Here is a 144,179-nt window from a genome sequence, read left to right on the forward strand (position 1 = left end):
CCTATATATACTATGTTTGTTCTATCCATACATACATGATAAAGTTTAATTTATAAACAGGCATGGTAAGATATTAACAACAACAATAATAAAATAGAACAATTATAATAATATGCCAGCATAACTACTCTTGTGCATTGGGGTCATTATGAATTAAAACAAGGGTTACTTGAACACAAGCATTGTGATACTGCCACAGTCAATCTGAAAACTGAGGAGGCTACTAAGTGACTAGCAAGCAGGTAGAGTCTATGGGGTGAGTACTCTGAACAAAGGGATGATTCAAGTTCCAGGTGGGAGAGAGCAGAAAGATAAGGGAGGGTGTCAGATTTCATCACACTAAGAATGGCATGCAATTAAAAACTTATGAATTGTTTACTTCTAGAATTTTTTATTTAACTTTTTTCAATTTAGAATTTTCAAATTTTCTTAAATATTTGATACATAAGAAGTACATATTTTGAGGTTATATGTAACATCTTGATACAGTCATATAATATATATTGATCAGATCAGGGTAAGTGGGATATCTGTCTCCTTAAACATTTATCTATCCTTTATACTGGAAATAATTATTATCCTCTAGCTATTTTGAAATATGCAGCAGATCATTGTTTAGTCACCTTACTGATTTATCAAACACCAGGTCTTGTTTCGATAATCTAACCATATTTTTGTTCATATAAATCAACCCCACTTTATTTCCTCTCCTCCAACCCTGGCCCTTCATGGCCTCTGGTAACCACCAATCTACTCTTTATCTTCATAAGATAACCTTTATTACCTCCAACATATGAGAGAGAACATGTGATACTTGTCTTTCTGTGCCTGGCTTATTTCACTTAACATTATGACTTCCAGTTCCATCCACTTATATTGCTGCAAATGACAGGATTTCATTCTGTTTTATGGCTGAATAATATTCCATTGTGTAAATATACCACATGTTCTGTATCCATCGATGGCCTCATAGGTTGATTCCATATTTTGGCTATTGTGAATAGTGCTGCAATAAACATGGAACTGTAGCTATCTCTCTAATATATTGATCTCCTTTCTTTTGGATATATACCCAGTATTGGGATTGCTGGATCCTATGGTAGTTCTATATTTTGTATTTTTAAGAACTCCCATGTCATTTTCTGGGATAGCTATATTAACTTACCTTCCTAGCAACAGTGTACAAGGGTTCTCCTTTCTCCACAATCTTGCCAACATCTGCTATTCCTTGTCTTTCAGATAAAACCAATTTAACTGAGGTGAGATGATACCTCATTGTGGTTTCCCTTTGCATTTCTCTGATTATTAATGTTGTGTAATTTTTATATACCGATGGGCCATTTTTATGTCTTCTTTTGAGAAATTACTATTCAGATCTTTTGTCCATTTTTAATTGGATTATTTATTTCCTGGGGGGGGGTTGTTTGCTTTTTTGAGATTCATATATATTCTGGTTGTTTATCCCTTGTCAAAAGGATAGTTCACAAACATTTTCTCCCATGCTGTGCATTGTCTCTTCCATTTGTTGGTTGATTCCTTTGCTATACAGAAGCTTTTTGCTTGATACAATCTCCTTTGTCTATTTTTGCTTTTGTTGTCTACACTTTGGAGGTCCTGCCCCCAAAAACCTTGCTTAGCCTAATGTCCTGTAGCACCTCTTCAGTGTTTTCTTGTAATAGTTTCGTAGTGTCATGTCTTATTACATTTAAGTCCTTTAATCCACTTTAAGTCGATTTTTATATATTGTGAAAGATAGGGGTATAGTTCCATTCTTCTGCACATGATTATCTAGTTTTCCTACTACTATACATTGAAGAGCCTGTCTTTTCCTCAAAGTGTGTTCTTTGTGTGTTTGGCAAAAATGAGTTGACTGTAAATGCATGGATTTATATCTGGAGTTTCTATTCTGTTCCATTGGTCTATATGTCTCTTTTTATGCCACTACCATGCTATTTTGATTACTATATCTTTGTAGTATATTTTGAAGTCACGTAGTGTGATGCCTCCTCCTTTGTTCCTTTTGCTCAGGATTGCTGTAGCAATTCGAGGTATTTTGTGCATCCATAGAAATTTTAGGATTGTTTTCCTATTTCTTTGAGAATGTCATTGATATTTTGGTAGGAATTACATAGAATCTATAGATTGTTTTGGATAGTATTGACATTTAAACAACATTAAATTTTTCGATCCATGAGCACGAAATGTCTTTCCATTTGTTGTGTCCTCTTCAATTGTTTTTCATCAATGTTTTATTGTTTTCCTTGGAGAGATCTTTTACTTCTTTCTTTCTTTCTTTCTTTCTTTTTGAGACAGAGTTTTTGCTCTGTCGCCCAGGCTGGAGTGCAGTGGCACAATCTCAGCTCACTGCAAGCTCTGCCTCCCGGATTCATGCCATTCTCCTGCCTCAGCCTCCTGAGTAGCTGGGGTTACAGGCGCCCACCACTATGCCCGGCTAATTTTTTGAATTTTTAGTAGAGGCAGGGTTTCACCATGTTAGCCAGGATGGTCTCCATCTCCTGACCTTGTGATCCGCCTGCCTCTGCCTCCCAAAGTGCTGGGATTACAGGCATGAGCCACCGCGCCCGGCTCATCTTTTACTTCTTTAGTTAAATTTATTTCTATGTATTTTATAATTTTTATAGTCATTGTACATTTCTTAATTTCTTTTTCATATTGTCCACTGATGTTGTATATAATACTAATGATTTTTGTATACTGTTTTTGTATCCTGCAAATTTACTGAATTTATTTATCAGTTCTAAGAGTTTTTTGGTGGAGTCTTTAGGTTTTTCTAAATACGAAATCACATTGTCTGCAAACCAGGATAATCTGATTTCTTCCTTTCCAATCTGAATGCCTTTTATTTTTTTCTCTTGACTGATTACTCTGGCTAGAATTTCCAGTATTATGTTAAACAAAAATGGTGAAAGTGGGCATCCTTGTCTTGTTTCAGATTTTAGAGAAAAGGAGTTCAATTTCTCCTTATTTAGTATGATGTTACTTTGAGTATGTCATGTGTGGCCTTTATTGTTTTGAGATATATTTCTTCTATCCCCTGTTTGTTAAGTATTTTTATCACCAAGGAATGTTGAATTTTATAGAATGTTTTCTCAAGATTCATTGAATGATCATATGGTTTTTGTTTTAGGTTCTATTAATGTTATGTTTAACATTTATGATTTGCATATGTTAAACCATCCTTGCATCTCTGGAATGAATTCCATTTGATGAAGATGGTGAATAATCTTTTAAATGTGTTGTTGAATTCGGTTTGCTTATGTTTTTTGAGGATTTTTGCATTTATGTTAATCAGATATATTGGCCTGTAGTTTTCTTTTTTTTGTTGTATCCTTGTCTGGTTTTGGTACCATCAGGGTAATGCTGGTCTTGTAGAAGGAGTTTCCCCTTTCTTCACTTTTTTTGAAGAGTTGTTTGTTTGTTTGTTTGTTTTGAGACAGAGTCTTGCTCTGTTGCCCAGGCTGGAGTGCAGTGGTGCGATCTCAGCTCACTGCAACCTCTGCCTTCTGGGTTCAAGCAATTCTCCTGCCTCAGCCTCCTGAATAGCTCGGATTACAGGTGCACACTGCCACATCCAGCTAATTTTTGTATTTTTAGTAGAGACAGGGTTTCACTATGTTGACCAGGCTGGTCTCAAACTCCTGACTTCAGGTGATCCACCCGCCTTGGCCTCCCAAAGGGCTGGAATTACAGGCGTGAGCCATGGCACCTGGCTGAAGAATTTTAGTAGAATTGGTATCAGGTCTTTAAATGTTTGGAATAATTCAGCAGTGAAACTATCAGGTCCTGAATTTTCTTTGATAGGAGACTTTTATTGTGACTTTGATCTCATTATTTACTATTGGTTTGTTCAGATTTTCTATTTCTTCATGGTTCAGTCTTGGTAGTTTATGTATTTCCAGTAACTTCTCCATTTTTCCCAGATTTTCCAATTTGTTGCCATGTACTTGTTTGTAACAGTCTCTATTCTTTGAATTTCTGTAGTATCAATTATGTCTCCTCTTGTATTTCTGATTTTATTTATTTGGGTCTTCTCTCTTTTTTCTTAGACTAAATAAAGGTTTGTTCATTTTGTTTATCTTTTCAAAAAACCAGCTTTTCATTTTGCTGCTATTTTGTATTTATTTAAGTCTCAATTTCATTTATTTCTGGTGTTATCTTTTATTTCTTTCTTACTATTAAATGTGAGTTTAGTTTGTTCTTGCTTTTCCAGTTCCTGAAGGTATGTCATTAGTTTCTTTATTTGAAGTCTTTCTACTTTCATTTGTTGCTATAAACTTTCCTCTTAGCACTGCTTTTACTTTATCCCATAGATTTTTGTATGTTTTAGTTCTTTTTCCATTTGTTTCAAAAATTTTAAAATTTTATTCTTAATTTATTCATTGGCCCATTGATCATTCTGGAGTATGTTGTTTAATTAACATGTGTTTGTATAGTTTCCAAGGTTTCTCTTGTTATTGACTTCTAGTTTTATTTCATTTTAGTCAGAAAAGATAATTAAGATAATTCTCCTTTTTTGAAATTTTTTAGATTTGTTTTGTGTCCTGAGATGTGGTCTTTTCTGGAGACTGTTTCATGTGCTCATGAAAAAAACATATATTCTGCAGCAACTGGGTGAAAGGTTCTGTATATGTCAGCTAACCCCATTTGGTCTAGTGTGTAGTTTAACTCTTACACTGCTTTGTTGATATTCTGCCTAGATTATCGGTCCATTACTGAGAGTAGTTTGGTAAAGTCCACTCCTGTTATAGTGCAGCCTTTTTCTTGCTTTAGATCTATTAATGTTTATTTTATATACTTGGATGCTGCTGTGTTGGGTTCATAGGCATTATAATTGTTATGTCTTCTTACTGAATTGACTCTTTTGACCTGTGTCTTTTTGTTCAGTCTTTGGCTTGTGATGCATGTTATCTGATATAAATATAGCTACTCCTGCTCCTTTTTGGTTTCAATTAGCATGAAATGTCTTTTTCTATCCCTTCACGTTCAGTGTATTTGTGTCTTTTTGAGTGAGGCTTGTTTTTTGTAAGCAGTATACATTTGAGTCTTATTTTTTTGTGTACTCAGCTACTCTATGTCTTTTCATTGGATAATTGAGTCTATATGTATTTATGGTTATTATGAATAAGCAATGACTTACTACTGTCATTTTGTTATTTGTTTCCTGGTGATTTTGTAGCTCCTCTCTTCCTTTCTTTTCTTTGTGGTGTACTGATTTTCTCTGGTAGTATACTCTAATTCATTATTTTTTATTTTTAGTGTATTTATTTTAGGTTTTTGCTTTGTGATTACTGTAAGACTTACAACAAACATCCTATGGCTATAGCAACTTATTTTAAACAGATGACAATGTGTCTTTGATCACAAAGAAAATAATAAAAACAGAGGAAATACTATTGCCCCTTATTTTGACCTTTTGTTGTATCAATTGATATATTTTTATATTACCTATCTCTTAATAGGTTGCTGTAACTATTATTGTTTTGACATATTTGTCTCTTAGTCTCCATACTAGAGTTATGAGTGAATTGCATGCCACTATTACAGTGTTAGAGTATTCCAAGGTTGTGTACTTACTTTTACCAGTGGGTTTTGTATCTTCAAATGTTTTCTTTTTGCACATTAATATTTTTTCTTTCATCATGAAGAGCCCCCTTTAGCATTTCTTGTAAGATGAGTCTGCTGATGATAAATTCCTTCAGCTTTTATTTGAAAGACTATCTGTCCTTTTTATTTGAAGGATAGCTTTGCTGGATACAGTATTCTTGGACAGTGTTTTCTCTCTTTCTTTGAGTATTTCGAATATATCCTCCCACTCCCTCCTAGCCTGTATGGCTTTCATTGAGAAATCTGTTGCTAGACAAATTGGAGCTTCTTTATATATTATTTGCTTTATTTATCTTGCTGCTTTTAGGATGCTCTCTTTGTCCTTGTCTTTTGTGAATTTGATTATTATATACCTTGGGGTAGTCTTACCTGGGTCAAGCCTGTTTTATGTTCTCAAACATTCCTATACTTGGATGTTTATATCTTTCTCAAGTTTTGGAAAATTTCCTGCTATTATTTGAGTAAGCTTTTTACCCCCTTGCTCTTTCTCAGCTCCCTCTTGAACACAAATAATTCCTAAATTTGCTCTTTTGACGTAATTCTCTACATCTTATAGGAATTCCCCATTTCTTTTTATTGTTTTTTTCCTTTGGCTGTGTTTTCGTATATTTTCAAATAGCCTGTATTTGAGTGTACTGATTCTTTCCTCAGCTTAATCCATTCTGCTGCCGAGAGCCTCTAATCAGTTTTTCAGTTCGGCAAATATATTTCTCAGTTCCATGATTTCTATTTGATTTTTAATAATTATTTCAATCTCTTTATTAAAAGTCTCTGAAAACTTCTGAATTATTTTCCTGTGTTATTTTAGATATCACTGAGTTTTCTTAAAACTGTTGTTTTGAAATCTTGAGAGTTCACTTGTTACCATCTTATTAGGAACAGTCACTGACTCCTTGCTTTGGCCATTTGGGAAGGTCATGGTTCCTCCCCAACATTGTGGATGTACATCTGTGTCTTTGTATTAAAGGGGAAGTTATTTATTTAAGTCTTTTCTGTCTGGCCTGTTTGGGTTTTTATTGGATATGTTTGCTTAGAGATTTGTTTGCAATTGAATGTGTTTTTTGCTGGGTCACTGCCTTGTTTTCAGCAATAGATGATGTCTTAAAGCCAGATTTGCGTTGGCTCTAGCAAACATTTGGAATGCTACCCATTCCAGATTTGGGAGGTCCCAAAGGGGATATGCTAGAAGTATGAGAAGGCTGGCTAGAGTTTTATGCCCAGGGGACCCTTGGAATATACCTCCTAAGGTTTGGCGCTGCTGAATAACCACTCTGATTTGTCATCTCTTTTGGGCAAGACACAGAGCAGAGTTTCCAGGGCTGGGGATGGTAGTCGTGCCTCCCACGTTTGTCTATGGCTGTCGTCAGGGATATTTTTCACTTCAGGCCCTGCAAATACTCTCTGTGGGTTGAGGCAGGAACAGGTCTCCTGCTAGGGAACACAAGATGGTGGGAAAGCTGGTTGTCCACCTCAATCTCGCTTTTTCTATTACAGTAGCCCTGAGTGGGGAGGGGGAATTTTCCACAGGCTTGGTGCCTGGCAGATTAGGAAAACGGTGTACCACATATAAAAGTCCAATTCTTTGCCATTTGAACAAAGACTTTTGATTCTCTGTAGCCCCAGGAGCTATTTCCTCATTTATTTATTTATGTGAGACAGGGTATCACTTGGTCACCCAGGCTGGAGTGCAGTGGCACGAACTTGGCTCACTGCAACCTCTGCCTCCAGGGCTCAAACAATTCTCCCACCTCAGCCTCTCGAGTAGCTGGGACTACAGGTGTGCATCACCACACCTGGCAAATTTTTTGTATTTTTAGTAGAGACAAGGTTTCACCATGTTACCCAGGCTAGTCTCAAACTCCTGGGCTCAAATGATCTGCCCACCTTGGCCTCTCACTGTGCTGTTATTACAGGCTAGAGCCACCGCACCTGACCTCTCTAGCACATTTTAATTTTGGGATGTTTCTAGTGATAATCTCAGTATTGTATATTTGTTTTGGTTTTTTGTGGGGGAAAGGGAAACAGGCTTGCTTCTGCTCCACCACTTTGGTGACATCTCCATTTTGTATTTTCAGATGACAGTTGACCATAGGTAACTGAAACCATAGAAAGCAAAATTGCAAATAAGGAGAGACTGCTGTACTCTTAGTAGGGATTAAAATATAATATTTTTCTCATCTACTCAACAAATGTTATTAGGAATTTGGCCTTTTTAACTGGAGAGAACCAGACAGATACAATGAAGATTTCTGCGTGACTCCTGAGAAGGAAGAGTCCAGGCACCAGGACCCAAAATAAGTAATTGGATGACAATGTAATTAAGGTCAGAGTGGAATTTTCAGGGCTGGTGATGGTAGTCCTGCCCCTCCCCTTTGTCTCTGGCTGTCCTTAGGGGTATTTCTGTCTTCAAGCACTTTTTTTTATTATTATTTTGGTAAATTATTTTATTTCTTGCATGATGATTTGGAGGAACTATCTTCAAACCAGTACAAATATTTCATAAATAGCATCTGGCCATTTTCTAACCAATTGAGTAATTTGTTGCGCAATAAGCCACTTCACATCTTTCAGCAAGATATACATTGAATTTGAATAGTAAAGAAATTATGCAATAAATTAGGACACAATTAAAATTTGCTTTAAATATTTCTTTGGGGGAGAGGACACCACACTTCCACTCAATGAAGAGAAACACTTTTGCAGTCCAGAGGTCTTTTACTTTTCTATACCTATTTGCCATGAATCCATAGGGACTGGGTTCCGGCAGCTCAGGCTCCTTCTCACTGGTTCTCCCAAAGTGTGTGTCTCTGGGTGGAGCAGGCTGGCACTTCTCTTGAACCCAGGTGACTTTCTCTTTGGCTTTCTTCTTTTCCGATCATTTTCCTTCACAAGTTTCAGGAAGCTGTCTCAGCCCTTAAAGTGCTTAATATGCTCAATATGAACAATAATTCTGACAAGAACCTTGCCCATAACTTGTTTGCTTACAACAATGCCAACAGCATGCTGTGTAACGTTGTAGACCCTTCCAGTTTTGCCTTCATAACACTTGTAGGACATTCCTTTTTGATCAGTATTCATTCCCTGGATGTCTACAATATCACCTTTCTTATAAACTCTCATGTACATGTCCAAAGGAACAACTCCATGTTTTCTAAAAGGCCTAGAGAACACGTATCAAGTGCCTCTCCTCTTTCCCTTTGTGTTCATTTTGGTGAATTACTAGAAAATGGCAGTTCTGGCCCAAAGGAAGCCAGGCACTTTCATTGCTCCCTATTGGTTGAGACAGAGACAGCATTGAAAGGGAACCCTGCCAGGGAACACAAGATGGTGGGCTGTCCACCTCGATCTCACTTTTTTCAGTGTAAAATCCCTGAGCGAGGGGAAATTTTCCATAGACTCGGTGAAAAAGAAAACTGCTTACACTGAGGGAAAAATAAACAAGTAATCTGTCCCAACAGATCTAAAATGACAACACAGAGTAGTTAATATTTGAACCGGGTCTCCTAGAACTAATAGGCACTTATCTGGAGCAGGAAGAGGAGATAAGATGTGAACACATCAAAACCTGTTTTCTTGTGGCTACAGTATCTGCCAACCATTGTATCTTTGAAGCCTAGCACAGAACCCCTATAATGAATTCAATAACTATTATTTGAATTCAAGAATAAATGAGAGAAATAATGACTTGAATGTATGTAGGGCAGCATGAGCCATAGAAGAAATAAGATAAGACAAGAAAGATTAGTTAGGAGAAGACACTTTGAAGTATAAAAACTGAATTTTATTCTGTACATTAGTGTGATCTCTTGCATCAGGATGTATTGAAGTACTTTTTCAAAATGCAGTTTCCTGAATTTCACCACAGATTAACAGAATCAGATCTCTTGGGGACTGAATCAAGGAATCAGCATCTTCTGCACTTTGTGAAAGCTACTTCTGGAAGCAGTGCCCAACTTTTAAAATGTTAGTTTTGAATTTGGGGGAGGGCTAAATATCTTAAGGGATCTGTTGAAAGCTAGGGAAATTCTTCCTATAAAAACATATATACACATTCATTTTTACTAACAATTTCAGAGAGATCATGAAACCCCTGAGATTAACCTATGGACTCAGGTTAATAGCCTCAGAAACCAAGCTGGCTAACATTTGGCTTAGGAAAATCAGGTGTGAACAATTGTAACTAAGAGTTATAGTGAAAAGGCCTTTAGGTGAAGCTGAAGAATATAGACAGTTTCCTCTAAACAACTGGTCTTTTGTAAAGGACCAACCTAATCTCATCCTGTCAATATTTACTATAAAAGAGACGTTCACATGTGAAAAGAGAAGAATTTATGCTGGGAGCCAGGAAGCTTCTAGGTCATTTCCGTCTTAAGTAAAGCATTTCATGAAAAATTGGAATGTTTCAAACTGAAAAAACGTACTTATTGAGCATTTAGAAACTGATTTTTTTTTGCTCTGTTTCAAATAACGAAGTTGTTGCAAGTCTAGAAAATGTCCAAGTGAACTGTTTATGTAATTAACCCTTCAAAAATTTAGATTATATCTAGAAATCTTGGTCTCTTTCTGATAATCTAGCATTTGGGAACCATGGTGTGGTTCTATTTCCACAAAAATTGAGACCTCTATCTGCAAATAACAGCTAAATGGTCTATTGCTAGAGATATGTCACATGGAACAAGATAAAGTCTATGAAAACAGCCCTTTAAAAAAGTCATGGCTGAACTCTAATGACCTAAATTATTTAATGCAAACATTGTGTGTAACTTTGGAAATTTAGGGCAGCTCTCTCCCTGCCATAGTCAACTAAAACAAGCCTGTTTATGTGAAAGCAATGTGGAAACAGAGTTCGGAGGCACAACATGCTATTCGTTGTACCTGGGGCAGAATCACTGAACTTCATCTAAACTTGGAGCTGACTCAAAAACCGGGTGAGAAGGAAAGTACTTGACACCAAGAGACAGAGACTGTGCTGGCATATGTGGGAGGGCTTCATAAACTGCAGAGCATTATATGGAGTTAAGAAGGTAACAGTGTATTCAGTTCACAACTTATAGTCTTGTTCTGTCGGCTTTTAATCACTGATTAATAAACAACATCATATTATAATTCTCAACCCACAACTTGTTTTTTCACTCAACATTGCTTTGGAATTTAGTTTGTATTTATATATGTTGACAATGTCCATTTCTTTTAAATGTGTAAATGCCCTGTTGTATGAATAAGCCAAAACTTTGCTTTCCATTCTAAAGGGAGATATAGGTTGTTTTTAATTGTCTAGTATGGCCAATAGCTTTTCAACAAACATCTCTCTGCATATCCCCTTGTGCACATGTGGTAGGGTTTATTTAAGGTTTCTACCAGCCATGAATTTGCTGGGTCAAAGGATACTGCATTGTAAACTTTGTTAAATAATTTCAAATTGTTCTCCAAAGTAGGCAAATCAGTTACGTGAAAGCTGTAGTTGCATTATTTTATTGTCTACCTTGTGTCAGCCTTCTCTAATTGCTAGTGAGGTTTTGCGTCTTTTCATACATTGTCTCTTCAAGTGTACTCTTCCATGAATTGCTGGTTAATATTCTGTGCCCATTTTTCTAGGTGCCAAATGCTAATCTTGGGATCAATTGGGATATACCTATGAGCAAAATAAAGAGCACTACTCTTAGAGTTTACCTTCTAGCAAGAGGAAATGTATTATGAAGAATAAACATAATAAACAAGTGCATTTTATAGCACAATAGAAGGTGATAAATACTACTGGAAAAAAGACAAAGTAGGACAGGGTAATGTGAAGGGGATTGGGGCCACAGAGTAGGCAAAACATTTTATTGTATTAAATAGGGTGGTCAAGGTGGGCCTCTTTGAGAAGGCAGGATTTGAGTCAAGATGAGGAAGTAAAGAACAGCAAGAGGTCAGTGAGTCAGAAGTGGAGACACAGAAGAGAAGAGCTATAGAGATGAAGTCAGAAAAGTAGAGGGGAAGGGTTGCTATATAGTGTCTTGGGGGCCATTGTAAAACTTGGCTTTTAGCTGAATGAAATGGGGGAACCACTGAAGGGCTATGAGCAGAGAAGTAACACGATCTGGCTTATCATGTTATTGGCTTATGTTATAAAAGAACCACTCACGGCCTGGCTTGGTGGCTCACGCCTGTAATTCCAGCACTTTGGGAGGCTGAGCCAGGTGGATCACGAGGTCAGGAGATCGAGACCATCCTGGCAAACATGGTGAAACCCCATCTCTACTAAAAATACAAAAAAAATAGCTGGACATGTTGGTGTGTGCCTCTAGTCCCAGCTACTCGAGAGGCTGAGGCAGGAGAATCGCTTGAACCCGGGAGGCAACGGTTGTAGTGAACCGAGATCATGCCATTTCACTCCAACCTGGGCAACAGAGAAAGACTATGTCTAAAAAAAAAAAAAAAAAAAAAAAAAAAGGCTGCTCACATTAAATGCTGATGTGCTATAGTTCTATAGTTTCATAGTTTCTACATAATGAGAAACTTGGCTAAGTAATTTCTTCCTTTTGGAAAATCTATCCATTAATAGAACATCAGTAAAGGCTAGGAAACATTGTGGTTGAATTAAAAATTAAAATTTAGAACTTGTATAAGAAGGATGAGTTCTAACAGTGACTTTTATACTTTTTCTTCTGGCAGCTCTAGCTTCTTGTCTTTGACCTTTGTGCTTTAATTTACGTGCCTGTTAGGAATAAAGTTACTTATTGCTATTGTTGCCAGCTTTATGCCAGGGCCTGGGCCAGCTGTTGTTTAAACATTATCTCTAACGCCTGACAGCACAATGTGTGGTAAGTATTGTCATCTTTATTTTGCAGAGCTAGGATAGAAGCCAAATCTCACCAAGTCCCTTATTTTTCCATTATACTATGGTACACACTGTATATGGTAAGGCTGTCATAGAATGTCTTTAACTAGATGGCACTGAGGTTTAAAATAATATGTTTCAACAAGTTGGTACTGAATAATGCTTAAGACCACCATAAAAATTGTTAAAGAGTAACTGTCTTAATATATATGATTCTCTAATCTAGCTTTTATCTTTTTTGAAGCTTGCATCTAACAAAACCTGCTTTACCCCTTTCTTGTTTGGTTTGATACTAGAAACAAAATTTATGGAATGAATTTTGGGTATCCAAAAATATTTGTCCTACTTCTTTAGAAAAGTGTAAGTTTCAATCCAATGGAGTAATCTAATATGTGAACCTGTTATCAAAACCCGGTGTAAGTGACAGGTTTCAAGTGTTTTAATAAACTCAAAAGTTTAAAGAAAAATAAATTTCTCCCCAATGTATAGTGAATAACAAGCTATGTTTTGTTTTCTTCAACCTGAGTTGAGAATACGCCACATAATGATAGATCTAGTCTCTTCACATATATTTGAACACACATAGTTCAAGACCCAAGTGGATTCTATCAGTTTTCAAATTAAGGCCAAAATTTATGTCTCCAAATTCAGGACTGTTCAAAGGCAATCTTAGCCAAGAGACACCTCTGTTATTTTTTCCATAACTGTTTAAATTCCAAATAATAAGACTATATTTTTTTCTGAGCCCGGAAGTCTATGATAATTACACATTGTCTTTTGGTACAGTTTATCTTTAAACAAACTTCAGACAGGTCAGAATAAATTGTTTTAATGTTAGATTGTAACAAATTGCTAGGCATATCATCATTTACTGCAAATAAATGTACACGTCCGAAATAGGAAAAATTGGGCAGAGGTGAATTCAACCACCCAGCCATTTACATGAAATAGCATTACTCGATGCCATTTTTAACTTCCAGCTTTGTCTAGATGAGCTCATTCAAGTTCACCTCAGTTGGGTGAACTGAGGAATCTGGAGATTAAGATCCCATGCATGTGTGTGACTGTGTTCAGTTAGAATAACATTTTCTTCCTGCAGATCATTAATTAGAATGTTTTTAAAGGCAAAACAGAGCACACAAAACACAGTTTGCTGAAAATGATGTTAGTTTACTTACTTTGAAAAATCTACTTCTATAAATTCATATATTAAAAAATAAATTAAAAGACAAAAAAGATGTCCTAATATATTTCCTATTGAGAAAGCAAAATAATTAGCAATCTTCATTAGTTGTCTAGGAAAATAATTTCCTCTTCAAGAAAGTTGCCTCTATTTGCTAAGCTGTTCTAACCAAATTTCCCTTTATCACACATGAAATTTAACTGGAAATACTAGTGGTCTGTTCTCACTTGATTTTTCTGCATAAGAGTTTAAAAGGCAGGGTTACTATGTAATCTAGTCTGGTAAATTCTTTTTTGCCTAGGCAAAAACACCAGTTTACTTGTTAAAGATGATGAAGAGTTAAGTCCAGAGTTCATATCACAATCTTATCCCATGACACTCCCTCCCCCTTTCACTTGATGAAAATATGCTCATGTGAAGTGAATTCTGAAACTGAATCCGCTGAACATGCTCAGCATTTGGTACCAGATTTGTACTGTGACATTCAAACTTCTGCCATGGCTATTGCAATGTAAATAGGAAATTCTAAATGTGATTTGAATTGCCCTTTGGGGAGTTTTACAATGAGAGACGGTACATTTCCAAGGTAGCCCATAGTTAATATGGAGCAAGTCACAGTGGTCGGGTTGGAGACTGTTCTGCTTCGGAGCACAAGTTGACAGGAAACTCTGCACGCCTTCAACCGGACCGAGGGAATTCGGCGGTTGACATAGCCATGTATAGTTTTGAAATATTTTCTCTTGTTAGAAATGTTTTAAATTAGCCCATGAGAATAAGCACCTTTATTATTCACATACAGTGATTCAGTTTGGAGGTGACAGCTGTCTACATAGATCGTAGTGTAGAGATTGGCATAAGCAACGACTGTTTTTTAATTAACAACAAGCTTTTGTAATTATTAGAGGTCAGCATTTCCTGTAATTGAATCATGTATGCTAGCAAATATACTCTCACAGCAAGCTGGCGTGCTCAGACCTTTCCCACGAAATGCAACTATTAGGTACCATCGTGTTGCACACAGAAAATGCATGGTAAGTTCGAATTGTACAAAGATATTTCCAAGATTCTGAAAGAACTACATTCAATGGCATGGAATTTTATATATGTTGTGATATTAAATGATATAAAATTCTAGTTCTTTCTACCTATAAATAAATTTAGACGTTGAGACTTTTAAGAAAAGTGCATTGCTGAAGTTCTCCACAAGAGGGCCATAGCTCCCTCATTCTTTTAAATTTGGATTCAAGCTCAAAAAAAAAAAAAGTAAATGCTATTATTTTCTCCTCAAACTTGTTTCATATATCTTATATATATCATAAATATGTGATAATAAGAATAATTTGAAAAAATGATGGATGCATAAGTGTGTACAGTGAAAGATTCCCTGCTGGTTTCCCCCTCCCCCCTCAAACATAACCACCTTTAAAGTGTGCTGGGGTTCTTTCCACATTTAAGCTTATCATGTATTTTTTATTTTACACAATGTGATTGCACTAAAGATTTATTTTATGTTTTGCTTCTTTGTTTATTCACTAAGCCATACATTTAGGCATCTTTCTATAATCAGTCTACACAGACCTGCCTTTTCTTGTATATGGTTTCAGAGTATTATTTTGTATGTCTCTAAAATGCATTAATAAATCCCCTACAGATAAATATTTAGACTGTTTTTAGTCTTTTGCTATTAAAAACAATGCTGCAGTTAAAAATCTTGCATTTGGCCGGGCGCGGTGGCTCACGCCTGTAATCCCAGCACTTTGGGAGGCCGAGGCGGGCGGATCACGAGGTCAGGAGATCGAGACCATCCTGGCTAACACGGTGAAACCCCGTCTCTACTAAAAATACAAAAAATTAGCCGGGCGTGGTAGCGGGCGCCTGTAGTCCCAGCTACTGGGGAGGCTGAGGCAGGAGAATGGCGTGAACCCGGGAGGCGGAGCTTGCAGTGAGCCGAGATCGCGCCACTGCACTCCAGCCTGGGCGACAGAGCGAGACTCCATATCAAAAAAAAAAAAAAAAAAAAAAAAAAAAAAAAAAAAAATCTTGCATTTATTTCTTTGCACAGGTATAATTTCTCTGCATGTTAAATTCCCTAGCTGCATAATTATAAAGCTTGTTTACTTAAAACTGTGTCTATCCCCCTCAGAAAAGATGGTTTCACTGAATTACACTCACACCATATAGGTGTGAGAAGTACTTTTAGCTCTGACTCTGACAAATACTGTGTATGTCAAACCTTGTAATCTTTGCCAGTCTATGAAAGGAAAAAAATAATATCTTGGCAGTAGTTAAAAAAAAAATTCTAGGTCTGTGATAACTTACTCCAATTAATTATTTAACTATCCCAATTAAATTTTTTTTTACTTTCAAAACTGTGTTTCACAAATTTTATCAAAGATGGAAGCAGAGTGACCAGAAAAGACATCACTGGGCAAACTGACCTGGCTTCCATAAACTAGTGAGAGTAAAACCAGTGCTATATCTAAGTAAGTGCTTAGTAGTTGCTACAATAATTTTATATCATTCGAAAATTTTTGTTTATTATAAAAACTGTATAAAATACAGTGGTCAGACATTAGTATTCCTATCATACAAATTAGACTGAATATTTGGACAACGTTCTTTTTACTTCTTCGTTATTATGATCATCAATTTAAAGAACTTCAATAAAGAAACTTGAAGTTTCTTATCTAAATTTTACTTAACCTTCCAAGCCTGTTTTTTCCTTTCTCCTTAGAGAATGTCTATCACAATTTGCCCATTCTTTTCTTTTCTTTTCATTCTAAGCTACAACACCCACCCTTTCCTCTCAGTTTTTAGCAAAGAACAAAATGCCCAGAATTGAAATGTCAAGTATTTTTTTCCTAACAAAATATTTTTATTACTAGATTAAATATACACCCAAAGTAGCAGATTGAAAATAATTACAACAGAAGCTGGCTAGTTTACTGAACCAGCTTTGTTCACTTTCCTTGGAGGAAAAACTGGTTATTTCAGTGATAGCCATATATATTATACATGACCTAAAACTAACTATCCCATCAAGTGACAAGCCCATTTTGGAAAAGCGCAAAGCAGGCAAGGCATATCTACTGCCATTGCAACCATCCCCATATTTTTCCCATCTGAGTGCTTCTTTCCTCCTTTCCCCTGCCACCTAACTATGTTTAGTTTTGTCCCAGCAATCTCTACAGGGAGTGAAATATTCTGATTTTTCATATTAGTTGAATTTATCTACTGAGGTGTGGAGGGTCCCTCAAAGGAGAGCTTCTCTTAAGGGAATACTTTAAGGAGTGGTGAGCAGGAGATGTGTTTTCAAGCACTGAATATTTCATAAGTGGTTTCTGTGCCTGCTTGCATGGGCCATCTCTGGCTCTATGTAAATGCAAAATGCCAGATGTAGAAAAATAAGATAGTAAAGAAGTATTAGAGGTACTAGAGTAACACTGTCTTTTTGTTTGTTTGTTTGTTTTTATGTTATGGTTTGTGTTTTCTCTGGGTGTTTCGTTTGATTGTTTTTGTTTTATTTTGTTTTTGTCACTTATACTTCAAGCTTTAGAATAGTATGTTCTAAATCCACATTCCAGCTTTTGTGGATATGTGGATTTTGTTAGACTTTGGCTGGTGCTGAGGACACAGCCCCTCCTTCCTGTCTCCTAACCCAACCAGATAAGAATCAGTGTAACTTACATGCCTCAATCATTTCTTATTTTGAGATCTCTGAATTTTTAGGTTGTCCTATTTCCATTTTTAGTTATTAACTAAATTATTTGAGAAAAAGGAGATGAAATGAAGTGGGATTGTTATTAGCCGTCAATTTGTGAACTTCAAAATATGGCATTGCTACAAAAGGAAAATACCTATGAACCAGGAAAAATGAGTTAGTTATATATATGGATATGGTTTTTGTTTGTGAGAAATGAGTTACGTATATGGGATGAATTCCTGAGTGTGAATGTTGTTATAAAAATAATAATTTAATAAAAATGCATTTATACAAATCGGAAAGAAAAGAGACTTGTATAGATAAACCAGAATTTATTTCATCCTTGTGCTGTAGTTTTTGTGTTGAAAAATGTGATTTTGGATTAAAAGCTCCAGCTGTGCAGTAATGTCTTATCAGTTGTGTAGCAATGTCTTATCAGTTGTGTAAAATAACCTTTGGACTGAATATTTCTTAATCATTCTATATTCTCCATAACATATACTGTGCATAAAATTCTCTATGCTTCATGTTAGAGATGTAATGAATAATTTGACAGAGGGTCAAATGCTTTTAAACACGATTGACGAAACTATTTTTAAAAATTAAAGGTTTCTAAGTGGTTGAAAAGTATACGCCCAGAAGCCTAGAAATAGAGTTGGTTCATTTGCCAGATACTAAAAAAGTACACAGAAACAGGAAAAAGAGAGAGAGAAAGAAGCTGATTTGTTATTTTCCATTTTCAACTTGTTCAGATGGATTTTTGTGGCTGGAATTGTCATCAAGTGTGTGACTGTCGCTCTATCTGAGGGGCTCCTCAATGCCTCCCTGACTGGGCTGGAGTCAAAGACAGCAATAGAATAGACAGAGCAGTTCCACCCGATGAACATGGGGGTGTCACACTTGTAGGTTTCAACTCCCCCCATATTATCCAATGAATTCTTTAGTTAAAAATGAATACAATTCTGGTTAATGAACACACATTCAAATAAGAAGTTTCTTACATGCTATTCTAGTGTCAACTTGCAAAATATCTTCTTTAAAAACATCTTTACATTGATATTTTGGGAAAGAATCTGTATAGTTCCAATCGTTTAAATGACAGCCCGTACCTCATACCATGGAGTAGGTAATCAGTTCAATAATTCAAAAGAAAAAAATCAGACCAGTTAGGGTGGGCAAAATAATCAGATGAAAAATTGAAATTTTTATGTTTCAACCAGCGCTTTTGACAGCAGGTTGATAAGGTCACATAAGAGGTACATGAATGTATTGGCATCCTTAGTTGTGTTTGTATCCTGCTAGTATCCTTCGGTGCATGTGCATGCTGTTAGCATCCTCAGGTGTGCTTGAATGCCACGTTCTATTAAGTTGCATTCTCCAGAGGCACAAAGAAATGCCGATGTGCTTCTAAATAACCAGCTTGTACAAATGTTTAAACACTTAAAATTTCACAAGAGCTTACACTTTGGCAAGCTATTAAAAGGGGAAATATCTGTAGTGTTTCTGGGACATATCATCTTCAGTTGGAAACATTGGATTACAAAGTATTTTGGGAAGAACTTTCTGAAGGGCTTATTTGCTGTTTGTGTAGAAAAATATTTTTCTAGCATAATTTTCAATAATGTTTTACAAAACCATTACTTTTATAGAGACACCAAGAGTAATAATATTGAATCATCATGCACACAGACTCATAACAGAGTCCTACCCTCTCCCAGGTCTGAAGCAGAAAAGTAAATAACAAATACGACCTTCTAAAATATTGGAATCAGTGTTATCTTTTATCGATCTTAAACTTTTTCAACATTTAATTTTGATTTAGTTTGGTTTTAAAAACTGGATTTTATTCCAAGGCTGGAAGCTTTATGGTTTCATAATGTGATTTCTAAAGAATTTGGAGCGGGAGTGAATGTCTGGGAGCACCTCCAATCTGAATGCTATGATCAAATAGAAGCCTATGGAAATAAAGATTCTACTGCAGCATCATGAACTGCATACATTTTGGACAGAGGCTTAAAAACACTTGATTATCATGCCTGTAATCCCAGCACTTTGGAAGACCAAGGCAGGCGGATCACCTGAGGTCAGGAGTTTGAGACCAGCCTGACCAACATGGAGAAACCTTGTCTCTACTAAAAATACAAAATTAGCTGAGCATGGTGGCACATGCCTGTAATCCCAGCTACTTGGGAGGCTGAGGCAGGAGAATTGCTTGAACCCGAGAGGCAGAGGTTGCAGTGAGCCGAGATGGCGCCATTGCCCTCCAGCCTGGGCAACAAGAGCAAAACTCTGTCTCAAATAATAATAATAATAATAATAATAATAATAATAATAATAATAAGATAAAAATAAATTTGGAGGCTGAGGCAGGTGGATCACGAGATCAGGAGTTCAAGACCAGCCTGGGCAACATGGCGAAAACCCGTCTCTACTAAAAATACAAAAATTACCCAGGCATGGTGGCAGGTGCCTGTAATCCCAGCTACTCGGGAGGCTGAGGCAGGAGAACTGCTTGAACCTAGGAGGCGGAGGTTGCAGTGAGCCCAGATCGTGCCATTGTACTCCAGCCTGGGCAACAAGAGCAAGACTCCATCTCAAAAAATAATAATAATAATAAAAATAAAACTGGATTCATTACAAGAGGAATACAGGGACTTCTATGGACAGCAAGTGGTCTTACAAATTCAAGACAAAGCCTACAGCCTTGAGCATTATATACTCACATATACTTCATTTGAGTATATAATGAAGTGAATGCAATAAATATGAACAATTTAACAAACTTTTGCTCATATATTGGAAAAGTAAAAAGAAACCTCAAAACTGAATTTTATAAGCATTTCAAAAAATCATAAATGCATTTTAATTTCTACCTCTAGTTTCTAGCTAAAACTCAGTGGAAAAAGTAGAGTTGGTATCTTACACCAAAAGCAATAATGACCTGTTATTATTGAAACTTCCAAGTCTTTCTTTTCCTCAGTTGTGGATCCACACTGCCTCAATTCAGTTCAACCAACATTTAAGGAAATTGCAGTCTAACTCATGACATGATGAAATTTAACGTAATTGTAAAATTTTTATTTGAAGATCATGTTTGGCCCGGCCTTAGCTCCTGCCTAACCAACTTCACTACACCGCTTTCACTTACCAAAATTGCTTGTCTTTTCCAGACCAAATTCTTTCCCCTTGTCTCACTGTTAGCGACCTTTTTGCTCCCACCCCTCTTATCTTGATCTAAATCTTGCAAGTAAACCCACTACAAAATATAAATAACTGATTTCATTTGGTTGCAGCAAGGAAGTTGAGACAATATTACTTACATTTCTGAATAGTTTCCCTTTTGTTGTTTCACTCATAATCAGAAAAACTTTGTTCCCAAGAACTATGCAGTTAGCAAGCTCTCAGAATGACCCTATTTATTCATCAAACTATTTGAACCTATGGCAAAGTTTGTTCCTTCATATTTTATTAAACTCAATTAAGTAATGGGGTCTTTTGTCATCAGTTTCAACTTCATCTTCCGAGGAAAACCCACTGCACTTTGCAGTTTGTAAGATGCCAACCATTCATTGCTTTGTGGTGTTGAAGGTAATTTGATTTATGTCTTGCTCCAGTTAAGATGCCCAGGTCTTTAAGCATTTTTGACTCAGAGTTAGAGACTAAGGTCAAGTTAACAATGGTAATCTGTCTCTCTGTTTGCAAACAATGAATCATCATTTGGATTTTAAGATTGTATGGTAAGCTTTGACTTGGCAGCTTGGTTCAAAGGTTGTCAGCAAAATGTATAACAGTGGCCTGTTTCTGGAACCTCTGATCATAGACGGCAAGGATTTTCTAACAAGGCCACCAATATAGTTGTGAATAATTGGTAAGAAGGGGGTGTGGTTAAAGAAACATTAGTCCCATGCCCAAGTTACACTGGATTGATTTGATCCAGACTTAATAATATTAAAAGCTTCTCTAGTCATTCCTGGGACACAAACGATAATGCTTTCAAATTATTAAGAAAGAATATGACTTATTCAGGACAATATGTAAAAAGAGACTGATAAAATGAAGTACATAGTTCATTTCAATTTCTTACTTTAGACCAAGTAAACTGCCACTAGGAAGGGAAAGAGCTTCATTGAGAGTTATAGTATTTTATTACTAATTGAATTGGAGTTTATTTTGAAGAGTTGGCAGTTAAAGTAGCTGAAGTTGAGATGAACAATTCATAAAAGTTAGGGGCCAATTTCCTCGAGCATCTTGTTCTTATTCGTAAGGAATTCAGACAAAGAAGTGACTGAAATAAAGAAAACCCTGAGATCTGGTCAACTTTGAGCTTTTCCCACATAACCTTAGTACATATGGCATATTAATTATTGAATTAATATTTGCAAATTGAGTGAATGAATCTTTATAAAATACTTATGTGTGAATCTTTGTATCTTTCTTTAAAATACCAGTGTCAAGAAAAGGGCATATGTTTTCACAAGCCGTGACCTGAAAGCATGATTCTATGATTTGAACTGACAAGAATCTACTTACTCTCCTGTGGTTATTTGATTGTATTGCATCATGCAAAGTAACATTAACTGGTACTTTTATAGTTCTATTTTTTCCATTTATTTATCCATAGTGATAAAGAGGGGATAATACTCAAATGGCCAAACAGAACCTGCGCAGGTCAGAATTTGAGCTGGTCACTGATAAAGAAATTTCATTAGTATATTGGATTATCATTTGTTGACTTTCACTTGACCTTCATGATGATATAAAGAAATCTTTTTATTAAAGATTTATTTTATATGGATACTCAAAATTAACATTCCAGGACCATAGCAAAAAAGCAAGTGCCTCTCTCTGGTAGCAACTCTGAAAAGAGGAGATAGTTACTATTAATTATGATGCTTTTACCTCCCATATTCTGTAAGTATTCTAAATGTATTCTTGCATATACATTTAAGGGAGTATTAAGATTCTTGAGCTGAATCACAAACACTCAGGTATTTTGGATTCAAGGGCTTCTTTCCTACTAAGTAAGCACCTCCTCTTCCTGGCCCCTTCTTGTCTAATTAACATATTGCTCATTACCTAGTCTGTTTGGGTTCTAAATGGGTATTGCTAACACTTTCATTACATTTCGAAGGAGAATTCTTGCTTCAAGTATGACTGCTGCAATCTACTAACTCAGGGCATTGAACATGGGTGTTCCTTTTTTGTGTACAACTCCTGTCCTTTAAATTCCACATATCTTGAAGAAAGTCGTTCCTGGTGACATAGCATTTCAAACTTAATGCCTAATTGTTTCATAGAAAAGAAAATTATAGGATCTAATCTAACTTGTTAGTTACTATGGTTTTACATATAGCAGGACCAACTTGTTATATATGCATACGGAGTAGATTGTACCAGATTTCTGTTATTAGTGATGCTTTACTGATCATTTTTGTTTCAAAAATATTTTAATTTTAATACTAAATGGAGCCATGGAAATTACAGAAGGCAATATGGTCCTTAGAGATGAGGTAACATTTTTAGGGTAACACAGGCAAGAATCAATAACTCTCAGCCGTCTTTCTAGACCTCTTCTCACTGAACTATACTGATTCTTTGAAATGAAGTAAGGACATGGGTCATAGATCCTTCTGCAAGTGCCCATAAATCAATATGGTATGTTCATAGTCTCCTGTTAGTGTACTTGTAGTAATTTCTGGGACACAGTATCTTATCATGAGTGAGAATGCTGACTCTGATTGTATAAACTTTGGACCAATGACTTCACATTCGTTTCCTTACTTTCCTCTGTAAAATGAAAATAATAATAGTTGTTCCCTCAAGCGGTTGTTTTGGTCATCAAATGAGATAATACAGGCAGAGAGTTTAGAACAATGCCTGACACATAGTAGATACTCAGAAAATGTCAACTATTTTCATTGTGATCCTTTCCTCTAGTCTCCATGGCATTCATTTGTTAAACTGATATCTGGTCATTTTTACCTTCTATTTCTGCAAAGTTCTCTTTTACCCCTTCCTCCCTTGAGTTCATGCATTCTGAAAATTTGCTGAAGGTTAGTATCCTCACCACAGGTATTTTGACCATGCTACTTATTTTTGCCTTTTAGCAACTGGACAAAATACAAGAAAAAATGGAAAACATGCATGAATAAATTAACCCTTGGTTTTACTGGATGGATATATATCTTCCAGGAGTATTCATATAATCTATTAGCATTATATTAAAATTTTAATATTTCAGAATTAGATTCATTGTTCAGTTTTTGTCTGGAGCACTGATAGGGGAAACTATTGCTAGGTATTTATGGGCACTATCCACACATTTGGAGGATGGCAACTACCAAATTTCACAAATGAGACAGCAGCTGTCATCAGTGCCCTTGGGGATGCCATGCTAACAATAGTAAATAAGGTGCCCATTGCAAAAAGGAACATTATCACTTTGAATTCAGCACTGAAACACTATGAACATTTCCTTAGAGATTGTTCCCTAGATGAGCATATACTCAGAAAACAAGCCTAAAAGGAATGAACCAGGTAGAGCTTATTTTCAGGACCTGTCCTAGAGCCATGGCCTTAGGACCATCCCTCTTTTCTGATACACATGCTCATGTTGCTTCCCAACCTTCAGCCCCCAGAACATCCACGATCTGTATCTCTTACAATGCCTCTGCTCTGTCTTGTGCCTTCCCTATCCAGTGCTCCTACTTAAAAGGCAAGCTGAAAAAGCCTGTTTTTATAAACATAAGGAAGTCAACATGTTGATTCAGATGTGACTATTTGCTGTAGCCTTCTAAAGTCAATGTCTTAATATTTTTAATCTATTCATAACTAGAATGTGAGAATCTTAGGCCATTTTAGAAGAGCAAGGTCATATGGCAAGAATAAACAATGACAACAAACAATGGAATAAATATTTAGGAACAGATAGAGCCTCTCCTCTGGTTTCTTACACAATCTGTCATCAGTACTTTCCGTAACACCTCAAAAAGATCTTTTGGCATAGCTTCTGTCCCCATTCTTTTCAAGATCTCTGGTTCTGCTTCATGTTGTCTCTTGCTGGAATGCTGGCAATGGCCCCAATTGGCCTATCATCCTCCAATCCAATATGCACATTGTCATCAGTCTGATCATGACATTCCTATGGCTACCTACGCACCTAAGATTAAGCCTTCAGCAAGGTGTTAAAAACCCGTCACTTTTAAGGAACCACACAACTCTCCAACATCAAACGTGTCCCTAAATCCTGTCCTCTAGCCATGAAGCAAATGTAATTATCACTTTGAATAAAACACTTTACTTATTTACACTGTTTCTTCTGACTGGTGAATTTCTATTCACTCTTCTAGCCCCAATTCTAATGCTACCATGTAAGGACACCCTGATTCCCTCCTGATGGTGTTGACTATTATTTAGGATGCTTTCATCCTTTTTACAAATCTCTGTTAGTAGCACTTGTCAGATTGTTCTGTGTTAATTTTTCACGTATCTTCCTGAATCAGTCTATTGACACAGAGTGTCTCTCTTGCTGGGGGCTGGAGTGCAATGGCACGATCTCAGCTCACTGCAACCTCCACCTCCCAGGTTCCAGCGATTCCCCTGCCTCAGCGCCCCCGAGTAGCTGGGATTACAGGTGCCCACCACCATGCCCAGCTAATCTTTGTATTTTTAGTAGAGACAGGGTTTCGCCATGTTGGCCAGACTGATCTCGAACTCCTTATCTCAGGTGATCCACCATCTCAGCCTCCCAAAATGCTGGGATTACAGATGTGAGCCACCGCGCCCAGCCACAAACACTAATTTTATTCAATTTTATGTCATCAGCGCCAAGCACAGGACCGTGATCCATAGTAAATATTGAATAATTGTTTAATAAGCAAATGAACATGTAAACACACCATACAGGGAGCCAGTGTTCTGTCTTTTTATAGAGCAAGATTTTTACACAATTATGTATATTGTACTAGAGAAGTTTGCCTGCTTGCCTGCCTGCCTCCCTTCTTTTCTTTCTTTCTTCTTTCCTTTCTCTATCCTCCAAGCATTGATTGAGTGCCTTCAGTATTTTAGGTTCTATGTAAGGTGTCAGATGCATTGAGAAAACTAAAACGTTGCCTCCCTCCTAGAAGTGTTCTCAATTTTAATGTGAAGGAAAACAGTAAAGTAATAATAAACTTTGGGTACCAATAGTTTCACAGAAACCCCCTCCATGGTTGTAATTGAACTGTTGAGTTGTCCTCTGCTCTCTAAAGGTCAACTTTTGAGATGAGCTTTGAGAGCAAATGGAGACCTCCTTATAGTGCCTTGATACATTAGCATGTGCAAAAACCATTGATAGAACCAATGTCTCAGTTGTTTCTGGAGAATAGTATCTGATGTTGAGGATAAAAAGTGCATTGTCCTGAAGGTCCACATGCCTGGGTTCTAGTTCTAGCTTTGCTACTAATTAGCTATGCCCTTGATTCAGTGATTCAATCTATTGCATATCTTATATCTGTAGATTGAGGGTGCTGGTCTAGACTCCAGATCAATGAATCTCAACTAACAGTTAAATTATAGGATGCAAAAACATGTATACATTAAATTTATTTGACATAAATATACATTTATATTTATAGCTAATAAAAATAATTATCTATTGGACATTATTTATTGGATGACTAATTAGGAAACATAATTTTATATGTATGTGTGTGTATATATATAAAACTGTTTCCTAATTAGCCATCTAGTATATATAGTGTATGTGTATATATACACACACACACACACACACACACACACACAGTGTGTATGTATCTATAGTGTATAGCATATAGTGTGTATATATGTAGGTATGTATATATGTAGGTATGTATATATAGTGGATAGTGTATGTGTGTGTATATATATATACACACACACACAGAGACACATATATATGTATATATGTACAATTTCCACCAAAGAGTCACTAAATTAGAATCACCCAGGGGAGGCCAGGCCATGCATTTTTAGCAAAAAGCTTGCCAGTGATTCCGAGAGACACTGGCCTGAGCTAAATCTATTCTCCATGATATCATGATATATGTGAGGTCTCTGGGCCTCTACTTCTGTCTGTCTGGCAGGCCCCCACCCTCATGGAGCTGTGGAGACTCTCAGCCCACTCCAGTCTTTCTCCTTTAATAGGCTGTAAGAACTAGGAACATTGTTTCAAGAAACAATCAGATCAGTAGCTGACATCATAGGTCTTCCTGAAAGAGAGGAAAGAGATGCAGAGCAGAGATAAGACCAAAAAAGTCCCCAAATGCACATGGGCTGCTGGTAATCACAGCTAGCACTGAGGCTATCTGCAGCTTCTTGAACTTTAAGAGGGACCCAGTCATTCTGGTGTCCTGACTCCCATGTATTTATTCTCTGACTGAGGCATAAAGATCCGGGTGAGCTAATGCATCAACCGATGAAAAATGAACAATTAAAACAATGAAGTTGTCGGTTCTATTACCAGATTGCAAATAAATAACCTGCCTGTCAGACTGGCTGCTCTGCTGGACCATTAGTTTAATACAAAGACATTCTGAGGAACGGGTGGATGACAGCTGATCTATCACCCCAGTGGTTCCAGGCCTTTGATAAAGACCTGAGCAAAAAATGCTGTCATAAACCACAAAAGGTCAATCCCAATTTGTGGAAAGCAAAGTATTAAATGAAATTTGAATACACCTCTCTGCCCATCATGAAAGCCATAGGCTTTTTTTTTTTTTTTTTTTAACCGGCAGGGTGTTGGATAGTTCTTTTAACAAACCGAAACACTTTTCTTTCTGCATATGCTTATTTAGCTTGTTAGAGACATTGTGCTGGTATATATGGCCATGGAGTTTGTAATTGCCACAGTGGAGGGAATGTGATCTTAGACTCCACAATGTATCTTCTTGCCAGGCTGAACAGGGTCTTACTACAAGGTGGTAGTAAGACATTCCATGCCATGGCAAATACTAAAACAGTCCTAATTTAACAAAAAGTCAATTCATTGCACTTTCTTATATGTGCTATGTCTATATGCCATCGCATAAAATATTTGCCAGCTAGAAATATTGTTCATTGGCAATATTAGATAAAGCCATATATAAAATAATTCAATAAGGATATATTATTTAAATTCTCTAGTTAATATCTCATTTGTCTTTAAATTTGATGGAAAAGTAATCACCTTTCAGAAGTCACCTTGAAGAAAATAATTATTATTTCTCAGAAGCACAAAGTACAATTATAAAATTTACCCTACAGTTTACAACTAGGCAAGGTGCAATATTTATGAAGATTAACTAATTTCTTTCTCTAGTTGACTTTGTCTCAACTTGAATCTTAGCAAAGCTGATCCTCAATTTTTAACGAAAATCAGTGAAATTACTGAGAAGTCAACAAATCAAAACAATAAATTTTCCCCTTCCAATTTTTTGGGGTATTTACCTATATTTAGGTTATATCTTCATAGTCAAAATATTTATGTTCTACCTAAGTCAAAACAGTCACTATCTATTCTTATTTTTTAGTACATTAACTGATTAATTCAGAGTAAAATGTACCTTTAATATGGAGAAATACCTTAAATCTATACAGATGCTATCAGTAGAGGTTTTGTGGTCATTTAGTTGCCCAGAATGATTTTAACTAGGAAGAAGTATCAGCTACATTACTTCAAACTGGTTTGACCAGTTCTTCCTGTGGCCTGGATGGCTAATTAGTAAACGAGATGAATAAGAAATTAATGTAAAGCTTTTCAGGCTGATTTTCCTACCCAGCAAGTTAAACCACAACTTTGCCTGTTATCTGCCTTTGTGATCTCTTCAAGGTTTTATAATACTGTACCTCTCACTTCCTAAGAAGAAGCCCTGAGAGACTGGAAAAAGCTCAGAGCTCATTTCTGAGAGTAACCTGGTTCTGTTCCTGGTTTTGTCACTTATTGGCCAAGTCATTCATGCAAGTGATTTAGTGTTTGCTTATCATATTATATGCACAATAGCAACTGCTTAAAGAAAACTTCATGCAAAAGGCACATGCTGTTATCTAGATAGTGGGGTGCCCTTAAAGTCTTTTCTTAAAAAAACAGGGCAGTAATGTTATATAGACCACTAAAGGAAGCAAGTAGTTTCTGGTCTACAGACTTCTGTGATCTACAGTTAGTCCTTCATTTCTCTAAGTTTTACCTTGGGAAGTTTTTCTTTTTAATTCACAGGTCTTCTTTCTGAGTTTCCTTTTACATGTCTCTGGAAGTCTCAAGCTGCTTTCAAAATGTTTATTGGCTCCTGACCTTATCCCAAGAATCTTAAGTCCTTTTCAACGTGACATTGTATTAAAACTTTTCTTTTGCATCCATTAACTAAGTAAAATTTTAAAAATAATTGGTCATAATTTGTCCATGTATTTTTATGTCACATAGTTTTTAAAAATATCATATTTGTATTCATGTCTATAAAGAGTTGTACATCAGGCTATTGTTAAGAACACTACCCACATGATAACATGGTCTGTAAGAGATGAGTCAGAAGCTACTTAAAATAGTTGAGAATACAGAGGTCATGGCAGGCTGAATAATGGCCCCTCAAGATGCCCATGTCCTAATTCCTGGAATATGAATACATTACATTACACAGCAAAAGGGACTTTGCAGATGTGATCAAGTTAAGCATCGTGAAATGGGGAGATTTTCCTAGATTATTTGAGTAGGCCCAATGTGATTATGAAAGTTTTTATAAGGAGATCAGAGAAGAGAGAAGCTAAGCTGCTGGCTTCGAAGATGGAGAAAGATGTCACAAGCTAAGGAATGTAGGTGGCTTCTAGACACTGGAAAAAGCAAGAAAATCGATTCTCCCCTCAAGCCTCCAGAAGGAACATAGTCCTCCCCAATAACCTGATTTACATTTCTGACCTTCAGCATCACGAGATAATACATTTATATTGTTTAAAGACACTAAATTGTAAATGCATATTAGTGGTAATTTGCTGCAGCAGCCATAGGACACTGACACAGAAATGTTTATCAGAAATCACCACTAAAGAAATTATTCATGCAACCAAACACCATCTGTTCCCCAAAAACCTATTGAAATAAAAAACAAAATAATAAAAAAAAACAATATTGCCACTACACATGGGAATTTCTGCAGGTGGATATCTGATAATATGCTAAAATATTATCATAATTATAATTCATTCTGCTTTTTGATAGAACATCACTATACTTGGTGTATATTCTGTAGAGTTTTGCTTAATCTGAACCTGCTGAAAAAATGTCATCATTTGATTAATAAATTTTCTCTAATGTTGAAAAATAAAAATAATTTAAGAAGACCCAAAAAAAGTTTATAACAATCTAACACGCATATACCTTTGCCAATGTATCCTTAAGAATCATATCAGTAACTCATATGTACCCAGTGTTTTCCCTGTGGAATTGTTTTCTCCTCCCTACTCTTTCTTCCTCTTCTTCCCCTTATCTCTATGTATACTTTTTTTTTTTTTTTTTTTTTTTGAGACGGAGTCTTGCTCTGTCACCCAGTCTGGAGTGCAGTGGTGCGATCTCGGTTCACTGCAAGCTCCACCTCCCAGGTTCATGCCATTCTCCTGCTTCAGCTTCCAGAGTAGCTGGGACTACAGGCGCCCGCCACCACGCTTGGCTAATTTTTTGTATTTTTAGTAGAGACGGGGTTTCACCGTGTTAGCCAGGATGGTCTCGATCTCCTGACCTCGTGATCCCCCCGCCTCAGCCCCCCAAAATGCTGGGATTACAGGCGTGAGCCGCCGCGCCCGGCCCATCTCTATGTGTACTTTTACACTCTATCTAGTGATTTGGATGTCAGTGAAGTAGTGATCTCCTCAGAGAGAATATCTGGAACTAAACACCTCCATCCCACCCCTGCCAGTCTAAATTGGGGTCCCTGATACTATTTTCCTCACAGCAGCCTGCACCTTTGTCACTTGTTTAAATTAGCTATTAATTTGAATGATTATTTAATCGTGTTTCTTTTCACTATTACAAGTTTCAAGGTACAAGAATCATGCCTGGTTTTGCTCACTGTTGTGAACCTGGCACACAGTAGGTATTCAGAGAATATTTCTTGGCTGAATGAAAAGATTCAAAATTCTCCATGTCTTGTAAGATTGACTGAAACTGTGTACTACAATGCAGTCCATCTAGAAGCATGAGACAATAAACTAACAAGAGTGATTGTTTTTGTTACTTACCATCTGTTGCAGAGAACATGAAGCTATCAGGCTTTGATCTCCTCTGAAGTCTCAAAGTCATTAGTATTTAGTTGGGTAATAATTGATGGACAATTTTCATGATGACTATCTAATATAAGAAATACTGTATTCTCAAAAATTATTTTTGGGTAACATTCAGAATGTTTTTTCTTGCTTTTATGTCTTTATTTTCATTTTCATTTTATTGCTTTGCAAAAAAAATTGTAAATTCCTTCAGTAAGGTTTGAAAATCCACTTGAGAACTGACTGTAAGAACACTAAGAGGTCAAATTGCTCAGGAGTAAATTATTCCTATATTCTACAACTTTGATTCCTCTATATTTCAACTCAAAGCTAAAGATGTGCCTGGGCTCCTTTTGGTATGGAGAAGTGATTAACATGTGTGACTAGTTTCATAAAGCCCCAGACATTGGGAATTAATGAGAATATGGATAAATTTTATTTACATGTGTTTCTGAAACTTTACATCAAATAATTTCAATGTTCGTTTTTAAGAAATAATTTTCTCTGAATAGCAGATACATGTAAAGATGGTCTTCAAATGTTAAACAATTTTTCTCAATAATTTTGCTGATGTTTTCTATGTTGCTTGTCCATATACAGCACCTTTGTTGAACAGTTGATTCTGATTTTTAATTATAAAGGTTTTCATGGAAAGGAAATAAATTTTGCTGAGGCACGATGAGATTCCTATATGTTACTATTTCAACTGTGTTACTCCTCATAAAAATCTGTAAGATAGATTCTATTAATCTCACTTTATAGAATAGAAAACTGAGGGTCTTAGAGCTCGAATAACTTTAATACCAGAGATCAGGTCAATGGCAGTATTGGGCCTGCCTAACCCAAAGTTCCTGTAATTTCCTTTGGACCACACTATCTTTACTGGATACTTTCAGACCAGCACAATTTACATGACATCCCTCTCTCTCTCAAAGCACACCAGCCCAAACGTCCCTTCCTTCAAAGCCCTATGCCACTGGGCTCCATACCTCAAGTTGGGGAATGGCTAAATAGATTGGAATACTAGCATTTATTACACAAACCCTATTGTGTTCAGCACAGCCACTTTCACTTTTCAGTATAATTAGTCTCCTCAGAGCTCAGTGTTTTGTGGGCATATTTGCTATGGGAAGATCAAGTTTTATGCTCATGTATCCTGTGGCAAAAACAGGTCTTCCCAATGATGGGATGAATTTGTAATAACTTCAGCTCTTGGTTTCTAAAGCTTTCAGAAGCCTCTAATGAAACATATTTCTATTTTTTTAATTATTGTTTACTGGCCTTTCATGTTAGAAACCTCCCATGAGGTAGTTCCTTTTATCAAGTCACAGTGGAATGTAGCTGATGCCCTCATGTGTTTAATGACAATGAGACAGAGGAAGTAAGAACATCACGTGCATCCACTCCCAGCTACCTCGGAAATAGCATGGTCAGTTCTCTTGTTAGCCACTTATCAACCAAACTTTCCAGACAGTAAAGCCACGTGGTGTACTTTTTGGTGTATCTGGCAAGTTCAGGATGAATACTTTATTGATAAATATTTGAACAATTAGTGACTCTTAGATAAAAAGATGTCTAGACTAACAGCAGACTATAAAAATAACTGTTCAGATACTGAGTCAGAGTCCACCTAATGCTCTTATATTTGTGCATGTCCCAATCAAGTATTGGAGGAAAAAAGAGAATTTTTTTTTCCTTAATCACCCTGTGTTTTATCTATCACTTTGTTTTTAATGCTAAGCAAGCAACCGATGGAGTTTCTACACCGCTGTTACTTTTACTTAAAGCTGTGAGATTAAATATCATTAAGGATAGTGGATGCTAAGAATACAAGAGACACCATAGGCATACAAGATCAGTAAACAAAAACATGGATGCAGTGAACAAAACAATAACGTTAATTCTTTCATGTACTCCTGATGCTAAGCGCCAAGGTAATAAGATGGTTGGTCTAATGATTATTATTCAATTTTAGGTCTGTGGGACCTAAATACCAACTTGGCTGATTTGTTTCACTGAATTTGTTTGAATTCTCATGAAGACACAAACCATGAAACTCAAAATGTCTACTTAACTTCATTTTATTGCTGAAAAATACCCAGAAACCTTTTTTTTTTTTTTGTCATGACATTATTTAAAAATTGGAGGGACGCTTTCATTGCACAGTCTGCAAAAAGAAAACAGCAGAACCCAGCAGAGTGGCTGACAGGTGACACAAATACAATGCATGCTAATGTGCAAAGAGAAACAACCTTGTGAGTTTAAACTGGCTGCACTAGAAAAAAAAAAAACTTTATCCAGATATGTGGTCCCTCATGAATTATACTATTATTTTAGTTGATTTTACCTGACATTACCGTATGATTTTTTTCTGTGACAAGAAAATTGCAACCGGCCCTTGACAGTCGGTCACAAATTGACTGAACAAAACAAAATCAAACAGTGAAGTAATCCCCAAATAAATTTAATGAAACCTAAATCCCAAAGGGCAGCACACTTCTGTAGGCAATGGTCTTATTTAATAAATTTTTCTCTGCTTTCACTTTTAGAGCTATATTTACGCAGACAAATTTAATTCATTGGGCTTACATTTCCTCTTCCCCTTAGTTTGTCCACCAGGCACATATAGAAAGGACTGTAACCAGGTATGTCAGTGTTCAGCCAAGAATGAGGACTGTCACCCAGTCACAGGGAGATGCACCTGTCTGCCTGGCTACCATGGAAACCACTGTCTTCTCCATGTGTGTGTTCTGTGCTTAGCTGTAATTTATTGAGGAGGCACTGGTAGGGTGGGTCATCACTCAGAATACCAAAGGGCAAATGTTAATTCAAGCTTCTAATTCACAGCAAATTCTGTTAGAATTTATATTTGAATAATTGAAAACATATACTTTTTTTGTAACTCATTCTTCTATTTTGCCTTTTCTATTCAAAATATCCCCAAGTTCTTCACAAATATCCAACACGAAAAGAAAGAGATAAAAAAGAGAAAGAAAAAATGAGAAAACATAGTCTTATTATTATAAATCAACATACAACAAACTACTATATATTTCAAGTAATTCACAAAGTAAGTTAATTCCAGGGTCTGCTTAGGAACAATTAAATTAAGCAAATTGTTATTCTGGAATGAAAATGATGAGTAGCTTAAATGACCAAATGCCAGTTGGCTCCTTATTGTGTAATAAAAAAGAATAGTCCCTAGACCAAACACCTTACATTGATTTTTTTAAAGGATATTTTAACATTGAAAATGGTTATAGAAGAATGCACAAAAAAAGTCCCAAGGAGCATGTTAAAATGTTCAGCCAGCTACTTATTTTTTAAGCTTGTAATTATTTATAATGTACTTTTTATAGATTTAATTTTTCCCCCAACTTGGCAACTGCTGCTCTCTTTCCTCCCTAGTCATTCCTATAGCAGATTCCTTTTACTTTCCTAATTCTACAAGGATATGAATAATTTGGGGATTTTTCTCCTCGAACCAAAAATATAGACTCCTGGTCAAGCTATTGATTTTAGTTTTTTATAAGCCATTGAATATATATTTTGAATATTACTTCCCTATTTTTTCCTAATGTTAAACATTACCAGCTAAAAACACAATTAAACATGTATGAAAATGGTTTCAATTACTGATTGCTTGGGATCTATAACCACTGAAGTTATTCAAACTTAAAATGAAGAACTAAAATATAAAATTAATCAATTTCTATTCGTTTTTGGTTATGGCAAATTTCAAGCATCCTTGTATTGGAAGAAGGTAAGTTATTTCCTACATTTTATTCAAATGTCTCAGAAAGAATTTCTTCTTTATATCAAGGATGTTTTGTCTTAATAAAATAATATCAAGTTACATGTAACTGGGTTGCACTTTTATTTCAGAAGGCAAGCTACCTTTAGTTGAAGGAGGTAGCTTTACCTCATAAAAAGTGAGGCTGGCTGAGTCAGGGAACTGCTCTCTGACTAGTCAAATTGGCTTATTTCCAGGCAACACGTGGTTGGATGTGGCTGCAAGGATTCCTTGGCAACATCCACTATAATTACAGGACAATGAAAAAAGATTCAAGAAAATATCCATAAAAGGTGTAGCTGGCTTAAAAACAAAACTTTCAGCAGCCAAGAACAACTGGGCTTTCATGTTCTCAACTTCAGAATGGAGAATCAAAATTTTCTCTCAGCAGAGGTCAGAGGAAGCAGACAAACTTACAGTAGAATCTCATCACTTTTCATAATTCAGAGGATAGATGGGTCAGTCCTAACTTGTGGATAGCATGTAGGAAAAACAACAATTCCTGTTAGATAGAAACTCATAGTGCTATGTATTTTATGACCAATAAGAGGTTTTAAAGTGACCACAGACCCTGGAAACCTTTTATTTCTCCAACCCATATGCAATACATGTTATTTACAGTCACTCTCTTAGAGGATATTTAAGGCATTAGAGTCCTCTATAACTATGATCACTTCTTTTAACAGTATTCATAAGAACACCGCCACACTTGGTATAGAATGCTTTGAGAAGCATGGGCCACACAGTAGTCACCAGTGCCAAGAGAAAGATATCAAGACATTCACAGAAGTTGAGTTTTAATGCTATTGCTCATAGCAATAAAAATTCAGACAGACCAAATGTCAGTATCTCCTTTTAAGAATAAAGCCAAACAGCATAACAATGGCTGGTGTATCTGAGTAACCTGATCAAATACTAAGAAAACAGACTCTGTGGAAAACAGATTCATGCTTTTCATTTCTTGAGAGCTACGTGTGTCAGGATGCAGTCATAGCCTTGTTTAAGTTTCTAATGATAGTACCAAAGGCCGTTCACATAATAATAGTATACAGTAGCAGAGGGGCTTGGCATTTAATCTTTAATATTTAAATAAATCAGAACTGTAAATTCCCATCCAAGCTTCTTCTTGGAATGAGAATTCAAGAGAAGGGGATGTGCAAGGATGGGAAAAGATAGCCACCTTATAATGGAAAATAACTAAACACAACTTGCCAGAAATACAAAATTTCCAGGGAGAAATAATTGTAAAGGATAGAGGAAAGGCCAAGTAAAGATCAAAATGGATTTAGGAAATGAGGGAAGGGACGAGCCAAATAAAATCATTGTGTCCTGGGTGTGCGTTTTCTTGTTAAATTTAGCGAACATTTGAGCAAGTGCTGTGTGCGTGATTCCAGAATCCAAACTTCACATAGCACAGAATTGGATAGGAAAGTGAAATTGTCAATAAAATAATTTACTCTTGGGAAAAAAATGTCATTGGCACATCTATAAACACATATCATACTCTTGATACAAATTTAATGAGTTTTGGGACTAAGAGGTTAGCACAGATACTGTTTTTCAAACAGATGGCTCACTCATTAGTAGGTTAATTTCATCAAGTTCAGTTTCCCAATTTCAAAAGTATAATTAAGTTGAAGGCTAAAAATCAGATGATGTTCAAGTATATACACATATATATATACATATATATGCACACACACACATATATATGTATATATATATGAAGAAAGAACAACAAAGGGTGATTCTATCAAATATAAAACCATCATTAAGAAAGTTTGGAAAATAGGTTCATATCAGAGGAAAATTATGTTTTCTAAGTAACTGATTCACATGAAAATTATCTCAAAATCTAGACCTTCACCTATATCAGTTATTTAAATTCCTCAATTACACAAGCTGTTTTTCCTTTCAACTGAGATACTGATTCTTTGATACTTGTAATTATATCTACAGCGTAACATTTCCCTCCATTACAACACAAGTTTCACTCTTTGTTGTGTTGCTCCTTTCCTTATTTGCATAGAAATTCATGTTATCTTTCCTTTCACAGTAATATCACTGCAGTTTTCTATACCAGCCAACTCTTATTAATTTTACCTCCTTTTTTGAAAGCAACATGCCAGCAGTGCACATCAGACCTTAAAGTTTCAATTGCCATATTTTCAGCTTGTTTCATGCATTTTTCTCTAATCTCAAGCAACCAAATGTTCTTTTTCAGCATCACATTTATTTTATTATATTAGTAACTTAATAAAAACTGTAAATACTTACATTCTCAAAACTGACCCAAATGGATGTGAAAGAAGCATTTTATATCTTGGTGAATGGTAGAAGAGAAGGTGATGGAGACTTTTTTTAAAAATCACTAATTTTGTTTTTAGGTACACTCACTGACTTTGTTTTTAGTACACTCAAATTGTTATAAGTGAGAAAGAAAAAGAACTACTTGGGAGGACTAAAAAAAATGCTGTGCACAAAAAAAAGGGCAATTAGCTATGAAAACTGACATCCCTTGATGGGAGGAAATGACAGGAGAGAATATGAAGTAAACCCATTGTTTTTCACAGAAAGCAATAAAGAAATACAACAGCTGTACGGATGAATAACCTTTGGTATGAACAGTTTTAAAGTGTTTGCTTCCCATCTCCATAATGGAGAATTTCATTTTTAACTGGAATGAAAAGGGAGGAAAGAAACAGCCACTCTTTGAGTCTATAAGCAAATCTGAGACTCAAGATGAGAATTTTGAATTTGGAGATAGGATATACGTGGGGATTGTAAAATTTTGAATCTCAACAAAAACCATTCTTTGGCCATTATTTATCTCTTACACAGTATCATCACAGTAGGCTGTACCTCCCTGGATATGAAAGTAAAAAATCGAAAAACTGACAGAAATGAAGAGGCATCCTCTATATCTGGTTTCTTTTTGAATTCTTACATGTATTAAACCCAGATAATTCCAGACAAGACAAGCTATAGCACTTAAATATTTAAAATAATGAACTTTTCTAGGTTGAAATTAGATAGCCTTGTTCAGTGAATTGTCTCCTAAGCACTTTTAAAAAGTAGGTAGATTCCCAAGGAAGCACAAAGTTAAGTCATACCTTATTAATGGGCAGCATCAAATACTAACAATTATCTGTATCATCTCATATCCTCAGATAACTCCATGCCTTGAATCAACAGCTTGAAAGTGATTGAAAATACCAGCAGAAATTGGAATGTTGAGTTAACCACATTAAGCAGCCTGTAAGGATAAGAATATATATATGTTAAGGGGTATAAATAACATATATAAATTTATTAATTCCCGTATTATTTATATTTATTATTATCTCTCTCACTAGAAAGCAAGTTGCATGAGCACTTGGATAGTCTGTATTTTAACCATACACTTTATATGCTTAAAACAGGCATTGTCATTCAATAAGTATTTTTTGAATTAAGTGGATAAATGGCTGGATATATCCAGAAATAGCCTATGGCTCGTAAAGCATAATATGTCTATCTCCTGTATCCCTTAATGCTTTTCTACCCAAAGGTTAATGTGTGTGTATGTGTGAGTGTGTCTATATATATATAAAAAATATATAATATATGATGTATAATATATAATACATTATATATAATAAATAATATTGTAAATGTTGCTTTCTTTTACATAAAATTTCCCAAGATTTTTCCAAATTAGTAAATATAGATTAACAATGTACTAAATTAGTACATGTATATAAAATTAGTATAGTACATAAATTAGTACACAAAGTATTTAAATACTTTAATTTTTCCAAATTACTACATTAGTACATATATGCCTCATTCTTTTTTAACAGCTACATAGGAATTTATTGCACTTTGCAAAATTTATTTTGGCACTCCAGATTGTTTAAAATAATTTGCTACTACAAACAATGCTGTAATGAACATCATTATGTAAGTCTTCATTCTTATGATATGATAATATAGTATAATATCATAATATAGTACCTATAGAGTAAATTCCTCAAATAAAATATGTGCTTTTTAAGTAGTAATGAACACTATCAAGTTTCCCTACAAAGAGATTTTCCAATTTACTAAGGATTATCAATGTGCCCATTTTTCAATCTTTTTAGCCAATATGGCATGCCATGATTATCTGATAGGTGAAGATGGTACAAAGTGCAACTTAAATTTGGATTTGTCACACTATAAATGATGCTTATCATCTTTTATAAGATCCACCCGGTGTTGTACAGCCTTTTCTTATTGATATATGAAAGAAATCTCTTTGCTTATTAAGAAAATTAGCCCAGATACAGTGGCTCACACTTGTAATCTCAGCACTTCGTAAGGCCGAAGTAGGAAGATTGCTTGAGCCCAAGACTTGAGATCAGCCTGGGAAATATAGTGAGACTTTGTCTTCATGAGGAATAAAAAAATTAGCTGGGCATGGTGGTACGTGCACATAGTCCCAGCTACTCAGGAGACTGAGGTGAGAGGATCGCTTGGACCCAGGAGTGAGAGACTGCAGTAAGATATGATAGCATCACTTCATTCCAGCCTGGGTAATAGAATGACACCCTGTTTCAAAAAAATAAAAACAAAACAAAAAAACCCCCACAGATCTTAAAACTTAATCTCCCATTCCAGCAGGTGTAGCTTAAAAAAAAAGAAAAGTAAAAGAAATAAAAGAAAATTAGTGCGCTTTGTTGGTCTTTCTTCATCCAGCTTATTTATACATTGCTTTTTTGTGTGTTTGATACCTTGAATAAATTTTTGATTTTCTTTAAGTCAAAAAGACCATGGGTTTCTTTTCTAAAAAATGAGTTCTGAGTTTTTGTCATGGCCATACAAAATAATGTTTTAATCCCCATGTTAATTTTGGTACTTGCATAATTTTTGTGGTTATCTTTAAATACTTTATGCACCTGGAAGTAATTTGGATGAACAAAATAATGTAGGAATACAATTTTATCTTTTTCTAGATTGCTGTAATTTCTCTTAATGGAACTCATAAGGTCAGTCATATTTTACCTTGTTTTTTAGTAATTCCTCATTTCCATTTAAGTTTATTTTATTGTTTTTATTGTTCTTTATTTTCATCCCTTCTTATTACTAAATATTTACATAAATATTTTGGAAGATAAATTCAGTCTTTCATCACTAATTATAATACCATAGGCCTTATGTAAATGCAAATTATCAAGCTGAGAAAATTCCCTTTATTTTTAGTTTTCTGCGTTCTTTAAAATCATGAATAATATTGAATTTTGTCAAATGCTCTTTCTGCATCAATTGGTATGATACTCCTAAATTTGATCGTTAGTCCATTAATATGGTAAAATTGATTTTCAAACATTGAACCAGCCTCACATCCCTAGAACGAACCACACTTGGTGGTGTATAATTAATTTTTAAACTCTTGAATTATATTTTCTAATATTTTGTTAAACATTTTTGCTATGTTCATGAAGGACATTATTTGGTAGTTTCTGTTTTTGGTAATATTTTTGGTTTTGGTATCAGAATAAAATGAATTGGATTCCTTTTTCTTATATTTTAGAAAGAGATTGTGTAGAATGTTAATTCATCTTTAAACATTTTATAGAATTCTCCAGTCAAATCATCTGGAACTGGAAAATTCTAATTTATATTTACAGGACTATTCAAATTATCTATTTCATATTGGATTAGTTATTCTTTGTGCTCTTCAAGGAATGAGTTCCTTCTATCTAATTTGTCAAATTTATATGTGTAGAACTATTTATAGTATACCCTTATTATTCATTTAATTCCAGCAGTGTCTATAATGATATCCCCTGTGATATGGTTTGGCTCTATGTCCCCACTGAAATCTCATCTTGAATTGCAATCCCCACAATTTGAGGGAGGGACCTAGTTAGTGGGAAGTGACTGTATCATGAGGGTAGTTTCCTCATGCTGTTCTCATGATAGTGAGTGAGATCTCATGAGATCTGATGGTTTAAAAGCTTTTGGCAGTTTCCCCCAGCTCGCATGCTCACTCTCTCCTGTTGCCATGTGAGGAAGGTCCTTGCTTCCCCTTCGCCTTCCACCATGATTGTAAGTTTCCTGAGTCCTCCACAGCCATGCAGAACTATGAGTCAATTAAACCTCTCTTCTTCATAAATTACCCAGTCTCAGGTATTTCTTTATAGCAGTGTAAAAATGGACTAATGCAGGAGATTGGTACTGGCAGAGTGGGGCACTGCTATAAAGATACATGAAAACATGGAAACGACTTTGGAACTGGGTAACGAGGAGAAGCTGGAACAATTTAGAGGACTCAGAAGAAGAGGAAGATGTGGGAAAGTTTGGAACTTCCTAGAGACTTGTTGACTGGTTTTGACCAAAATGCTGATAGTGGTATGGAAAATGAAGTCCAGGCTGAGTGGTCTGAGATGGAGAAGAGGAACTTATTGGGAACTGGAGCAAAGGTTACTCTTGCTATGTTTTAGCAAAGAGACTCGTGGCATTTTGACCCAGCCCTAAAGATCTATGGAACTTTGAACTTGAGAGAGATAATTTAGGGTATCTGGCAGAGAAAATTTCTAAGCAGTGAAGCATTCAATATGTGACCTGGCTTTTTCTGAATGGATACGGTCATATGCACTCACAAGAGATGGTTTGAAATTGGAACTTATGTTTAAAAGGGAAGCAGACTGTAAAAGCTTGGAAAATTTGCAGCCTGACCATGCGGTAGAAAAGAAAAATCAATTTTCTGTAAAGAAATTCAAGCCAGCTGGAGAAATTTACATAAATAATGAGGAGCTGGATGTTAATAGCCAAGACAAAGGGGAAAATGTCTCCAGGGCATTTCAGAAATCTTCATGGCAGCACCTCCCATCACAGGCCTGGAGGCCTAGGAGGGAATAATGGTTTCATGGGCTAAGACCAAGGCCTTGCTGCTCTGTGGAGCCTTGAAACATAACACCCTGCATCCCAGCCACTCCAGGTCCAGGCATGGATAAAAGGGGGCCAATGTACAGCTCAGGCCATTGCTTCAGAGGGTGCAAGCCCCAAGCCTTGGCAGCTTCCATGTGGTGTTGGGCCTGTGGGTGCACAGAAGACAAAAGTTCAGCTTTGGGAGCCTTCGCATAGACTTCAGAGGATGTATGAAAACACCTGGATGTCCAGACGGAAGTCTACTGCAGGGGAGGAGCCAGTATTTCCTTTTATATAGATTTTTTTGGTACTCCTTTAGGTATTATGTTATACACACCTGACTTATAGTCTACAGAGTCAATATTTTACCAGCTTGAATAATGTGTGGCAGCCTAACCTCCTTTCTGTCCTTTTACTCTCCTCATTTATAATAAATTGTCAAATATTTTTTCTATATACATTGAGAACTACATTGGTGTCATGGTTTTTCTTCATCTGCCAAGTATAATCTAGAAAACTCAAGAGGAAAAGAAAAATAGTTTGCATTGCTATATTTTTACTCTTCGCTTTATGCATTCTAATTTTCCTGATGTTCCAAGATTCTTTGTCATTTTCTTTTGGTTTCCAGAAGTTCCTTTAGCCATTCCTTTAGGTTAAGTCTGCTAGCAACAAATTCTCTGTTTTCCTTCATCTGAGAATTTTTTAAAATCTCCTTTCCATTCTTGAAGGATTCTTTTCCTGGATATATAATTCTGGTTTGATAGGGTTTTGTATTTTTTTTAGCACTTCAGATATGTTACACCCCTTCCATGACTTTTGATGAGAATGCTGCTGTCATTCTATCATTCTATTAGTATTTCTTCTATAGCTAAGGTGGTGTTGTTTCTCTCTCAACACCTATCTACAAAAGAAATATCAATATCAAGCTTCTGAAAATGAAATATATATTAATGTATTTGATATATAAAATATATATTAATTATTCATATTAAAATGAATATAGTTTATTCAATATTTATTAATTGAATTAAAATATAGATTATATTTAATATATCAATTGATTGAATATATTATTTAACATATATTTATATATTAGTTAAATCAATATATAATTTTCAGAAGTTTGATGTTGATATGACTTTTGTAAATTTCTTTGAGTTTATCTTGTTTGGCATTAACACAGCTTCTTCAATATGTAGGTTTATGTTTATTGTCACATTCAGAAAATTTTCAGCCATTATTCCTTTAAATATTTTTTCATTTCCACCCTCTTTTTCCTCTTCTGGGACTCAGATGACATAATGGTAGATATTTTCTTATAGTACTACAGGTCTCTGAGGCTGTGTGTGTGTGTTTGTTGGTTGCTATTTTTTTCTGTCTTTGTTGTTCAGGTTGGGTAATTTCCATCATTCCTTCAAGTTCATTGGTTTGTTCCTCTGTCCACTTCATTCTGCTGTTGAACTCATACATTGAGCTTTTTATTTTGGTAATTTTATTTTCCAGTTCTAAAATTTCCATTTGGTTCTTCTTAAGGTCTTTTATTCTTTGCTGAGCCTTTTAATTTTTTATTTGTCTTAATTATATCTGTAGTTACTCACTGAGGTATTTTTATGATAAATGCTTTAAAATTCTTGTCAGATAAATTTGACATTGGTGTCCTCTCTGTGTTGGCATCTGTTGATTGTCTCCTTTTCCTTAAGCTGAAATTCTCCAAGTTGTTGGTTGATGAATTTTTAAAAATTGAAACCTGGAAATTTTGAATATTATGATACCACAACATGGATCTCATTTAAATTTTCCATTTTAGCAGCCTCCTCCTCCTATATTACACTGGTGAGAATAAGGGTTCACCAGGTAGAGGTTCAAGTTCCCTACATGGTCACCAAGTAGGAGACTGGATAAATGGGGCTGTTTCCTGCTGGGGCAGGATGGGAATTCAGCTCATCACTAGGCCTCTGCTAATACCAATGTCACCGATAGGATTAGAGGTGCATCCTATGGCTCCCACCTGATCTCCACTGACACTACATTCATTACTGCTTGGTGGCTGTGGGAGTCCTGACTCTCTACTAGACCTCCTCTGATACCACCCAGAAGGGAGGAGCGATGTCTCCTTGCTATCTGGTGGAGGTGCAAGTCCACACTCTTCACATCACATGGTCACCATGGACACCGCATAGTTAGAAGGCTTGTTACTATCTGGTAGGGACGAAGTCCAAACTCCCCACAATGGCTTCTCTTACACAGTCCTGGTGTGTGGGGTAGAGAGGGTTACCTTCTCATATCAGGATGGGGTTTGAAGTGTACACTCCTCATTTGGCCCTTGCTCATGGGATTGGGGTTGAGGACACAGTTTCATTTTGTAATGTTTGCCAGAAGAAGACCAGTTATTTTCTAAAAGTTTTCTGTATCGCTAGACTGCCCCCTTTCCTGTCCTTTGACTAGAGAAATCAATTGTATCTTAGACCTTTGTCTGCACCCATTGGCCTACCTGGGTTGCAGGTTTCTCCAGCACTCAGTCTGGGATATATGAGACAAAAAACAAAACAAAACAAAACCAGGGAACTCACCATCATGTTGTTTCCTAGATTTCTAAGGTTCTTATCCAATCTGCCTTCTTTTCTTCATATTTCAGGGACTTATGTTTGTTTTCTACATTGTGTGGAATGTTTACTATGTTGAAAGAGAGCAATAGGAAAAGGTGTGTGCACTCCATCGTTCTCTACATGGGCCTTATAAATATACTCTTACATAATTTAGGGAACTTTGTTTAGATAGTGCAGACATTATATAATATAGTAAACTTCTTTATTTAGTACATGTTAACTCAGTATAAATGGTAATGAAATTAATATGATTCTGCTTTCTCTTATTTTTTTTTCATTTCGCTCCTCCATCTGATTTTAGTTGGGTGTATTTTTATTCTTAACATCTCAATTGAAGCATTCTAAATTCTAGAATGTACCTTTATACACTTAAACACACTTATTGAATTGTTATATTTAAATAACATGTTTTGACACAGATCTCTCCCATGTACCCCACAAACTTGAATGAGGAAATAAGACCAGTATACCTATACTCCTTTGCCTTCTCTGTCTTTCCAGTTTATGCCTTGTTAGCACTATGTTAAAATCTCTACAATTGTTATAATTTATAATATTTATCTTCTATCATGTAGGCATAATTCCCACAATTGTTTTAAACTTAGCCTTAATTAAGATGAATGCAATGTTTACTAATAGTCTTTTTATCAGATATTTCCCATTTATTATTTGGCTGCTTAAATTTATCTCGCAATTGTTTCTTTAAAATATTTTAAGGCTACTATATTTCCAGCAACTTTTTAAAAAGTGGTTAATTTGCCACCATGTTATATTTGGATAACAGCTAACGGTGTATAAAATACATGTCACGTTTTTTCCTCACAAACTTAATAAACATTGATTAGCCATATGTTGGCAATGAATATTGCTGTGAGGTAAAAAGTCAGACTGATTTTTCTCACTCTTAAGTAAGCTCATATTTTTTCCTTATATCCTCAGTGGAGTTTCCCCTTGCCTTTGAGCCATTGTAACTATTATTTCCTGAGATAAAATATATTCATTCAATATGTAGCATCAGATCTTTTATTTCAAAGGAAAAATCTTGAATATTATATCTGAACATTTTCCTCTTCCAATTATACATTTCTCTCTCATTTCTTTTCCATTTCATTATTTTTATTTTCCTCATTTTTTTTTTTTTTTAACCTGGCTGTACTATCGGCAGATTCTGTCCTTCCTTTACCTGCTCCCAATGTGGCCTTCATTTATATGATGTGAGGTTCAATTTTCATTTCCACTTCTTTTTTGAGCTCTGCCAGCTTACTTTTTCATTTCCTTTTGTTGTCTTTTCATTTATTCCATGAACCCCTGTATCTCTGCATTGCACTCACATTTTATAGAGAACACTTTTTCATTACATCCTTTGAATTCTTGGAAGAGATTCTGGTTAATATCTTCATGTGCTCCATAGCAAAACTTTTCTGCTCTTGTTTCATCTGCCTTTTCTTTTTCATATTCCTTTATTCCTTTTTCCTTCTTACAGAATTTGCACTAAAACAGCAAGGGAAGCTTTGAACAGTTTCATTTTTTGTTTGTAAAATGAGAGAAGTATTTTTTTGTACAAGCTTCATTTTTTAATGCACCAGATATTTCTGGAAGGATAGTGTCTATTTAGGGTTAGAAAAATGATCTCAGCTAGAAGAAAGCCTTCTTCGTCCAGAGTGCAGCTCCATATAACACAAGGTGTGGGATGTATGTATGTGTATGTGTGTGTGTGTGTGTGTGTGTGTGTGAGATATTTGTGTGTGTTGAGCTTCTCTTTAGTTGCAAGGCTGCTAAACTACCCACAGATTCCCTTCTGTCCTAGTGCAGAGTTAAAAACATGGTATGTCTGTATAATTATTGTTTTGTTTTGTTTTGGTTTTGCCCAGTTTTCCTCCACTCTAAGATGTTCAGTGGGATTCAGAGAAGTTTCAATAGCCCTCCTATTCACCCAATCTTTATTTTTCAGGAAAGTGTCCTTAGTTTTGCTCTGTGTGTGTGCCATGGAGAAGTGGCTGCTCTGCTGGCCCTACTTAAGATCTATAAGGGCCCAGTATTCTCCCGAAAAATCCCTGTTTTCTGAAACTTGACAGCTCTTCTCTCCTTATGATAGTAATAATAAATACTACAATTAGGATAAGAAAATTTTGCAGTTTTCAACAAAGATTATGTTTTTCTCCTTGTCTCCCATTTTTCTTATAGATTTCAGGGGGCCTCTTCAGGTTCAACCTTCTGATTGAAGGGGATATAAAATTCTGTGGTTCTTATAATTAGACTTCTCCAACACACAATTTTTGGCAGTTTTATAAAAGTTAACAAATGTTATCTGAAAATTTCTTCCCAGTCAAGAGCATGCGTAAGTTATTCTTTACTTTTGTTTCCAATTTGTGCTTATCTTCCAGTAAGCTATTTTCTATATAGTGCTATGAGAGCATGTCCTTTTTTTTTTTTTTTTTTTTTTTTTTTTTGGGACTGAGTCTTGCTCTGTCGCCCAGGCTGCAGTGCAGTGGGGCGATCCCGGTTCACTGCAAGCTCCGTCTCCCGGGTTCACGCCATTCTCCTGCCTCAGCCTTCTGAGTAGTTGGGACTACTGGCACCCGCCACCACGCCCCAATAATTTTTTATATTTTTAGTAGAGGCGGGGTTTCACTGTCTTAGCCAGGATGGTCTCGATCTCCTGACCTCGTGATCCGCCCTCCTCGGCCTCCCAAAGTGCTGGGATTACAGGCGTGAGCCACTGCACCCGGCTCGTGAGCATGTACTTTCATGTTATTTGAAAGCCACACTAACAGAAAACATTCTTGTAAATATTGTCCATATAATTATCTTCGTTGGCACCAAATCTGCTTTCGCAGCATAGCTAATTTAGTGCTTGGACAGAGAAGGTGACCCTGCCCATTGTTACCTTCCTGACACCTGGTTCCCATTCGGCCAGGTGGACACTGACACACTCCAGTCACTGGGTCACACTGTCCTGAGCCACAGGAACACCACTGAACACAGTTCCGCCCATAGTGATCTTCAGGACAAGCTGCAAGTAAGAGCAAAATAAAACAGAGCAAAACAAAACCAGATTTTTCTTATTAAACATTTTGCCAGACAAGATTTTTTAAAACTTGTGAAATACATGACATTTTCATTTAATCAAATAGGTTTTACTGACTTGCTTTTAGTTTGATTTTCAATGTGAAAAGTTACTTAGAAATAAACAAAGCAAAACAAGGGACTGTTTAAATTGTTGCTTACATAGAGCCATTTTAGTTGGCGTTAGGAATTTTCAACTAAATATCTAGTGTCAAAAACTTACATATAATATAAATGTCTCTTACAAATTAAGGACCTCAACTGTTCCCAATTTGGATTGTTTTGCTTTGCCATGTGTCTCTTAGCAAGTGTAAGAGTGTGTGCATGTGTGTGTGTGTCTCTATATATGTATGCATATGTATATATTACACACATATGCATGTGTATGTATATTACATATATTATGTTATATAGTATATGTAGGTATATCATGTGTACATATATGTTATATGACACATGTAGGAATATTATGTGTACATATGTTATATATGTATGTATAATATATACAACAAAATATATTTATAATATTCTTGAGTATGTTCTCTTAAAGCCCATTCTAGAATTTTAGCTAAAGTTCCTATACATAAATATAAGATTCATTATGCTCATATCTTCAAATATTCATTTGTATATTTGTATTTATTAATTTGTTTGGTGGTTTTTTGCAACTTCATTCCACAAATTCATTGAGATGCTTACCAAAATATATATAAATACACAAAGATAAAATAAATATCTGTTGAGAATCACATAAAGGGAAAATGTGGTAATAATATAAAATAAATATCATATTTTTTGGAACATTTAAGAGGTGGGTTGCAAATTTGGCTCTACCCTACTAAGCTGTCAAAGCAAATGGAAAGTGCTCAGGTACAAGATCACAACTTTCTTAAGACCAAAGTACCCCCAATGTTCAGAGAAATCACAGCTTTGAAAATGCTTTGGCAGAAGGACATTTCTTCCACTTACTCTCTTTGAAGAACAAATACAAAGGAACCAGACAGAACCTTGCTTAAGAACTGTTTATAGGTTGGCCTTTATAGGTTGGCCTTAACTGAAAGATAACTTGCCAATTGAGGCCTCAGGAGGCACTATCCACTAGGTGTCAGTTGTCTGCTACCTGGAGCCAGGTTTTGTCTTGTCTTTTATTCTCAATACAGCAGAGCACTGAGGCCTGCAGGGCACTTAAACAGAAAAATTACCCACCTCCAAAGGAGACAAAGCAACTGACTGACCAGGAAACATAGCATTTTGGGTGTCTAAAGACACCCAAATGTTATGCTAAAGCACATAACAGTGTAGTACCCTGTCTAGTTACAAATTTAGCTATCCTTCATCCAAATGAAGGAATCTCAAATGAAGGTATTTCACAATCTAGTTTACTTATGTTGAGGTGTGTGTTAAGGCAGTACTTCCATCTTTATTTTAAGATCTGTTGGAGGTACTTTTTTTTTTTTTTTTTTTTTGAGACGGAGTCTCGCTGTGTTGCCCAGGCTGGAGTGCAGTGGCGCGATCTCGGCTCGCTACAAGTTCCACCTCCCAGGTTCATGCCATTCTTCTGCCTCAGCCTCCCGAGTAGCTGGAACTACAGGCGCCCGCCACCACGCCCGGCTAGTTTTTTGTATTTTTAGTAGAGACAGGTTTCACCATGTTAGCCAGGATGGTTTCTATCTCCTGACCTCGTGATCTGCCTGCCTCGGCCTCCCAAAGTGCTGGGATTACAGGCGTGAGCCACAGCGTCCGGCCTATTGGAGGTACTTTTTTAATTAATAAGATTACAGAATAAAGCACAAAAACACAAATGTGCAGTTCAATGGATGATGACAAAGTGAACATCCTCATTCGTAACACCCATGTCAAAAATACAGTATTGCCAGAACTGACTTCCCCACAATGCACTCTCCTGCTCATTGCCTCTTTTATCCTCCCTAGAATTTATCATAATCGTGGCTTCATATGTGAGTGTTTCATTCTGACTGTCACCTGAAGGGTCAGAGGAGTCAGAGTGTATGACTATGGGTTGAGTTATTTGGGTTAAGCAAAACTATATAAATATTTTTAAAATGGCAGATCTGAAAAAAAAAAACAAAAACAAAATATACTTGGTAGTCATATCCTCAGAGTGTCTAAGCCTGTGCATTTGTAAGGGCTCTTCAATCCAGTGCCTTAAACTTTATGTCAATAGTTGTTTTTGTGATAAGTAGTTAATTTAAGGTCTTTGGCTTTTAGGAAACTGTTTACTTTTTGGTGAGCAGGGAAACCACTTACTTTTGAGCTAGGAAATTGCTGAGCATAAATGAAATTGTGGAACTTTAGACAATGAGTTTGACATTGTGAACACAGGAATCTTAAGTCTGCTCTGATCTTGGCAAACGTATTTTCTAATACTGACTTGAGTCTAGTGTTCCTGGGGCAAGGGGGGTTATCACCAAAAAGATCTCTTTGGCTACTTTCACTGACTGTAGCTTTCAACCAAACTCCTACATAAATATTCTTCAACCTAGAGTTTAGGTCAGTTTGTGTTTGCTGTTAGTACTGTAAATTAGGAAGTAAAATAATTGCAACAACATTTACTCTTTAACTACAGTTCTTAAAAATGCCAGTTCTCAGCTTTAGTACTTTTGCTAACAGTATTGGGCCTTGGAATGATCAGCGTATCCACTCCATAAAAGGTAAGAATAACTTAATTTGACTTCAGTCGGCCCCAGTGAAGCCAGGAGGGAAGATACAGGTGCCAATCATGGCGTCACAGATGCCACAGTTAGTCACTTACACATCTTTTGGCAATATGGACTATACGTGCCTTTCGGGTATCCTGTTAAAGGAGAACAAAACCATATGTGGTATTGTAACTTACAGCAACCAGATCTTCTTAAGAGTAACGTGTGTGTGTGTGTATGTGTGCGTGTGTGTGTGTGTGTGCTCTAGAGGGAGTAAAATCTGTGGTAAGAGAAAAAAGAGCATGAAATAAGGCTGGAGAGCGCAGGGTGTGTTGAAAATTTAGAGTACTCAAGGTAAGTCTTATTGAAAGAAGTGAAGCCTGTGATACAGAAAATAGCTGGTAATTATGACGTTTTTGATGATGTTTTTAAGAAAAGAACTGAGAATACTGGAACACAGGAATGGAATACTTTTTTTTCATAATATGTTTTTGTATATTGTTTGAAATAATTAACATGTGATTACATAAAGTTTAAAAAGGCCATAAAGTCATTTACACAATTCTGTGTCAATATTGTCATAAGACCTAGACCTGTAGAAGTAAATATTTCTAAGTTTTTCTTAGTTTTTCAATTATGCTTTTTTTTCCCAATTATGTTTTAAATCTTATCTTGGCTTAGTAGAAGTCCTGTATTTTCACAGATTTGTTGATTTCATCAATCCATTTCAACATATAGGCTGGTAGATGAGTGGGTCTCCTGGCTGATGAGGACAGGGTTGTTTTAGGCGCGTAGAAGGAAAACAGGCAAAAGTTTATTTTAATAACACCTGATATTGATTCTGCTTAATTTGCCCTATACGCAAAAGGTAAAATGGATTTAATTAAAGATAGTCTATTGCACGTATAATGATGATTCAACCATTATTTGTACAACTATAACTGTTATTTAAGTAACAAAATCAAAAAATTTTTTTCATTTGGTACTGGAATTCAGTGCAGCTAGTTGCTCAAATAAAAGCAATAAAGAAAGTATCATGCAGATTGAATTCATGTACCTGTTCTGCTATGTATTAACCAATGCCTTTGGGCAAGTTAAAAAAAAAAAGTCTCCCTAACTCTTTTTTTCCTACTTGCTGGAATATAAAAATTTCTCTAATGTTTATTCTGCTAGCTGGAATTTAAAAAATTACTCTAAGGTTGCTTCTGCTAGTTGGAATAGAAATAATTTGACTGGAAGTCAGATAGTCTAGATTTGACTCTTAGTTCTTATCCTTATAGGCTGTTTAAGTTTGAGCAAGACTTTAGACTCAGAGCTTCAATTTTCTCAAGAGTAAAATAAGAATACTGCTACCCACATCACAGGGGTATTTTTTAGTATTAAATGAGATAATCCATGTGGAAAATATTATTATGTAAAAATACTATAAACTTCAGGTCATAAATGGCAGGCTGTTGGCCAAATGTAGCCACAAATATGTTTGAATTGGCTGTCATAGTTTTGGCTTTTAGCAGCGCTGTAAAACAATTTTAATTAGTGGTCAACTTTCAAAGATTTGTTAATTTCACATAAAATATGGACTTTTGAGTTTTCCTTAAAAAGTCATATTAGCTGGCAATATTGGGTTTGCATTCTTCATAGCAAAAGCAACAAAATGCAAGTCTGATTCTCACCTTGGAGGGGCTTTGCACTCCCATCGGTTGCACTTCTCATCATTCAATTATCTTTTCCCTGACACTGAAGAAAGAGAGGCTCCGTTTTCCTTGTCTTGTTAGTTTCGTTCACTTGTGTCTTTTTTTTTTTTTTTTTTTTTTAGACGGAGTCTCTCTCTGTCGACAGGCTGGAGTGCAGTGGTACCATCATGGCTCACTGCAACCTCCGCCTCCCGGGTTCAAGTGATTCTCCTGTCTCAGCTTCCGGATTCTCCTGCCTCAGCCTCTGGATTCTCCTGCCTCAGCCTCTGGAATAGCTGGTACTACAGGCGCCCGCCACCACGCCCAGCTAATTTTTGTATTTTTAGTAGAGATGGGGTTTCACCATGTTGGCCAGGATGGTCTTGATCTCTTGACCTTGTGATCCGCCTGTCCTGGCCTCCCAAAGTGCTGGGATTACAGGCGTGAGCCACCACCCCCGGGCCACTTGTGTCTTAATTCCTCCTGGTAGTGCATTTTAGTTTGTGTCACCCACCTCTGTAAGTTGAAATACTTTTACCATTTCAGTAACTTGAAAACAAACTGCTCATTTTTCTTCTTTATCAGTTATGAAAGTAAATATATAAAATCTTATCCCTAGTCATCCAGGATTGACTGCTCCTTCTTCACAAGGGTCTCTGCAGGTCCCAGTATACCAAACACGTAGTATTAATCAATATTCATGGAGTGAATGAAAAAAATGAATGAATGAAAGTGATATATTTGCTACCTTACAGATAACATGTGAGTAGTTCTTTGTTTTAATTTTAACATTTCTTAAGCTTTTGCCATCTAGATACAGTTACTGTATCTGAAGTAGAGAAAAATGTTGTTTTTCCAGCTGAGCACCATGGCTTACGCCTGTAATCCCAGCACTTTGGGAGGTCAAGGTGGGTGGATCACCTGAGGTCAGGAGTTTGAGACCAGCCTGACCAACAAGGTGAAACACTGTCTCTACTAAGAATACAAAAATTAGCCAGGTGTGGTGGCATGCACCTGTAGTACCAACTACTCAGGAGGCTGAGGCAGGAGAATTGCTTGAACCTGGGAGGCAGAGGTTGCAGTGAGCCAAGATCATACCACTGCATTCCAGCCTAGGTGACAGAGCAAGACTCCTTTAAAAAAAAAAAAGAGAAAGAGAGAAAGAACAGAAGGAAGGAAGGAAGGAAGAAAGGAAGAGAAAAGTGTTGTATTATTTTATTTTTTACAAAATTTTATTACAGGTTGTCCCCAGATAAGACATGGCCTCAATTATCAGCTAAAATGTACTTGCAAAAATGGTGGCCTTTGCAATTCTGCAGATAGAAGGTCTATTTGTGGCCTTGGGTGGACAGGAGATTATTGTGAAAAAAGCAAGTTGATTCACTGCCTTTTTTCCCTCAATAAAGATCTACTTTAGGCCGGACGCAGTGGCTCACACCTGTAATCCCAGCACTTTGGGAGATCGAGGTGGGCAGATCATGAGGTCAAGAGATCGAGACCAACCTGGCCAATATGGTGAAACCTCGTCTCTACTAAAAATACAAAAATTAGCTGGGTATGGTGGCGGGCGCCTGTAGTCCCAGCTATTCTGGAGGCTGAGGCAGGAGAATCGCTTGAATCCTGGAGGCGGAGGTTGCCGTGAGCTAAGATTGCGCCCCTACACTCCAGCCTGGCAACAGAGCAAGACTCCGTCTCAAAAAAAAAAAAAAAGGATCTACTTTTGAGAATACTGTCATTGGTTGATAAAATACAGCAGAAACTTGTGAAGAAGCTATTTTCCAGTAAGCTAATTCAAGTTGTTTAGAACTATAATTGAATTTCCAATAAAATTGTTATGTAAATATGATTGATATTGTTACTGAAATATCACATGAAAACTCCTAAACTCCTTAAGTAATTGAAATAGTATTAATGTGAAAGAGCTCCTCTGAGACCTAAACTTAACTCCCCTACCAGCCACTTTTTAAGCCTAAAGAAAGGCTTTGTGGACACCAAATCTACTAAGTCTTGAGTTTCTAGGCATGAAGCTGAAGAATCTCCACCACCTCTGAGGCTTTGAGGCAGGCAAGGCGGAGGATACAGGGCTCTGGGAGAAGCCAGATCACATGAATAAGAATAGGCACAGCTGCAAAGAGGGAAGAGGACCACCCAAAAGTCTCCAAAATTTGTTTCATCAGGAAAAAATTTAATCAGTACAGTAGTCCCCCTTTGCCTGTGGTTTACCTGTGGTACAGTACAGTAAGATTTTTGTAAGATTGGCAAAACTCTAAGTACATTGATGTAATTTTTTTATTAGTTACTGTGAATGCCTTATTATGCCTAACTTATGAATTAAACTTTATTATTGTTATGTATGTATAGTGGAAAACGTAGTGTATATAGGGTTCAATGCTATCTGAGCTTTCAGACATCCACTGGGAGTCTTGGAATGTATTCTCCATGGATGGGGGGCCTGCTATACCACTATACATGCATTTTTATTTATAAATGACATTCTTGCATGTCTTGACTAATAAGTATAATATAAAATGTAGATAAATGCTTAAATTGATAAAAATGGATAAAATGAATATTGATAGTTGTTCTAATGTTTGTTTTCCTGAACCACAATTTATTATTTTGTACAACACTGGAAAGCACCAACTTTATTTAGAGCGCACTATTGTAGGAGACATTGTATTTTGGCAGATTACAGAGCAAAGGTTCTGGCAAAGTGTGGATGAGAACATTGTGCTGGAGGCCTAAACTTGAGGCACTCAGAGCAGAAAAAAATTCACAGTGTACGTTTACCCAGGTGGTTTCAACTGAGGGTGGTGTGACTCTTCAGACTTAGTGAAAATGAGTGTGATTATCTACTATCCGTCACTACTAGTTCAACTGTCATGAAATTCAACAACATGGTATAGAAGAAACCACATTGCAATGGGCATGGATAAACATGAATGCTAACCCTAGCTCTGCTAATACCATGTGGTCTATCTTTGGGCAGTTCACATCCTCTTTGTGATTTAATTTTCCCATCTGAAAATGAGGGTATTGAGCTGAATAATACCTGACAGTCCTTCCAAATCTAAGATTCAAGGCCATTTTTCATGGGATTTTGAAAAGATGGATATCCTGCCTAATTCATGGGAGATGGCTCTTATCAGTTTTGTGATTTGAGATTACAAAATCAGCTTTTTAAAAACAGACAGTATTATCATGTCCATGCTCTTTTTGATTGTAAATTGAGTAATTTTCTGGCATTTAGTATGTGGGATATTTTTACCGTTGATTCTATCATTTAAAGTTTTTATTATGTAACATTTCAAACACATACAAGAGTTAAGAGAATGATATAATGGTATAATGAATCTCCATGTATCTGTCATTCACCTTCAACAATAATCAATCAATTTATGATTAATCTTGTGTCATCTATACTTCCAGCCAATCCCTCACTCTGTACCTCTATGGTATTATTTAGAAGCATATCATGGTCATATTAATATTCTTTTCTAAGCTTTGGTATTATAAATTTTGTATCAATAAATAGTTTTGTGCATATATTGTTTAATATTTTTGCCAAACCTCCAAGAGGTTTTAAGTCTTCCATATTGGACTTACATATTCTGTATTGTACTTGATTGGCCACCTAAGGAAATGTTTCAAAGGTTAAATTTTACAGACTTTAAAACCTAACTTCCTTGTAAGATATTTACCTACTGTATGTGCATCATATTCTTTTGCTCTCTTTCTTCCTTCTTCTCTTCCTCCTTCCTTTCTCTCACACCCATCTCTGTGATTTACTCCCAGGACTTCAAATATCAAAAATTATATGATATCACCTTCCACAGATACTCTCTTATTTATTTAAATAATTTAATTTAAAAATCATTCTCACTAAATTTAGCCTGGATTTGAACACATTGCTTCTATATGTCTTTAAGGTATTGAAGGATTTTTTTTTCTTTATTTTTTCTGTTTTTTCTTTGTTTTTGTTTTGTTTTGTTTTTTTATTTTGTGAGATGGAGTCTCACTCTGTCACCTGTCACCCAGGCTGGGTTGCAGTGGCACAATCTTGGCTCACTGCAACCTCTGCCTCTCGGGTTCAAGTGATTCTCCTGTCTCAGCCTCCTGAGTAGGTGGGATTACAGACATGCATCACCACGCCCAGCTAATTTTTATATTTTTAGTAGAGATGGGGTTTCACCATGTTGGTCAAGCTAGTCTTAAACTCCTGACCTCGTGATCCACCTGCCCTGGCCTCCCAAAGTCCTGGGATTACAGGCGTGAGCCACTGCGCCCAGCCAGTATTGAAGGATTTTAGGAAAGGCTTTGGCCAAATGTTTATGTGCACATCATAGGACATAAGCATGATCTACTTAAAGCTATTTCAATTTCCTCATTCATTTTTCTAGACTAATTATAGAAACTGGCACCTATATATTCACTTATTTGTATGATCAAACTATTGTCAATGTGCTTCTCCATACAATTTTTTCTTTCTTTCCAATTCGCTCATTTCTTTATTTGGTATTGGGAAACAAATGAATTGAACATATTCTAATTTTCCTTTCATTTACTTTTAAAGTAAATAAAATTCTAATTTGCCTGTTATTTATTTTTAAAGTAATAGTATTTTGACATTTCCATTTCCCAGTGTACCCTCCGGGATTTTATGGCTTGAATTGTGCTCACATCTGTGACTGCAAAAAATGGAGCTAGTTGTGATGCAGCAAGTGAACAGTGCATTTGCCCAGCAGGTGTCCATGGCAGCCAATGTGAAAAAAGTATTGCCAGAGCATTTTTAAGGACACAAATGGGAGAATTCTGTGTGACTATGAGATCTTCTCATCTGGTGATAAACATGTAAACGAAACTGAAAATATGCAATAATTACTCAAACATTCAACTTGCACATTAAAGTGGTAGAAATTCACTCAACGGCCAATGTAATGAGTCCTTCTGATTTTGTGGCTGATTGGTCAAAATTTTATTTTCCTTTATATAAAGTTGTGAGATATTTCAAAACACCACTAAAACTGTTAGTCTTTGTTGGACAAGGATTCTACCTCTGAATGAGAATAAACGTTTCATTAAATGCTTTTAACGAATGTGACCTATGTATTGGGTTCAATGGCATTAAAAGAGATACAAGAAATTTATGAAAATATTTAAAGATGTGAATTAGGCATTTACCAGTAGAAAGTAATCATGGCCATGAGTGGAGATAGAGATATAAAGGTGAGAATTTGGGCTACTCAGTTTGAAATAAAATATAAAGCCCTAAAAGCCACTAACTCAGTAAACAACACGAAGTCCTGTTTTGGCCTATATTATGTATAGTCTTGTGTCTATAGTTACAACAATCATGATCATTATAATTATAGTATGATGCTAATGATAGTCAAAGTTATTGTCTGTGGCCTTTAAAAAGGATCTATATGTTAGTCTCATACTATGTTCTCAGTTGTCACTATAAAGAAAAATATCAATATTTTTCTGGCTGCAGTGGCGCGATCATAAATAAGACATAAAGAAGCAATGTGTTCAAATCCAGGCTAAATTTAGTGAGAATGATTTTTAAATTAAATTATTTAAATAAATAAGAGAGTATCTGTGGAAGGTGATATCATATAGTTTTTGATATTTGAAGTCCTGGGAGTAAATGACAGAGATGGTGTGAGAGAAAGGAAGGAGGAAGAGAAGAAGGAAGAAAGAGGGCAAAAGAATATGATGCATATACGGTAGGTAAATATCTTGTAAGGAAGTTAGGTTTTAAAGTCTGTAAAATTTAATCTTTGAAACATTTCCTTAGGTGGCCAATCAAGTACAATACAGAATTGTCTCTTATTAAGTCCAATATGGAGGACTTAAACCTCTTGGAGATTTTACCTCCAAGACTGGAGAAGATCAATATTTTCCTGGCTGAACATCAGAAGAAGTAACTGGTTATAAATTAAAATCAGATTCTGGAGTGCTCAGGAGAGATACTGACTCACAACTCTTTTTGTACATCCTTCATTATTCGTGTATTATTTAGTGATTCAATAAAATGTCATCCATTATATATCTGTGGTAGCAATAAGAACAAATTCCAACCTGACTCTAGTATACTATCACATGACAAGCAGCAGGCCCTGTGTTAAATTCTGGAAATATAGTGAAAAACATGGAGTTTATTGTCTTCCAGAGAGATGAATAATAAAAACACTTTAAGGGGAAATATTAAAAGTAAGACTCTTGGCTTGTAGACTTGGTTTCCTTCCTAAAGCTCCTACCTTCAAAAATTTTATTTGCATTCTAAAAGATAAATACTAGTGTTAAAGTAAATCAACTTTAAGACTTGCGTGTCAAATCAGTTTAGAATGGACCTTCGTTATGACATTCCAAAACTTTTCTCTCTTCTTTTGATCAGCAAATTCCAGTATCGTCCCACTTTACTATTTGGAACTCAATCTTGAGGAAATGTTATATTTAACTTTAATTAAGATGCATTAATGAAAGTGCAGGGTGTTAATTTTTCAGCACTTCTCCTTTTTTGGTCAGTATTCACCTGGCATGTTTGGAGATGATTGCCATCAACTTTGTGACTGTGAAGGAGAAACCTTCTGCCACCCAAAAACTGAAAAATGCCTCTGCCCCCCTGGGAGAACTGGAGCCAGATGTGATGCTGGTAGGACCCAAAGCACCTCAGGACTCCCCCCGACCCATGGTTATACAGAGATCTGTAGACATTTTCCTGCTAGAAGTGGTACTCTATTAAAGAGCATTGCCCAGAATTGCTTGATACTTTCCCCTTAGTATGATGAGCAGGGTTTGTAGCTGTTACATCACAGGCAGCTCAAACAACGCTACAGCTGTCAGAGGACACGTGGTAAGTACTTAAAGGGACACAGTTAAATGCCCCATCACAAAGGTGATTCATAGAAATCACTGAGAATTAAGGCAAGTAAGGTGTGGTCCAGATAGTATTCTTGAGACCCAAGCTTCCAGCTACTCTTTGGGAATTTAAATGCGTATTTCATTTTTCTTTTCACTCAGAGAAATAATGACCTAAAATATGAAGTTCTAATTCTTCAGGGACTGTCTTAAGAGGAAGAGAGAGTAGACTGAGTAATTTTGAACTAATCACTTGCTACTAGACTTAATGGATGCTTATCAGATGAAAAGTTTTATTTAATTCACAATAGAACTGAAGGACTGACCCTGCCACAGATATTACCCAAAATAGAGGGTTTAATCTCAGAATTTACTTTTCTCATCTGCAAAAGAGACGTGTTGAAGCTTCATTGCTAAAAGAAGGGTTATTTCTAAATAAAGTCATGGCCTACACAGATGTCCTACAAGGTATTTTATTTTCATTTTTATTTTCAATTAAACACGATTCATCTGTGATATTAAGTGTGAACAGCTGTGTCTATGCAGGCACCATAAAGATAAAAGACCTCATTTAACTTGAACTCTGGTAAAGGTGCTATTAAACAGCCATAATATTAATTCATAAAAGAATATAACAACCTTTTATTGGATTATTCTCCCACCCCATTGGTAAATTAACATTTGCAGACATTCAAACAGATGTCTTAAATATACATCATTATTAACATGAAAATGTGGTATTTTTATAAATTAAAATCAGATTCTGGAGTGCTCAGGGGAGATCCTGACTCACAACTCTTTTTCTAATAAGAACACTCAATCTTGCCACCAAACTAAGTAATCCTCCCACACACTGGGCAGGGGTATCTGGGTTGAACTTCATTTGAAATGACATAGGATTTTTAAAAATTTTTCACGAAGTTTCATGGTTTAAAGATTCAGAGCAGCATTTGCACTGCCTCCAAAGCTTCTTCCTAAAGGAAACTGTTGCTCCGTCATTTAGGAAGGGATTGAATTACTGTTTGCTAATGTTGAACCCTTGTAAAAATAATTAATTGCAAAATTGGTTTATGTTTCTATTTGCCTTATATTTATAATCTAATTAGTTAATTAAGGCAAGAGAGCTAGGCCACATCTTAACCTATGTTCATAATGCAAAAGAATAAAAAAGTGTACATCCAACTGCTCATCTCTAACCCAGCATAAAGGATAGTGAGTCAATAAAGAAGTTTTTAACAAAAATTTGCCCAAAGTTTCAGAATTTGCCCCAGGGCCTATATCTTCATATTTACTGACATTTCCCAAATTCTCACTTTCCTGCTTTTTACTTTTTTATTAGGGCTTTCTTCTGCATATGTTTAATACCTTGCATCCACTCATATAGTAGTGTAAAATGGGGAAAGAGCACTAGGTAAGAATTCTAAAACCCAGCTCTGCTGTTTATCAGAGATATATTATAGTAATTGAGAAGATCTTTTAAGCCATACCAAACCAAGGTTTATTTCTCGGTGGAATGTGAGAGCTTAACTCACTGCCTTGCCCACCTCACAGGTGTTAGAACCAACAGAGATACTGTATTAGAGACCCACTTTGTAAACTCCACAAGGGTAGGTGACTGTTATGATTGCACAGTTGAGTTTCTCTGATCCTTAAACATTGATAAACTGAGTTTCTTCCCAGTCCTGTCTGACCGAGTAGGAAATATGAATCTATTTTCTGTTTCCGTGAGCTGGGCTGGGCTTTCTCCTTATCCTCATAATTCTTCAGAAACAGAACTTGTTAATTCTCTACTGGAAATCAGGCTAAGAGCAAACACCCAGGCCGGGCCTTTTTGGTCAACATTTGGTTAAGCTAACACTTTCTATAATCTTCCATCATTTCTCTTTCTGTTGCAAGTACAATGTAATTCAATTTAAAGATAGAGTCCTGTAGGACATAGATCAGGGGATCTATGGACCTTCTGACATATTTAAAGAAATGAAACAGTTGAAATTAAAGTCATTTCATTTTCAATAACATAAGCACAAATAATTGTGTTTTCATCCTAAAGGTTAGTCTCCTGTATTGGGCGTTCAGCATGGGTGCTGCCTTTTTCTGACCTCAAGACAACTATCCAACTTTCCCTGTGTCCTTCACAATGCAACCACTAAAGCTCCACTGAAGTCTCTAATTCTGAGAAGGCACCTTAAAAATGTAAGTTGCTGTCCTGACTTCTCTTTTCAGTGTTGTCACTAACTTCCTTGACACTCCCACCCTTCTCCTGTTTTCCATTGATGTTCTTACTTTTATCACATAGCATTCTAGCATGGGAAGATATCCCATGGTAAAAAAGAATATTTCACAAGCCTATAATTATCTTATTGAATGCCAAGAAGTAATAGTAAGAACACTGTGTGTTTGAAAAGCATATCTGAATTGCTTTTATTTTATTTTCTCCCTCATAGAATGCAGGCCAGGCCTGTATGGACCAAACTGTGCTCTCCAGTGTCAGTGTGGTTACATAGCTCACTGCAGCCCTCTCAATGGGAGCTGCACCTGCCTTATTAAGACAATGGACCCAACCTGTGAGGAAAGTGGTTCAGATGATCCTCAATATCCAAATACTAACAGCTTTTCAATTGGTGAATAGAATTTTGCAGACTTTCATCCATGGTTTATCATTTTAACTTTGACAGAGAAATGTACTTACTCAGCCACTCAGCCATCTTCAGCCCACCCCGACCTGTTGTGGGGTAAATAACAGGATGTCTGAACTTTGTCATCTCCAAGCACAAGTCTCATTCTCTAGCCTAGCCTTCCCAATGGTTTTTTTGCTGAAGAATATAGCCAATAATAAGAGAATGTTATTTCAGGATCCCAATCTTAGTAATGTTTGGACCAATAAGTGGACCTTTTTTATATGCACAGGAGGTATTTAAATTTGGACGGAAGAACTGCTTTTCAGTTCAGGTTGGACTACACTGAAATATTCACACCTATTCACTGAAGACTTCAGTGGCCATGAAATAGCTGGATCCTCTTTAGAAATATCTAGAATTTCATCTATTTATTCTCAGTATCCTTCTTCATAACAAACTCTGCTCCGGATTGCTAATGTATTGTTTTTCAAACATGACTTTGGTGTGGGAGACTATAAAGACTTTAGCCACCTAATGACATGCACTTTCATAGTGAAACATCAAAATGTTTAGTGTGTTTTCTCCGTCACTGGCCAGCAGACAGGAAAAAACTGGGTAGCAGTGACCGAGGCCAGGGCTTAGCCTACTCTGGGGGACACAAATTTCCTATAAATCAGGACCTACTTGTAATCAGTCTTTTAATTCACAGTGGTAATCTTGATTCAAATTGTTCGTCATTTAGGACAACTATATAGCCATTTATGAACCTAAGATGAGTACTGTGATAAGCCAAGAAAGATACAGCAATAAATACTATTTTATTTTTGCTCTCAAGTAGTTTATAAGCACTTAAATTTTTCAGACCACTGGTTAATTCACATCAGCAAACAAAACTTTCTTGATTGGAAATGTTGTTTCTCGTGTTACCCATGCTTTATTGGGATAAAAATAGAGAATATTACAATTATATGACTGAATATTTGATTTATACAAGATGTATGAGTGGCTTTTAAATCAAAACAGATTTAGGATAGAATTGACTGAAGGATTTATAAAAATACTTTTATCAATTCAGTGCAGCTTCTCATCTTAATGATTATCTTTCTGAATCTCAGCACTTTTAACAGAGCAGAGATATAGCTACCTATAATGACCAGCCATGTCAAACTTAACGTTATTAAATGATATAAGGGAGTTAATGAGATCACTTTCCAAAAAAAGTTGTACTTTTTATTTTATTTTTTATTTATTTTATTTTATTTATTTTTTTGAGACGGAAGCTCACTCTGTCGCCCAGGCTGGAGTGCAGTGGCGGGATCTCGGGATGTCCGCTCACTGCGAGCTCCGCCTCCCGGGTTAACGCCATTCTCCTGCCTCAGCCTCCCAAGTAGCTGGGACTACAGGCACGTGCCACCATGCTCGCCTAATTTTTTGTATTTTTAGTAGAGATGGGGTTTCACCTTGTTAGCCAGGATGGGCTCAGTCTCCTGACCTCGTGATCCACCCGCCTCGGCCTCCCAAAGTGCTGGGATTACAGGTGTGAGCCACCGCGCCCGGCGTATACTTTTTATTTTTTTAGGGATAGAGTCTCCCTTTGTTGCCCAGACTTGGGTGCAGTGGCATGGTCCTAGCTCACTGCAACCTCAGACTCTTGGGCACAAGGAATCCTCCCACCTCAGCCCCCTCAAGTAGCTGGAACTACAGACATGCACTACCATGCCCATCTGATTTTAAAAAATTTGTAGAAACGAAGGTCTCACTATGTCACCCAGGCTGGCCTTGAACTCCAGGCCTCAAATTATCCTCCTGCCTCAACCTTCCAAAGCACTGAGATTACACATGTGAGCCACCACTCCTGGCTTCTCCAAGAGATTATTAATTTAGTTTAGTCTTAAATGAGATAAAATAAATTACCTTTTTTCTCCAGTATTTGGAATTAAAGATTTACATTTCAGTGCATTTTAACCATTTAAATCAGTCATTAATAATCTGTTATTTCAAATCAGCTGAAAACTATTCTTTATTCTGAACGTTTGCCCATTTTCTTTACCTGCTATTGTTTTAGTTTCTCTCAACTATCACCATCTAACCTTCAAAGAGAATAAAGTAAATAAAAGCAGCATTCTCTCTTGGGCTGCCAGCCCCCTCTGGATTTTCTTTATTTCATGACTGTTAAAAAATTGTGGCTACAAACAGGGAAAAGAGAAAGAAATCAGGCTTTTCTTCCTCAGTAGAGACCGTATTTCTATTCAGGCAGATGAGAAAAATCTAGATTTGATAGGAATAAAAATAAGGGATTTATTTTGACTATTCTTTTTGATTTTATATTACTTAACTTTTTATAAGTGAGAAACCATATGTAAAATGTTAAACAAGTTTCTTGGCAAATGGCAGATGTTTCATATATTATCTCCTTTCATCCCCTTTCCACCCAACACTAAAACAAATTGTGGGACCAGGAAAGCAAAGTCAGAGCATGAACCTGTATTTGTGCCATCCCAGGACCCTTTAGACAAATTGAATTTTCATTCTTATACCAGTCAGCATGAACAAGTGCAATTTACTGTAGCCCCTTTTCTTTATAAAAATTTTTATAAGTTGTCTTTCATATTAAAAAATAAAAATGAGAAAATGTTTAAAATCTAGAATATTTCCATTGTACTTTTGGTTATCTTGAAAAATCTTGATAAGCAATGCAGAGTGATCTCTCCTAAAAATACCTCAGTTCTGCTTAAGAACACTAGCAGATATCCTGAATATTATTATATGCAATATTTCATGCATAAACCAACATATAATAAACATTAATCTTAATTCTACAGCTGGAAAATTATGAAATATAGTTTCCTTGAAAATTTATATAATAGAATTTAAAATTTTATTTTTTGTAACTGCCACATTAAAACTGCTTCAAATTAAGAAAACAGTGTACAAAGACGTCACCTTTTTTAAACAAATAAATAAAGGTTACTGTTCACTTTGGCAGTACATAAGCATTTACCTGAGGTTTTTACATGTAAACTACTATTCAGGTACAGTGAAGTATGATTTGGCTGCCGAGAAATAATTTGCACAAAATGTTAAAGAATCCAACTATTAAGTGAAGTATAATCTAATAGGCATGTCCTCTTTAAGCTAAAGTTTAATGTAAAATTGGAATCCTTGTCATTGGATACAAATATTTTATATATTACTCCTCTACTTTTTCTCCCTGTTTAATCTGTCCTTTAAATGTAAAAATGCTGATCTCCAAAGGAAATGTATCCACTTATAATATTTAACCGACCTAGAAAGGCGCATGTGCTATGATGTTTTAGCCTCTTTCATTTGAAATACAAGATCAGAGTGGGGATTATTATGCTTTTCTGCAATAATATAGCTCAAGTTTAAAGAAAAGTGAGCAGATGTGTGGAAGTATGCTGGCTAATTTGGAGTCTCAATTCAACATGCCTGGGATAAACTATTTCACTATGACACCTAACTTTCCCCTACTCTTTCTAACTTCTACATTCGTTTATTGAGTTTTCCAGATGAGACAGCTACTTGACACAGGTTAAATTATTTTCAGAGAACTTGGAAATCATTCCAAGAGTTAGTGGCAAGAATGGCATTTCCTTTGTTAGAAATAACAAAGAGGGTTTGGCCTCTCCTGGGCCTCTTTCACCTTGGTTTCTCTAGGACCTGGTAATACAGATGTAGCAAGAATTTAAAAGAGCATTTGATGAAGTGAACAAATAATAGCAACTGTCTACACTCTAGGAGTTATGTATGCAATTCAGTTGAAATAACTTTTCTTAGGTCTGTAATAGAAAAAAAACAAAAAAGTAGCTGAGCTTTTAAAATAGATTTAAAAGACATTCCAAAGCTTTGTCTCTTTTAGCTAATTATGTGAAGACTATTTTCCACTTTTCCTGCTTATATTTTACTTTTTCTAAATAAAAAAACTTAAATATAAATAAAGTCTAAGATATGCATTTAAAAGTGATAGATGCCTCTTTTATGTTCTTCCAAATATTTAGAGTTTTATCTCTAAATCTTATATCAGGATTACATGAAACACCATTTAATAATTCTTCATTTTAATGTTTGTGTGCTAACAGCTCTAATTTTGAAGAATATTAATTCAAATAACATATATTAACAAATTAGGTGTTTTTCTTCCAACAGAAGTCTTAAAAATATATAAAATGTTTTAATATTAATGCCTCCACTTAAAAAAGATATAAGAAAATGTATTAAATATAATTTTTTTGCCGAGACTTCATGAGAAAAATTCAGCAATAGTTCAACAGACAAAACGATTCAGAACTGGATGTTTAGTGCTTAAGTGTTGACAATATTGGTCACTTGAAACATAGAGTATTGGCTTGTGAATAAAATTCCATATGTGAGATTTGGATGAATTTTTGAGAGAGCATTCAACATGTGTTTGATGAATAGTGGAACCCGTGACGGATTAGATATCTAAATGGTCAATTGGTAATATTTCAAATAGTTTATTAATTGAAAAATGCCTTCATTCGTGTCAATTTTCAACCATTGTCTACAAAGAAATTTTCTGCATTTTAACTCTACCTTGAATTCACTAAATAATTTTAAAATTTGTAGTGCCTACTATACTAGGTACTGTTTTAGGCATGAAAAAAGTAGTAGTGAACAAGAAGGATGTGTTCTCTGCCCTCATAAACTTCCAGTCAAGAGACTATGATAGCCAACAAGGGCAATGTTTTTAAATATCTCTAGCTGTGCAGTCAGTTTTATAGTTCATCAATCCTTTTATAGTTCATTAATCCTTTCCTAAGTGTATTTCTCACAAATTTGTTAATTCTCCTATGTTAATGCACACTTCGATAAATCAAATATATTTTACCTAACCTTAAATTCATGTAGCAGGTTTTACTCTTAGTGCTGTGATAGGAATTAAATTAAAAAAACTCATGAAATATAATTTCACATTTATAGAAAGCTGTATTATTCTTTGCAATGTAAAAGGAAAGTTCACTTTCAAAGCTGTTGTTGAAGCCCTACTGTTATGAGGATTTACGTAGTGGAAGTAGAGAAAAAGAAAATATTCCTCATGTTCTGACAACTGTTGCATCCTTTTCAGCATCCATTATGCCTTCTCTTTTAATGGAGATGAATGTTTCCTAATGATAGAGGAGAGTTTTTAGGCATTTTTTGAAATCTGATTTTATTACTAGGCTAGTAATTCTGACAAACATTAACAAAATCTTGCCTCTTTAGTGGGGTTTCAAAACAAGATTAGATTTTTTAAAATTAAGGTAAAATGAACATAACATAAAAGATACCATCTTAACCATTTTTAAGTGTACAGTTCAGTGACATTAAGTGTATTACATTGTTGTGCTATATTCACCAAGGGTTATTTCTTTTAATACAGGAAAAACTTCTTGATGACATTTGAGTAACATGTAGGGTTCTCAGGCTGAAGTTGCTGGTCTACTTGAATAACATAGTTGTGTACTGCCTGCACTCCTGAAATTTTTCACACTAAAAATTTAATTATTTGAAAACATACTTTCTGTACATTTATTTTTATTTACTAGGCATTTTTGCAACAAAGACATGCTACACATTTAGGTAGAGTTATACTTTTACTGGGGACCAGAAGAGCAGTCATTTTTACTAAGCATATCGTAGTCGCAGCTCATAACTTTATCATGTTTCTGAACATACTAAAACATAAAACATCAGTACATCATTATGCTCTATGAAATAAAAATTGAATTAATAATTCTATTTTTAACAACCGTCATGCATTTCCCAGATTTTTGCCATTTTCCTAAATATCTGCTCCCTGGGGTCCACTCTGGGCCTAAGGCAGTCATGGTACCAAGACCTTGAGGCCTCGAGCAGTGTTTCCTGATGAGTATTTGATGGAGTTACAAATTTACAAATTAATAGTATTCTGTAAAGTAGAACCAGGGAAAGGCTGTAGAATTGGTTGGATTTTATACTTGGTAATACCATAACTAGGAAACTCTGGATTAAATAGGACTAAATAGTATACTTTATTGCAGTACTTTTTGGGAACCCAATATGTTGTGATTTGTGAATTTCTAGGAGGAAGACAGAGTACATAAAGAATTTCAAATAAAGAATTTCAAATTGTTTAGGAGTTCCTTTTTGTGAGGAATGTTTTGGAAAAACTAGTGTCTCAGGGAAAAGTTTTTGTGAAAAACAGAGATAAGTATCTACTTAAGTGAGCCCTCAGAAGCATCCTTGGTCTGGATGCCCTGATCACACATTTTCATGGTGTTTTTAGTCATTGCCTGAGAGAATTCTAAGGCCTATATTACTTTATAGTTTCCCATGAATCCTCTGTGAGTCAATACACATTTCTCAAAAGGGTCTTTGGAAATACAAATCAAAATGTTGATGAAACTTTTAGAGAACTTTGCCTTTCTTGCCTGTCCAATTAATATGAGAAATTAATTTTTAAAACATTAAGGACAATCAGGAAGATGTAAAATACATTGTGTTCTTTTAAAATTGAATTTTGTAAAAGTTATATAGGAATAAGTGTTGAAAAATAAAAGACCAAAATTTTGCTAACATCTGGGCATTTTATAGAAGCTTTACATACCCTATTTTGAATAACCCATGGGGTTTATATAAATGCATCAAAATTCCAAAGACAGAATATTGGGTAGCACATTGGATTAAATCCATTTTGAGAATCACTAAATGGCTGCTGGCATGCCATGATTGAAGTGTGGGGATTCTAATAATGCTAGAGTTATCTAAGTATTTTGGCTACTGAATTTTATATTATTTATTAAATAAAATATTGAACATGAACAGACACACACATACACATAGACATATCTATGAGTTTGGGAGTTTCTTTTAGGATTATATATTTAAGACATCTTCTGTTAAAATGACATTAAAATTTCAAGTTTTTACAAATAGATATAGATATACTTTAGTAATGAGAAAAATCTTTCTCGCTTACAGATACCTGCAGTTCAACATGGTTTTTATAGACATCTATTTAAATTTTAAAATCGATAAATGAGGAAATAAACCTAATCTCAACTTGTCAGGCTAAAATACAGACTCTATTCATACTTTGGAATACTTATCCTAGCTATATTATGTGTTGGATAACCAAAGAAAACAAAGGGGCAACAATTATGGAGTAGAGAATCTTATATGCTTGCAATCACAAAAGTGCAGAATTTAAAGAGACTTTAAAGCTTCCCCAGTCTTTTTGGTTCATAAGCAAGAAAACTGAGACTAATTTGGTCCTATAGTGAAAAAATCACAGAACCAAGACTTTCTCATCTCTTATCTCTGTTTTCTCATGTCTCTCACCTTATGTCTTTTGATTATTCCCTTTTTGGTTGTTTTTTTTTTTAACTTTTGTTTTAGGTTCAGGGGTACATGTGTAGGTTTGCTACATGGGTAAACTCATGTCACAGTGGTTTGTTGTACAGATTGTTTTCTCACCCAGGTACTAAGCTGAGTACCCGACAGTTATTTTTTCTGTTGCTCTCCCTCCTCCCACCCTCCACCCTCCAGTAGGCCACAGTGTCTCTTGTTCCCCTCTTTGTGTCCATGAGTTCTCATCACTTAGCTCCCACTTATGAAAAAAAGCCCAATATCACTGATCATTAGATAAATGCAAATCAAAACCACAGTGATATACCATCTCACACCAATCAGAATGGCTAGTATTGAAAAGTCAAAAAATAACAGATGCTGGCAAGATTGCAGAGAAAAGGGAATACTTATATACTGTTGGAGGTAGTGTAAATTAGTTCAAGCATTGTGGAAAGCAGTGTGGCAATTCCCCAAAGAGCTAAGAACTACCATTCAATCAGCAATGCCATTACTGAATATATACCCTAAGGGAGTATAAATCATTCTACCGTAAAGACACATGGATGCGTGTGTTTATTGCAGCACGATTCCCCTTTCTAAGATGTGAGACATTCTTTTGGCAAGGAGGGTCAGTGAATCTTACTTTACAGAAATCCCTTTGAATTCCAGCTTTAGTGTTACAGACCTTTCAAACTTGCGTTGTCACCGTTTATGATTCCACACTGTGTATGGGAGAAGTAGTTAAATACAAATATAAGAAATTAAAGCCAATGAGAGATTCAAGGTCCTGTAATGATTTCATCATCATTTAAGGAAAGTAATTTAAATATTAATGGTTTTCATACCTTATTTGGCATATGTTATTCAAACTTTATATTTTAAACACTATTTTGTCAACAGATTTTAAGAATATCTTCAGTTGACACAGCTTAACAATTTCTGTAATGAATGATAAACACAATTCTCAGAATTAATCCACACAAACATAGCTTTTTTTTTTTTAAGTTCATTATGTAAGTGCCAAATAAACCTCTGAGAAGCATTATTGGTCAGTACCTCATTTGTAGCCATAAGGAACAGTTGCATTCACTTTATTTTTTTTGCTGTTCATTAGTTTAAGAACTCTTGTGATAAGAACCCCATATAATATTAATGAGTTTATTCCCCTTAAATTTGACTAACCAAGTTTGCTGGCTTATATTTTACTTAATCAAGACATATTCAAGGAAATTTAAGAAAATTAAATAATGAATTAAATGAATAATCTGGATATGTGTCCTTCTAAAACAGTGTTTCTCAAACTTGATTGGGAGATAGAACATCTGAATATCATTATACTCAAGGTGGAACATGAATTATTAAGATATTTAATAATATATGAGCTGGAATAAATATTTCTTAGAGAAACTATATTATATGCATATTATATAAAAATCTAAAACATGCATATACAGGACCACAAAATTTTCTTAACTCTTCAGTTAGATACAATCACTTTTCTGAGAAATTTCATCAATTCATTGTATATTAATTGGACATTCACTTTGCCAGACTCAATAATTATTTGGGATCAATTGTTTTTTAAAGAAACTCTTATTGGTGAAAATGTTAAATAAGAAAATCTAATCAAATGTGAACTTGAAGAAAGATTGGTCATATTCAATTAAGCAATGGAACTCTTTTCCCAAGTTGCATAGTCTGAGGACTATTAAAGTCTGTATTAGTTTGTTGGTTGAAAGGTAAACATGGCATCTGTTTTTTGATCTACATACATACAATTTTTTAAAATAAATGAAAACTTTATGCAATAATGTACTTTTTAAAAATAAACGTGTGTTATATGTATGGCATTCATTTTAAATAGATGTTTTTATAATATGTTTTCTTTGTGATAATGTATGTGTTAAGAGTTATAACTGAGGACAGGCGCGGTGGCTCACACCTGTAATCCCAGCACTTTGGGAGGCTGAGGCGGGCAGATTATGAGTCAGGAGACAGAGACCATCCTGGCCAACATGTTGAAACCCCGTCTCTACTAAAAATACAAAATTAGCTGAATGTGGTGGTGCGTGCCTGTAATACCAGCTACTTGGGAGGCTGAGGCAGGAAAATCTCTTGAACCTGGGAGGTGGAGGTTGCAGTGAGCTGAGATCACACCACTGCACTCCAGCCTGGCTGCAGAGCGAGACTCTGTTTCAAAAAAATAAAAATAAACTTATAACTGAAACTTTACTATTGGGGTGAATCATCTACACTTGAGAAATCAATAGCCAGCTATTTACAAAGGCTAAATAAATCTGATATTTATTAGATCCCCATCATTTGATTTGACAATATCAGTTCACTAGGTGACATCATGTTTTTCCACTATAGTTACCTGAAAGAACCATTTAGGACAAATTAATCTTATTGAGAGCTTTTTTTCTTTTTCCTTTGTCGTCTTGGTCTATTCTGGCATGAATTTATTGGTATTTTTCTTTTTCTTTTGGATGTTTTATATTTTTTTTTCTTTTTTCTCTTTTTTCTTCTTCTTCTTTGTAAACCATAGGAATATTTTATATTTTCTAACTCACAGGGTTGATACAAAAACCAAATTATTTGCTTGTGAGAGAATACTTCTTAAGCACTAAAGCAAGCTTGACCAACCCATGGCCCAGGACAGCTTTGAATGCAGCCCAACAAAAATCCATAAGCCTTCTTAAAACAGTGAGATTTTTTGTGTGATTTTTTTTTTTAGCTCATCAGCTATCATCAGTGTTAGTGTATTTTATATGTGGCCCAAGACAATTCTTCTTCTTTCAGGGTGGTCCAATTAAGCCAAAAGATTGGACGCCCCTGCAATAAAGTATTATATATGCTCATATTATTACCCTTTTGTTCATGATTTAATCAGGTGAAACGCAGTGAATCAATTGCCTCCAGTGTACAGATAAAGTTGTTTTCACAGATTTTTCCTCAAACTGATTATGCACATTTATCTTTGGGTGATAATAATTACATAATTGACTAATGACTTGTATAAAGTTATTAGAATATACCAGACAGTATATAAGCATGTTTATAACATTTTGCTTAATCTTCACGATAACTGATTGTTAGATATGATTAACTGTCTGATTTTCCTTTTTAACAGTTGAATCTAATAACTTGCTCGGATCATATGGCTCCTAAGTGGAGCAGAACTCAGGTTTGCCTCATTCTAGAGGCCACGTTCTTGACTATAGCATGCATGCAATTATAAAACACTACCATCGAGGATGAAAATCTATACCCGTAGATTTTGGAAAGTAATAAAATTTTGATGAATCCAAGTCAGAATGAGTTCATACTCCAGTTGCTAATCAAGACACACACAGGTAGTCACATTTTCAACCACCTTTATTTTTGATGCATAAAAAAAAAAAACTGTGAGTGCATTTTGTCTTTTGAGTGTTTTCTTTTGACATGTATATAAGCAGTGGTTAAACAAACAGTATCCCTGAAGGACCTTAACTTTAACCAAAAAACATTCACAGTAATTCCGTCTATACCATGTTCTCTCCCAACCCCCAATCAAATTCTTAAAAATCAGAATGGAAAAAAAATTTTTTTCAGTTAAGCTGACTATAGTATTGCATACTTTCATTCTTAGCTTAATAACAATATTTTGAAATACATTTTGTCCCTAGTTACCAGTCCGGTTAACTTCAGACCTATGGTATAGACATTCTTTGCTAGTTTTCTTTTCACATTTTGTGGAATGTAATACTCCATTTCTCAGTATTCACAGTGATAGAGCTTACATTCTTCACTCAAAAACATTTAATAATGGCACTTCATAGCAAAAAATCTACCTTCTCTACCATTGTGTCTACACCTCTTCACTATGCGCCCTCAGCTACATAAGGAGAACTTGACCTAGTCCTGAAATCACCACACCTCCATACATTTTCTCTGCTTGCAATACTTTATGTTTCCTGCATGGCAAAGTTATTCATCCTTAAAGGCTCCTTCAAAGAGTCTTACCTACCCCTCAAACCCCTACCCAAAATTATACAGAAAGTTTCTTTTAAGGCTTCTATAGCACAGGAGCTAGTATATAATGGGAGGAAAACAAATGATTTATAGAATTGTCAACTGCATTAAAAATGAATTAGAGACTGAGCTACCTGTCAGGAGGCCTCTTCTCTCTTACAAAATGTAAAGCTCCTTGTTTAAATTTCAAGTACCCACTCCCCTTGTGGCTGTAATTGACTTGGACTAGCAATAGCCAAATGAACATATGTGAACAGTAGATGCCAAATAATGCAATTTTATTGAAATACGAATGTGGCTTTTTTGTTGGTGGGAGAATGTGCTGCTCTCCCACCATATATACTTGTTTCAAAAAATGCAGCATAAGGAAAAAAACAGATCCCATCTGCCAGGCAAAATAGCTATAAAGTGGAAAAATCAGGTTTTTAATGAATCCATTGAGAGTAACTTGAGTTATTTTTTAATGTAAGGGCAAATAAACTTTTGAGCAGAGTTACATAACCATGTAGTAGTCTTTTAATTTATAGCTAGGCCAAATTCAGATCCTGGTTTTAGCTAAATTAGAGTGCTCCCAAAAGAGAGAATGATTAGATAATACAAGTAGGCTTTTGTTGGCCTCTTCGTCTAAAATATAGCTCACAGTCTAAGAAGACTAGAATTCAATTTTCAATTCAAGACAAGTAAACATGTCTGCATATATTCATAAGGCTCACTGAACAACTCAACTTTGTTTTTTTATTTTCTTTAGCACATATCCACAATAAGAGTGTTGCTCTTTCATAGTCCAGTCTGAAGTAGTGTAGAATAAAGGCAGACACCTGTTCTTTCACCCGTTTTGGCCACATCTTCTAGCTCCATTTTAAGACTTCAATTTTGACAATTTTTTATCTTAATCTACTAATAGACTCATTTGAAATATAACTCATCCATAGGAACTAGATGGTTAGCAAAGAAAGAGCCTCTATATTGATAAATAATTAATTATAATTGTATTATGTAAAGGCCAAGATATTGCAGACAAACAGAGGTATTTAGGGCTTGTCACTGTTAATATTTGTTGTTCTCCTTGAGCATCATTATACTTCACAGCGTTTTTCTTCACAACAGGAGGAAGAATTTCACAGAAACATGACTTTGAATCCAACATACATCCTGTACCAATTGAGTGGTCTTGGCCACTAGTTTAACACATCTGTCTGAGGAAGGGAATAATGATGTTCTATCTACCTTATGGGTTAATGTGAACATTTTCATATTACGATTATTAAGCAGTACAGGTTGTTTGGCTAATTATATATGAATCAGGTGAAGGCATTTCGTAAATTCTTTGCCTCAGTCTTGGACTTAGGAAACCTTAGCTTGCGTCCCAACTCTACCTCTGGGCAGCTTTGTGATCCAAGCACACTTAATCTTTTGAACTTCATTTCTTCATCTGGACAGAGAGGGACAAAGTTCCTCACTCAAAGTTACAGTGGTTTAAATGAAAACAAAAAGCCCATCATGTGGAACATATAGATGATAAATATAAGTTGAACCTGAACTATAGAATATAAGTTTTCCACCTGTTAATAGTAATACCATTAACAACAATAATAATGGCACACAGATTTCACAATCTTAATGTTGGGGCTCAGAACATAATAACCCAAAAGATGGCACCTTAGTGTACTATTTTAAGTTGAAGGAACTTGAAAAAAATCACAGAAGCAGGAGTCTCTGACCTCCCTCCCTTCTCCCCTGAAGACCCTAATGTGACAGGTGTTCTGCCCTGAATGTGAAGAGAAGAAGTGTCACACCTCTTAGAGAGGCTAAGATGAATCTGGACAGACAGTCCTTGCTATGTTTCTTCCAGTTTATTACCATTAGATCATACACTTTTGTCCTCCAATCATACTTCTTCTGCACAACTATTCATAAAATACAGAGTTTCCCTGTGTTTTTGGCTCTTCATTTTTGACAGCTTCTATGTCATGTAGAACTATGGTTAAACAAATTTGTTATGTTTTTCTTTTGTTAATCTGTTTTTCATTACAGGGGTCTCAGCTATGAGCCTTGTGATGGGTTGAAGAAAACATGTTACTTTATCTCCCCTTCATTGCTGAGTGCAGAAAGCTGGTCTAAGCACTGGATTTTACAGTTCTCCTGTCTATGGCATGTGTTTGTATTTCAGAAGTGAAGTAAAAGAAATCCACATTTTTAATATTATCAAAGAAACATACCCTAACAGCTAAATTATCCCTCTAGTATTTACACATTTGAGTAGAATAGGTTTTCTAAATATCTAAGTTGCCTAAAATTCTAAATATCTTTATGAAGTTCTCTTTGTTAGAAGATAATCGGTCATGGGTATTTGAAAGAAAAGTTTCTAGGACTCTTTGGTTGTTTCCTAAAAGTATGGTGTTACAAAAATGTTTGCTTCCTACTCACAGTCAGTGAGAGGTAAGGGTATCACACTCATTGGGGATCACCCAAAGAATACCCTGGACTAGGGGACTTGGATGTTTAGGAAGATTGTTCAGAGAATGGTTTTGACCATTTCTGAGTGAGATAATATAGAGAATAATGGGGATGGAGGAAGGAACGGATAGCATGGGTTATGTCTGGGTGATTAGATGGATTGTCAGAATCAGAACCCATCTTATTCTCTGTGATTTGTCTCAAGCTCCCATGAGCCCCAAGTCAAGGGCCCTGCCCCACCACTTATTGTACATAATTAACACATTGTGGTAAATTAAACAAGTCACTATTTTCTGTCACTTCTGATTCTACTTAAATCAGAGACTTTATCACGAACAATTTGCCACTCTTTAGCATTGTTCTCAAGGGCAATTTGCCCCATTGATTCTTTGCACAGAAAGTCAGGACCTTCCGGCAATACAGGAAGAAGGTGGGAGTCAGGTGGGTTAAAAGTAGAGAAGAAAAGAAAAACCAACACCTTTGACCTGTAGAATGTGGGACAAATATGTTGGCAATGTATAATAGAATCCAAGGTTGAAAGGGATCTTTTAAAAAAAACTGTTTTAGGTCTCACTCAGTGGAGCAATCATTTTTATTACCATATGTCTGATATCCACCCCACCTCTTCTTGAATGCCATCCACAATTCTTGAGTATCAGTCTGTTTCTTTGTTGCTAGAAATGTCTTTCTTAAGACAAGTGCTGTCGTTATAGAACCTCTAGTCTTGACAATCCTCTACTTGACAGTTCTAATAGTTGAAGGTAGCTTTCATGTTTCATTACTCTTTTTCTCTGAGTAAAAAAATCAGTGCTTTAATAGCTCTGATATTGTTAACCAACCTCCTCTGAAGATAAACAGTAAGTCCTTTTTGTAATTGCCAAAGCCATGGGGCTGTGGTTTAAAATACATTATTATGGAAAATTTAATTTTTTAAATTACGTAAGTAATATATGTATTTTACGCCGAATCATTCATAATCCCACCCTGAAATAACCGCTGTTTACATTTTCATGTGCTTTTCTTTATGTATTTTATATCGTTTAGAAAAATAGGTTATATAAATAATTTTGAGTCCTGCTTTGTTTCCAATGTTATGGTTCCAACAATTTTCTGTGTCTTTAACGCTCTTTTAGGAGATGTCATCAGCAATTCATCCTAAATCCAGTATTCTTTTCTGATAATACCTTCTTCTTAACCTCTTCACCCTAAGTATCTGCAAAGATTCTTTTTAAAGTAGTTAGTCAACATCAGGAAGATGGCTACAAAGACTCGAAGAGCTGGCCTGGTAATCATTGATAACAAAACACTTCAGGTACAACAGAAAGCCAATGCTTTTTGTTTAAAAAGTTAGCTTAAACTGAGAACACTTTCTTCTTTGTTGACTAAATCTTCCTTCTTGAAAAGACATTTCTTAAGCAGATAAAGAAATTTACACCCTCAGTTCATAAGGTATTTAATGTTTATATTCTCATGATGACAAACTGAGAGCCATTAGCACAAGGAGACTCTCTCCTGATGACAGAGGTGGATCTCCAGTGAAAGGAACCAAGTGAAGGTAAAGCAGTACAAGGCTTTGTAACCATAGTTACTTTAAGTCTAAGATTTTAAAGCTATTGTTTCCATTATGAAAGATGCATTAACATTCCTTTATGTCTACTCTTGGAAACTTTGTTATCATGACTAGCCTATTTACTTACTTATCTCTTAAGAGGTGGTTAGGCTTAATTAATTCTTAAACATTAACCTTGAAGATATATTCTGGAGGGTGGGAGAAGGGTTTTACTCTTTGAAAATGGGATGGAGTAAACTCAATGAAATGCTCAAATTCTGAGAATAGCAGAAACTTTACCTTATGGACTTATTTAAGAATTTGCTTCTACTTAATCCAGAAAATTCTGGAAATGCCCTCTTATGTCAATATGCATGCACCTAAATGAAGTGAAGGGTGAAATGGGGGTACTTTGGAAAGCAGTCCTAAAAAGAAACTTGTTATGTACTTAGCAGCTAATCATTCTTTTAGTTGTAACAGCTGTTTTCTTGTAAATGGTAAAAATATTCACGGTAAACTACGGGAATCATTCATACATTCATGACAATGAAGTAGGATGTTCTTTTATGACTAGGCTATTACCACATTAAGAGAAACTGCTGCCTCAGATTTTTTCTTTTCCCCTTTGTAGCAAATATTCTGACAACCACACAATTTTATCATTTCCACTGAGAGGCTGGCTACAGTAAACTACTATATCATTGTAAAAAGCACTCTCTCATTGCTATTTCCATTTTTGAAGAAGGAATACTAGTGTGAGTTGTTCCTAATTGTTTATAATAAATTTTCAGCGTAAGAAGTTTTCACCTTTTCAAAAACATTCTAAACACCAGTGTTAGCCTTACTAAAGACTTTTTTCTGAAGTTGTTTATTGCCTTGCAGAGCAAGAGGAACTTAACTCTCACTTAAAGCAGGCCTATATAATTTAATATGATAATCTTCCTCAATTAGACTCAACATGCTTACCCGAGTACTGTGCATCCAGGAAATTTTAGCTTGGACATAATTTTCTCAGAGAAGCCCTCTGTTTCTCTGCACTAAAACAGCCATGCTACCAACACACTCTCTGATCATATTTTAAGTCCTCCTAGCGCCCTAATTTTCTTTATATGACTGAGCACATTTTAAATTCTTACTCAATTCTTGTCTTTTCCACCAAGTTTAAAACTATGTCAAAGTAAACTATCATCTGTGCTTTCCTAGTGTTGTTTCCTCAGGACCATGCATAGTGCTTTGCACATGGCTGGCCTTAGATAAATGTTTGCCTAATGAATAAAATTGATGCATTAACTATACTGTGTTATGTTCCTTGAAGCATGAACTTTTCCATAATACCACTTTATCAGTTTTGTTTGAGAAAAAAAGATGAGGAGTGCAACTCTGTGCTTTGGAAAGCAAAATCTAGAATATCTGACTTGATGCATGCCCATAGTTAGTGACATAGTCTACCATCTTGGATTAAGCTTGAGACTTTCTCCCTCTCACCCCAACCTCTATTCCATCTCAGGAAGAGTATAAACATAAACCAAGGGCAGTATTGGGTCATGAACAAGAATATGAAACCTTTCATTTGACAATAGAAGTTAAAACATTTTGTGTTCCCATAGTAAATATTGTGATTGGGAAGAACTATTTGACTCCTTGAGAAGATTATAGAGTTTTTCAATTCGACTGTTTCCTTGAGAATAAGGAAAGAAATTCATTATTACAATTGAAAATGAATGAATGAAGATCCAGGGTAAATGTATTCTGGAAATAATATTTCATGGAAGATACCCCCCCTTTATTCTAAGCACTGCCAAAAATGATTTGATGCTGAATGTAACATTCAGGGCAAAATAATAAGATCAAAAGTGGTGTATTATAGTTATATTAAGCCAGTCTGATCCTTTGAAATCTGTGTAAAAGGCCTGACAAAGCAGTAATTTTTACATTTGGAAATGTATTTATAATAAAAGCATACAGATAATAAATTGCCTTTGTTGAAGTGAATAAAGTTAGATTAAATTCACAATGCCTGTAAAACCAGCATATTGTGAAAAACAAACAAACAAAAAACCAACCTGTAGTCTGGAGCTTCATGTTCTAGTACAACTTTTTGTCCTAAAATTATCATGGGCATTATGATAAATTATCATAATCTGTTGAAGATTCAGCTTCACCACAGGTAAAAATACACTTAGATTAAATGACCTTAAGTATTCCTACCAAGTTTACTGTTGTATTAGTCCATTTTCATACTGCTGATAAAGACATATCCGAGGCTGGGAAGAAAAAAAGGTTTAATTGGACTTACAGTTCCACATGCCTGGGGAGGCCCCAGAATCACGGCAGGAGGGGAAAAGCACTTCTTACATGCTGCAGCAAGAGAAAATGAGGAAGATGCGAAAGTGGAAACCCCTGATAAAACCATCAGATCTTGTGAGACTTATTCACCACCACAAGAACAGTATGGGGAAAACTGTCCCCATGATTCAAATTATCTCCCACTGGAGATAAGGAAAACTAGTGTACATGTGCCTGTCTAATTAACAGGTAGACACATGTAGGTAGAGGAGCCACAGAGGAAGAAGAGACCTTGTGTAAGGCAAAACTAGAAATGTAAAGTAGGGGAAAGAATTGGAGTATGTTTTTTCAGCAAAGGTCATTTATCCACTGTAAGAGGGAGTTAAGAGTGGTGGTTAGGGGATAAGACCAGGACCAGCTATGATGGTTTGGAGAAAAAATATAAGCCAGTAGTGTAGACAAGGGTGGACACTCATGGATAAGTGAGAACGAAGAATAAGAGTATGACTAGACAGAAGACAGCAAGGAAGAAAAGTTTTTAGGATGCAGTCTAAGTAGTAGGGGTGACTGCATAAAGCACTATTGCAAAGAGTAGGGTAAGGATGAATAGACCTAACAAAATGAAAGGATGTATTAGGCTCATAAGGGTCACTACTGTTCTTTAGAAATGTGGGTGACTTTAAGGGAAGTAGGGATAAGTACTTGCGACTTCTAGGAGGAAGAGGAGAGATCAAGCTGGCTGTCTGATGGACACAGCTTTATTCTGGAATGGTAAACCCAGTGGGGAGGGTCCTGCAGGTGGAGGCAGTTGGGGTATTACAGATGACTAAGTAGGGTCTGGTCCAATGAGGTTGTAGAGTTTGAGGGATCGGATTCTTAACAAGAACTGATTCCCGCTAGCGTGTCTTTATATGGCTGGGAATCTGGACTAGGCAAGAGAAGATTAGCAACCTAGCGAATTTCCTATCTAGCCTGCTGGAGGACTGGAAGATAGTCGCCTAGAGGGCTGGTGTCTGGGAAGAGGTTGGGGCTGAGCAAGAAAGTGAATTATGTCTAACAGAAGGGAAGAAATGACTGCAGCGGCCCTCTCAGGCCCTGTGGGAAAAGCCTCTACATATCCAGTGAAAGTGTCTTTCCAGACCAAGAGGTATTTTAGTTTCCTGACTCAGGGCTTTTGAGTAAAGTCAATTTGCCAGCCCTGGGCAGGGGCAAATTCATTTCAGGACCAAATGTCATGTGCATCTGTGTGAAGAGACCACCAACAGGATTTGTGTGAGCAATAAAGCTTTTTAATCACCTGGGTGCAGGTGGGCTGAGTCCAAAAAGAGTCAGCAAATGGAGTTAGGGGTGGGACAGTTTTATAGGATTTGGGTAGGTAGTGGAAAATTACAGTCAAAGAAGGTTGTTCTCTTGCAAGCAGGGGCAGGGGTCACAAGGTGCTCAGTGGGGAGCTTCTGAGCCAGGAGAAGGAATTTCACAAGGTAATGTCATCAATTAAGGCAGGAACTGGCCATTTTCACTTCTTTTGTGATTCTTCAGTTGCTTCAGGCCATCTGGATATATGTGCAGGCTTGGGCTCAGAGACCTGATAGTGGGAGGTGAAAGGAACTTCTTACATGGGGGCAGCAAGAGAAAATGAGGAAGACACAAAAGCAGAAAGCCCTGATAAAACCATCAGATCTCGTGAGACTTATTCACTACCACAAGAACAGTATGGGGGAACCACCCCCATGATTCAAATTATCTCCCACCAGGTCCCTTCCACAACACGTGGGAATTATGGGAGTACAATTCAACATGAGATTTGGGTGGGAACACAGAGCCAAACCATATCAACTCTTTTGTGACCCAAAATACTCCAGGTGTTCTAAGAGCTCAAGATGGCTAGCAATGACGCTGCCTCTTGCATTGGAAGGGAAGAGGAGGTGTACTGAAAGGAATAAGTTAATGAGAAGATGGAGGCAAAGAGAAGGCAACGTGTTTGTGGATTAACATATGAATAAATGCATGAAAGAATGTGTATCGGTTACCTAGTGTTGCCATAGCAAAGTACCACAAACTGGGTGATTCAAAAAGACAGGAATTTATTGTCTCACAGTTTTGTATAGTGAAAGTTTAAAACTGAGTTGTTGGCAGGCCCATGTTCCCTCTGAAACCTGTAGGGAAGAATTCTTTTTCTAGCTTTTGGTGGTTTGCTGTTAATCTTTGGCATGCCTTACGATGCAGATGCATAGCATGGTTAGCACGGCATTCATCTTGTGTCTATCTCATTACATGGGTATCTTCTTATAAAGACACCACTCAGATTTAGTTAGAGATCCAACCTACTCTAGTATGACTTTATCTTAATTAATTGCATCTGCAATGACTCCATTTCCAATAAAGTCACATTCTGAAGTACTGGGGTTTAGGACTTCAACATATCTTTTGGGAGAAGACATTATTCAACTCATAACAAATTGCATCTGAGATAATCCTCAAGCAATTTTTCTCAATCTGTTATCCATTGTTGCTCCACTAAGGCACCCCTTTGGATATCTTCTTCATAATTGCTCCTCCAAGAAATGTTAATACCACAGATCTATTCTATAACTGTTTAAATCATTTAGCCCTTTGGAAAATCAAACACCATTGTTGTATCTAAGAATCTAAGGGTTTGTTTTTGTTTTTGCCTATCAGGAAGTATCCATTTTTATGTTCTTGATAATTGAGAATACATGCTGAGAATTAGGGAAAAATTCATGTTGTATGATCAAAGGAAACCTTTTAATAATATATATTGTTATTATTTTGTTTGCCTGGACCAGGACATTTGCTCTGTTATAAATAAAATGCTAATATTGTTTTGTTTTGTGTTAAAGAGACATTATATATAGTAAACATTTTGAATTATTCTTTTTTAATAGTTTTCTTATTTTCAGGGTATTAAAATGGTTCTAGGTTTTTTTTTTTTTTTTTGAAACAGAGTCTTGCTCTGTCACCCAGGCTGTAGTGCAGTGGTGTGATCTCATCTCACTGCAACCTCTATCTCACGGGTTCAAGCAATTCTCCTGCCTCAACCTCCTGAGTTGCTGGGACGACAGGTGCATGCTGCCATGCCTGACTAATTTTTTTTTTTTTTTTTGTATTTTTAGTAGAGACAGGGTTTCACCGTGTTGCCCAGGCTGATCTTGAACTCCTGAGCTCAGGCAATCCTCCGGCCTCAACCTCCCAAAGTGCTAGGATTACAGGCATGAGCCACTGTGCCCAGCCTATATCAGGTAATTATAATCCAGATTATTTCATTGATTTCTTGGAGCCGTAAAACATGTTGAATTACCATGGATATCTAAAAATGAGTTTAAAAAATTTTATTTTTTCATCAGAAATACTCTTCGCTGTGGTTTAATTCTTTTTCATGTTATATATAAGTTAAATGTATGAAAGCAAGATAAAATGGTCTAAGATTCCTTATAATCCCCATGTGGGCTTCAGGCTTTTTTAATTGGAAGTCAATTTATGACAAAGTTGAGTGCATAGGAAAAATTCTTGGTAGAGAGAGCATATTACTGTAGATGAATTACATATTCTCTAGACAATATATTTTGCTAAAAGAAGAGATCAAGAAGACAAAAGGACAAAACCAAGAGAAAGAGGTCTCACAACTAAAAGGGAGGAAGAAATCAAGCTGTCTTTATTCACAAGTGACATAATTGTGTAGAAAACCCGAAAGAGCCAGCAAAAAACCTCCTGGTACTAATAAGCAAATATAGCCAGGTTGCAGGATACAAGATTGATACAAGTCTATCACTTTCTTATACATTAGCAATGAGTAAGTGTAATTTGAAATTAACAACACAATACCATTTACATTAGCACCCTAAAAAATAAAATATCTCAATACCTTGAGATATTGAGGGTCCAGGTAGAGACCACTGCAATAAAGCAAATATTGCAATAAAGCAAGTCACAAAAATGTTTTAGTTTCCCAATGCATATAAAAGTTATGTTTACATTATATATAGTCTATTAAGTATGCAGTAACATTATGTCTAAAAAGCAATATATATCCCTTAATTTAAAAATACAGTATTGCTTCCAAATGCTAACAGTCATCTGAGACTTCAGCAAGTCATAATCTTTTTGCTTGTGGAGAATCTTGCCTTGATGTTGATAGTTGTGGACTGATCTGAGTAATGTTTAGAAAAGATTGAGATGGCTATGACAATTTCTTAAAATGATACAACCATGAAGTTTGCTACCTTGATTGACTCTTTAACTCACCAAAGATTTCTCTGTAATGTGAGACGCTATTTAATAGTATTTTACCCCCAGTAGAATTTCCTTCAGAATTGGAGTCAATCCTCTCAAACCTTGCTGTTCCTTTATTAATTATGTTTATGTAATATTCTGAATGCTGTCTTGTAATTTCAACAATGTTCAAAGAATCCTTAGTAGGAATAGACCTCACCTCAAGAAACCACTTTCCTTGTCATCTATAAAAAGCAACTCCTCACCCATTCAAGTTTGATCATGAGACTATAGCAATTCAGTCACATCTCCAGTCTCCACTCCTGATTTTAGTTCTCTTGCTATTTCTACCACATCTGCAGTTACTTCCTCCATTGAAGTCTTGAACTTCTCAAAGTCATCCATGGTGGTTGAAATCAATTTCTTCCCAAATCCTGTTTATATTAATATGTTGACCTCTTTCATGAATTATAAATGTTCTTAATGGCATTGAGAACAGTAAATCCTTTCCAGAAGGTTTTCAATTTACTTTGTACACATCCATCACAGAAATCACTATCTATACAAACTATAGCTTTATGAAATGTATTCGTTAAATAATAAGACTTGAAAGTCAAAATTACTTCTTGATCCATGAACTGCAGAATGGATGCTGTGTTAACAAGCATGAAAACAACATTAATCTCCTGCACGTCTCCATCAGAGCTCTTGGGTTACCAGGTGTGTTTTCAATGAGTAATAATATTTTGAGAGGAATCCTTTTTTCTGAGCAGTAGGTCTCAATAGTGGGCTTAAAATATTCAATAAACCATGCTGTAAACAGACATGCTCTCTCATCCAGGCTTGGTTGTTCCATTTTTATAGGGCACAAGCAAAGTAGGCTGGGAATAATTGTTAAGAGCCCTAGGATTTTTAAAATGATAAATGAGCATTGACTTCAACTTAAAGTTACCAATGGCATTAGCTCCTAACAAGAGAGGTAGCCTATTTTTTGAAGCTTTGAAGCCAGGCACTTACTTTTCTCTATCTATGAAAGTCTCAGATGGCATTTTCTTCCAATATGAGGCTGTTTTGTCTACATTGGAAATATGTTGTTCTGTGTAGCCACCTTCATCAATTATTTTAGCTAGATCTTCTGGATAACTTGCTGTAGCTTCTACATCAGCATTTGAAGCTTCACCCTCCACCATCACGTTATGGAGAGGACTTCTTTCCTTAAACCTCATGAACAAACTTCTGCTTGCTTCACACTTTTCCTCTGTAGCTTCCTTACCTCTCTCAGTCTTTATAGAATTAAGGAGAGTTCACAATGCAAAGGAAAATTGTGGATAATTGAATTTTTTCCAGAAGAACCCTAGCTTTTGGCCTACCTTAGCTCTTGACACGCTTTCCTCGCCAAACTTAATCATTTCTAGTTTCTGATTTAAAGTGAGAAACAGCTTAATACATGGGTGATGAAATAATCTGTACAAAAACCACCATGAAACAAGTTTGCCTATGTAACAAACCTACACATGTACCCCTAAACTTAAAAGTTTAAAAAAAAAAGTGAGAAATATGTGACTCTCCCTTTCACCTGAATACTTAGAGGCCATTGTAGGGTTATTTATTGACCTAATTTTAATATTTTTGTGTCTCAGGGCATAGAGAGGCCAAAACAAGGGAGAGAGACAGGGGAATGGTTTGATGATGGATCAGTCAGAACACACACAACATTCATTGATTAAGTTAAACATCTCATATGGACACAGTTTGTGACACACCAAAACAATCACAATAGTAACATCGAAGATCACTGATCACAGATAACCAAAACAGACATAATAATAATGAAAAAGTTTGAAATATTGTGAAAATTACCAAAACGTGACAGAGAGACATGAAGTGAGCACATGCTGTTGCAAAAATGGCACCAATAGACTTGCTTGATGGAAGATTGCCATGAACACTTAATTGTAAAAAACACAGTATCTGTGAAGTGCAATAAAGTGAAACACAATAAAATGAGTTATGCCTTAAGCATATCTTAGGTATGCACTTAGGAATAAATCTAACAAAATTATGTACAAGATCTATATGATGAAACATAAAACACACTGCTGAAAGAAATCAATGAATTAAATAAATGGATATTTCATATTCACTGAGAAAAATATAATATTATCAAGATGTGAGTTCTTCCCACCTTGATCTACATTCAGTGCAATCCCAGTCAAAATTCCAGCAAATCATTCTGTGAATATTTGTAAACTATGTCTAAAGTTTATTTGGAGAGACAACAACAGACTTACCAACACAATGTTGAAAGATAACAAAGTTGAAGGACTAATAGTACCCAACTTTAAGACTTATAAAGCTATAATAATCTTACCATATGACCCAGCAAGTGAGTTTCTTGGTATTTACCCAAAAAGTTGAAAACTTATATTCACACAAAAAGCTTCACACAGATGTTTATAGCAGCTTTATCCATAATTGCCAAAACTAGGAAGCAAATAACATATCCTTCAGTAGGGTGAATGGATAAGTAAATGGTGGTACATTTTCAAAACAGAATATCATTGAACACTAAAAGAAATGAACCATCAAGCCATGAAAACACATGAAGAAACCTGAAATGCATATTACTGAGTGGAAGAAGCCAGTCTGAAAATGCTAAATATTGTATGATTACAACTATATGACATTCTGGAAAAAGCAAAACTATGGAGGCAATAAAAGAATCAGTGGTTGTCGGGGAATGTGGGGAAGGAGGGATGAATTAGAGGAGCACTTTTTAGGCCAGTGAAAACTGTTCTTTATGATACTATATGAATGGATACATGTCATCCTACATCTGTGAAATCCATAAAATGTATACTAGGAGTGAACCTTAATGTAAACTATAGATAAAGGCTGATGATGTGTTAATGTAAGTTGATCAGTTGTAACAAATGAACCATTCTGATGTGGAATGTTGATAGTAGGAGAGATTATGTATGTGTGGGGGCAGGGAGTATATGGGAACTCTGTACCTTTCACTAAATTTCTCTGTGAACTGCTCTAAAATATAACACCTATTAAAATAACAACAGCAAGAAGGAGAGAGAATTTCAAGAAGAAAAGATGGATCATTGCTTCTAAGAATTAACCTGGTAAGGGAAGAATAATAAGGATTGAGAAGTAAAAGAAATGAATCTTTATTTGCATTGAGTCTTTATTTGTATTCAAAGATCATGGAGTAGGTAATACCAAATAACAACAGATGTTACTTGTACAGATTTATGAAATTTTAAATGATGGCTTTCACATTTTGATTTGATTTGAATGTTTAATTATACATGATAGCTTGTGAAAGATATCTGCAAATTAAATATGAATATCTTAGAACAGTGCACCAAACGCATAACACATAACAGAACAATTGCCCAATTATGTTCCTGAGACGGAGTTGTAATTTGTAGAACAGATCAACCTAGGGGCTTTGTCTGAGTCCTGGTGGGGATTGAAGCTCTATTTTCCACTGAACTTACCCTTAGGAATACAGATAGTCCCCAACTTACGATGGCTCAACCTGCAATTTTTTGACTTTACAATGGTGCAAAGGTGATATGCATTCAGTGGGAACCATACTTCTATTATGGTTTTGTGTTAGATTTTTCCCAATTGTAGGGTAATGTAAGTGTTCTGAGCATGTTTAAGGTAGGCTAAGCTAAGCTATGACATCTGGTAGGTTAGGTGTATTAAATACATCTTTGACTTATGACATCTTCAACTTACAATAGAGCTTAACTCATTGTAAGTCAAGGAGTATCTGTATTTAAACTATGGTTGCTAGCTTCTCTCTCCTGGGGCAATCACTGTCCTATGAGGGCCTCAACACTGTAGTGGGTTTGACCTCTAGGAATTCCACCAGGTTGTCATGGTAAAGAGCCAAGAAAGATCACTTTGTGGTTCTGGGAATTTGAGGTGAAAACTAATCATTGTGAAATATGCTCTGAGTGTTCTCCATAACAAAAGCCTACTTTTTGGATGAAAATAGTCTGCCAAAACCACTGCCAAAATCACCTGAGGGAAAAGCATTTTCCTGACTCTAACCCAGCCTACCCCCTACTCCTAGCCTACCCCCTTATCCTCAGCCTTCCTGTATCACTTAAGGGATGTAAAAAGCTAAGAAACAGTTGTGAAGGACACAGGCCAGGGATACAGGCCCACTAAAAGAACTGAAATGTAATCATAAGATTATAGAAAGCTTCCCCCCTTCAGTGTTTTACAACCATACCAACAGGACTCTGTTTAATAACAGTGAGTTAAAGCTGAAATAACTGCAAGATGCAGACTCTATCAAAGAATTTCTTAGAAAAGTCCAAAGAAAATAGGGTAGACAAAAAAAGGACACTATAAAAGTTTTAAGCCTCTGGAACGCACAGCCATAGCAAATATTAAACAAAGCCCATCTCCTAGCTGGACTAATATAAATCCTCACACTAAGACATACTCACCTTACTTTCCATTACCTGACACACCATTTTTTTTTTTAAAGAAACATTACAAGTCATGCTAAAAGGCAGGAAAAAGTACGATCTGAACAGACAAAGCAAACATCAAAAATCTGACTTGAGTATGGCATAGATTTTTGAATATCCTTAACCAAAATGCTTGGGGACAGAAATGTTTTTAGATTTTGGAATATTTGCACTATGTTTACCAGTTGAGCATCCCAAATCTGAAAATTCAAACTCTAAAATGCTCCAATGAGCATTTCATTTGAACATCATATCAGCACTGAAAAAGATTTGAATTTTGGGGTATTTTGAATGTTCAGATTTGGGATCTCAACCTGTATCAGACAGAGACTTTAAAACAACTATTAATAATAACCAAAGGACTATAATGCAAAAAGTTGACAACATTCAGGAACACATGGATTAAGTAATCAGAGGAATAATATCCTAAGAAATCATCAAAAGGAAATCCTAGAAAGCAGAAATACTAACAGAAATTCGGAATGCCTTTGATGAACTCACGAACAGACCAAGCACAGCTGAGAATAGAATCAGTGAACTTGAAGATAGAAAAAAAATCAGAAAAGAACATCCAGATACTGTGAAACAATTTTAAAAGGTATAATGTATAGGTAATTGGAGTACTAGAAGGAAAAAAAAAGAAACTTAAGTAAAGAAATATTTGAAGTAAAGAAAGCTGAAAATTTTACAAAATTAATTGCAGACACAGTTCAGAGAACACTAAGCAGGATAAATAATAAGAAATATATAACTTTATATATTATGTTCAAGCTGTAAAAAATTGAAGACAAGAAGAAAATCTTGAAAGAAGCCAGAGGGGGCCAGGTGCTGTGGCTCACACCTATAATTCCAGCACTTTGGGAGGTCGAGGCTGGCAGATCACTTGATGCCAGGAGTTCGAGACCAGCCTGGCCAACATGGTGAAACCCCATCTCTATTGAAAATAGAAAAATTAGCTGGGCATGGTGGTGCATGCCATAATCTCAGCGACTTGGGAGGCTGAGGCACGAGAATCACTTGAACCCGGGGGCTGGAGGTTGTAATGAGCTATTATCTGTAATGAGCCCACTGTACTCCAGCCTGGGTGACAGAGCAATACTCTATCAAAACAACAACAACAACAACAACAACAACAACAAAAACAAAAACAGAAAAAGAAATATACCTTGCTTAGAAAGGAGCAAGGATAAGGATTACAATGCACTTTTTATCAGAAACCATGCAAACAAGAGTAGACTGGAGTGAAATATTTAAAGTTTTGAAAAAATAAAACCACCAACTTTGAATTCTGTATCCACCAAAATCATTCTTCAAAAGTGAGGGAAATATAAGGACTCAGACAAATAAAAAGGAAAATTATATAGGTCCAGAAACTTGGAACTACATCAATAAAGGAAAAACACTGGAGAAGAAATAAATGAAGGTAAGATAAAATCTTTTATCTTTCTTATCCTTAATTTATCTAAAAGATAATTGTTTAAAGTAATTATAGTAATAATTTACTGAATGATTATAGCATGCAAATAAGTGAAATGAATGATAGCAATGTCGTTGGAAATGGGAAGAGGAATTGGGAATAATCTCTTACAAGTTACTTCCCCTACAACTGAAATGGTAGACTACTATTTTATGTTAAACTTAGATTCATTAAAAATATATATTGCAAACTCTAGGGCAACCACTGACTTTTTTTTTTTTTTTCAAGAAAAGAGAGGAGATAAAATGGAGCTAAATAAAATTCTCAATTAGAAAAAGCATAAAATAAAATGATGGGGAACAAATAACAATAATGCAAATAATAATGCAAATAATAGAAGACAGTTACAACATGGTAGATACTAATCTAACTTTATCAATACTCACTTTAAATGTAAATGATCTGAAATACTACATGTTCTCACTTATACATGGGAGTTAAACCTTGGGTACTCATGGACATAAAGATGGCAACAGTAGACCAGGGACTACTAGATGGGAAAGGGCGTATGAGAGTCGAAAGGCTCTTGGGTACTATGCTTAGTACGTGGGTGATGGGATCATTTGTACCCCAGACCTCAGCATCACACAATATACTCAGATAACAAACCTGCACATGCACCCCCTGAATTTAAAATAAAGGTTACAAAAGAAAAAAAAGCAAAAATTAAAGTAAATAAATAAATATAAATTATCAGAATACACCTCTTAAAAGACAAAGATTGTCAGGGTGGATTTTTTTAAAACCACTACCATATGTTATCTACAGGAAAGCCACTTTAAATATAATGGCACAGATTGGTTAAAACTAAAGAGATGGAGAAAGATATGTCATTACACTAATCAAAAGAATGCTGAAGTCGCTATATTAATTTCAAACTAAGACTTCAGAACAAGAAAACATGTCAGAGATAAAGAAAGGCCTTAAATAACAGCAAAGGGGTTGATTCTCCAAGAAGACATAACAATCTTTTTTTGTTTTTTGAGACAGAGTCTATCTAGCTCTGTCGCCCAGTCTGGAGTGCAGTGGCACGATCTCGGCTCACTGCAAGCTCCGCCTCCCGGGTTCACGCCATTCTCCTGCCTCAGCCTCCTGAGTAGCTGGGACTACGGGCACCCGCCACCACGCCTGGCTAATTTTTTGTGTGTGTTTTTAGTAGAGACGGGGTTTTCACCGGGTTAATGGTCTCGATCTCCTGACCTCGTGATCTGCCCGCCTTGGCCTCCCAAAGTGCTGGGATTACAGGCGTGAGCCACCGCGCCCTGCCAAAAATCTTTAATGTGTATACAATTAACAACAGAGTATAAAAATACACGTGGCAAAAATTGATAGAACTGCAAGGAGAAATAGACAATCTACTCATAACAGAAGACTTCACTACACCACTTTCAGTAATTGATAAATCAAACAGGCCAGAAAGTAAGGATATAGTTGACTTGAACAGCAGCATCAATCAACTGGATCTAATTGACATTGGTAGAATACTTCTTCCAACAGTAGCAGAATAAACATTCTTTTCAAGCTTACATGGAAAATTCACCAAGATAGACCATATTCTGTGTTACAAAACACATCTTAATAAATTTAAAATAATAGAAATCATATAAGGATGCTCTGAGATCACAGTGGAATTAAGCTAGAAATCAATAAAAGAAAGACAGATGGAAAATACCAATGTATTTGGAAATTAAACAACACACTTCTAAATAACACATAGGTCAAAGAAGTCTTAAGGGCAATACCTTGAACTGAATAAAAATGAAAATAAAATATTAAAAAGGATGGGATACAACACAAGCAGTGCTTAGAGTGACTTTTTTTTTTTTTTTTTTTTTTGAAACAGGGTCTCACTCTGTCACCCAGGCTGGAGTACAGTGGCATGATCACAGCTCACCATAGCCTTGACCTCCCAGGCTCAAGTGATCTTCCCACCACAGCTTCCTGAGTAGCTGAGATTACAGGTGCCCACCATCATGCCTGACTATTTTTTGTAATTTTTGTAGAGACGGGGTTTTGCCATGTTGCCCAGGCTGGTCTCGAACTCCTGGGCTCAAGTGATCCACCCACCTCAGCCTCCCAAAATGCTAGGATTACAGGTGTGAGCCACAGCACCTGGCTTAGAGTGACATTTGTAGCATAAAATGCAAATAATTAGAAAAAAGAAGGATCCAAAAGAAATAATCAAAGCTTCTGACTTAGGAAAATACAGAAAGAACAATTTAAGCCTAAAGCAAATAGAATGAAATAATAGAAATTAGGGCACAAATATTCAAAATGACCAATGACATTGCTATTCCTTTAAGTAATCTAATCAAGACAAAAAAGACAAAAATTAACAATATCAGAAATGAAAGAGGGATCACAACTACTACTGTTCTTATTGACATCAAAAGAATAATGAAAAAACACTACAAACAACTCTATGCCCACAAATTTGATAACTTAGATTCAATGTACCAATTTTTTGAAAGGCAAAAACTAAAGAAGAAAGAGATAAGTTCATTCAAGAAGAAAGAGATAATTTTAATAGTCAAAAGAACGCAGAAGGCAACTGAAAGAATTTCCAATGACTAAAGGTGGAACAATTTTAACAATAAAATCACTAGTGTTGAATTATGACCAAACTATAATATATTCAAACTATAATATACCGAACTATAATAATGTTATGTAATATACTCATGAATGTTTATCCATGAGTCTATACTGATATAAGACATTATTAAATAAATAAATAAATGGACTAAAAGGTAAATTCATCATGCAGATAAATTCTAAATAATTTGTGTATATTCTCCACCCTAAATGAAGTGAAGCATAACTTTCCATAACTTAAGTATGAGTTGCTCATAGTGACATCTTTCCAAATAATACAGTATGGAAAGAGGGAATGAAGACAGTAACTTTACAGTGAAGAACCCTTATAAATATTCCTTCAGCTAGGTGATCAAGATTAACATCAACAATTATGTCATCATGTTGATAGTATGTACCCTTTAGGTGTGATGAAAAGGGTAACATACTTCTGTGATTGTTCCCAAAAGACTCATCCTCAGTTTAATCATGAGAAAAAACAACAGCCAAATCACAACAGAGTCATTCCACAGATTACCTGATCAGTACTCCTTTAAATGGTCAAGGTCATCAAAACCAAGAAAAGTCAAGAACTGTCACAGCCAAAAGGAGCTAAAAAGACAAGACAACTAAATGTAACATGGTATCTTGGTTCATCTGCGCTGGTGTAACAAAATACTTATTTCACGCAGTTCTGGAGGCTAGTAAGTCCAAGATTAAAGCCACCAGCAGGTTACATGCTGGGCGAAGACTGCTCTCTGCTTCCAAGATGGCATCTTGTTGCTGCACTCTCTGGAGGAGAGGAATGCCATGTTCTTAGAAAAGCAAAAGAGCAAAAAGAGCCTAAACTACTTGCCTGCAGCTCTTAAGGCACTAATCCATTCATAAGGGTAAATAATAATGTATCAACATTTGTTCATTAGTCATAACAAATATACCATACTAATGTAAGATGGTAATAATAGGGGAATCTGTGTGTGTATGTGGTTGGGGGGAAATGGGAATTCTCTGTAGCATCTTTGCAATTTTTTTTTCTTTTCTTTTCTTTTTTTTTTTTTCGGAGACAGAGTCTCACCCTGTCGCCCAGGCTGGAGTGGAATGGTGCAATCTCAGCTCACTGCAACCTCTGCCTCCTGGTTCAAGCAATTCTCCTGCCTCAGCCTCCCAAGTAGCTGGGCTTATAGGCACTTGCCACCACGCCCAGCTAATTTTTTGTATCTTTAGTAGAGACGGGTTTTCGCCATGTTGGCCAGGCTGGTCTCAAACTCCTGACCTCATGATCTGCCTGCCTCTGCCTCCCAAAGTGCTGGGATTACAGGCGTGAACCATCGTGCCCGGCCTGCAATATTTATCTAAATCTAAAACTGTTCTAAAAAAGAAAGTTTATTTTTAAAATAATGACTCTTCAATGCTTGGCAATCTTACTCGATGAAAATTATTTTCCTTTGAACATGGTCACAAGTCAAATATTATTTACTCAAGTTGTTCTATAAAAGAATAGGGACTGTATTAGCTTCCTAGGGCTGCCATAACAAAGTAACACAAACTGAGTGGCTTAAACACCAGAAATTTATTGTCTCACAGTTCTGGAGGATAGAAGTATGAGATCAAAGTGTTGGCAGGGTTGCTTCTTTCTGAGGGCTGTGAGAAAGAGTCTGTTCCATGCCTCTTGCCTCGCTTCTTGTGGTTCGCTGGCAATCTTTGGCATTCCTTGGCTTGTAGATTCATCACCCTGATCACTGTCTTCATCTTCATATGGCATTCTCCCATGTGCATGTCAGTCTGTGTCCAAATTTCCTTTTTATAAAGATACCAGTCACATTGGATTAGGCTGTACCCTTATGACCTTCTTTTAACTTGATCACTTGCAAAGACCCAATTCCCAAATAAAGATCACAGTCACAGGTAATAGGATAATACTTTCAACATCTTTGGTGGGGAGACATTACTTAATCCATAACAGACACAGTCTTTGAATCCAAAATGTCCATTTGTTTATCTAGAAAGTCACCTCACTCACTGTATGCCTCATAGGAGAGTGAGTGCTTGGATAGTGCTAATATTTTCTAACAACACTGTAACTTATATTTACTGTGAGTGACCTGGAATTAACTAACTGGGCCTTTAATAAAGTCAATCAGATTTCAGGCTTTACTACATTTGCACTGACACCATCATAACTAAACCTATAGATATAACTTTCAACTACTTCTTAAATTGCCAAGAATTTTTAAGCTCAAATGAGGTTACACTGGACTTGCATATGCATATTTTTCTCTTCTTGTCCCTGTTCTACCTCTTCATCTTCCCCACTTTCAACTATATTAAAAGACAAAGTGCCCAAATATGTTCATAAAGCACAGAAATGGGCAATCATGAATAATTTTTTCAAAACATAGTTCAAAGAAATTAGGACTTCCCAGCCAAGCCCTATGGAGTTACTATGTAGCGGCTTCTAGGTGCATTCTATAGAGTAGATTATGGACTCCTCAACCAACCAGATTTATAAACTCACTTATGTGGACATTTACCGTATTCCCCTTCTGGCCATAAGTACTATAAATAAGTAAAACATGCATGTTAGACAGTATGTTAAATGTTACAAGTGTTTGGGAGAAAAATAGGGCATAGAAATAAATATGAAAGGATGTCAGACTGTGAAGTTTTAGGGCATCCAGGAATGGTCTCGCAGAGAAGATAACTTTGGATTAAAGGACAAAACAGAATAAGGAATTCAGATACATAGCAATCTGCAGGGAGACAACTGATGATGTTCCAGGCAGAGGGAACAACTCAAGTGAAAGCACCAAGAAGGGAACATGCCTGGAATGTCCGAGGCCAAGGTAGCTGGAAAAGAGAGAGTAAGAGGAAAAATGTTAATAGATGAAATCAGAGAGATATCAGAGAATCAGGTTATTTAGGTGATTGTTTAACATAATGAGTATTTTGGCTTTTACTCTAAGTAAAATTCATTAAGCTATTTTCAAAAGGGACAATAACACAATAACAATTAGGTTTTCTGCGTAGAGAATAGATTATGGGAGACTTCTCTCCAGGCAGAGGCAGAGAGACCAGCTAGAAGCTGGCGAGAGAAAATGGTGGTTTAGACCACAGTGTCAGCAGTGGGAATAGGAAGACGTTATTAATTTGGGATATAATTTCATGCACAACAAAAAGAATTTGCTGATGCAATGGGTGTAGAGTGTGAGAAAGAGAGAGTTTAAAATGACACCAAGATTTATGGAATAATTGAATTGTTATTTAACTGAGATGGAAATGACTGCAAAAGAGCTAAAAGTTTATTAGAGAGAGGTAGATATGAGGAGGCAGTTTGGGACATGTTAAATTTGAGATGACTCTTGGATTTTCAAGTGGCTATTTAGGCTCTGGGATAGTTGAGTCCAGGACACAGAGAAGAAGTCCAGGCTGGAGAAATAAAGTTTTGATCCATTAGCATACAGATGATATTTCAAACCATGAGACTAGATGAGATGACCTAGAAAACGTGTAGACAAAAAAGAGAAGTGGTCCAAGGATTGAGCCCTGGATATTTTATTATTTCTCTAATGTTCTTTCTTTGTATTTTCTGCAGACTCATCTCCACCTTAACCAACCATTAATGGTTGGCATTGCTCTACTGTATGTCAAAACTTAAAATGCTACAGTAATTGAAACAGCATGGTATTGGTTTATGAAGCTATAAATAATCAAATTAATAGGATCAATAGCCCATCTGCAGACTGATATATATATATATATCTCCACAGACTGATATATATATATATATGTACATATGTATATATATAGAGAGAGAGACGTGATTTACAACAATAGTGGTGCTATAATATTGGGGATATGGTGGTGTGGTGGTGTTTTTAACAATGTATTGGGAATACTTACAATGCAAAGAAACAAATGACAGAAGCTCGAACCCTGCTTTACATAATACCCAAACATCAATTCCATATATATTAAAAATTTAAATGTGCAAAGGAAAATAACAAAGCATCTAAGAGATAATATAGTAGAATATAGTCATAATATCTCTACAGGCAAAAAATTTATTAAATGGGAAATAAAATTATTAACTTTAAGAGAAAGATTGATAAATCAGGTTATATATAAAAACTGGACATTTCTGCTCATTGAAATATACCATTAAAAAAGTGAAAAGGTGCCAGGTGTGGTGGCTCACACCTGTAATCCCAACACTTTGGGAGGCCGAGGTGGGCAGATCACCTGAGGTCAGGAGTTTGAGACCAGCCTGGTCAACATGGTGAAACCCCCTCTCTACTAAAAATACAAAGCTTACCCAGGCATGGTGGTGCGTGCTTGTAGTCCCAGCTACACGGAAGGCTGAGGCAGGAGAATTACTTGAACCTGAGAGGCAGAAGTTTTAGTGAGCTGAGATTGTGCCACTGCACTCCAGCCTGGAAGACAGAACGAGACTCTGTCTCAGAAAACTAAGTAAATAACTAACTAACTAAATAAATAAAATAAGTGAAAAGGCAAAAATACTAAGAGGGAAAACATACTTTCAACACATATTGCTGGCAAAGAACTTTTTTCCTGATTATATAAAGAACTCCATATGTGAATAACAAGAAGGCAGACAACCCAATAGAAAAAAGGACAAGACAACTGAAAAGGCACTAAACACACACACACACACACACACACACACAGAATGATAGACAAATATCAAGTAAACACACAGAATATAGGAAAAGATATTCAGCCTCATTAGTAATGAGGAAACTGCAAATTAAAACCACCTATAAAAAAGCCTAAATTTTAAAATATCAGTAATCAATATTAGGGAGATCGGGTTGTATACTGCTACACCACTTTGGAAAAAATGTGTCTACTAAAGCTGAAAATACACGTAGGTTATGACCTTGTAATTCTACTCTTTAATATACACCTAAGATAATGCAAAACATTTATATTAAGAGATATGCATAAAAATGTTCATAGCAGCATTTCTTACCATAGTCAAAACTAAAAACTACTCAATGTCTTTAATAGTAGAATTTTTAAACAACTTGGGGAATATCCATGAGTGCATGGAATAATGTTGAGTGAAAGAAGCCATATACGTATATATATATGTGTATATATATATACACACACACACATATATATACATATATATACACACACACATATATATACATATATATGTATGTATAGTATGACTCAATTTAAATTTAGTTCAAAAACAGGACAAAAGGAAATGTTTAACAATGCCAGCTTAGGTGGTATAAACAAAAGCAATTACCTACCATTCATAGTAATGGTAACTTTGAGAGGCAATGATTGAGAGGGGACACAAAGGACACTGACAATATTTTATTTGGTAGTCTTGAGGGTTACACAGGTGTTTGCTTTCTGACAAACAATTGCACTTTCAGAAAAGTAAAAAAGGATTGAATTCAAGAACTGAAAGATAAGATAAAGCAAATCAACTACTGATTTTTGGATTTGCTTTTGTGCTTAAGGAAATTTTAGGAAATGGTGGAGCACTATAACAGAAACAAAAGAGGGACAAAGCAGTATAATTATTTTAGACCAAGGAAAAGGATTAGGGAGAACAAAAAGTTTTCATCTCACTTGACAATCTGATTGACTGGTATTCTGATTGAGTTTGGGACCATTCATGAGCAAAGGGTAAAAGAATTCTGTGATGAATTATTAATATCTATTAGTAGATATTTGTCATACTTGTCCTAGGTTGCAGAGTTCTTAGTAAACAGATTAGCTCCAAATCCCAAAGAAAAGTGAGTTTGGGCAGGGAATGGTTCAATTAAGTCTGGGCTTAAAAAGAAGCCCCACATGCTGGGATATAAATTTAGCCTGCATTTTACCTTCTGAATTAAAATAGGTCGTGTGTATTGTGAGTGTCAGGGGTGTGCTGGTGGTGAAATGGAGTGGAATGTGAGGTAGAGAATGATTTCTCAGAAATAGGAAATCATTAAGTATTTACCCAGCAAAGAAGACAGGTAATATAAAATTGATGTGAAGCACAAAGATTTTTCTTAACACAGTCTTTTTACATTTGTATTGTATAAGTGCTATTGATTTAAGATTCATTGGGAAAAAAATGTGAAAATATTGAAAATGACACCAACTTGGAACCAAAAGCCTTAGTTTCTAATTTCAGTTATGTCACTAGTTAAATGTGTGAATTTGTGCAAATCACTTTTCTTCTCTGGACCTCTGCTGCTTTACCTGTCAAGTTAGCAATTAGAACAAGCTGGCCTCTGCATTTCCTTCTAGCTCTAATAGACTATAATTCTATGATGGAGACAGTTTGATTAGGTGGAAAAATCATGTGCATCAGTGTCAGGCCTTTGTGACTAAGCCTCTCTGAGCCTCATTTTCTCATCTGTAAATTAGGAGTGATCATATCTACATCGTTTGATTGTGAAAGTCAAAAAGAGATGAAATTGTCAAGAGCTCAGCCTAGCACCTGGAACTTAGTGAGCTTCCCAAAATAGTAAATTGTAATTAGGGCTAAAATACAATTTGCATGAAGCAAACCTATTTCAGATTCCAAGAATTTTCCTTTTTTTCTGATCTCAAAACAATCAGTGTCTTGGTCAACTGTTTTGTAATCCATTATCTCTTCCATTTTGGGCATTGCTTTTATTTTTTAAATATTGCTTAAATATAACATTACTAGAAAAGATAATAGTGGCCATTTACCTATCACCAACTATGTGCCAGTCACTGGGCTGGGTAATTGCATATAATCCTCATAGCACCAATGTGAGGTAGATATTTCCCTTGCTTCAAAGTTAGGGCCAGTCATATTTTATTCGATATTCCCATAGCACCAAGCACAGCACCTTGAACAAAGTAGACTCTCATTACACATATTTTTGATTGACCGAAATGTGGCAGTGAGTCCCCTCCCTCTCTCTCTAATGTTTGTAGTTATTTGATTTATAAGAAATCTCTGTCCCTGGCTGTGGTCAGCTATTGAATTTATGTGTGACAAGAAAACCATAGAGTTTGGCAACTGTGCGGTGATAGGTGATGTGTGAATCATTTGGGGGAAGAATGAACATTTTATATTCAGACCTCGAATACCTGGGTCCTATGGTTAGTTAATCATGTCTATGGAATGCATGACTGAGCGGACAGGTTCAAAGGTAGGGGACTTGAAGCCACTCCATTGTGTGTTTCTAGATACCATCTTATTACCCATTGGTAATATTTTCTATAGTCACTGCTCAAATGTATGAGACAAATACAGTCTAGGGTTTGTTCTTCTTAAAAGAAATTCTATAATGTAGGAAGCAAGGTCCAAACTGGAAGGCCCAGGACATTGTGACCCGTCAAGAGGTTAGAATATTCCCCCAATAAGTCACATCAGTCTGATGTGATACAACCAGAAAACTGCATGGGTTGGCACACAATGAGAGACTCCTGGGGACACGTCCCTAAAAGTAGCTCCAAGGCAGGAATTAAAAATGGTTCTGGAAGCTTTTGAGCAACTGAGTTAGCGGGACCAGAGCTGGCAGACATCACAACAGGCCATCGTTCCAGATGCTGCTCCCAAAGAGCACCCCCAGTGTCCAGCCCAGGCAGTTCCTCCTCAAGTAATTAATCTTGGCCTCCTTAAGTTACCCCCAGGTTCCCAGTGGATGTTTTTCTTCACTTCCCTATGAAATCACTTGAGACTAGGTGCTGGTGGGTGTGGGGAAGTAGTATGGTAGGCATTGAACAATTCCAGTTTCACCAGTGGGAGAAATGGCCCTGTAAATCCTTTCAAAGGGCGCCCACCAAGTCCTTCAGAAGGAAGGGGCAGCCAGTGACATGAATACGATTATTGTAGTAGAGCAAAATGTGTGACTCACCAGAATTCTGTTAAACCCAGCAAAAGGGAATGCCACAGTTAACCTATACCCCTGGGGAGCACTAAACCTGAAGCAGACTTATTAATTAGGTCTTCTGAGGGGCACAGAAAAAGGGGAGGAGGCCTTTTAAGTCAGAGACAGACAGAGCTCCATTCTAACCAATTCCTTTCCATGGGGGCAAGTCCTGTATCTTTTTTTTCTTTTTTTTCCAAACCAAACAGTTTGAGTTACATGTTCACAAGGTCCCTGTTGTGCCAAAGAGCATTTTCAATTCAAGTAGAACAGAAAAAACGTTTGTAAAATGAATCAGTAGGTGGAGCTCTTTCTTTTTATTTATTTTTCAATCCAAGGTCCCATTATTATTGAGGGACACAGAGCTTCAAAATGAAAAGAAATAGGCATTTTAAAAATGAAAACACATATACAACGTGCTTTCCTAATTGAAATGGTATATTGCGAAATCATTACTGTCACAGAACATTTGTGTTGCATGCGAATGCTGAAGCAAAGAAAATATATAAACCTAAATTGACTTTAGCAATTTGAAAGTGATAGTGGACATCTGTGTTCAATAAGTTTTTGCTGGTAACTGGTGTTTAATATTTCATGTCAAATCAAGAAGAGTGATAGAAGGTTTCTGAACACAGAGATGGCTGGCATTTTTGCAGCACAGCCTGCCCTTTGTCATACTCACCATAAAGAAACCTGCTGTAGTGAGGGTTGAAACTGCACCAGAGTGACTCCTTTTTTGGAACTTATATAAACTTCCAGAATATACTGTCTCTATTTTCTTTTAGAAAGATGTCTATAAGAAAAACAGGTTAAAGGACTTTCAAAGCTCATTATTTATTTAAGGGAAAAAAGGGTGTGTGTGTTTTGGGGATAGGGAGCTTTTGGAAGAAATTACAGCAGAATAAATCATCTAGAACAAATCTTACCTTTGTGTTTTCGTCAATCCTGATTCCTTTCTAGTCAGTGTGCAGTGATGTTAAGGAACTTGGTTGCCAATAGAAACATGCCTTCCTAAGTCTCACAATGAGGGCTAGATTGGATTTTAATGTTTATGTAGTTGGGCAGGGTAATGGTGGAGAATGGAGAGTAGGGAGGAAGAACTTTTTAAATAACTTTATAATTTCTTTTTCCACATCATGTTAAATAGGCAATCTTGACTCTAAATAGAACATTTTGTCTTCGTAACAAATGTGATGAAAGGAAAAACTGCGGGGAGGGGGACAGCATTATTCTTTGAGCTGGCCACAGGATTAGCACTTAGTCCTGAAAAGGGTCATGTTGACCTGATTGTCATGTTAAGTCATGCTGACCTTAACATCTTCCATTTAGTTCTCTAACACAGAGGCTGGACCCTTGAATCTGCTTTGAGCATTGTATAATAAAGGTAAAATAAGAAGACCGACAGACTTTGAGGTACTACAGATATCAAGAAACAGTTTATGTTTATGTTGATATGAAGAAGTGTATATCTGAGCAAAGGAGTGCCCCCTTCCCTTCTCCGATGGTAGAACCAAGAATATGGTCCTGGAATGACCAGAAGCAGACCAAGAATATGGTCCTAGAATGACCAGAAGAGGATAAACAGGTACATGTTCTTTTTTATCCTAAAGTGATTTTTTTTTTCTAGTGAGAGAAAAGCAAGTTGCTGAAAATATCCAAAAAACTGGAATGATTTGCCTGTGTGCCTAAAGTCATCTAACTTAGGTTCAAAAATAGAAAGAAATAGCAAGTTGTGTATTTTATTTTTTAGAGATGGGCCCTCGCTGTCTCCCAGCTGGACATGAATGCCTGGGCTCAGGTGATTCTTCTGCCTCAGCCTCCTTAGTAGCTGGCACATGCTACTGCACCAGGCTGATTTTAGCAACTGTTATAGTTTGAATATGTGTTCCTGCCCAAATATCATGTTGAATTGTAATCCCCAGTGTTGGAGATGGGTCCTGGTGGGAAGTGATAAGATCATAAGGGTAGTTTTCTCATGCATGGTTTAGTACTATCTGCTTGGTGCTGTTCTCATTATAGTGAGTGAGTTCTCATCAGATCTGGTTGTTTAAAAGAATGTGGCACCTCCCTGCTCGCTCTCTCTCTTGCTCCTGCTCTCACCATGTGATGTGCTAGCTCCTGCTTCATCTTCCACCATGATTGTAAGCTTCCTGAGGCCTCCCCAGTAGCTCAGCAGATGCCAACATCATGCTTCCTGTACAGCCTGCAGAGACTTGAGCCAATTAGACCTCCCAGTTTCAGGCATTTCTTTATAACAAAGAAAGAATGGACTAGTACAGCAACATAGGAGGAAACAGAGTAGATGAAAATAGTAACAACGTGCTTAGTGATGTGATAGAGTCTAATAGTATACTAAGCTAATTTTGCACCCCAAAATATGTATCTACAGGCAAACGTTAGGCACATAATAAATCACACTGAGAAGCTCAGCAGATGCCAGCATCGTGCTTCCTGTACAGCCTGCAAAGAAGTGAGCCAATTAGACCTCCTTTTATAAATTACCCAGTTTCAAGCATTTCTTTATAACAAAGAAAGAATGGACTAGTATAGCAACATAGGAGGAAACAGAGTAGATAAAAAGAGTAAGAATATGCTTAGTGATGTGGTAGAGTCTAATAGCATACCAAGCTAATTTTGCACCCCAAAATATATATCTACAGGCAAACATTAGGACATAGTAAATCACACTGACAAGTTTTAAAGAAATCCTTTCTTTGTTTCAAAATAGCATTAGCCAATAATATGACGTCTTGCACTATGATTTATGCTTTGCAAAATTATAATAATTTTGTCACTTGTTCATCATAATATCCCTATGAGTATCAAGGAAGTGCACATATCTTCCTTGTTGAGACACAGGAAAGAAGTAGTTTAGAAATGAATTGTGCCTAAGATAACATGGAATCTTTGTGGGTATATTTGTCCAAAAAGCCAAGCAGCATGGCCATGGCTAGAGCCAGGGGCCTCATGGCCACAGTTGAATAACCTGTCTCTTTTCTCTTAGAGCAGGAAGCTACTGTTGTCCACCAGACTTGGGCATTCAATGTGCAGCATGCAGGGGACCAAGCTAATCCCCCTGGCAGTTGTTAAATCAGAAAAATGCAGATAACATACATGGGAAAGTGTAGCCTTCTCTTTCTACAGCTGCCAGGGTGATCTGCCTTGGGGCTTAGTCTGTTTCCCATATATTCCTTAAGTAAAATCCCAGCTATTGTGGCTAGTTAAAAGGGTGAAAGAAAAAAGATGTCATCACTCAAATGTTTCCCATGTAGGGTATGTTTATTAGTCATCAGTCTTATATATCACCATTCACTGGAAAGGTCCACATTTACAGTTACCATCAGCCTCTTCATTTTCTCCAGTCTGAAACTAAGCCTGCGCCATTTAATGCCCCCATAAGCATCCATTTGTGAGCCATTGTGGCTCCTTGCCAAGTCGTTGTGGCACTGAAGTTAGGGGTATAAACAGAGCATTATAGTACAACTACAGAAAATGATTTTTCCAGTGACATATCAAAATCCCCCATCTGCCTCTTTATCTTCAAAGAGAATCTAGTGCCTTACTGTACCATCATTCGGAAAACTGATTCTCATTTTATTAGGAGCCCACTTTAGCTACCTAACTGCAAATTAGCATCATCTGCTGCATGTAAAAAAGATCTGCTTCTCAGCTGTTAGTTACTGTAACTTATTTTATTAATAATCATTTGTGTTCTTTTCAACTTTAGACATTAACTGTCTTTTAAATCAAAATGAAATGTGTACTTGGCAACTTCTGACTCAAGCATTTGGTTCCCTGTAAATCCTGGAAATGACAGTGTGCACTTTTCCTCTGGTGTACCTCTTCAGAAACCAGAGTTATGCAAAGATGGACACTTAAGAACTAGGCAGCCCTGTCTCGCAAAGCCTCCCCAAGTTCTGGGAAGCAGTGGCATGTTGAAAATGACAGGAACGGAGCTCTTAATCGCATGGAATTAAGAGTGTGTGTGTGTGTGTGTGTGTGTGTGCGCGCTCATGTGTGTATGTGTATGGTGAAGCAGGCCAAACAAAGACCCGAGTTTCACTTCCTAACAATCTTAAAAAATAATTTCCTAGAATCCAACATTCTTCACATTTGTATATACTTTCAGGATAATGCATGGTTTTTTATTCTGATTTTAATAGAATCATGTTTCTCACCCTCGTTGTCTTACTCAAACTTTGTAATTTATGCAATTATGCATTTCTCTTCTCTAAAATGCTCTCTGAGCCAATTAAAAAAAATTATTTTAAATTTCACTTTTTCTGACTCCCACTCCTTACTCCCAGTACAGATACAGAGAAAGTGGGCACACTATTAATTAGCCATTGCAAGTGTCAGAGCTCCTTCCCATTAGATTCTCTTAATGATCCATCTGGATAGATAGGAAAGGTGTCATACCCTAATTCACAGAAAAGGAAACTTGGGCATAAAATTAAGATTTGCCCATTGCCGGAGCTGTCCATGAGCATTAGGAGTCTGGAATCCTAACTCTTAATAAAATCTATAATGATAAACAAAGCTGCTATATACCAAACAGTGTACCAGGAAATGTCATCAGCGATTGCATTCCTTATCTCTTTGAATCCTCAAAAAAAAAAAGCCTACAGTAGATATTAGAACTCTCATTTGAAATATGAAAAAGTAGTTTTCAAAAGATCATAAAGCTAGATAGCAGGAAAACCAGGAAACAAACCTGTCAACCCAATTCCCAAACTTTTGGCATAACCACTTTGCTTTCTAGTCTCCTATACCTTCAGTCTGCAATGCTAATGTATTAATTATACTAGTCATTAGTAATAACACTGCTGACTTTTTCTTGAGGTGTAGGTATTTTTTATTTTCTGGGATTCTTATAAATATTACTTTAGAGAAATAAGGGCTGATTGTCACTCACAAAGAGCAGGGTCTGGCCATATCACGCAGTGAGAGCAGAAAGGCAAGGTCATATAAGAACCAGGTTGTAAAATGAGATCAATCAGTACACGATATCTGGTTTAGTGGGATTGTTTGTTGTGCATTCTGTTCCCCACTAAAAAGAATACAGTGAAGTACAGATTCTAATAAGGAGGGAATAGACTGATGACTCTCTGATGTGTGTTAAATGCTACTTGTCATGATGACATTATCTACCATCTGCCCTTCACATTGTGAAAGACTAAGGGACTAAGGGTGAGATGGAAGACAGATCCCAAGCTGGGTAAAGACTCTTTTAACTTTTCATCACCATGAATCCTGTCAAAACACCCATCTCATTGTCATTTCCTTAAACAAACCTGTTTACTTTTCATTTAATCTGTCAGTGGAGTTTGCCTTTTCTTTTCCGGATCTGATTCCACATCTACAAACTACAGTTCACAGGTGTGATTCCCCAAGCATCCTTCTACACAGGGAGAAATAGGATATTATCTTGTTTCTTCACAGCCGATATAAAGAGCACAGCTTCAAAGAAGGCCAAACACCCTTCAAAAACTGCTTTACCATTACCTTTATTACTTATTTTGACACAATATAATTTTTAAAAATTGTGTTAATTCAGATGTGAAGCCTTAGGTCCAAAGCCAATGCACCTCTAAAGGGTGAAGATGACTTTCTCATTACCAGGACAATAGGTCTGAGAAAGTGGTAACAAAATTCTAATGATTTTTAAATATAAATGTTTGACAGAATTTCTAAAAGAAAAATTTTGAAAACAGAAAGATCTAATGACATAACTGCAGGAATGAGTAGCTGTCTTACGGTTTTAGAAACATATGATATATATTAGCATGTAATGTTGTATTATCTATGCATATCTTTCTCAGTAAGCTGAAAGCTGTTTAAACAAATCAACTTTATTGAAGTATAATTTATACATGATAAAATGTTCCTATGTAACCATCACTGCAAATATATACAGTTGTCCCTCCATATCTGGGGAACATCTGAAGAACAGGATGTTCTTCAGAAACCAAAATCCTCAGATGCTCAATTCCCTTAGACAAAATGGTGTAGCATTTCTGTATAAACTACACACATCTTCCCATACACTTTAAATAATCTCTAAATTACTTATTATGCCCAATGCAATATAAATGCTATGTAAATGGTTGTTAGGCTGTGTTTTTATTTGTATTCTTTTACTGTTGTATTGCTATTTAGTTTTTCAATAGGCGGTTGGTTGAATCTGTGGATGCAAAACCTACAGGAGGGTTGACCGTATGTGTATACCCTTGTAACTATCACCACAGTGAAGATTTAGAACATTTCTATTACCCCAGAATATTTCCTGTGCTCTTCCCAGTAATCTGCACCCTATTCCCAACCACTAATGTGATTTCTATCACTATGCATTAGAATTTCATATAAAATGAATATATAGTATGAAGTCTTTGTTTCTGGTATGATTTGCTCAGCATAATGTTTTTCAGAGCTACCCATATTGTTGCATATCAGGAATTTATTCGTTATCATTGCATACTATTTATTTGTATGGATTCCCATAATCACCTATTGGATACTTCATTTCCAATTATAGAATGAAGTTGCTGTGAAAGAACTTTGTGTGGACATGTCTGTATTTTTCCTTTTTTGTCAAGTTTTAAAATTATTTTTATATTTTTCTTTGTTTTTAATTTTTGTGGCTACATAGTAGGTATATATATTTATGGGCTACATGAGATGTTTTGATACAGGCAAGCAATATGAAATAAGCACATCATGGATGGAGAATGAGGTATATCCATCCACTTAAGCACTTATCCTTTGAGTTACAGACAATCCAATTACACTCTTTATTTTAAAATGTACAATTCAGTTATTATTGACTATAATCACCCTGATGCACTACCAAATTGTATATCTTATTTATTCCTTCTATCTCTTTTGTACCCGTTAACCATCCCCCCGCCCTCCCCAGCCCCCAGCTACCCTTCCCAGTATTTTTTCTTTTAGGTAAATTACTAGAGGTGGAAGTGCTGAGTCATGTGGTAAGGGTATATTTAACTTTATATGAAACTATACAAATGTTTTACAAAGGGATGTACAATTTTACATTCCCATAGTTCTCCACATCCACATCCTTGCCACTACCTGTGGTATGTAGCCTTCTCATATTGGCTTCCTTTACTGAGTAATATGCTCTTAAATTTCTTCCATGTATTTTTATAGCTTGATAACTCATTTCTTTTGGGCACTGAATATTTATTGTCTGGATGTACCACAATTTATTTATTGACTTACCTACTGAAAGTGATCTTGGTTGTTTCCAAGTGTTGGCAATCATCAGTAAAGCTGCTAAAAACATGTGTGTGAAGGTTTTTGTGTAGATAATATGTTTTCAACTTGTTTGGGTAAATAACAAGGACTGTAATTACTGGATTTTAAAGTTAGAGTATTTTTAGTTTTGTAATTTGAGCTGTTTCAGTGGTGCGTAATGGTATCTCATGCAGTTTAAATTTGCATTTACATGAGAACGAATGCATTTGAACATTTCTTCATGACTTATCACCATTTATATACCTTTGGTAAAACTTTCAAGCCTTTTACTCATTCTAATTGGATTTATATTCTTTTACTATTATATTGTAAAATACATATTATTCTCAGATATACGTACAGTGAAGATTTTCTGCCAGCCCCTGTCTTTCCTATTCATTTTCTTCATGGAGATTTTTGAATATTAAAACATTTTAAATTTTGATGAAGTCAGATTTATCAACTTTTTATGTTTGTGCTTTTTGTATTCTAGAAATCTTTGCCTTTTCCAAGGTCACAAAGATTTTCTCTTATGCTTTTTTTTAAGAAATTTTTATAGCATTGGCTTTTATATTTAAATCTATTGTCCATTTTGAGATAATTTTTACATGTGGCTGAGTTAAAGACTGAGGTTAATTTTTATTTTCCATTTGGATATCCAGTTTTCTGACATCATTTGTTGAAAAGTCCAACCTTTCTCCATTGAATTACTTTGGCACCTTTGTCAAAAATCAATTGACTATGTATGCATCAGTCTATTTTTAGAATCTCCATTTTGTTCTATTGAACTTATTGCCTATTCTTTTGCCAAGACCACAGTCTTATTTAAGATAACTTTATAATAAGTAAATCTTAAATTCACGTAGTTTAAGTTCTCCAACATTGCTGATCATTTATAACATTCTGTTGGTATTTCCAGATAGAGCTTTTGAATTTTCATATGAATTTTAGAAAAATAGAAGAAAAACTTCTATTTTTGTAAAAAGCCCCTGGGATTTTGATGTAAATTGAATTCAATTTACTCTTTAATTTCAACAATGTTGAGTCTTTCAACAATCTATGAATATAATATAATTGCTCCATTCATTTCGTTCTTTAAAAAATGTTTTATATATTTTAGAGTATAGCTTTTACCCACATTTTTAATAGACTTTATTTTTTAAAGCAGTTTAGATTCACAACAAAATTCAGCAGCTTTCCCACATAACCCCAACCTCTACAAACACACAGCCTCCTCTATTATCAACATTCACCACCTTAGTAGTTCATTTGATACAATTGATTAATCTACATTAAGACATCATTATAATTGGAAGTCCACAGTGTACATTAGGGTGTATACTTGGTGTTTTACATTCAGTGAGTTTGAACAAATGTATAGTGACATATATCCACCATTATAGTGTACAAAATAGATCCACTGGCCTAAAAATACCCTTTGGTCCACCTATTTATCCCTCCTTCCAGTCTTATTTCTGGTAATCACTAATTTAGCTTTGCCTTTTTCAAAATGTCATATAGTTGTAATCATGTGGTATGTAGTCTTTTCATATTGGCTTCCTTTACTGAGTAATATGCTTTTAAATTTCTTCCATGTATTTTTATGGCTTGATAGCTCATTTCTTTTGGGCACTGAATATTTGTTTTCTGGATTACCACAATTTATTTATTGGCTTACCTACTGAACATGATCTTGGTTGTTTCCAAGTGTTGACAATTATCTGTAAAGCTGCTAAAAACATCTGTGTGAAGTTTTTTGTGTAGATAATGTTTTCAACTTGCTTAAGTAAATAACAAGGACTATAATTACTGGATTTTAAGGTAGGAGTATTTTTAGTTTTGCAAGAAGTCATTAAACTATCTTCCAAAGTGGCTGTACCACTTTGCAATGAATTTCTGCCAGTGATGAGTGGGAGTTCCTGCTGTTCCACATCCCTGTTAGCATTTGGTATTGTTTGTGTTCTGGATTCGAGCCATTCTAATAGTATGAGGTGCTATATCACTGTTGTTTAATTTGCATTTCCCTGTTAACATATTATGTGGAGCATCTTTTTATATGCTCATTTTTCATGTATATGTCCTCTTGGGTTAGGTGTCTAAGTCTTTGGCCCATTTTTAAACTGGGTTATTATTGAGTTTTAAAAGTTCTTTGTATATTTTGGATAATAGTGCTTTACCAAATTTGCCTTTTGCAAATATTTTCTCCCAGTCTGTGGCTTTTCTTTTCATTCTCTTAACTTTTATGAAGTAAAAATTTTTTTATTTTAATGACATTCGGCTTATCAATTCTTTATTTTATAGACTGTGTCTTTGGTTTTATATCTGAGAAGCGATCACCTAACCCTAGCTTATCTAGAATTTTCTTCTGTTATCTGCTAGAAGTTTTATCGCTTTGTGTTTTACTTTTAGGTCTGTGATTCATTTCAAGTTACTTTTCATAAAGGGTGTAAGGTCTATGTCTAGCTTAATTTACTGCATGTGGATGTCTGTTTATTTCAACATAATTTTTAAGACTATCTTTTCTCAATTGTATTGCCTTTAATTCTTCATCAAAGGTCATTTGACTATGTTTATAGTATGTGGGTCTATTTCTGGGCTCTCCATTATGTTCCACTGATCTATTTTTCTATTATTTTAATAATATAACACTGTCTTGATTACTATGGTTTTATAGCAGGTAGCATCAATCCTTCAACTTTGTTCTCCTTTCATATTTTGTTGGCTATTCTGGGTCTTTTGCTTCTTCATCTAAACTTAATACTCAGCTCAATATCCACAGAATGACTTGCTGGGGTTTAGACTGGGTTTGCACTGAGCCTGTATGTCAAATTGAAAAAAACTGTCATATTGACAATATCATTTTTCTGTTTATAACATTGGAATATCTCCATTAATTTGGTTCTTTGATTTCTTTCATCAGAGTTTTCTAATTTTACTCATGTAGATCTTGTATACACTTTGTTAGATTTATACCTGAGTGTTTTATTTTTTAGAGTGCTAATGTAAATGGTATTGCATTTTTGGTTTCAGGTTACACTTGTTTATTGCTGAGACATAGAAAAGTGATAGACTTGGCAGGATGCAGTGGCTCACACCTGTAATCCTAGCACTTTGGGAGGCCAAGGTGGGCAGATCGCTTGCACTCAGGAATTTGAGACCAATCTGGGCAACATGGTGAAGCCCCATTTGTACAAAAAATACAAAAATTAGCCAAGTGTGGTGGCACATACCTGTATTCCCAGCTACTCAGGAGGCTGAGTGGGAGGATGGCTTGAGCCCAGGAGGTGGAGGTTGCAGTGAGCTGAGATTGCACCACTGCACTCTGGCCTGGGTGACAGAAGAGTCAGACCTTGAAAAAAAAAGAAAGGAAGAAGGAAAGAAGAAAGAAAGAAAGAAGGAGAGAAAGAGAGAGAAAAAAAGAGAGAGAAAGAAAGAAAGAAAGAAAGAAAGAAAAAGAAAGAAAGAAAGAAAGAAAGAAAGAAAGGCGATAGGCTTTTGTAAATTAATCTTCTATCCTGCAACCTTAATATAATTGCTTATTATTTCTGTGAACTTTTTTATTGGTTAAGTCTCAAATTTTCTACATAGACAATCATGTCATCAAAGGCAGTTTGATTTCTTCCCTTCCAATCTGTATACCTTTCATTTCTTTTTCTTGCCTTATTGCATTCCATTGTTATGTTGAAAAGCTGTAGTGAAGGAAGACATTTTTTCCTTGTTCTTTATCTTAGTGGGAAAGTTTTGAGTTTTTCATCATTAAATGTAACGTTAGCTGTATATTTTTGTAGACATTTTTAATCAAATTGAAGAAATATTTTACCCATATTTTATTAAATTTACTCTTAAATTGTATTAGTCAGTGTTCTCTAGAGGGACAGAACTAATAGGATAGGTGTATATATGAAGGGAAGTTTATTAGGAGAACTGACTCACATGATCACAAGCTGAAGTCCCACAATAGGCTGCCTGCAAACTGAGGAGCCAGGAAGCCAGTCCAAGTCCCAAAACCTCAAAAGTAGGAAAACCGATAGTGCAGCCTTCAGTCTGTAGCCAAAGGCCTGAGACCCCCTGACAAATCACTGGTCTAAGTCCAAGAGTCCAAAAGCTGAAGAACTTGGAGTCTGATGTTCGAGGGCAGGAAGCACCCAGTGTGGGAGAAAGATGGAGGCCAGAAGATTTAGCCAGTCTAGTCTTTCCACATTCTTCTGCCTGCCTTTATTCTGGCCACGCTGGCAGTTGATTAGATGGTCCCCACTCAGATTAAGGGTGGGTCTGCCTTTCCCAGTCCACTGACTCAAATGTTAATCTCCTTTGGCAACACCATCACAGACACACCCAGGAAAAATACTTTGCATCCTTCAATCCAATCAACTTAACACTCAATATTAACCATCATGTAAGTACTCTATGTTTTTGATGCTATTGTAAGCGCTATTTAATTTCAATTTTTATTTGTTTTTGCAAGTATGTAGAAATGAAATGAATTGTGTAATTAATCTTAAATTCTGAGTATTGCTAAACTCTCTTACTAGTTCAAGTAACACTAGCAAGTAATTTTCTGGATTCTTTACGAATTTCTAAGTTTTCAAATATTCCAATAAAAAGGTTTATTTTCAGTCTTAGTGTCTTTTATTTTTTTTCTTGCCTTACTTAAGTGGCTGGGGCTTTTAGTACAATGTTGTATAGATAGTGACTTTTTCCCAATCTTACGTAGAATGATATTAGTCTGTCATCCGTGCATATAATGATAGATGTAGATTTGTCTTACATGCCTTTTATTGGGCTGAGAAAGTTCCCATTTACTCTTATGTGTGGTGCTTTTAATTATGAATGGCTGTGGAATTTTGTCAAAAGCTTTTTCTATATCTATTATGATAATCATTAGGGTTTTCTCTTTTATTCTGTTGATATGATGAATTGCAATGATTGCTTTTCAAATGGTAAATCATGCTTGAATCACCGAGATAAACCCTAACATGATGTATTATCTATTTCAAAAGTGTTAAACTTGATTGGTTAAAATTTTGTTGAATTTATTTTATTTTATTCTATTGTTTTGAGATGGAATTTTGCTCTTCCCCCAGGCTGGAGTGCAATGTCATGATCTCAGCTCACTGCAACCTCTGCCTCATGGGTTCAAGTGATTCTCTTGCCTCAGCCTCCGGAGTAGCTGGGATTACAGGTGTGTACCCCCACGCCCAGGTAATATTTGTATTTTTAGTAGAGATGGGGGTTTCACCATGTTGGCCAGGCTTGTTTCGAACTCATGACCTCAGGTAATCCGCCTGCCTCGGCCTCCCAAAGTGCTCGGATTACAGGTGTGAGCCACTGCGCCCGGCTTGTTAAACATTTTAATGTTAATGTTTATGAAAGTTTCTGGTGTGTCATTTTCTCAAAAAGTCTTTGGCTTTGGAATAAATTTACTAGTGAAACTATATGGTTTGGGAGTTTACTTTTTTAGAAGGTTTTTAATTACAAATTCAATTTTTTAATAGATACACACCTATTCAAATTTTCTATTTCTTTTTTAGTTGACTTTGGCAATTAACAAAGCAGTTTATTTCTTTGAGGAGGTTAAAATTATTGCCATAAAGGTACTTACAATATTCTCTTATTACTCTTTAGTAACTGTGATGATGTCACATTTTCCAGTTCTTATGTTAGTAGTCTGGGTCTCCTTTATTCTTTGATTATTCTAGCTAAAGATTTATCATTTCTTTAAAGTGTTTATCAAGATTTCAAAAATCCTATTCTTGCTTTAATTACTACTTTTTTTTTTTATTTTTGTCCTCATCTATATTATTTCCTGTCTTCTGCTTACATTGAATTTATTTTCTAATTTATATGTTTAAAGTGAAAGCTCAGATAATTAATTTTGCAACTTGTTTCATTTCTACACAAAAGTTTTTTAAAGCTATATTTGTTCTTCCTAATGGCAGTGTTACCTGCATCCTACACATTTCGGTATATCTTAAATATATATATATATATTTGCTTAATTCGAAATATTTTTAAATTTCTGTTATGGCTTATTTCTGACCGTACATATATAGAAGTGATATTTTGTTTTGCTTTATACAAATACTTAGCATTTTTCATATATTTTTCTGATATTTCTCATCTAATTTAATTGTAGTCAGAGAACATACTCTGTTTAATTTCAGCCCTCTTAAATATATTGAAACTTATTTTGTAGCCTAAAATATGGTATATCTTGGTGAATGTTTCATATACATGTATAAAGAAATGTATATTCTGCTTTTCTTAGGTGAATGTTTTATAAATTTTATTTATGTCAAGTGGTTTTTAATGCCATTTAGGTCCTCTCTATCCATTCTGGTTTTTGTCTACTTGTTGTATCAATTACTAAAAGAACAGTGTTTAAGTCTCCAACAATAATTGTAGATTTGCCTGTTTCTCTATTCCATTCTGTGAGATTTTATTTAATGTGTATTAAAACTCTAATACTGGATTCATATGTGTTTAGGATTGTTTTCTCTTCTCGATTGGTCGACAATTTTATCATTACAAAATATATCTATCACTAAAATATTACATAGTTTAAAGTCTATCTGATCTGAATTTAGTCACTCTAGCTTTCTTAGGATTACTATTTGCATGGTATATATTTTTTAATTATTTACATTTAACCTTTTTGTGCTATAGGTTTTTAGAGTTAGTTTTTATAGGCAGACTTTTGTGTCATCTGATAATGGTTATATTTTAATTGGAAATTTTAGGGCATTTATTTTTAATGTAAGAGTTTATATGGTTGCATTTAAGTCTACGTTATTGCTATTTGTTTTCTTTTAAATTCATTTTTTATTTACTCAACTGTTTTCCTTTATTTCTTGCCTCCTTTTTGATTAACCGGGTATGTTTTAGGGATTCGTTTTATCTCTGCTGTTGGCATATTATTTATAAGTCTCTGTTTTATTTTCTAAGTGGCTGCTTTGGGATTGATTGACAGTATGCATATTTTTGCTAGATATAGAATTACAAATTGGTAGATTTTTGGGGGGCCAAGACCTTGAGTATGTTGTTCCTATTTAGTTTCTAGTAAGAAGTGTCTTGTTATTTTTATCTTTATTTCACTTTAGGTAATATGTCTTTTTTTTCTGACTACTTGTAAGATTTTCTGTTTATCATTGCTTTTCAGTAATTTAATTGTAATGTGCTTCTGAGTGTTTATGTATGTATGTGTTTCCCTTGATTGCACTTCATTAAGCTTTTTATATCTGTAAGTTTACAGTCTTTATCACATTGTGAAAACTTGGAAACATTATTTCTCAAATAGTTATTATATCATTTCGTGTCTCTCTTCACCTTCTGGGGCTCCAAATATGCATATAACAGATAGTTTAATGTTATTCCACAAAATTCTGAGATTCCTTTTATTTTTCTTTTTAACTGCTCTTTATTTTGTTACGTTTCTATTGTTAATACCCTCAAAAATTTGCTGATTTTCTTTTTTCTTTTCTTTTCTTTTTTTCTTTTTTTTTTTTTTTTGAGACAGGCTCTCACTCTGTGGCCCAGGCTGGAATGCAGTGGCATGAGCTCAACTCACTGCAACCTCCATGTCCCAGGCTTAGGCGATTCTCTCATCTCAGCCTCCTGAGTAGCTGGGACTACAGGTGCAAACCACCCTGCCCAGCTAGTTTTTGTAGTTTTTTAGTAGAGATGGGGTTTCATGGTGTTGCTCAGGCTGCTCTCAAGCTCCTGGGCTCAAGGGATCCTCCCGCCTTGGCCTCCCAAAGTGTTGGGATTACAAGTGTGAGCCACCACACCAGGTCAGTTTTTGTTTTTATAATGTCTTTTTTGCTTTTCATTCCGTCTGTGAAATTTTTATGCAACTATTTTTGAGGTTTAAAAGTGTAATTTGGTTCTTTTGAATCTTTCATATCCCTGCTTACTGTGTTCATATTTTCATTTAATTACTTGTCTTAGTTCATTTTGAGAAGGGATAATCTGCTGGGTGTGGTGGCTCATGTGTGTAATTGTAACATTTTGGGAGGCTGAGGCAGGAGGATTACTTGAGACCAGGAGTTCGAGGCCAGCCTGAGCAACATAATGAGACCCCATCTCATTAAAAGAGAGAGAGAGACTGGATAATTCATAAAGAAAATAATTTTTTTTTTTTTTTTACAATTCTGGAGCCTAGTAAGTTCAAGGTCAAGGGGCTGTGTCTAGTGAGAACCTTCTTGCTGGTGGGAATCTCTGCAAAGTCCCAAAGTAGTGCAGCAGGCATCATATGGTGAGGGAACTAAGTGTGCTAGTTCAGATATCTCTTTTTCCTTTTATAATACCACTAATACCCCACACTTATGACCTCATCTAATCCTAAATATCTCCCAAAAGTTCCACCTCACAAATACCATAGCCAAATTTCCCACCTTCTTAATGCTGTTACAATAGGGATTAAGCTTCAACATGAGTTTCAGAGGGGACAAACATTCACATCATAACATTTCACTCCTGGTTCCCTAAAACTAATGTCTCTTACACATACAAATACATTCATTCCATCACTATTACCCCAAAGTATTAACTTGTTCCAGCACTAACTTAAAAGTCCAAAGTCTCATCTGTGATCCTGTGAAAACAAATTATCTACTTCTGAAATGCAACGGTGAGAGAGGCATAGGTACACATTTCCATTCCAAAAGAAAAAAAAAAAGGAAAGAAGAAAGGAGTAACAGGTCTCAAGCATTTCCAAACTCCAGCAGAGTGAACAACACCAAATCTCAAGGCTTCACAATAGTCTTCCTTGCATGTTCCACTTCCTGGATACACTAGTTCACTTCCCAGTGTGCATTGTTGAATTGCTTAATATTATTCCACAAACCACTGAAGTTCTTTACTTGTTTTTTGTTTGTTTGTTGGTTGGTTTGTTTTTTAGTATTTTTACTTTTAAATGTATTTTGCCAAGTTTCTATTGTTACTCTTACGTTTACTGCTTTTCTTTTCCATGGTATCACCCCTGCTTTTCATTCTATCAGTGAAATTTTCATGTAGATGTGCTTAAAACTGAGAAGTTTAATTGAGTTCTTTTTTAACTTTTGTTCCTCCTCATTGTATTCATGTTTTCTTTTGACTGCTTAAACATAGCTATAATTGCTGTTTTGAAATTCTTTTCTCCCAATTGCATCATCTTTGACATTTCTGCATCTGTTTCTATTGACTGCACTGAATTCTGCTTTTGAAAATAGCATGGATCATTTTTCGAATCTCATTTTTTTGGCATCATTAAGAAAATGAAATACACACAGTTTGGTATTTCATTATACAACATGTTCACTTTTAATATTTATGCATGATAAACTCCTAAGACATTGACATTATTATCCATAAAAATACTACCATCATTTACTGAGTGTTTACTACATTCCAAATACTTTATATACAGTACCATTAAAAAAGCCTTTTATTGCACACCAATTTCTTTCTTTTGAGAATTGGTCTCAGTCATTCGTATAATTTTTTTAAATTTATGCTTTTCAAGACTGTAAATTTTATAATGGCAGAGTATACATCTTGTTTATCACTGCATAGCCAGCATTTGATACATAATCAGTTATACATTAGTTCAAACAAATATTTACCAATGAATAAATGAATGAATATATGTGAATATTGATATTATTACATATCAATTGATATTATCATTTGATACACATCATTGATATTATTACACCTAACTTACTTAGACCCATCTTTCTTACACCCATCTTATTATTTGCCCAGGGTCAAATAATAAGTGGGGAGTCAGAACCTGAACCCATATTTTTTCCCCCAAATCCATGCTATGATGTGCTATGGTCTCTAGTTCTTGAAAGTAAGCACTATGGTTTTATCATTTATTCTCCAAAGTAATTGTGTAATGTGTGTTATTGTTTTATATTAGAGACTTAGATAAATGTCTCTAAAGAATTAATATGTATTACAGAATAACAAGAATATAGTTAACGCACATTCTTTAAGACATTTCAGTTTGAGGAATAGGGATTAATATACTGTTTCATTTTACATTAAATATGGTAAAATGGGGGTCCAAAGTCTGAAGCAGTGGGGAAAAAAAAACAATAAAATAGAAAATAAGGAAAAAAATAACAAAAATCTCAACCTCGATTAATCAGTTACAAAAGACAAGAAAGGAGAAAAATAATATAAGGTCTGAAAATAAAGGTTAAAAGTTTTAATAACCAGTATATCAATAACCATAACTTTAATGTCAGTTAGATGTGGCTGGGCGCAGTGACTTATACCTGTAATCCCAGCACTTTAAGAGGCTAAGGCCAGCAAATCACTTGAGCTCAGGAATTCAAAACCAGCCTGGCCTCGTGGCTAAACTCTATCTCTACAAAAAATACAGAAAGTAGCCAGGCATGGTGGTGCATGCCTGTAGTCCCAGCCAATCAGAAGACTGACATGGGAGGATCACGTTAGCCCAGAAGATTGACGCTGTAATGAGCTGTGATCATGCCACTGCACTCCAATCTGGGCTGCAAAGCAAGACTCTTCACCCCTGAAAAATAAAATTAAAAAAAAAAAGATTTTTCAAATTGAATTGAGAAAACCAAGCTATTGTAGATTATAAGAAACATTCCTAATGCATAAAGATAAAAAGATTATATTAAAAGATTTAAACTGATACACCAGGCAAATACTAGCTAAAAGACTGCTGGCAAGCATTGTAATACCAGTAAAAATAGACTATAGCACAGAAACTATATTAGGTTACATGCTACAACATGGATGAACTTTGAAAACATGCTAAGTGAAATAAGCAAGACATGATAGGACAAATACTATATGATTCCACTTACATGAGGTACCCAGAATAGTCAAATTCATAAAAACAGAAAGTAGAATAGAGGTTGCCAGGGGCTGGTGATAGGAGGGCATGAGAAGTTATTATTTAATGGGTACAGAGCTTCTGTTTGGGATAATGAAGTTCTGGAAATGAAGAGTAATTGGTATGAACTACATGTTTGTGTTTCTCAAAATTCATAAATTGAAATTCTAAACTCCAATGGGATGGTTTTAGAGGGTGGGGCCTTTGGGATGTAATGTGGTTTAGATGAGGTCATGAGAGTTGAGCCACCATGATGGGATTAGGGTCTTTATAAGAGGAGAAAGAGGTTTTAGCTCTTGCTCTCTCTCTATACCATGTGAGGACACAATGAGAAGACAGACATCCTCAAACCAGGAAGGGGCTCTTACTAGACATCAAAGCTACTCATGCCTACATTTTGGACTCCCCAGACTCCAGAACTCTGAAAAATAAAATTCTGTTGTTTAAACCATCTACTCTATGGTATCTTATTAAAGCAGCCTGAACCAAGACAGTGGTGATGGTAGCACAACATTGTGAATGTGTTAATGCCACTGAATTGTATACTTGAAAATGATTAAAATGGTTAAATAAAAACTACATGGATATCAAGTTTTAAAACTATATTAGCTATAGAGAGGGTCATCACATAATAAAAGTTCATCATAAAATCTTTGCCTGTTCCTATGTCCTGAATGATATTGCTTAGATTGTCTTCCAGGGATTTTTATAGTTTTGGACCCAACAATTCCATTACTAGGTATATGCCCAAAGGAATATAAATGATTCTATTATAAAGACACACACATGTGTATGTTCATTGCAGCACTATTCACAATAGCAAAGACATGGAATCAACCTAAATGCCTATCAATGATAGATTGAACAAAGAAAAGTGGTACATATACACCACAAAATAATATGCAGTCATAAAAAAGAATGAGATCATGTCCTTTGCAGGGACATGGATAAAGATGGAGGCCATTATCCTTAGCAAACTAACACAGGCACAGAAAACCAAATACCGCATGTTCTCACTTATAAGTGGGAGATAAATGATGAGAACACATGGACATCTAGAGGGGAACAACACACACTGGGGCCTTTCAAAGAATGGTGGGTGGAAGGAGGAAGAGGATCAGGAAAAACAACTAATGGGTACTAGAGTTAATACCTGGGTGACAAAGTAATCCGTACAACAAACCTCCATGATGCAAGTTAACCTATGAAACAAGCCTGCACATGTACCCTTGAACTTAAAATAAAAGTTAAAGATAATAATAATAATAAAAGCTCAATTCACATAGAAGATATAGTTTGCATGAACCTAATGAAATGGCCTCAAAATATATAAAGAAAAAAAGTAGAAGTACAATAAAATTTGTATATCCATCTCCATAGTGGGAATTTCATCATACTTTTAATTATTAATAGGTTAAGCAGATAAAAAATAATATACATACAGAAAAGATTTTAAAAATTGATCTAATAGTATGCTACACTCCAAATTATAGAATATACATTCTTCTTATCCACATTTATAATATTTACAAAGTTGATTACTTGTATACTTGGCTATAAGGTAAGCCTGAATCATCCTAACTTAGTGCCCTAAAAAAAGAAAAGAGAAATATAAGATTGGAAAGAGAGGAACACCAAGGAATCTAACAAGAGTAGTTGAGTATAATATGAGGATATATAGTAAGTTGACAAAATGTTAGATTCACATGTAATAATTAATTACATTTTTATAGAGTAGCAACAAAGAGAAAGTATAATTTTTGCAATGTTATTTGTAATAGCAATAAAAATTGTAGTCTACTAGGGAAAATCTAACAAAAGATGTGCAAGACAAATTAGTATTTTAAAACTTTATCCAAATAATTTAACCAAAGCCTCAAATAATGGAGTGATATTTTATATGTGGATATAGCCACTGTTATAAAAATATCAAATGTTCTCAGATTAATATATAGATTTAATGCTATTCCAATCCAAATTTGAACAGAGTTTTATAATCAAATTCTAACATTTGCATAGAAAAGAGACAATACTAGCTAAGATACTTATGAGGAAGAATGAGGGATGATTTGTCCTAATACAAATTAAGGATTATGATAAAACTGTAGTATTTAAGAAAGTACGACATTGGTACATGGATAGACAGACTGATAGATAGGACAGAATACAAGTTTAGGCATAGGAGAAACTGATACAGACAGAAGTGGAATGGCTGGAGAAATGAAAGAGTATTCAATAAATGCGGTAAGAAACAAGTCAATTCATATAAAAATTAAGTTAACCCCTTTCTTTCATCATATTAAAATGAATTGCTAATGATGTAAATATTTCTATGTTAAATATAAAAAAATTTTTGAAGAAATTATAGGAGGGATCCCCCTGAAACTAGGGTAAAGAAGACTTTCTTAAACAACGCATAAAGAGCATTAACTCCACAAGAAAAGATTAATTAATAAGATTGATTAATTTAACAATTTTTCAAAATAAAATTATAAAACAAGTCAGAAGCTCTGTGAAGATATTTGCAAAACATATAATCAACAAAAGATTATTGTCTTAAATATTTGAAAAAAGCAACAACTTATAACTCAGTAATACAATTACCATGTAGAAATCTGGGCAAAAGACGAGCAGTTTTGAATAACAGAAAACATTTTGCCAACCAAAATTATAAAAAGAAGCTCAATTTCATTAATAATAAGGGAAATGCAAATTAAGATGCAATGAGATTTTATACCCACTCAGTTGGCAGAAACTAAGAATCTGACAACACAATAATTGAACAAGATATGGAAACTTTTAGTAATTGTTGGTACGGTATTTATTATTATCAGTTAAATCCTTTTAAGTATGTCATCTGTTTCTTACCAGGGCACTGACTAATATACATTCTTGCTTATGTTTCAGTTGTTAGACTCATGGTTGTTGGGTATATTCTTGCACTAAATAACATATTTGTTAGAACAAATATTATTTTAAAACACGTTTTATATTGTTTTATGTGTTAAAAAGTAAAATATAAATTTTAAAAATAACAAATATGGTTATTATCAATATAATGTCAATTAAGACATCAGTGAATTGTATTTGTGTTTATATTTCCAGCTTCAATGGCATTTAATTAAATACCATCTTTTATTGATATTAATCTTATTTATAAATAAACTTTTCCGAAGTATTTGAATTCCTGCTTTTGTATGAAATAGGTTTCTGACACTTTCCTGTTCCTGAAACTTAGTTGTAGTCTTCCTAAATGGTGACTATAATAAAATCCCAATTTTCTAATTTCAAAATTATTTATTGTGTTTTACAGGTCAAAAAAGTGCTTTTAAATATACTAAACTCTCATGGTAAGCCAGAGCAGTGGAAAAAGACAGTCAATTAGAGTGACTATTTAAATAAATAGATAGTCACCTACAGGTTAAGTCACCCACAGAGGTCCATACAACCAGCTAGTTGCATAGTTTGTACTTGACTTCTGATTCCTTGTCCATTCTTTCCTCTACACCATTTTACCTCTAAAGATAATAATAAGCTTGTAAATCTGTAAAATATTTCACCACTTTCAAAATACCTTCCATATCACGTCATGTGTTTTGATTCCCACATTCACCCTTGAGTTTCTTTAGCATATTTCTTTCTTCTCACAACATATAGAGCATAATTTAAACAAAACATAGTATTAACTATTAACATAAAAGATTTACTTGTTAAAAATTTTCTAGATAATTAAGCCAAAATAACAATAAAATAACCTTGGTTTTGTTTCACAAACCCCATAGTTGTAGTCACTGATTTGTCTAAGAAATAAATAAAAATAATTTGAAAGCTCCTTCATGGTTTCTTTTGAAAGAACAAATGGATGAACCTGGAGGACATTATGCTAAGTCAATGAGTGAGCTTTTAAAGCTTTGCTAATTAAAAGTAGCAGGTGGCTAATGATTTATTCTGAACATTTATTCTGAAAACTAATTTGTACTTTCAACTTACATTTTTTTCTGTTGATACGGTCTCTGAAAGATCTCTATTTTCAGATAAAAAAGATACTATTTTCTCTTAGTCCTATTGCTGGTGTGTGTAAAATAACTAATTGTTTTAGGAAACAGTTTCAGAAAAGAATTTCTCTAGGCAGTTGGTCTGTCAATGTTAAGGATAATGTCTATGGATTTCTTTCATTGGAATAAATTATGTTACAATTTTACAACAGGGGAAAAAAAAAAAAAGAAAGAACAAATGAATGAATGAAAGAATGAATCAACAGTGATAAGGTCCAAAACAGTTTCTGCTTTTCTGAACTTTGTGAAAATAGAAAAGAATTTTTTCTTTCTGGCTAGAAATCTATTACATTGCATCTATCAAAGACAAACAAAATATTTCCAGAAATTTTTATTTAAGGTGCTATGACATGTAATGTGTATTATACAAATAAATAAAGTATGAATATAAAACAGTATGATTTATTTTTATTCTTGTTAGTAAACATCTTGATCAAAATTTTCTCTCTACCCCCCTAATATCTATGTGATCTTGCCAGTGAATGGTAGTCTGGTTATAGGCAAGCTACATCTCACATCCCATTAAACCCACCTGCTCACACTTGGCAGGATTTGGCCAGTGCTGCTGCTCATTAGGGGCTCTGGCAGAGAGAAAGGGTGGGTGGAAGAGGCAATGAAACCAGTGCCTGAAAAGTGAAACTGAGGTTTAGGTTTTATGTGGGATTTTATTTGGTGAGTGGTTACACTGCTTTTCATTATACCAGATAACAGGTTGCTGGCAGCATATTTAAAAGATATGAAACTTTTAAAGGGCTGAAAATGAAATTAAAGCTTGATGAAATAAATCCTAATCTGTACCCCACATTCATACGTGGTGCCAGGAAATGAACACACTAGTGCTTTAATTGTAATCAGGCTGTTCCCTTAAAGGCAGCAACAATATCCACTTTGCTGCACATGGAGAATCTAGGAAACAATGCCATTAAGAGTTTATATGCCATCTTATGCTCCACTTTCTTCATAACATTACATCACTTCTACAGGCATTTTCTGCCCCATTTACTAAACTGGCTCCAGTCAATGAAGTTGTGTATTATATGCCCCCAGGGAAGAAAATAATGCAAGAGTTTTACTGTCCATGTTAATGCCATTTAATACATTACTCAAACACATACTAAAGACCAACAGTTCTAATTACACAACTTTGGTTTTAAGTGGCTTCCAAACTGACTTCTTAACTGGCAATTTCTCAAAAGCTCTTGTCTTCCCAAACTTCTTTTTGGAGGATTGGAGAGTCAAGAGAATGCAGTTTGAGATGCTGCAAAGGCTCTGGGTTGTTTGTTATGCTATAACTTCATTGTCTAAAAATGAAGAGAAAGAGTGGTATCCAGCCTGTTGTGTTGCTTTGTTTTCATTAAGTTTTATGTTTTACATGTTGCTGAAACTGGAATTAATCCTCACCTACCTCTTGGGAGGCTAATGTCTTTGAAAAATGGTTTAACATTCTAAAAGTGGTATGAGTCCAAAAGTAGGAGTGAATAGTGAGGTAGAACAGCATTCCATTTCTTTTTTTGGAGGACTTGGATTTCACTCCACTCCTTTTGAGTAGGAGAAAACAGATCTGTCTTTTCTCTGTTTGGATAAGGAGGGGAGAGGGCTTAAAGAAGAGAAACATTTTTAGTACCAGCTGTTCCCTAACTCAAGCCCTGCATAAATTTATTCTTTCCTGAGCTGGAGATACTAGAACAAACCCAAGAATGGAAAATATAAAGGGAATAAATGAAGTCGTTTTGATTTTAAGTTACAAATGTTTTAGAGGAGAGCCAAAAGGCTAAGGGATAAATTAACCACAGTTCAATCCCAAACCAGTGATAAGAACGTAGATATCTAAAAAAAAATCTCTGGGCTATGCTCTAGTGGGAGAGCTTTCAAAGCATCCCTGTGTTATAAACCCCAGTGGCCAATTCTTTTTACAAGATTCTTTAACATTTTTTAGCAAACATCATCAGATATGTGAATCAAGTACTGCCACCTCAAGACTAAGCAACTAGCTCTCTTAGTTTTGATAAATGTGGTTTAATACCTGGTACAGTCTTAAGACTTAATATAGTCTTAATATTAGGATCTTATTATCAAAACCTCATATTTCCATTTAATATTTAGCATTTTTTCCACCGATTTTAAGGTCATGTTTAAGATTTAACCCATAAACATATTGCTATCTAAATTACAAAGCAGGTTTGGGATGTGTGTGCTTAAGCTCAAGAAGAATTTAACTATTTCAGTATAAATGATAAAATAGAAATGCAAATGAATAAGCATGTCAAATGGAATTTTTAAATAATGTTTCAGTATGGATGCGTATTTTTTCCATGTTTTGTCTATTGACAATATGTCTGTTTAATGTGTACAGCCTCCAGGCAAGCTACAATTTGATTTTCTCTTGCCCCACTCATTTCTTCTATGACTAAATATGTACTAGACAAACATGTTTGGGCCAGGCACCGTGGCTCATTCTGTACTCACAGCAATTTGCGAGGCCATGGTGGGAAGATCACTTGAGCCCAGGAGTTCAATACCAGCCTGGCAACAAAGCAAGACTCCCATGTCTACAAAGCATAAGAAAATTAGCTGGGCATGGTGGTGTATGCTTGTAGTCTAGCTACTCAGGAGATGGAGGCAGGAGGATCACTTGAGCCCAGGGGTTTGAGGTTGCAGTGAACCATGATTACTCGACAATCATTTTTTTCTGTTAAATCCACCAAAACTTTTCATTTCTTTCAGTGGCATCAATTTTCTGGATTTGGTAAAACAAAAAATTTGTATCTTTTTCTCTACACTTTAGTATAGGTTTTATATTATTCCTTAACTTTTTCATCCTTCAAAACCTAAACTCTGCCACATGAAAAGTCATGGATTTTGGAGCTCATCAGACCTGAGTACAGTCCCCATTTCTATCACCTGCTAGTGTGTGGTCTTTTAAACTTATCATGAGCATCAGTTTTCTCATATAGAAAATGAAACTGCTTTGTAGGTGTAGTATAAAAAGTAGAGCTACTGTGAAAAATGGTGTTCAACTGATGGAAGCTCTTAATCTGAGGATCTAAGGGAAAGTCAAATGAGGAAAGATTGAAACGCCATGCTTGCCCCTTTCAAATTAACCACAGTTCAATCCAAAACCGGGGATAAGAACATAGATATCTTAAAAAAAATCTCTGGGCTATGCTCTAGTGGGAGAGTTTTCAAAGCATCCCTGTGTTATAAACGCCAGTGGCCAATTCTTTTTAAAAGATTCTTCAACACTTTTTAGCAAACATCATCAGATATGCGAATCAAGTACTGCCATCTCAAGACTAAGCAACTAGCTCTCTTAGTTTTGATAAAAGTGGTTTGTAGATGTAGTATTAAAAAAACTGCTTTGTAGGTATAGTATAAAAAGTAGAGATACTGTAAAAAATGATGTTCAGCTGATGAAAGCTCTTAACCTAAGGATTTAAGGGAAAGTCAAATGAGGAAGGATTGAAATGCCATGCTTGCCCCTTTCAAATAGGGCACCATGTGTACTAGGCCTGAAGACTATAGAAGCAGCAGATGGTCCACAAGAGAGCAAGGAGATTTGTTTCAGAAAGGAGTCCTTGGCTACGACTTCACTTCCCAAGTGACTAACTCATCTGGGCAAAGGAAGAGAAGCCTGAAACATTCAGATTGCTGTGAGGGGAAGTCAGTCCGACAGGCTGAGTTGCCTTTCTTGTCCTTGGCATTGTAACACTGCACAGTCTTCTGTTGTTTCTGGAACCACTCAAGCATATAATGAATGGAGTACCACTGATTGGAAACGTTCGGCCCTAGATGATATTTCCGCAAGTTGTTTTCCTTCTACAACTTGGTAATGGATTTTTCTAACTTTAACAGAATGGTTGAAGTGTCTCTTGGTTTTATATGCTGTTGCCTGCTCTGGGTCCAACTCTGTCCAGTTATCATGTCATTTTTTTTTCAGCACTGAAAGTCAACTACTCTCCAAAATCTTAAATGTTTTTCTTGGAGAGCTACATGATCCTAAGCAAACAAACAAACTGAAGAGCCATTCTGGCTTTTCTGAAGAAACTGAAACTTTTTTTTCTTTAATGAATGAGCTGACTTTTTGGAACTGTAGCTTAGGTTCACTGAATTCTGCAGAGGTTAGGGGAGAGTAAGGAATGTTTGACAGTTTTGGGGCAGGAGGGAGATGGTGCTCTGTGAGGCTGACTGGGTTTGGTACCAGCACCTGGTAGGCCAATTGAAGGATAAGGCAGAGGTCTGAGTTGTGAATAGTAATGAAACACTGTGAAGACAGACTAGCCAGTTTTACCTGTGTTAAAATCTCAGCTCTACTAGTAACTAGATGGGCGAACTTAGACAAAGTTATTAAAATCTATGAGCTTCCATTTTCACCTTTGTGTAGTGCAGTGAGAATTAACATGTATTAAGTACTTATTCTATGCTGGCCACTATTCTAAGCACGTTGTCTGTGATGTCTCAATTAATTTTCACAACAATCCTATGGAGCATAAAGCAAATATTATTATTTAGATTGTACAAAGATGAGGAAACTAAGGGAAAGGATACCTGGTCAAAGACAACCAAGTTAGCAATAACAAGGTTAGAGTCTGAATCTAGGCAATTTGGCTCTAAAGCTTATATTTTTAACCATTATTGTGTGATTAAGTCACTTAATGTATTTCCTGGCATGTAATTAGCATTTAATAAATCAGAGTTTTATTTTTTTTCTTCAACTTTTATTTTAAGTTCAGGGGTACATGTGCAGGATGTGCAGTTTTATTACATAGGTAAACGTGTGCCATGGTGGTTTGATGCACAGATCATCCCATCACCTAGCTATTAAGCCCAGAATCCATTAGCTGTTCTTCCTAATGCTCTCCCTCCCCCAACCCTCCACCCAACAGGCCCCGATGTATGTTGTTCCCTGCCATGTGTCCAGGTGTTCTCATAATTCAGCTCCCATTTATAAATGGGAACATGTGGTGTTTGGTTTTCTGTTCCTGTGTCAGTTTTCTCAGGATAATGTCTTCCAACTTCATCCATGTCCCAGTAAAGGACATGATATTGTTTATTTTTATGGCTGCATAATATTCCATGGTGTATATGTACCACATTTTCTTTATCCAGTCTACCACTCATGGGTGTTTAGGTTGATGCCATGTCTTTGCTATTGTGAATAGTGCTGCAATGAACATATGTGTGCATATATCTTTATAATAGAATGATTTATATTCCTTTGGGTATATACCCAGTAATCGGATTGCTGGGTCAAATGGGTATTTCTGACTCTAGGTCTTTGAGATATCACCACACTGTCTTCCACGATGATTGAACTATTAATTAATTTACACTCCCACCAATAGTGTAAAAATGTTCTTTTTTCTCCCCAACCTTGTTAGCATCTGTTGGCTTTTGACTTTTCAATAATCGCCATTCTGACTGGCGTGAGATGGTATCTCATCGTCGTTTTGATTTGCATTTCTCTAATGATCAGTGATGTTGAGTTTTTTTGATATGTTTTTTGGCCACATGTATGTCTTCTTTTAAGAAGTGTCTGTTCATGTTCTTTGTCCACTTTTTAATGGGGTTGTTTGGTTTTTTCTTGTACGTTTGTTTAAGTTCCTTGTAGACTCTAGATATTAAACCTTTGTCAGATGGATAGATTGCAAAAATTTTCTCCCATTCTGTCGGTTGTCTGCTGACTCTGATGATAGTTTCTTTTGTTGTGCAGAAGCTCTTTAGTTTAATTAGATCCCAATTAAATGAGAGATTTCAATATATAGTTGATTCTTTAAAATTTGGGAGTTAGGGGCACTAACCCCTTGCACAGTTGAAAATCTGCATATAAATTTTGACTCTGCAAAAACTTAATTACCAATTGACTTACTGTTGAACTGTTGACCAGAAGCCTTACTGATGACATAAACATTTGATTATCACATATTTTGTATGTTACATGTACTGTATACCATATTTTTAACAATAGAGTAAGCTAGAGAAAAGAAAATGTTATTAAGAAAAGCATAAGGAAGAGGAAATATACTTACTATTTATTAAGTGGAAGTGGATTATCACAAAAGTCTTCACCATTGTTGCCTTCGCATTAAGTAAGCTGAGGGGGAGGAGGAGGTTGGAGAGGTTGGCTTTTCTAAGGGGTGGCAGAAGCAGAAGGAAATCCTTACATATGTAGACTTGCACAGTTCAAACTTGTATTGTTCAAGGACCGCCTGGGTTTATAATATATATTATTTGTATATTTAAATATATATGTTTGTGATTTTTTAAAGGTTTATTTCTGGAACTTTAAGCAAGAATTAGAAAACTTTAATCTGCTAAAAGATTAATAAGCTTTGAGAATTTGTAGAGTTGATAGCTACACTGGTCACTGATTTAGGAAGGTCCATACCCATTTGAATACTGAGCATAAACTTAGGAAAATTAGAAAGATGTTCTAGAGTTAGTAAAGGCATAAGATAAGGGTCTTTTCTTTTCCCCTCTACTATTTATGATATGATTTTCTCTCATAGAAAGGGAAAAAATAAGTAAAGGTGTTTTTACTTTTTACTACTATTCTGCCATGTTTTGCTTTGCTATAAATTGATATGACTTTATGATTCGTTTCCCCTAATGATTTTTGGATTCATATTTTTTTCAGTCAGTCAATTAAACTTTCAGTGCTTGAGTTTCTATGCTCTAGACACTATGAGGGCACAATTCTGACTCAGTGGTTACACGATAGTCACCAATACTAAGCCTTAATTATTTCATGGAAAGTCCCTGCTCTAGTCCATCTTGAATATAAAACTAAAAAATTAACTATAAGGATGTCTATATGCCTTGTATTAGCCTCATCTTACTTATCTCACTTCAGCATGTAAAAATATAATCATAATAACTACTTAATTAGTTTTAAAACTTCAGTACAGATTTTAAAGTATGAAATCAGCTATACTTATTTTCAGATTTCAATTTAATAATTTTTTCTTTGGAGTTCCTTAAAATATTCCTTAATTTTCAACATTATCTCCTAATGTGATCAACTCTCTTCAGCCCACTCGTATTCCTTTTTCCAATCTTACCCTGTTTTCTTAGTCTCGGAGACTTTGCTTATATCGATCACATGTCTGGGATGTGTTCTCCTCACCAATGGAATCTTGTTAATCTAACTTCAAATTTACCTTGTCCAAAAATGTTTTTGCGGTAAACTTTACCTAGGATAATTCTTTGTATCTTAAATATAGAATAAGTTTTCGATAAATTGTTAATTTTACACAGATAGATGTTTTGTGACTTTCTTACTAAGCATGTATTTAGATACATATAGCAAAAGGTAATTCAGTTGTGAAACCATTATGTATGATTCACATAATGAGTTATGTGAATCACGGGGTTGCCAAGTCCTGCCATCGATACTCAGTTTGGATGATGTTCTCTTCCATAGGGTGAAAAGTCGCTTTACAAATGCTGCCTACGTATGTCGTTTGTGTTTAGTTTCTTATTCTACTTTGTTTTGAGTAAGGAAAATTGATTTTTAATTTATTCCATTTAATTATGTCATCTGGTCTCCTTTTAAGTTCCTATTTAAATGGCTTCTGAAATAATAAAAACATATAAATAGTTCTTTATTCTAGATTAAGTCAAATTTTTTATTTCTTCATAATTGTTTAAATTAAAAAAAACTCAATATACTTTTGCTCTTTCTTCTGTATTTAAACCTTAATAAATTCTGATATATATGAGCTACTTCAGGATTCAATTGCATTTTTAATAACTGTGCTTTTCTATATGTTTAATAAATCAACCAATGAATGAGCAAAGAAATCAATAAATGAAGATAAATACAACAACTAACTAAAAAGAGCCTTTGGGTAGGGGAAGCCCTACCCAATATTCAAGAATATTTTGATATTCTTGAATGAATTCACATGTGAAATCCAGATTCATGCAGTGTATAAACTGAGTTTAGCAACCAAAGCCTGACACCCCGGCAATTTCAGCAGACTAGTAAAAGCTGTAATTTTTTATTGAAGAATAGAAATTTGCATTGATTATCAAAACAGACTGACATTCATTTGCATGAACATGGTAAACCTACAGCAAGCATGCTAGCCAAATAGCACACTTATCGGAAAATAGCTTCAGTGTGAAATTAGTAAGTTGTTTTCCTTTTTTTCAACATGGGCAATAGGAACTTTTTGGTTTTGTTTAAGTATTATCTATTCCAGCTTATACATTGTTTACTTTTCATAATGTAATAATAACACCATGGCACCAATGCATTCTTTCCATGTGAGATAATTACATAAATTAAGTTAGTCCAATACTTACACCTAGCCTGAGTTCAAAACAGTTTTTTAATGTTTTGATTATAAGCAAGTAAATGAGCATATGTCCAATTACATTTTGGGTGCAATAGCTTTAGCCACCACATTTTGGCATTTTATTTTATTAGCTAAAAGTTCGCATATGGTTTCCATGTCTCCAAGCTGTCTTTAAGGATACAAGACTTGTATAACCTAACATTGTTTTCTTTCCTCCTCTCTCCCCAGACCCCTCCCTATGTTCCCCATGTCTCACATATGCTCCCTCATAGAGGCACCCCTCTTAGGTTTTTAAGATTATATGTGCAAATAGTGAAAACCTGAAAGTTTGCAGATGCTTTCAAGGAATAATAAAAGAATTTTCCAACCCTAAAATTTTTACCTAATAAAGTATTCTGAAATGAATTCAAAAATGTTTACTATAGAAGCAGCAGTATTAGTGTACAAATATATACAAGTTACAGTTACTATTTAGCTGCTTCATTCTTTGGCTTGATTCTACACACTAGCATTATTGTCACCCTTTTCCTCCTCAAGACCCTCCTTAGCAGCTTTGGGATAAAGGAAGGGGAAACTTAGTGAACATCTTAAAGGTTGAAATGTATAAGACACAGCCTTGCTGGTGAAGGACACAGAATAAGGGAGCACAAAGAACACATTCAGTTCCTTTTGGCTTCAACATTCTTCTCTGTGTATCTGTGTTACTGATATGGTTAATGGTTTGGAAAACTGCAAGACTTGCATATTCTGGGCAGGGCTTAAAGACAACCTTTCCGAACAACCAACTAACAACTTGGTTACTTTTTAGGCTGTTGCTTTTAGCGTTTCAAAAGCCTTGGAGTAAATCAAATGTCTTTAATTTTTTTTAGTTGCCTCACCTGTTTATTGGAAATGTCATATTTAATTTACAAAGAAAGTGGGGATTTTAATATATTGTTGATTTACAAAGGTTTCTAAAACTTCATATACAAGCAGTATTCAACTGATATAGGATATTCTTCAAGTTCAATATATATATTTAAGAAGAAAAAATCGTAAGACTATGAAATAGTCAACTGTGTAAAATGTTGAACTGTGTTAAATGTAAACTCCTGCATGCTATAGATCTTCATGCAGTAGATCTGACTTCTAGCTTTCAAACACATAACTTTTTCAAATTCCATTATTTGCGGGCAACCCCTTAAGAAGCAGGACGTGGAATATTTTGTCATTTTCATTCTGAGGAACAGACTGGTTGGGTGCACTAGGCAGCTGATATGATGGGAAATCCTGCTGTCCATGAAAGAAAGTTAATGGATTTTTATAATGGTGCCAATCGTATGGTAGAAATTATCCTTTCAATATTAGAGAATTTGATTAAAGGAATTACGTGAATTAGAAATTTTGAAGAATTTCATTGAAAAGCATTTTAAAGGTAATGCAAATTTTTGATTGAAAATATTTTGGTAATAAGTCATACATGCATGAGCTATAAAATTCAAAGATTATTAAAAGATTAGGATTGTGTTTTCTATTCCTGTGAAGAATGTCATTGGTGTTTTTTATAGGGACTGCACTGAATCAATAGATGGCTTTGGGGAGTATTTTTCCTTGTAGAGATCTTTTACTTCTTTAGTTAAACTGATTCCTACGTATTTTATTTGTAGCTATTGTAAATGGGATTGCTTTCTTGATTTCTTTTTCAGGATTACTCTTAGCATACTGATTTTTATGTTGATTTTGTATCCTGCAACTTTAATAAATTGTATGGAACCACAAAATCATCTAAATAGTTAAAGCAATACTCAGCAAAAAGAACAAAGCTGGAGGTATCACACTATATGATTTCAAATTGCACTGCAAAGCAATAGTTACCAAAACAGCATGGTACTAGCTAAAAAACAGACACATAGACCAATGGAACAAAATAGAAAACCTAGAAATAAATCCATGCACTTACAGCAAACTTATATTTGACAAAGGCACCAAGAACATACATTGGGGAAAATACATTCTCTTTAACAAATGGTTCTGACAAAACTGGTTGTCCATATTCAGAAGAATAAAATTAGATACCCATATTTTACTGTATACAAAAATCAACTTGAAAGATTAAACACTTAAAGATAAGACCTAAAACTATAAAACTACTAGAAGAAAATATTGGGGAAACACTCCAGGATATTGATCTGAGCAAAGATTTTTGACTAAGATCTCAAAAGCACAGGCAATAAAAGCAAAAAGAGGCAAATGGAACTACACCAAGCTAAAATGATTCTGCACAGCAAGGAAAGAATTAACAAAGTAAAGAGAAAACCTACATAATGGAGGAAAATATTTGCAAACTAGCAAGCTGACAGGGGAATAGTAACCAGAATATACATAAAACTCAACTCAATAGCAAAAAAACACACAAAAAATCCCACAAATAATTCAATTTAGTAATGGGCAAAATATCTGAATAGACATTTCTCAAAAGAAGACATATACATGGCCAATGGGTATATAAAAAACTTGCTCAACATCATTAGTCATCAGAGAAATGCAAATTAAAACCACAGTGAGATATCATCTCACCCTAGTTAGAACGGCTACTGTTAACAAGACAAAAGATAACAGGCTGATGGGGATGTGGAGAAAGAGGAACATTTGTACACTATTGAGGGGAATGTAAACTAGTACAGTCACTATTGAAAATAGTATGGAAGTTCCTAAAAAAACTGAAAGTACAACTACTATATGATCCAGCAATCCTATTTCTGGGTCTCTTTCCAAAATAAAGGAGATCAGTATATTGAAGACATATCTGCATTCTGTATTTATTACAATACTATTTACAATAGCCAAGACATGCAATCAACCTAAGTGTCCATCAATAGGTAAATGGACAAAGAAAATGTGGCATATATACACAACAGAATATTATTCAGCCATAAAAGAAGAATGAAATCCTGTCACTTGCAGCAACATGGATGGAACTGGAAGTCATTATGTTAAGTGAAATAGCCAGGCATGGAAAGACAAATATTGCATGTTCTCCTTCATATGTGGAAGCTAAAAAAGTAGATCTCACTGAGTTACACAGTAAAATGGTCACTACTAGAGACTGAGGAGGAAAGGGGAGTGGGAGAAATGAAGAGAGGTTAGTTAATGGGTAAAAAAATAAAGTTAAATAGAATAAATAAGTTCTAGTATTTGATAACACAGTAGGGAAATTATAGTTAACAATATTTTCTTATATGTTTCAAAGTAGCTAGAAAATGTTTTCAACACAAAGAAAAGATAAATGTCTGACGCAATGGATATCCCAATTACTCTGATTTGATTATTATACATTATACACATGCTCCAAAATATCACATGTACTCCCAAAATATGTACATCTATGTTAATAAAAATATCCAAAGTTATAAGTTTATACAGTAAAAAGTACATCTTTAATTAGTAAACCCCAGTTTTCCTCCTAAGAGAAAACTCAGACCACTGGTTTCTTATTCCTCCTTGTAGATATCCCCTACACACTCAAACATACACACACATCTATTTTTTCTTACCCACTCCTTAACAATCTCCCCTTCTTTATGATGGAAGTCTGTTCTTTTCAGGGTAGAAATGTGCACAACTAAAACATAGCAGTTCCAAGGTACCTTTCCATTTGGATGGCTGTTCAATGCAGTTCTGGCCAATGAGAGGGAAGCAGAAATTGATTATTGGTTCTTTCAGGAATGTTATTTGGAAGATTGAAAAATGTACAGTCTAATTCTCTCAGGTTGAAATATCAATAAAATGTTAGAAATGGAAAAGCCGTCTTGCAATAAGTAGGGAGTAAACCACACGTGAGAATTAATGACAGAGAGACGGAAGAAGCCTGAATCCTTGCTGGTGGAATGGCATCACAGTGGTAGCTCTAGACTACTTTTACATTAGAAAAATAAAATTCCTAATTTATGCTTCATCCTTTTATAGAAGCATAATATTCTATTTTATAGATGTGATATAATTTCTTTCCAGACTTCCATTAAAGTCCAGTTAGGTTGTTTTAATGCTCCCAATAAAGAATATTTCACAATAGATATTCAGATACATATCATTCTATGCAGAAGCCACCATATGTGCATGATAAATTCCTAGAAGCTGAATTGCTTGGCTAAAGGGCACATACATGTAAAAAGCTTAGACGTTGTCAAATTACTTATAGAAAATTCCACTTTATTGACATCAATTCATGAAAAAGCAGGTTTTTCCACACCCTTATTAATGTAACATATCAAACTTTTAGGTTTTGTTTTCTAAACTGAAGGTAAAAAATCATATCTCAATATAGTTTTAACTTAAATTTCTTGCATTACAAATAAGGTTGAAATGTTTTCATTTGCTATAGAGCTATTTATTTTCCCTTTTCGCAGTCTTTGGCATCTTGCGCCCAAATTTCATTGGATTCCTTATTACTTAATTATTCAAATGAAATATTCAAATATTATTAAAATAATGCCTATAATTTTATGTCATTTACAGATCCCTAGCTTTTAGTTTATCTCTTACTTTTTTCCTTTTTTAATCCATGCAGAATTCTATAGCATTTGTGCAATTGAATTAGTTTTTTTAAATGGCTTCTAGATTCACATCTGACCTGCAAACGCTTTTCTCACTCAGATTATAAAAACATTCTCCTATGGATTGAAAAGTTTGATCCATTTTGGAATTCATTTTGATGTAGCCAAATGTGAGGTAAGGATTCAACTTCATTTTCTACCAAATGTTTACTCAGTTGTTCCAACATATTTATTGAATAAATGCTTTACCTCCACTATTTCTAATGCCACCTTCATCATATACTAAAGTCCTGTATATATCTGAATCTATTTATGGCCCTTTCAGTCTATTGTATTAATCAGTCTGTCTATCCATGTGCCACTATGCTGTTTTAATTATTGTACCACTATAATGTGCTTTAATTGGGCTTGCTCTTTCCTTATTATTGTCATCTTTCAGAATTTTTCTTGCTCTACTTACTTGTCTATTTTTATACATTAACTTTAGAAACAGCATATCCACTTCAAAAAAACATCCTTGTCTTATAAATTTAAAACTAAATATATACACTAAGGAAAATCTTTAAGAGGTTGTGTCTTACTAAAAATATATTATATGCATTTCCACTTAATTGAATATTATATTGTTTCTTCAGTAGTATCTTATGATTTTTTCTTATAGATCTTATGCATTTCCTGTTATCTTATTCCATTTCACTTTTGTCCCTATTGTAAATGCAGTATCCCTTTTATCTCTTATAATTGTTTTGATACATGATGGCAGGTGATTTTGATATAGTGACATATCCCAAACAAACTTACTAAATGTATTTATTGTTTGTGAAGCCTTTTAATTCATTTTCTTAAACTTCCCAGGGAAACAAATATGTCATTAGCAAATAGTGATAATTTATTTCCAATTTTTAAGCTAATTATTGCTTCTCTTTGTCTAATTGCAATGGGTACAGTAACAGTTCAAATTCAAATAAGGGCTCTAGTTTAGTTGCAAAAATATTAATATGCTTTCCCAATTTGGCTCCCTATAACCACTACCAATACTATTAAACTTGCGCTAGTATAGCCTTTTCTTGGAAGATCTTAACAATTCATTTAAAATGCATGTTAATTATGACTGTCTTTTGATGAAAAACAAGGCCGTAGAGAAAGGTAAAAGTGGTGATAAATATAAAACTATATTCAAAGCCAATGAAATGCCTAAATAATAAAAATATTTATAAGCCCTAGCTAACAGCTCCACCTTTCTAAGTAGTATTCATGGCAACAAAATTCAAGGTAAAAAAGTACATTTCCCTAGAGTTTAATGTAAAAAAAATTTGGAAAATTTCTTACTCTAATGAAAATATATGTTCACATCTAATATAGTGCTTTATAGTTATGTTCAATACTTTTATTGGAATTGAATTTTAATATTTAATGTAGAACATTTTATGTATAAGTAACTAGAAGCTTTAAGATAACTAGATAACTTTTTAAAATTAGATAACTTTAAATAGAATTGTCAAATGTGGGCACTCTCTGCATTATTTGTTATACATCATATTGATTTTTTAAAGAACAGATAAGCAAATGGATAAAAGAAGCCATCATATAAGAAAAATGAAACATGTAACATAACGAATAAAATGAGATCAAAGATGGTAAAGTTGGTTTACTGTGATGAATAGTTTACTTATTTCAAATGTTGATCTCAAAACTAATTTCACAGCAAATTCTTTTCTAAAAAAGAAAGAAAGAAAGAAGCATGTCATGGCCAATAACTGCTGAAAAACTGTGGAGACTGGCACTTTCAAATGCTTGGCAGATTATTAAGCCAATTTTTGTTGAGTCCACTCTAGCTGTTGGAGGGTCTATGATTCCCAACTGTTTCACATCAGAGAATGAAAACAAGTAGGGCCCAGCCAAGACCACATTGGTGACTGCCAGCCCCTTTATATGCCAAACATGAAAGCAACAAGTCCAGATGCTTTGATCCTTGCATTTTTGGACTTAGCCCAATGTTATAGAAAAAAAGCACAACTCATGTTAGGACAACATACATTATAAGTAGAAATCAATCAATAGCACTGTGACCTTCAAACTCAGTAAATGTTTGGAGTTAGTTTCAGAGCATGTAATCTAAATTGGGGATTCGAAGTTGGAACTGGTCCTAAACTAACAGAAAAAAATGTATATTTCTAAAATATAGAGATTAAAGGAAGCAACAGATGAAGTTTTAATTTATATATGTATGTGTGCATATATGTGTATATACATATATACTTAAGAAGAATGTATTCTAATTTAAAAGACCCTAAATGGTAAGGAAAAGAAACCCACCACCACAGTGGAAACCTCTTTCCCTGCACGTAATTATAAAAGAAACTGAATTGTGAAGGGAAAATACATTGGAAGGAAATTATGAGCTTTCTCCCAATTTGGAGTAAGAGAATAATGAGATAATTTAATAAGTGAGTCACTTGGTTGCTAGGACACTGTTCTAGCACTGCTCTAGGCCTGCCAATTTATGAAACAATTGGCCCTCATCTTGGCAGGGTTGTAGACCTACATTCCCCAACACAGGTACATTGAAGAACTGGCTACGACAGAGCCGAGCTGCGGAGATGATGGCCAATCTGAATTTGGACACAAGTTTAACTGCAGCCTCAATTCTTGTTTTTTTAATCACTGTCTATGGTCAGGAGGTTACCTGAAACAAATATTCTGGAATAGAGGACATGTCAGTAAAAAATACCCTAGTTTAGGGGGCAGGATCTAGCACCAAGAGGTAAATAAAAACAATTTTGCATTATTTATTTAATTTTTTTAAATTTTACAATAATGAATTTACTATATTGTCGCACAATTTCTGTCTAGACTACATTGTGTTAAAACCTTACCTTTTTTGTATTATAAGCCTTTTGAATTGTTCCTGGCACCAAACAGACTGTTCTAGCACAAAACCTAATTTACAGTAATGCCTAAAGTGTTCAAGAAGCTATTATTAAGATTTCTTTTTCTTTTCTCATTTTTTTAAGGTATATCTTTCTCGATCAGAAAATTAAATTAGTGGTGGTGATAATACATTGCAATCTTTACTGACAAGTGAGAAAGGCAATGCACAATGCACAGATAGTCTAACATTTTCAAAACCTTCCAGGAACTAAAGACGCCAGTTGCTGGAAGATCTGGTCTCGGCCTGTCAGCCTGCCAAAAAAAAAAAAAAAAGTTATTTCCTACAATATAAACTGACTGAAAATGCCTCACAGTGTCTTCAAGAGAGCTGGGTCAGGGAAGGGAAGATGATCATACTGTTAGTTTGGCTGTGTTATCTGTATGTGTTTCGGCTGTTAAAAGCATACTCATGCACAAGGCAGAACCCATTAATGTATCTAAATAAGATAAGACAGTTAAGGCACGAGATCAGAACTTGGCCTATTTAAGTGAGCCTGTTTACCCAAGTGCTGAGAACAGCTTAATTCTGAACTTAGAAACATGGACATAACACCACAGAATTCATATTTTGCATTGAGACTTTTAATTGTTATTAGTCATTCCTTACATTGACTAATGCTCATGTATCTTTATATGTATTCCACAATTGCAGAAGAATTCTTCTTTTAGGCCTATTTCTAAATAAATATATAAGTGGCAAGTGGACAAAAGCATACATCTATTCGTTTATTCTTTCGTTGATCCCTTATGACTTGTGAAGGACTTTGTTGAAGGCTGAAAGGAATTTTAAAAGTAGAAAACAGTATGCTATAGTAGAAAGGTCAGAGACTTTAACATAACAATGTTTAGCTCAATCCTGGCTTTTCCACTTAATAAGGGTATGATCTTGAGCAAATCACTTATCCTCCCTACATTTCAGTTCCATCATGTTTAAAACTGTAGTAAGGGCACTTTCCTACTTTACTCTGTTCTTTGAGGTTTAAGAGAGATAATACGAAATAGGTAGCAATCCTTTGTAAACTATAAACATGTCAACAACATAGGTATTACAAGGAAAGGATGTTTTTCCTGCTACAAAGGAGTTTCCATCAATTTCTGGAGGCAAGGCATCTTTACATAAAATGGTTTTTGTATTAGTTAAAGGAAATTTTTGATTAGTCACAGTAAATATTAAAAAAATAAAATAAAAAAACACAGAGGCATCAAGATTTGAGATGACCCCAAAGGATGGGTTTGACTACACTAGGTTAAGAAAAAGAGAAAACATGTATAGTTAGAGAGTTCTGTGAACTACAATATGAAAGTAGAAATATAAAATAAAATATTTTCAGTCGATTATTTATGCACACAAAAACATTTGTTTAGTATGAAGAGAACGGTTTGACTGAAACACTTTTGAGGAAGATAGGAGACAAAATGTAGATCTTTCACTAAATTCTGACAGGCTATAAATCATTGTGAAAGCTGTGGCAACTCTGTCATAGTAAAGATGGTACAAGTAAAAGATATCTATATATGAAAAATATATATATAAGAGAGGCTAACAGGAAATCTCTGTTCCAATTTTTCTAGCGCTAGCTTGCCAAGTAGGGAAGTAACACCCAAGACAAAATATAGTGATGTATTTTTGGAAAAACTCCTGGCTTAGTTTTAGGTTTGGAATAACCTTGGAGGGGTATTTTGGACGGTGTATCTGGTCTACTTTGTATTGGCACCTATGATGTTGTTCTGAAGTTAGGTGACCCGCTCTGTCTTGTCAGAATACAGACAAATCTGGATATCAGTCAGATGGTCAAGAACACCAAGAAAGGCCTGAAAGAGGGTCACAGGTAGAGAAGGGAAAAAGGAGAAAGTTCAGTCTCAGCTGGAGTACATACAAGTGCAGGCCATACATGTGTTATATCTGCAGCCCAAAAGAGTCTGAATAAAGAATGTTGGGTTGCATCCAGTAACTGGGCTGGCCATGAACTTTTCAGACAGTTTAGTTGAAGGGACAGGAAGTGACAAATACAAGAAAGATATAGGATATGAAAAATCAGAAAAGTGGAGATACAGCCTCAAGATGAAACCTATCTGGAGATCTGTAATGATCTGTTGTCTCAACTCTTCCTTGGTATCTCCTCTTTTTCTTCTTCCTCTTCCTCTTTTGCTTTCTCCAATTTCTCTGGTAAAATCATTTATCCTCTCTTCCCTCTCTCCCTCATTTTCTTTCCTAATTTCTGTTTTTGGTAACAAATTTTATTAACACAATTTACAGTTCAGGATTGCATTTCAGGGTTTCTTGCTAACGGTTCTTAGAGAAAAAAATTTATTTAACAAATGGTGAATGTTTAAGAGTTTATAACAGATATTTTCATCTTCTGGTAATGGTAGGCTAGTGTATTGCAGAGGAACCCTCCCACCAAAAGTAAAAAAATAACTGGGCAACACATAGACACACATATACACACAAATGCATCTCTCTCTCTTCCCCAACCACCCAGATAGATAGGTAGGTAGCTGGATAGATAGATAGATAGATAGATAGATAGATAGATAGATAGATAGATAGATAGACAGACAGATAGACAGACAGACAGATAGATAGATAGAGAGATAGATAGACCATAGAAAATTTTTGTGTTTAAGAATTGGGGAGCTATTAAGGCAGTGGCAATTACAAAGGTCAAAATATCCAAGACACAGGGTTAGACAGAAGTAGAAAGATGAGCCCAATGTCCTGCACTATTTTCCCCCCGCCGTTTACTGATTCACGAGCAAAAGCAAAGAGGCAGAGAAGTTAAATAGATCTTTGGAAGGACTGGGTAGCAATAATTGGAGTTTAGGACTCATCAACAAGAAACCCTAGAAAAGACCCCAAGCTTTCAACTGGGCTTCCCCAAAGGGCCACACTTTAAGTATGGGGTAAAATGGAATTAGACTGGCCCTCACAAAGACTAAAGCCCATCTGACTGGTTTAGAATAATCTGTTTCTACCTTAACTGTCTGAAAGAGCACATAGTCCAAAACCAAGAAAAAAAAAAACAGACAAGAAAAGCAAACCCTGAAGAAATGTGGATATAGTAATTATCAGACATGGACATTAAAACAACCATAATTTATTTATTCAAGAAATCAGATGATAAGATAGAGGACTTCAGCATAGAACTGAGAGCCACAAAACAATAAAATAAAAATTTTAGAAATAAAAAATGTGATAATCGAAATTAAGAACACAATAGATGAGGTAAGCATCAACCAAGACACAGCTGAGGAGATTATTGAACTGAAATACAGGTCACAAAAAAATTATATACAGACTGAATCATGGAGAGAAAAAAGGGATAAAAGTAAACAAACAAAACTCCAGGAAACTACATAAAGGAAATTTAGGATGTGGTAGGGGGTAAATAAACAAAGCTACTAAAGTTGTAATTAGCGTGAGAGAGAATTTTGCTTAGTCAAACTAGTCAGGCTTCTGAATCTTCTCCTAGGCCCATCTGTGCACTTCCTCATAAAACCCAGTTTTAGCAAAAGAACCCTGCTAAGTAAGTTTAGCCAAGACCCCTCATCCTCAATATCTAATTATCCTTTATATCAGATCAGATTCTTCATCCTTCACCGTCCTCCACATGATGTCTGATCCCCTTGACCTGTCTTTAGTAAGAATCCCCTTAGCTAAGTTTATTAAGAATATTCCTTAATATTCCTTACTATTGATGTTTCCTCTTAGTAATTTTCCATCCACGGATCCTTCCACTGCTCCTTGGCTAAAAATTCCCAGTGGCCCATGCTGTATCTGTAGCTGAGTTCAATGTCACTCCCTTATTGCAAGACTCCCTTGCAGTGGTTCCCATACCTATCCCAATGGTCCTGAATAATGTCTCCCTTACCATCAAGTATCATTGAATAGTTTTTTTCTTTAACAGATGTCCTAGAAAGAAAGGAGAGATAATTTTCTAAATCCTAACAAGAAAGTCATTAAGTAGAGTCAAAAGTACTGTGAACTCCAAAACATAAAATAAACCACACTTAGGCTCATCACAGTAAAACTTCAAACCAAGATAGACATATTTCCTACAAATTAATAACAATAAGACTGATCGGCAGTGATGAAGATCAGAAGATAACGGGATGATATTTTCAACATACTGGAAAAAAATATAACTGCCAACTGAGAATTCCACATCTTGGGAAAATATTCTTCAAAAAATGAGAAATAATAACATTTTATTATAAGCAGAACCTGAGAGAATGTATCATCAACAGACCCACACTAAAGGCAATATTAGAAGGAGCTCCTCAGATAGAGAAAATGATTCCAGAGAAAGCATGAAAATGTGAGAAAGAATAATCAACCATGGGAAGGGTAAAGATGAGTGCAAATCTAAGGAAATATTGATTTATAAAAACATGAAGATAATGTCTTATTGAATTTAAAACATATGTAAAATTAAAATATATGACAATAATAAGATAATGTAAAAGGCATGAAGATGATAAATGAAGTTAAAGTATTCTGTTTCTTGCATTTGGGTGCAAGGGTGAAACAATACCAATTGATATTAGATTATTTTTTAAAAGAACAAATTTTTATTATATAGAGTAACCACTAAGAGAGTAGAAAAATTAATAATTAACAAGCTAATGGAAGACAAATTAAGACAAGAGAAAAGGAAAAGGAATGCAGAAATGTTGTAACAAATATAACAATAGTTAGATGGTAGATTTAAAACTAAATATATAAGAAAATATATTAAAGTAAAATGAAGTATATGCTACAAAAAAGAAAAAGATTATCAGGCTGAATTTTAAAGAAAAGCAACAATAAAAATTATATACTATCTATAAGAGGCACATTTTAAAGATTAAAAAAGCTAAAAGTTGAAGGAAAAGAAATTTATATCTTGCAAACCATAAACAAAAGGAACCTTGTATAGCTATACTAATATCAGACAAAGTAGACTTGAAGGTAAGAATCATTACCAGAACTAAAACAGGAATTTTTTAACGTTCAAATTCTAAGTATGTTTCTACCTAATAAAAGCAAAACTGATAGAACTAGAAAAAATATTAAATATCTACAATTGCTTTAATATTCTTCAATCTAAAACTGACAAAAGCAAATGGAGGCTGGGCGCAGTGGCTCACACCTGTAATCCAGGAATTTGAGAGGCTGGGGTGAATGGATCTTTTAAGCTCTAGAGTTCAAGACCAGCATGGGCAACATGGCGAGACCACATCTTTACAAAAAAAAAAAAAAAAAATTAGCCAGGCAAGGTGGCACATGCCTGTAGTTCCAGCTACGCAGGAGAATGAGGCAGGAGAATCATTTGAACCCAGGAGTCAGAGGTTGCAGTGAGCTGAGATTGCATCATTGCACTATAGCCTGCACAACAGAACAATACTCCATCTCAAAAAAAAGCAAATACACAAAAAAATCAATAAGGGTATAGAAGAATTGATAACATGACGAACAAATTTGACCTAAACGGCATATGTAAAACATCATACCCAACACCTACAGAAGACATATTCTTTACAAATGCCCTTGAGACACTGATCAAAATTGAGCATATGTTGTGTCACAAAGCAAATCTTAATTAAACTAGAAAACTGGAACCATTCAAAATATGTTCATTGGCCACAGTAGCATAAAACTACAAATCAATAATAAAAAATGGTTTTATGTTCCCAAATATTTGAAAATTAGCGATATACTTTTATATAACCTATACATCAAACAAGAAATCACAGTGGAAATTAGAAAGAAAATTAATTTAATGATTATCAAATATAAATATCAAAACTTTAAAACACAGAAGCTAAGTCCATGCTTAGAAAATATATACACTTAATTTCATATGTTAGAAAAGAAGAAAGGTTAAAAAAGTATTTGCCAATCTCAAAGCGTTAGAAAAAAAAAGAACTAGAAGCCCAAAGAAAGTAAAAGAAAAGAAATTATATTATGGCAGTAGGAATTAATAAAATAAAAACAATTCTATAATAGAAAAATTAAACAAAAACAAATATTAATTATTTTTACTATAGAATTAATAGCAATAGGGCAACACTGTTCGAGAGAGGGAGAGCTTTAATAACCAATATCAGGAATCAAAGTGATAATGATGTTATTACAATCCCACAGTTACTGAAAAAATACAAAGTAATGTGAACTATTTTAGGCCAATAAATGGGTAAATGTTTGGAAAAATCTTTACAGAAAGGTGTTCTAAATTAATTATTTGTTTAATAATAAAGTACCCTAAAGAATAGAGTTTTGGGTCTGGGTGTGGTGGCTGATTCCTGTAATTCCAGCAGTTAGGGAGAGCAAAGTAGGAGGATCCCTTAAACCGAGGAGTTCAAGATCAGCCTGAGCAACATAGCAAGACCACATATTTGCAAAAAATAAAATTTTAGCCAGGAATGGTGGCAGGCACCTGTAGTCCTAGCTACTTGGAAGACTAACACAAGAGGATTGCTTAAGCCCAGAAGTTGAGGGCTGCAGTGATCTATGACTGCACCACTGCACTCTAGCCTGGGCAACAGAGCAAGACCCTGTCTCAAAAAAAAAAAAAAAAAAAAGAACAAAAAAAAAAACAAGCAGATTTTTTGGATCATTATTTTGTGTGGATCTAAAAAAGTCTCTTTCAGGACCCTGTAGAATGCCATTCTAGTCATTTCTTTCTCCTCATATTGATAAGTGAATGCCATTAGGAAAGACTCTAAAAACTGTGGTACAGAATTATCCCATTTGGTTTAAGTTACAAAATGACATATGAGGAGTTTTTAGAGAGTGAGTCTGTAGACTCATAGACTAAGTGAACTTTGGGTTAGATAAGATGGTGAAAGAGAAAGTGAAAGATTCGTTGTGGGGCTTATATCCCATAGGATAGGTCCTGTATCACCTCCCGCTTCAGAGAGTTGCATAGCACATATGCTGAATCTTTGATAAGTTCCAACAGGCCAAAGTGCCACAAGTTCCCTGGTGATGTGTCTGAATGTGTGTGTTTTTTGTTTCGTTTTGTTTCTTTTTAAGACTTGGTGTACAAGAACATGTATCTTTGTCTCTCTGCAGTCTCTTTCTTAATGTTTCTTGGTTTCTCTATTTTTTCTCTTTCTTAGTATGAAAGATTTTTCCAAGCTTCATCTTCAGCCACTTCTCCTGACATTAGACACAATTTTTTCCTGTGTCCTTCCTACA

General features: G+C 35.3%; 1 long non-coding RNA gene across 1 annotated transcript; it reads left to right on the top strand.

The window, feature by feature from the left end:
• Positions 1 to 58,993: 58,993 nt before the first annotated feature.
• On the top strand, positions 58,994 to 112,795 carry LOC129397469 (uncharacterized). The gene is made up of 3 exons (XR_008624930.1): positions 58,994 to 60,325; positions 100,399 to 100,654; positions 111,408 to 112,795. It is a non-coding gene; the product is annotated as an uncharacterized LOC129397469 (long non-coding RNA).
• Positions 112,796 to 144,179: the final 31,384 nt, after the last annotated feature.

The sequence above is a fragment of the Pan paniscus genome, chromosome 2 (genome assembly GCF_029289425.2).
Source record: "Pan paniscus chromosome 2, NHGRI_mPanPan1-v2.0_pri, whole genome shotgun sequence".
Classification (NCBI taxonomy): Eukaryota; Metazoa; Chordata; class Mammalia; order Primates; family Hominidae; genus Pan; species Pan paniscus.